This window comes from Phalacrocorax carbo, chromosome 1, assembly GCF_963921805.1.
Source record: "Phalacrocorax carbo chromosome 1, bPhaCar2.1, whole genome shotgun sequence".
NCBI lineage: Eukaryota > Metazoa > Chordata > Aves > Suliformes > Phalacrocoracidae > Phalacrocorax > Phalacrocorax carbo.
The window spans coordinates 123,665,794-123,806,795 of record NC_087513.1 but is presented as its reverse complement, the minus strand read 5'-3'; the positions used below and the strand labels follow the sequence as shown (position 1 = coordinate 123,806,795).

Below are 141,002 nucleotides of genomic sequence, written 5' to 3'. Positions count from 1 at the left end.
GATCGTAATGAGTTAATGTTCATCTAAAGGGGAAAAGTCAATAGAAAAAGACATAGCAATCAGGCAAAGTATCTTTCTACTGGCACCGGTTTCCCAGTGGAACCTCCCAATGAGCTTGTGGATGGTGAGGGACAGTCAGTGTGCAGGAATGGGGGATGTTCTTGTGCAGCAGATAAAGGGACTGTGTCTCTTTACAGAGAGTAAACTACCAGGGGGAGAAGGTGGGCTTATGGTGTACAACTGAACAGCAGCAACAGTAGGTTTTTCTTTAATCTCTGGCACAGATTTTCAGCATGACTTAAAATCATACTGGGCTTCTCTATGCCTTAGTTTACTCCTGGCAGAAAAGGGTCTAGCACCCAGAGCATTTATATGATGATTCCACTTCATGCTCCTGCAAACATATAGAGACTTGGAGACCCAAGTTACATTCTGTCCTTCCTCCACATCTTCCCCATTACTGATCACTCTAGAGGTCTAATGCAATACCCAGCAACATCTGTGCAACCTCGTAAAGAAATAATTTAAAAACAATGGATTGCACAAGCATACCGGGAAGGGATGGATTCCTTTCGTGGTTAAAGCACAGCAGGAGGCCCCGGAAGATTTAGGTTCCATGCCCAGCTCTGCCCAATAGTTTGAAAAAATCATTCAATCTTTCAAAGCTTCCAGTTCCTCTTTGTGAAAGGGGAACAGTACTTAATGGGGATGGCTATGAGGATTAATGTACATGATGTGAAGGAGATGAAGGTTGTATTCCTAGATGCATAACAGCGAGTACTCTCTTTGGCTTGCCAAGTCTCCTTTACTCCTGCCAGAGATGGGGCACAGCCTCCAGAGACGGCAATTAAAGCACTGCCAAGTATTGCAGCGATGCATGACACAGGACATGGCCACCCCTTCTTGGCAGGGTGCCTCTCTGAACAGGGCCAAGCTCCGTAACTGCTCCAGGTAGGGCAGTGCCCCTTCAGGCAGCCCAACCCTGCCCACAGAGCTCCGGGCGGCTGCAGAGCCAGGGCAGCCTGCAGGCTCGGTGCCCGCGGCCATGCTGCCACCTCTGCTGCTACAAGCACAGTGGTGGGCCACAGTGCAGCCTGAACCAGCCCGTGCCCTGCCTGCACCCTGCTTCTGCTGCCCACACCCTGCCTGGCCTGCCCGTGCCACACTGCTGCCCACATTGCCCTACTGCCTGCCCTGACCAGGCTGCCCACACCTTGCTCACACTGTCCTGCTCCCCATGCCCAGCCTGTGGCACTGCTTACCCTGGCAGTGCTGCCCACGCTGCCTCCCCAGAGGCTCCCAGAGAGCCCCCCACAGCCTTCTGTTTCCCCGCACTCCCTAGTCCTGCACAGCCCCTCTCCAGCCAGCACTCACCAAGTCCTCCAGAGTCAGCACTTCCCAAGTGTCTGCGCTTGCTGCTTATATCCACAAGCACATACACACACACAGAGTCAGGGTTATACACCTTTCCATGCACCCCATGACAACTCGCTCTTGTGGGCACACCCCACCTGGCCATATGGCCCAGCAGCCCCTACTTCTGCACACCTTTTCCCTCACCCACAGGCCCTCTGCAGCCTCCCGTATGCCCTCTCACCCTCACACACAGCCTCTCTCACACATGAGGCTCAGGCAATCCTCTACACAAGGGCAAGCCTCAACAGAATATAAATGAGACATACCCTTCAGCTACACACTACCAAGACAGCACCTCACACCATGCAAAGGTTTCCCTCTCTTTTGGCCTCCTTTTCATACCAGACTTACTCTACACCCCACATATAGCCCTTTGCTCCCAAATATAGCTACACACAGCTGAAGTGTGCACACCCCAGTAGATCCAGCAGCTCTAACAACAGAGGTACATATAATCCATCTCTTACAGACAGGAGAGTGAGTGGAGAGACAGCAAGGCAGTGCGATCGGACCGTTAGTGGAGGGAGGCCCAAAAACCCAGGGCTCTGTAGTCACAAGCCAGCGTGCTACCTTTTAGGAAATGTTGTTACCACTCTTGCAACTGCATTCACCTCAGTCACACTCCAGCTCCCTTATAAGCTGTGTCACAAGCTCTGTCATCTGTACTCACTACTTGCCCATACTCCACTGGTATTTACTATCCAGGCTGCTCTCAAACACTGCTATAATGGACAAACCCTATGGCAGAAGCAACTGCTCGGTATCAAACATATCTCTCAATCAGTCTTGCTCTGCACATGCAAACACATAAGTCCTGGCTCCAGGGCTGTGCTGCATATCTCCCAAGCACTTCCTACCTTGCTTTATACCCACATGCTTAACAGACAGTACATACTTCTATAAGTATCCCAAATGTAGCCCCTACACTTCCATAGGAGTGACTTCCCAAACCCTCTGTGTAGCTCAGGCACCATGAGTACATCCACACACCCCATATGGATTTTCACGCTATCCAAGTCAATAATGCTCTACTGGCAGGGCAAGTTACATTGTGGTTGCCAAATCAAGAAACAAATCCCTTAGATCTTCATTAGAGGTAGATGCAGTCTGCCCAGAATGGAGACTCAGACTGCTTAGGGCTTTTATTCAGCTTATTCATTTGTCCACTTGTATTTAATTAATTAGCAAAAAGCTATTGTAATATTTATCTCTATTTTTGCAGCAAAACATACATCAGGATCCCATTGTGTCTGGTGCTGTGTGAAAATAGATGAAAAGCTGGCCCTTGCACCAAACAGAGTATATCCCAAGTAAGGGAGAAGACACAAGAACCAGTAAGTACTAGAGATGATGGCATTATGCAGAGCTGTTCTCTCCTCCTGCCTTACATGAATTTACTTTCAAAATCTCTTATCATTCTTAACACTGCAGTGGGCTGCTTTACACTTCCCTGCACTTTGGACACTAGGAAAAAAAAAGAAAACAACAGGGTTTTTTTTCTTTCTGTCACTCTGGTGGTGAAATCAGCTCTGCCTTGGTTTTCCCTGGCTTCCATCTCCAGTTTCTGGCCATGGGTAGTGCCTTTGGTGAGACTTCACCCCACTTTATGCCCTTTTCATTGTCATAAGGTCAGGTCACTTCCTTACAAGTGACCTGCTGTGGTCAAGGTTGTTTTTCTTGACCTGCTTTATTGCCTTTTAAATGTTTTAGTGTTTTGACTGTTTCTCAGGTTGAGCACAGAATGTTTGTTGCACTGGTAAGAGGTTAGTACTGTGAAGCCTAGGGAGTGATATATGGATGGCTCACGCTTTCTTTTGGATTTAATTTTTCATCCTCTAGTGCTCTGTGGTGAAAGGAGTGTTTGCTGCTTGCCTAGGGAGACACCTGACATTTAGACTTTATCTTCCGTAAAGGCTTGGGCCAAAATTCTCTTCTCTGACTTTGGGAGTGGCAGCAAAGGACGCACAGCTGAAGTGAAGGAGGGGACAAAGAGGGGTTTGCTCTCTTCTGATCCCACACTACAATACCACCCTCTGATAAGAATCAATTGCTCCAATGTAAAGAGTGCTTTCATTCCCCAGGCACCTTGCAATTTGCCCTGGAGAAACTCCTCAGTCACATGGTACTCCAGGGCCTTGTGGTGGAGGAAAAGAGCAACTTGGGCCATAGTGTCCTGCTATAACATCCTAACCAAGGGAGTCTCTTTTTGAAGCTTTCACAGCCCTTGCATACCCAAATAGAATAGAAGGGCTGAAGAAAACGGAAAGAATCTTCCCCTTAAATACTTTATATTCAAAGCACTGAAACACAAAGGGTTTCCTTTCTTTCTCTCTCTGTCTTTTTTTGTTTGGCTGAGACCTAATTTTGCATTGTCCTAACCTGATTTGGCTGCCCCTGCCTCTGGCTGTAGCTCATGTCCTGCACCAGTAATGGTGATTTAACAGAGACAGATCTGACAGGAGCAGAGGGAGCAGAGAAAGGAGACCTTTCTGGAGATAACCCTCCAGTGTAAAATAGATATGTGTGTGAATCTTCCCATCTCCAGGGGCACTGGGGAGCAACGATCTCTCCCTCCGGAGCACTCACTTTCCAAGGACTAAGCACACTGGCTTTCAGAAACTCTCTCCTTAACTGCTTACAGCTGGTTTGCTTAGATGGGGCTAACACCAAGAGATGCTACGGGTATAGCTGGTCTTCCCATAGCTCTTCATTCCTGACTTTCTCTATCCTGATCAGCCACAGCAGCAGAGGAGAGTTCTGAAGGAGAAGGCAGCTATGTGGGATTGATCAAGGGTCAAAGATGCCAGGAGAGGTTTCTTCTGTGAATGAAAGGTTGAAAGTTTGTGTTCCCCACTCCTAAGACACAACCATCATGGGAGACTAGTTTGTACTGCCTGTCCCTACATCTGCACCTTCCCAGTCATCCAGATATCTGAGTTGTAATGTCTGATGGTCCATTACTAGCTAAAAAGTCCCCTTGGCACAGTTGCTAAAAGAGTTATGAACTTTCTGTAAATGGCACTGTTTTACATTTGTTGGAATAAATGCTACTTAGATGGGCTCCCAATTTTGGGTAAGGATTTTGTGCCTTCCTTCCAGTGTGAGAAAGGATCTGTATGGTTGTGTTTTGTGGTTGCCATTGCTGGTGTTGCTGTGGGTAAGTAGTAACTACTTGCAGAACTGTAGGGGAAGATCTTCTGTATAAATCTTTTATTTCATCAAGTACTGTAAAAGTTAGACCTGCAGCTTTTACTTCTATACAAGAAGGACAGAGTTATGCGCCGTCCAATTCTTTTTTATCAGAAATTTCACTGGCAGGTTGTGTCTGTCAGGTGGATTCTTCATAGCACAGAAAGGCTGGCCAGCTTTCCTTGTCGTACTTTGAAAGGAGGCCTGAATGTCCTTGGTCTGATAGAATTTAGAGTGTGTTTAATTTCTATGTCACCAAAATAAAACGGTATTTGTTTTAGAGATTTTGTGAAATACTGTTGTTTTCTAGGCTGACCTTTAGAGGCTCTGTATTGCCGTGGCAGTATGTTGCTATGGGGATCACCTCACATGGGTGACAGCATGAACCAGTACATAAAGATATACTGGGTGCTTTATGCTATGCCTATTTAATCGTGCTGTACAATTGGAAATTGCTCCCAGAAATCTGGTAGGCTGACTCATAAACACGTAGGGAGAGGTTGCTTCAACTTACATCCCTTCTTGTCTATATTTCCCTGTATTGTTTGGTGAAGGTAACTTTTTCAGAAGTTAGTTGCTTATTTTCAGTGGTGCCATACATTTTGTTTTCTTCTAGCAAATACAACTTGCAGCAAACTGAGGATCAGTCTTGGACGAGTCAGTTTAGGTCATGGGTTTAAGCTATATATATCTATGATGTAATTAAGTACTTTCTTCTTTTTTTCTTGGTTTTGTTTGTTTTTTTTTTAACATCGCCTGTAAGAAAAAGTATTTCAGTGGTCAATTCTTCCTGGAGAAATCCAATACAAATTCAGAAATACTTTGCTGTCAGACAGATGGCTGAAAGGAAATTATTAATCTACTAACATTGGATTTAGGAGATATGGATTCGAGTCCCTGCTTGCTGCAGATTTTCCATGTGACACTGATGCGTAAATATCCTAGAATATGGCCACTAGCCTCTGTGCTTGAGATTGCAGACTGTAAAGTAACATCACACTGCCTCTTGGGCAAGGTGAGAACAATGAAGGCACATGCCCTCAGGAGGGTAATCCTGACTCCTTTACAAGGAAGGCTGCAGGCCCATGGCATCAGGGTGAGCAGAAAATGACTGGGACAGTATCTGACACTTGTGTGGGAGAGCAGGTGATAGCAAAGCGCTTTGTTACAGTTCTGGAGTGGTGTAGACATATATTACAAACCGGGGCTGTTGGATGCGGTGGGGATGGGTACCATACAAGCACCTGGTAAAAGCAAGGCTATCTTCAGGAAGCTAGAACATAATTTGCAGCTGCTCACGCTGACACCAATTTTTCTATAGTTTCATGTCTTGAGGACACGCCTGTTCTGTATGGGCAAAATTAGTGCCAGTGACCGTCTGCCAAGGGAGTGTTTGAACTGGAATGCACAATATCATGAGGAGGTTATCTGAAGAAAACAGGCACGTCCTCCTAATCCCTCTACCTGTTCTCTGTCTCCATCCCCATATCCCATATGGAACCTCTTTTATAAAGACCCAAGTACTTATTAGTTCCTCAACTATTCTGAAGGACAGACCTGATATTTGCTAAAAAGCTCTCTCCTTCTTTGGGGCCCTACATGCGGCATGAGACACACCATAGGCTGCCTGTAGGCACCACATCCACTCTTCCAACACCACCATATAACTCAAATGCACAGATCCCAGAAAAGGAATCTTTGCATGCAGGGCATACTTGTTAAACATGTGTGATGACCCCCTTAGTGACTGTTCTACAGGGGAGAACAGTCCATGGTTGTTGCTACACATACTATCTTCAGACCACCCCAAAAAGCAGAGACGAAGGCACTCAAACCCAGTGTTTCACATAGTCCCTTGCACATCTTCCACAAAAGCCCTCTCCCCCCCTGAAACAAGGCTTCTCTCTGTGTTTTTGATGAAAAATCCATCATCAAAAGTATTTATTTGTTTTAAGCGAATCCAGAAACCGAGTCTCCAAGCTGCTGTCTTTTGCAATTTCCTGAGCCAACCCCACTTCTCTACAGAATTCATCATTGCTTTCTTTGTCCTCTGCCTGCTCTGCCCCCAAGAAACATTCAAAGACATTGAGTACAGGCCTTAAAAGTACACATGCCTACACATGGCTGTCTCTACACATCCTGAGGCTGTATAGGCTGAATTCTCTAGGATTTGGAGCTTGGGGAAGGAATGCATCCAGCAGACACGTCACAGGCAGGGGCTGGGAGTGGTATTGCCAGGGTTGTGTGTAAAGGTTGATAAGTTGGAGAGAAAAATCACAAACATTCCCCAGCAACTGGGAGCATGGTCCACCTCCAAGAAGGGCTTCACATCTGGGCAGAAACTGCCTGCGGGTAATTGGGTTTGCTAGAGTTGACTCTTTAATTAATAAGTGATTTGACTTGGAGATTGGAAATAATAGTTGAAATGATGGCATAAGCACAGGGGCATTGGGGCTGCTGCTGCTGTACTATTAAGAAAGGACTTTCCTGCACAGTCTAATGACACTATATGGCAGTTTGAGGAATGTGAAGTTGTTTGCCCAGGAGACCAACAATGTGATAATATTGGCATATAACCTTCTAGTATTTGAGTAATTAGTTGCTTAGCTACTTTGGATAGGTCATTATTTTGCAAACTGGAAACATTTGCAAGTGGTGATATTTTCCTCGGTATGGTGAAAGAGCTAAACCTATTCTGGCAGTGTTCAACTCCTAGAAATATATATGCATAAATTGTTTCTAATGAGACCATCTGCCTTTTATGGCCCCTTTGGAACTAAATAGTACCCAAAGACCACTCTGTCTTTTAGATATCTGTGGTCAGAAAGGCTGCTTCTGGCAATAAAAGTATATGGGTTTTTTTTTCAGATAGGGAAGCTTTTTGATTCCTGCATTTCAAGACGTGTGTTTGTGGGTGTACGTGTGTGCGCGCGCCCATGATACTGCTTGTATTTGTTAAAATTATTAGAAATCGCTGGCCCAAATCTCTTAAGAGATAGCATCTGGTAACTCATCTGCTAAATTAGTATTTTCAAAGATAACAAAAAGTCCTATCTTTCACCTACAGGGCTGGGGGGATCTTTGCAAAGCTTCTTCACCCATGTCAGTATCTTCCTGTATTTGCAAATGAGCAACATTATTTTAAAGGAATACCCTCAATTTAAAATCACAGCTGAGTTGCTCAGACTCAGCATCTCCCACTGAAGCGCTCACATTTTGACTCTGGTATAAGAATTGTGCGACATGCAGTGCACTGTGTACTCACAGCTCCCGCTGAGCCCGGCCTGTTGGCCTGCAGGTGGGGGACACAGGGAGGCTCAGCACCATTCAGTCTCCACGCAGCTGTCGTCCTGGTGCCCGCATCAGGCCTAGGGAACAAGTTTCTTCTTTTACTTGTGTTTATAACCATGCACCAATTACTACAAAAATAATACGGTAGCCTGTAATTCAGTGCTTGCTTCCTCCTTGCCTTCTCTTGGCTGGAGCCGACCAAGTGAGAATAGAGGAGTCAGGTGTTTCTCTTCATGGCTAGTTTTCAGTCAAATCCCCTTTCAAGTCCTTCTGTGGCAACACGGACCTTTAAAAAGCCTCCACTGAACATTTGTTTGTTTGTTTGTTGTTTTGCTCTGCGACCACATGCACGTATTGGCATTAGTCTGAGGCTTCGTAAAGTCATACTCCATGTGGTTTCTGTTTAAATACTCCCTGCAGTTTCTACCTGAGGAGATGGCCATAGGTATGCGCTGCTCTGTCTGCGCAGGGGAGAGCAAACCGGTCCCACAGTGTTGCAGGCAGTGCCGAGGGGCACTGATGTCAGTGAGACATGGCTGTACACAGCACCGTCACCTGGGCACGTAAAAAATACACATTTTTGTCCTGTTGACTTCAATGCCTTTGGCTCTGTTTGCCCCGGCGGAGGCATCTCCATCCTGCCGCAATGCCCCTTGCCCACAGCACTGCCACCTATGCTGCTGTCCCTCGCCGAGGCGCCTGGCTGCTGAAGGGGGACATCACCTGGGGACTGAATATCTTGAGGCAGCTCCGCAAACCTCCCCTCCCTAAGGAAGCCATTCCCCTCAGCCTGCGGCTCCAGCCCTTGCCACAGCCCACAGCCAGGCCCGCCTGGCTTGGAGGGGCCAGGGAGCAGCACAGGCGAAGCTGGGCAGCTAACCTGCACCCCGCTCTGGGGAGAGCAGCAGCAAGGGCAAAAAGAGGCAGAAAACCTATTGTAGGCACAGTCTTGAGCCTGTTTCTGGATTAGCTCGATTAAAAGACATTGGCGCTCTTAGGACAGCGCACAGGGACGGTTTTTCAGGGCGTACCTGGTAGGTGACCAGCCCTGAGGCAGTCAGATGTTTCTGTGATACTCTGTCTGGAATTAAATATTATCTGCCAGGTCATGTTAATTAACATTCCATCTGTCATAACACAGGAGGGTAGTGGGCTGGGGGGGGAGGATAAACACTTTCCTATTCGCTACCTGCTGTTAATTAGTGGAGGAATTAAATAATAAAAAATTTTTAAAAGGTTGCACTCTTTTTAAGGGTTCGTAAATCAGTGCTTTGTGGTAACTCAGCTGCTTTGGGTGAATCTAGGGTCTCAACCGCATCCAAGATTAATCCAGAACTTTTTTCGGTTAACCTAGTGCATATTCTCATCTTAATTACAGCCTGACAGTAGCCGTGCTGCGTACAGCTCAGGACAAATGCACTCAGGAGGCTTAGGGTTGGAATTTTTCAGTCATCATCTCTGCACCCCAGGAAAAAAAATTTCTCCCTTTGAAATCTCACTTGCCCTATTTCCTCTCAGAGGAAAGTTTTTCTGGGAAGTTTGATAAAACTCCTTTGGTGTTTTTAGAGCTGTAGTGCTTTGAAATGCATCTGAACTTTCCTTTAGAGAACTTTTCTGGTTTTTTTTTTTCCCTTTCTTCCTTTTGCAGCTCAAACATACTCCACAATTGCTTGGCCTTGTTGTGTACCTGTCTGAAGTAGGCTAGCTAGCGTAATAAGAATATTGACAAGTTAGTGACTTGTCCTAGCTTTTCTAAATGTGGTGAAATCTCATTTTCTCTTCTCACATCAAGTGTCCAGTAGTCACCACAGAATTTGTTATTTTAACTTACTTTACAGATCAGCATTTGTAGACACCATTGCAAGAAATAATATAACACGTGGGAGTTCTTAGAAGGTAGATAGCTCTGCACCCAGTGCGTCCACCACCACAGCTGTGCCAGTTGTGAGGGTTGGTTAGAGTGATCCTGCCTCACGCAGGCCTGTGCGCATCAAACTGACCAGTCACGGTTAGCTTGATGGTTGCTAAACCTACTTGTTTTGCTCTTTGGCAGGCCTGTGTTTGTAGTTTTAACTAGCCAGCTTTGCTGCTACATCTGCATTCAGAGTAGAAGTGCTTTGCCAGTACAGAACAGCAGCATTCCCCTGCCTACAAAGCACCCTAATGCAGATACCGTGTGACTTAGCTCTAAGAGGACAGCTCTGACAAAGAGCTTGGTCCCTGTTAGTCTTTGTTCCGGAGATAATGGGATTTTCAAGATATGGAGAGTGGGGAGAGAGTTTACTTGTTTTTTGAATATAATGGCTGGACTTGGTTTTGGAAGTGTTTGCAGTGAAACACACTTCAAAATGGAACTAAGTTTTTTCTTGCCGAGCTTGTTTGTTTGCAAATACGGAGTCTCTATCAGCAGGCCAGGTCTTCTGCAAATATGTGTCTTAGTGTGGTTAAAGGCCATCCGTACACAAAAGTTACCGTCTGGGTTGCAAACCACAGCCCCGGGGATCAGAGGGGGACTTCCCTTGCAGCTTTTGCCAGAGCTCCAAGGCACCTTCCTCCAGACTGGGTCACAGCAATGAGCTGTAGCAATGTCATCACACTTCTTTGTGCGTTGCAGTAAAAATGAGCAAAGGTTTACGTCTTGGTCGAGAAAAGATAGCAGCCGTTACAGTAAATCAACATGAGCAAACTGCTTCTGTTGCGTTGAGAACGGTGCAGCCAGCGTCACTGTTACGCACACGAATGAAATGTTACGTGCATGCAAGGACATTCAACCACAGGCAGGAAAAATAAAAGTTCAAAAGAAAATGCAAGACGTAGGCAGAGTGAGCAGGGTCCTCTCTCTCCCTTCCTGTACAGAAGTGGATGATCAGAGATAGACGGCAGGTGAGGAGCAGGGATGAATCTGTGGGAAGTCTAAGGGCACCCAGGTTTAGTCGCTTTCATTGTAATTGTAATTTGCTCCTGTGACAGATCCCCTGTAGAAGGAGGGGAAGTGGCAAGACAAATGGCCTCATTCATTTTCATAGGTTTGGGCACCGAAGGGCGGAATCCAAATTTGCAGTGTCTTGTGGTATTTTGCAGGGTAGGGGCGCCAGTAAGAATTTTTACTCCTTACTATCTCCAAGATGAGGTGAACTCCCCAGAGAATACTTACTGGGTATGACTAATATGAGAGGTGAACAAAGCGGTTGCATTTTAGGAAATAGGTCTTCCTTGTGCTGCCATGTCCCTTGTCTGTAATCAGTCTGAGAGTTTGAGACAGAGAGACGTACGCAAATGCCCTTGACTAGCGGGTTGGTTCTGGACATACACTTCTGGCCATGGCTGCGACACCACTCCACCCGCGAGCAAGCGCTGTGTGCATCCTCACCTGGTCTGTCTCACGTTGAGCAACTGGACACTGACAGGTGAATTTTGGTCATCAGACAGAGCAAGGTCCTAAACCACTGGGCTGACTTCAACGCCTCTCTTACCAAAACCCACATTTCAGGCAGCGAGCAAAGCAAAATATTTTACACAGAGTGCACGTACAGTTCAGCTTTGCTTGTCGGCCGATTGCGGCTATCTTAAACAATGCAATCACAGTCCCACTAGCAGCATTAATGGGAAAACATTCCTGCAATCAGCTTTCTGAAGGTTACACTGGTAATTTTCCATCTTCTAGCCAGCCGTAGGTAAGCTGTGGGAGGGTGGGGGTCTATGTGTGCTATGTCTATCTGCACACGGGGACCAGGCTTTTCTTTAGCTTTTCTTCCTCAGTTATCCCCATTCGGACTTGAAGAACGTAATCGGCAGCTTTTCCAGAGAAAAATTGTATTTATTTCTGGCATCATAATACAGTCAGGAGGGAAAGTGTCTCCACCCCCACCTGCCAGTGCAGACAACACTCACAGATTACTAGAAATAGCAATCCCTCCAATAAGCCCTGGTGTTAAAATGTTACATAAAGCCGCGTGATTGGCAGGATCCTCTCTTTGTGTTCCCCTTCTGCCTTTTCTTCCTGGTCTTCTGTTTCAGCTCTATCTCCACAGTGCTGCTCCAGCCCTTTCTGATTTTATTTTATCCTCTTTGCACAAAGACACTTTTCTTTTAGGACTCGTCCCTGTTCCCTGAAGTATTTTTACCAGTTCCACCTCAGTCTCTTCCCCCTCTGACTCACTGCTGGGAATCCTCTCTTGGATCATTCCTCTTTCCCTCATCCCTACAACGTCACTCCCCTGCTAGAGGTCAGAGCACGCTTCTCAAGTCCTGACTATAAAAAAAGGGTCATTTTGGAAACCCAATGCCTGGGGGTGGATCGGCGTTGCTCCTTCCAAAAGCAGAGCAAGCAGGCTTCCCTGGCTTCCACGGGCCCTAGCCAAAGTTCCCATCACTCGTGAGGCTTCTACCCTGAAAGGGGAAGTGGCCTTAGCATTTCCACTTGGTCCGACTAAATTGTCCTTTGGATGCTAGTCATGTGCCAAAAAGGACCGGGCACTGAGTGGGAGTTGGCGTGCTACTGACCCCCTGCACGGTCAGAGACAGCTTCTCCCTGGAGCCAACTGCCTACAGAAGCAAAACTCCATTTCTTGTCCCTGCCTCCTGATATCGCTCACGCAGAAAGTTGTTCTCCTTGTCCTGTTAACAAATTTTTTAAAAAGCAATGAATCTCCACTTCTTTTAATAATTTGTTTTCATCTGACCAGATCCAGGTGGGTGTTTAGGCTCTCACTTTCTCCTGGGACTTGGGGGATTACGAGGAGCCTGTAAACCGACCGCACCATTTTAAAAACACCCGTGCTCACACAGCTGCCCTCAGGCTCCCTCGCTGCCGGGGAATTGCTCCTTTGGCTGGCTGGCTCCGGCTGCCTGTCAGGAGAGGCGCTCGGTGAAGCTGTGTCTTTAAGAGCTGCATCCTTTCCCAATGCCATGCCTTTGGGGTTGTGCTCTCCCTCCCCCAGACCTTAGATTCCCTCTCTGCAGGATGTCAGCTGTCCTCCTTGTCTCCTCCCTTCAGTGGGATGGCTTCCTCTGCTCTCACTGTGATAAGAGTTTGTTTTCTTCTCCAACACACCCTGGGCTACTACTGCTCTCTGCATTTTTCTGCTTTGATACCTGCATTTATGTTCTGATTTCTCTCTCTCTCCTGGGGCCATACTGCTTTTCTTTTCTCACCCAAAGCAGCTCTGCCGTAAAGACAGATATAACTAATAGCACTGGGCTCCGTCAGTGAAGCAGAGTTCAATTTACCCTTTGCAAAGATCATAGAGAATCGGGCACAGGCAGAAACGGCAGGCTAAGATTTATGTGGGGCTGTTGGTCTAAATGGGTTCCCTACTTCCTTATTTCCATGGAGCAAGGAAGCTGCCGACATCTGCTCTGTGCCTGATACCGCCTCCGATTCCACTGGCAGAAACTTTTCCCAAGAGACAGGAGCAGGTAATTTCCCAGGCTGGTGGGGTTTTTTTGTATCAGGGGCTCCATTCCCACCAGGGAGATAGGTAGGTGCAGGGCGTGAGTTTGCTCTGCAGCTCCTGGCCACTTGCAGCCTACGTGAGCATTGGAAATCATTTGCTCCAGGGAGCCTGCACACCACTTGCTCTCCGAAGGGAAGGGGAGACACGCAGCTTGAGGTCATCTCTCTCAGGGGCTGCCTGTGGGCATGAGGGCAGAGGAGCTCTTGATTTGCTCAGGCACCATGCATTTCAGCATCCCCCCGTCCTCTCCAGAGAGAAACCCCACTCTTGTGTCCATTGCTACTGTTGTGCAGGTCTGATGTGAGATCCAATGCTTCTCTTGCCTGAGCTACATCAGCCCTGTCTCCTGCGTGCAGCTAGTGGAGAACAAGCAGCAGGGCCAGGGAAGGCTGCTGGGCGCTCCCTGGGTTTGGGGCTGAAGCTACAGACCCACAGAGACTCTTCTACACCCAGGCTTCAACTAGAGAGAAGGTCGGGTTTATGCCTAAAAGTCATGTGTTTTATGGCTTTTGAAACGTGTACTGAAGCTCTTATGTGTCACATGTGGCCCCCTGCATGGCTGTGCAAGCGTCCCGGGAGTTCACTGTGCAGATACTCGCTCCTGCCTTCAGACGGAAGGGGACATTGGAACTAATGAAAAATAGGCTGAATTTATACTAGCCCTGTAACAAAATAAATTGAGGGGAATGTGTTAACTTTTGTTTTATTTAACCTTGCCAACTTTCAAGTCAGCTCTCAAGCACCCCCAAGGTTTTAGAAGATGTTTAATCTAGCTCAGACAATTTCCTGAACTGCCTAACTGGACCACCCCATTTTCTGAAACACTGCCAAAAGGCCTTAGCTACTCGCGGGCTCCGGCGTGCTGCTCTTTCACAACTTCTTGCTGTCCTCTCACCCCCACCCTCAAGCCGTTGAGCATGCCTTAATATAGTCCAGAAAGAGGAACCTCCTAGACCTCGCTGTCAGTGTCTGATGAAGCAAGCCCTGCCGATAGCCACCGGCGTGCCTGGCAAACCACTGCCCCAGCACAGTTTGAGGCTGCGCATGGCGTGAGCATGAGCACGCAGCTTGCCTGCACTAGCCTGCCTGCTCCAGGTGTGCCTTGCCCACCCTCCCGGCTCCCCCTGCCCATGGATGGACCTCTGAGCTCGACTCCTGTCCCCAGAGAGCCTGGGGACACTCCCTGTCATGGGCGTACAGGGTGGTGGTGTAGTCTTTCTTCACCCTGGCTGATAATGCCAGGTTTGCTGTCCTGATGACCCATCCAGCAGCCACTGCCTGTTTGGCAAAAAGCAACAGGGGCTGTATCTCAGGGTCACAGGACAGATATGATGGTGAGCATCATCTCTCTCCTCTCACGTCCCTCACCACTGCATGCTGTCTATGCAGCTGTCCCAGGGCAGGGAGCAAGGAAGGACACGCACGGCACACAAGGATGTTGTGCTGATGCCAGAGCCCTCAAAGCTGCAGCTTTCAGACCTTAAAAATTATTTGTTTTTCCAGCAGAGCCGGAGCATAGCCCAGTTTTAACAGGGCTACAGCTCACTGAGGTTTTAGTCACTCTCCCACTGAATGATGCTTGCTGTTTGGGGACTTATCACCATGTGATAAAAGTTTTTTCCTGTAACTTAGTTTCCTGCCCTTCCCCTGTGCTTCCCTCTGTTGTCCACCCACGCCATGGGCTCCAAATAAGAGCAACAAGCTCCTTAGAGCTCCCCATCACCTACTCATCACTCCTCTGTCCTTCCTCCCCTGCAGGCTTGCCCCGTCCCCTCTCAGTCACAGAGGAGGTGGGAGGACAAGAAAAACTGGCAGGGCTTTTCCAGGGATTTCAGGATTTCTTTCTCTCCCCAGACCTCACTGGCCCATCTTTAGGATTTTTACTGGAAAAAATCTCATTCATCCACAGACCCAAATGAAATGAGAAGTTGGAGGGAAGAGGATAAAGACAGCAATAAGAAAAGTGATGAATTGAACTGCTAGGGTCACACATCTGTCTGCAGCTTCTTGCTGGCTAAAACTGGCAAAGCTCATCAGAAGCCATCCAAAGCCCTTGGGGTCAGAGCTAGCCCTGCAGCACAGCCCTGCCGCAGGATGCTCAGTCCTAGCATGTGCAGGAAGTGGGGGTGGCATTCCTGGATCCCCAGGCAGAGCCGGGGCAGCAACAAAACCTCCAGGGTGCAGGGCTTTCCTCCCCTCTCCCCTGGAGAGTAGCTTTGCTGCAAGGAAGACATTGCCATTGGGGAAGAGCAGCATTGTCAGGTTTTTAGAGGCAAACTTTTGCCAGGAGCAAAGGGGTTCCTGGGGGCAAAGGCAGGCAGGGCTGGGTTTCACGTACTCAAGATGGCTGGATTTCCTTGGGTCTTGTAGATGTTGTGCAGCTCTTAGGAGGTTAAACTCCTGCTTCCACTTGCTGGATGTCGCTTCTCTGAGCATGACAGCACACAGGGTCTTCCACAGCTTCAGAGCCAAGGAGTTACTGCTCAGATATAATTTCCCTATCCTTCACAGAATTCTTGCAGGAAGGAGAGGATTAACAGGTATGCAAATCACAGTGTGTAGGGGAGAGAAGGAGAGCTATGCTAAAAAATTAATAAATGCTACAGTGGTATTGGTATTGAAGCTCTGCGGTGCCTTTTTAGGAAAACTAACGTGTTTGCAGGGTGACTGCAGGCCTGATGGGAAGAGGGAGCCAACCTTCCCCCTCCCGGCTCCTGCCCTGGGTCAGGTAACAGGATCTCCCGCACAGCTGGGGCTAGGGACAAGCAGCCAGCATCCCCCTGCACACGCACACACATGTGCGCACACACGCACACACTCGGCAGAACTGCAGTGTCTCCCCGCATCAGATGCTCAGGGCTGCTGCGTGCTGAGGAGGGGAGACGGCAGACGACGGCAGGAGCACAGCAAAGGCTCCCTGTTAAGCCAGCGTCTGAGTGAACAAGGAGACTCCCCAAGAGTCCATCGCTGCTGGGACTGATTGTGGTTCCTGACACGCTGGGCTGCTCTGAGACCTCATGCAGCCATGCCACACGCCTGCTTCTCGTGTCTGGCTGTCATTTCTTGGTGGCCAGCGCCAGGCAGCAACCCAGGGTGAGCAGGCAGCTCAGTCCCTCCCTCACCCTGGTTACGTCCCCAGTCACCCTGTCCCAGCCCCAGTCACCCTGTCCCAGCTCCCAGCCCCCTGCCCAGGTCTGATTTAAACAGGAGGCAGCACATCTGCACTCCCACGTCACCTAACCCGAGAGAGTATGCGCTGTTGGGGGGGGTGGGTGGCTAATGGTAAGCTAGAGTGATCTGAATAAGCCCCTTAGTGCCCGATCTCAATTTCAAAATAAATCTGCTTTAAATTACATTGATTTATGATTCACGTATTTTTATTTGATCAGTCAGCCGTGCTGCAAAACCTTCAGGCACTTAAGGTGTTTCTAATCTCCCTATCCTGTCGAATGGAGGCACCACTTGCAAAAGGCTTGGTTTTAACCCCTGAATCCACCAGCTGCTCAGCCAGGACTGGCCAGAAGCCTGTCTTCTGTCCTTTGACTGGGCCTGTCCCTTTTCCTGGCTTTTGTACATCATGGTGGCCCTGTGTGATCACTGTGTAGATTACCCAGCATCTCTGGGGTCCCCTGCTGCCACTCCAGGACACTTAGGTGAAACTTGCATGAGGATATTTTGGACACTGGCTGTGACAGTACACATATCTGGGAGTTTACATTTTAACATTTGTACCAGGAAATCAGCTCTCTCAGTGTCACAGGGTTAGACAAATACCTGATAAAGAAATAAACCTGTCAAATAAATTTACTTTACAAAAAGACCAAGCCCTGCAGAAGTCTCCGTTGTGTATTTAAAAAAATGCCTTGCGCCTTCACAAACAGACTGCCTGGGATACCGCATTCCTCTGCGCTCGCAGGCAGCAAGAAGAGGGGTGCGTGTACAGGAACGTCCTTGGGGGTGTTTTGCTGCAATTTGGCACCAGCTGCCAAGCAGACCCGCTCTCCTCCCTCTCCTCCACCAGAACCGGCTGGGTGAGGGACCAGGCTAGCTCACCTTGCTCTGCCTCCAAAGCAACGCCAAGGGCCCTGCCAAGCACCAAGAGTTACCACAGGTGAAGTTAAGGCAAACACTGAGGGGGAAAGACTATAACGTTGTTAGAAACTTAGCCCTGGCAAGTCAAACAGGGGCTGAGCAGAAGGCTACGTTTCCAAGATGATATGTAGCTGTAGAACTAAGCCTGGGAAGGGGCTTTCTGGATTTGTCCGGCCTGCGCTGCCCCTGCTGTGGCTCCTGCTGTGCTCACAAAGTAGCCCAAGCCCAAGCGCTTGGGCAGCAGTGGGTTGCTTTCCTCCTGACGGCACTTGTTTACTATAAAATAACCTTGAAGACAGAGATGCTGCTTTGTGTCCACAGAGCCATGAGCTAGTCTGAGCCACTGGTTTCTCCAGAATAACACACCCTCCCTTCCTTAATGTAGAGCCGTTGCTAGCTGCTACCCAGGGCTTCGACTTCCAAACTAACAAGGCACCTTTTCGCTGCGGTGTATTTGCATCTCTTTGTTGACTTTGCTAATCAAGCTCACTCCTGAGCCTTTGAAAACAGTCGTAATCAAAGGCAGGCTGGCTCTTTGGGTACGGCAGCCATTTCAGGCGAGGTAACCCCTTGGAGACGAGGCACTTTTGGTCATTAGACTGTTAACTGCTGCGTGGGGAGCTGGTGGGTGGGCTGAGCATCCAGGCTCCGGAGGCACATGCTCAACCATCTTTCTGAGCCAAGGTAATGCCACACTGCCACCAAAAGGGCAATGCTTCGTTGCCCGTCCCTGACCCCTCACCCTGCTCCCACAGCCAGGCAGCACTGCCTCCTCCCCTTGCAGGGGGCTGGAGTGCTCTCCCACCCTGTATCCCCCCACCCCAAAGGTCTCCTGGGTCTGGCTTCTGATAGGTTAGTGAGTGCAACCAGCTCATGGGGGTCCCAGCTGAGGCCACCCCATCTAGCAGCACTGATCCCTGAGATGGTCCCCGTTCTATCACGTAGCTGTCGCAATTGCTGCCCTGATGAGCTGGCCCTGCAACGAGGCAGCCCAAATTTTAAGATGCTTGCAGCAATCAGCAGATAGCACAGGTAGGGTCCTTGGGCTGGGGAAGCCGTGTCGGGCTGGGGAAGCCGTGTCAGGCTGGGCAGTCGGCCAGGTACAAATCCACCCTCATGACATGTTGTTAGGGGCAAAAGAATGAACTCCTCGCGCTGCATCTGCTCCCATCCCATGCATTTCCCCTGCATGGAAACCCAGAGCACAGCCCAGCTTAACTCTGCCCATGGGCCAGCACAATTCAGAAAGGGGATTTTTTTTTTTTTGTATAGACTGATGTATCACAAAGATACTCAAAACTGATATTTCCCCTAAGATGTCACAGGGGGGTGGGGGGGGAGGTAAAATATCCAGCTTCAAACTAGTTGTTTCGGTTCCCTCGGTGTTTTATGCCACCAGTTTCAGCATCTCAGCAAGGGAGCCTGGGCCTGGCCCCACTGAGCGGTCAGACACCAAATGCCCATTAGACTCCTGTGGTGGTGGAGGAACTTCTAAACAAGCACCTGCAGACCACTGACCTAACATGTGGCAGTCGCAGCCCAGGTCTCCCCACTCCCAGCGCTGGGCTCTGTGACTAACAGCAGCGGTTTGAGAGCAGTCAGGCCAGGCTGTTAGAGAAGAGTCCCTTTGGCGCATGTTGGCTCCAGCACTAAATTTGCATACTGTATTTGCCAAGGGTTATTAGTGTTGATCAGCTGTTAAATAATCTGCCCTTTTCATTTCAGGAGGCCTGTCAGGACTTGCCTTCGCATAGGCTTTACTTAAACAGGAGTTTTATGGCCTATTGGAAAAGGGTTTTCATTAGGGAGACTTTTCCTTGAAATTTTGACAGCTACAAATACTAAACACTGTCTCTGACATCATGAGCATCTGCCACGTGTTGCCTAACCCTCTACGTCCTCAGCACGTGGAAATGGCTGCAGCCATGTAGCAGTGGAAATCAGGCTGCCGCCCCGCTGACACCCCTCATTGTGCCACACAAGGACCGGAGAGAGGACATGAAGATAAGGACAGATCCCACGTCAGAAAATGAAATTATCCCCTGTTGGAGAAGGGCACTGGGAGGTTGATGTATACAGGTTTTAAAAAACAGCCTCACCCTGCTCTGTATCTGCAGGGATATAGTCTTTGGGGTGACTTACAGCTGTGTTTCACCATCCTTAGTTTTAGCTGTGTCTCTTAAGCACCATAAGCCCTTTGCAATTAGGCAGCAACAGGAGCTCCTGAGCCTGGGGAGGCTGGGAGCATGGGCCAGCAGTTCAAAAAGGCTGGCTTGTGACTCAATAGGAAACAGCAGGATGGGGTAAGAACCGCATTTGGCCTCATGGTTAGGCAATGCTGTCAAAGGTCTCTGGAAAGTCAAGCCAGGAAAAAAAATAACTTGAGGACTGAAGGGAACTTTGCAATAACCCACTGGTTCCTTCACGTGTAATTATGCCCAGTACCCTACAAATCGTTAAAAGAGCCAGAAAGGAATGAAAAATATGGATGCAGCAGGGAGCTGAAGAGGGTTTCGGTATGCATACCTGCTGCATACCAGTCTTGAATAGCTTGATAGAAAAAAATCATGCTACTTTGTGGGGAAAAGACCTTCACCATTACCAGCAAGCAAACCAAAATACCCACCTGCAGGACGGCCCCACACCCTGCATCTCCTGTTCCTCCTGCCTGCAGATTTTGAGTGGCTGTTGAACTCCAGAGCTTCTTCCCCCATTTCTTCAGCACAGGGATGCACCTTCCCACCATGCCGGAGGGAGTGTACTGCCCACTCCCCATGCCCCTCCACCAGCCCCAGCATCCCCACCACGGGGCCATGGTGACACTGCTGGGCACCAGAGCACTGGCCTCCTCCTCCCCGGGGCTGAGCCGTAGCTAGTGTCAAGGCGGTACCCACAGAGAGCACCCGCTGGCAGGAATAAGGGGGAGCAGGGGGACCCTGCCAAGCCGCCATGGCCACGTTTCCCAAGCCGTGCCGGAGCAGTGCTCATAGATGAGAGGGCAGCAGCAAGTACCATGCCAGGCAGTCTTCACTTTGTCTCTCCACACTCCTGTGGCAGGGAGAGAAACACAAGCAACTATGAAAACCAAACAATTTGACTCTAACAAACCATAAATCACGGGATCAGCTGTCTGCCCCGCGCTCACCTTGCTGGTACAGCGACTCAGTTGTGCCTTGCTGGTACTGCCTGCTTTACGGTCATCAAGAAACAAAGCAAGGAGTTAAAATTGATTAATTGATTTGTACATTAAATAGGTATTCCTGCTCAATTATTGGCAGGTTTGTTAATGGATTACTATTTAAATGATTCTGATATTTTAAATTACATGTTATTTTATAGGTGCACATTTACTTAAAAAAGAGCACCCTTGCATCTATTAACATATTAAAGAGAAAATAAAACATCCAGGCTGATATAATGCACAATGTGGCATTACTCTGGGTGCTTCCTAAGCTAGGGAACTCTTATTTGTTTAATAATAAGCTGGTCATGAATATGCAAATCTGCATCAGTGCAGTACCTCACTGCTGTCACTATTAATGAGTTGCAAATTAATGTGACAACAAAAGGAAAATCTATTTAGTGGAAGAATTGCGGTTCATACCTGGCTCAAGAGAGCAACTGTCTACAGTCAGGTCAGTCTGCTGAAGCAAAATGTGCACATGGTGTGGACAAGGTTTGCTTCGGACCTGGCAAACCAGAAACGAGTAACACATTGCCTTCCCCCCAAAGCTCAAGGGTAGAAGGCAGCGCTGCTGCTAATGATTCATCACACTTAACTTGCAGGAAAATACAATCTTTCACTCTGCAATCACGGGGAACCCATGCAAAGCACACTAACGGGTGAAACGCAGAACTAGCAAGACTGAAGTAGGCGGGAAGAGCATGTGGCCATCTAGACGCGGCATTTAAAGAGAACCTTGTCTTCAGATCTGTTTGGGGATTTTTTTCCCCTGACAACACTACAAGCTCACAAAGTGAAACTTGTTGGATTCCAGTCACTTTCTTCTCCTGCCCCTCCTCCTAGCAGAAATGCAATACTGAATAAGCACAATGAGAAATGACTTAATAGGTATCTTCATGACTGTGGCATTCAACTTTTCCGTCTTGTGCAGCGGCGCCAAGCCCTCTCCTACCACCACTGGACCCATACTGAAATGAAAATACAACATTCTGCAAACAATTTGAAACAGATATGATAGTATTTTTTCAGTTAGCTTGCATCTGTACAAGTTTAAGTAGCAATGTGTGCCTTTTTCCTGTACGAACTGAAGAAATGATGCTGAATGTTTACCAGCAGTCCCACAGAGCCTGGGAATGGCAGCTGCCTGCATTTACCACTCCCTGACACCTTGTTCATATTAATGCACAAACGATGGGTCTCGTCTATAGTTTCGTTATTTAGCACAGAAATGAAGGGAGGAGTCAGCTTCAAACTCTCTGATCCATGGCGTGATCTTGGCCCCTGGGAGCAGTTTTAAAGACAATTTCCATTCTGCTCCTGTGATCCTACACACTAGAAGCTGGGTTGAGCTTCCAGCGGGTATCTGGGCTCTCCCTTTAGCAGACTGCTCCCCAAAAGGACCAAATGCCTCTGGCCCTTGCTTGCCAGTCACCGTATCAGTGTCTTTGGCGCAAGTCTCCAGCTAGGCCAGCAGAGCAAAAGCTGGCGACAGCAGCAAAGCAGAAGAACCAGCCGTGCCTAGAGGGAGAAATAACCCAAATGGGAAACTCCCAGGGCTGACCCCATTGCGCAGCACCCAGCCCTCTTGGGTAAGGCAAGAAAGCAACAGAGCAGTTCAATATTTTGCGGTCCTCAGCAGCATTATCTCGTGCTGTGTCTTCCCCCTGCCCTGCCAGGCAGCCAGCCTGCAGCTGGGTATTTCCTGGGATTTCCCAGCCAGCACCAAGTAAAAGTTTGACAAAGGAAATCCCCTTCAGTGAGGCTCACCTGCCTGCTCTAGCTAGAGATGGGTTTTTTTCTTATTGCACCAGTGGTTCTCCAACACCTCCACAGGGCAGCACAACCCCCCAGCCAGGCAAATCCAAGTGATAAGCAGGGGAAACTCAAGGAAACACCTTGGCTTGGGCCCCAACAGCATCAACACTGCATTTTCACCTTGCAGAAGGCAGGACACAGGATTGGCAGGGTTTTACCATCCCCAAAGGCTGCGTTTCTGTTTCCTTACTTTTATTAACCTGGAGCGATGCCAGCAGCGTGAAGCAAGTCTCTTTAACCCACAGAGGATGCACAGGAAAGTACTTTAAAGGAGTGCAGCATGAGTCCAGAAGCTGAAACACTGGTTACCAGCCCCAGCCCTGCCCTGCCGTGCTGGTTTGGTCTAGCTTAGTCCCCAGCTCTGAGCCATGCAGCATCCAGCCAGTCCTGATGCTGGCAGGGCTGACAGCGTTCTGACTCCACTGCCTACACTCGCTGCCACTGAGTTTGCTCTTTGCCGGGATGCTGCCATCTCTCCCTTCCCCAAGGTAACTATCCCCTGGGCTTGCCTATTGCAAAACTATGCTTGCAGCCAGCCTCTCCCGTGACAGTCTCTCCCAAACCACCCAGAATAGGGTCGGGCAAGCCAGCCTCGTGTGCCCAGCAGCACGGGACACTGCCCTGCTCCTTAGCTCAACCCTCCATGCACTCTCAAGCACCCTTGCACAGCAAATTCTCTTTAAAAAAAGGACATCCTAGAGCAGATAAAATGGTTGTGTTATGTTAAGGGACAGCACTGCGATCAGGTGTTCCCCGCCACGGCCCTATTTTTAGAGTACAGATGAGCCCCAGGGCAGGCACACGCTTGCATTACAACAGCATGAGGCTGTGCCTGCATTTGAGCATAGATGCAAGCACCAGCATGGAGAAGGCCCAACTGTACTCGATGGAGATAGTGGAAAGCTGACTAAGCGAAGACATTTGGGGAGCACGTGCTCAAGATCCATTTGAGGAGGAGCTGGCCAAAAGAGGAAGCCACGTTAATCTTCTGTTTGCCTGTGGGGCACAGCAAGAAGCGAGGTGCCTGCCACCTACCCCTGGAAGTGGTACTAAGCTGATTTATGCTCAGCTCAAACCATCCAAGCATTACACAGCTGATCAGATAAACGTTGTCTGTAACAAGTGCTTTTAATGTTCTCCCTTGCCTTAGTTTTTCTGGCCCACCTCTGCTTTCTGGGAAAATCAGGGTAAAAGCAGCTGGCACTGGAAGGTAGGAGTGTCTGTGTTTCAGTTCCTTGCAAAGCTGGAGGCTGGCTTAAAAGGAAACCCAGGGTGTGTGTGTAAGCCATACAGGAGAGACCATCACCATCTTTATCCAAAGACCGGAAAAGGATATCGGTGGTTGTATTAGGACTAAAAATTCACTGTCCTGTGTAGAAATGGGACTTCAGCTGCCAACAGCAGACAGCTATCAGTCCCCTCTCGCCCCTTGACTCAGATACAAAACCACCATACCCCCAGAAAGCAGTCCCACTCTAAGCCACACAGTACAAATGTTTGACAAAAAACCCACAGAAGATGAAAAATAAAGGCAACACACCACAAAAGGCATCAGCTCAGAAGGTCCTTCTGAGGCACCTTCAGAAATGAGGCGTCATTCCCCCTTACCTTCAGGACAGGGTAATTCACACCCTTTCTTAAGCTCCCCCAAGAGCGTGAGATTTAAGCTGCAGAACACTGTTCATTAATCAAAAGCTCTGAGCCTCCCTGCTCCAGATGGAGAAACTCTTTCACAGATGCTTTTCTCTGACGGACGAGGTGCTCTGCTCGAAACCCTTTTGGTGGGTGTCCTGGCCCTCATCAGAAGAGCAGCACCATTTAAATGTCTCAGCTGAAGCATTTGGCCATCACAGGACATACTGGTATTAAAAACAGCCCCAAAGCAAAACTCAAACTTTGGGTTCACAGCATGAACTTCTTTCTGCAGGGGAAAGGCAGACCCAGACCCTTAGGAGTGGGCCTGCCCAAGCCGTGGCAGCCCAGCCTCTTAAGATGCAAGTTCCCAATCTGTGTGGAAGAGACATTCTGTTCACCATCCCTTCAGATCGCCCCAAAGGATACTCATAGCCTTTATGCTCCGCATTAAAACTGAAGCATTTACCCTGGTACTATTTCCCTCCCCTCTGCAGACATCACTGAAAAGAGAATTCAGTCAATTCAACTTAAAATGATGACAAAGGAGGAAAAATAATAGAACCTATTCACAATTTTAACTAAAAGGCAATGCAGAAAGTATTGTGAGTACCGCTTTTAAACCTCTGTCCCACAAAAGGCTCCCGCCCAATGTTTTCTTGTAACCTTGAATGTAGAAAGGCGATGCAGACTCTACCTCAGATTTCATCAGCTGCTCGCCGGCACCTAGGCCAGCTCTGCTCCGCTTCAGGAACTGCTCGTGGAGCCTCCTTTCATAAACATTAATGAGTCGGAGCTCATTTCACAACCAGGCATGGAAATAATGGGAGTCATTTTAGCCTCTTCATTTCTCAACAGTTTTATTGCCTTTAAGAAAATTTTTGTAAAATATAAATACAAAGGCAGGAGATTTACTTACAAAGTTAAAACACAGATCTCAAACATAAACACACAATTCAGAAAATTTAGTTTATGTACAGTTTCAAGCAACTTCAACATATGTTAGTTTTTCAATATTTTACAAGGTACAGAAAAAATAGTTCAAAGTCTTCTTTAAATAAAGAGCATAAAATGTTTAAACATATATAAACAATCCGGTTTGATGTGTGAAAACTAAATTTCACAGCTTTTAAATTAGGATATAAAAGTTCTTACAATTAGTTGATGCGTATGGATATGGTTTAATTTATATTACAAACTATTGAATTATATTCAATAGTGCTTACCTGGCCAAAGCAGGTAATTCTGTAAACAAAAAACCAAAAATAATATCACCAAGTGCCTTACTGAATTCTATCTCCCAAACAAGCCACACGACTTTGATCACATCACCTAGAAAAAGTACGTCCTGTGTAATCAGTGCTTTGTATGAAACAAAGTCAATGTGTGGGTGTGTTCTTCTTTTTTTAAAAAAAAATGTATTCCGGGTAATAACAAACTTATCCCAAAGCCTGTGTGCATTTAAAGAAACATTATATAAGAATTTTGTAAAAACCGATTGAAGTTAAAAAAAAATTCTTCCAAAATCCATCCAACTGGAATTCAGATCTCTTATATAAAGGAAAGATATTTTCATATTTAATAGTGTCCTTTCTTTACAGAAACAATTGCATTTGAACACATATACATAAAGAAGTAACTGTATAGAGCACTGTACATTAAATGGCCTGATGGTTCACCAGAGGATGTCGAAGGGAGGGTCCTCGTGCGGATGCAACCAGTGAAGCGAGGAGCCGAGCAAAGTCTTGAGTTCGCTTGTAAACTCTACCAAGTCCAACAGCTCTTTGCTCTCTGGGTTAAAAGCTTCAAGGTCCGTAGCACAAGAGAACAACTGGCTGAGGGAAGTCTGTTTGTAAAACTCTGCCTCCGTGATGGTGACAACTTCCAGATTGGGGAAGTTGCAGCGGAAGATGCGAGATGACATTTTTAGCCTCTTCACCACGTCCGAGAGCAAAAGCCAGTTTCGTGGTCTGTGGAAGCGAAGGAGAAACAGGCTCCAATAACTGACATTAAGTCACGGGCTTCTTGACTCTTCACCACATCGCTGTGTGAGAAACCCTCCCACACAAACAACCCCCCTGAAATCAAGGCCATTGCCCAGGGGGACAAATATGACAGATGTGCAGGCGCGTACATGTTTACTCATACTACTGCTGCTCACAGCTTTGGGGAAGGAGGGGGATCAGGCATGCAGGGGTGCTGGAGCCCACAGAGCTCACCAGCGTCCGCGCAGGTCAGCAGCCATCCCGACGGCTGCTCACACGGTCAAAGGTTCGCCTGGCTGAGCCCGACTCTCACTGAGCAAGTCAGGAGACGGCTTACAGTTACAACCAGAAATTTCAGCACCTCTGACTTCCAGAGATGCCAATAATAAATACAAGTCAACAGAGGGTTGTTTCTCTCAGATTAAGAATACAGTTTTTTAGTTCAATCTTTGTACTTGTCCACTTCAGAGAACTTAAGTTATATCCATTACCCAAATAATAAAAACACACTAACACCCGCACTCCTGCATGATTAATATTTAAAACTATTTTTCCCACAGCTGTCATCCAAACTGGTGCAAATGACAAACAGTAGCTGTTTACGAAGGTACTTTATATCTTGAATATAATAGATAATAAAACTTTCCGGGTCTTTGCTTATTATTAAGTACCATAAGTTCCGTAAGATCCTTATTTGTTTAATCCAGTTCAGAGCTTTGAACCAGTCCTGCTGCAAAGTCTAGAACAGCAGTAACGGTGTCATTTCGTCATCCACAAAAGCACGTCCACTCAGCAAAACAGAAAAGCCCATTAAATAAAATTGAGAACGCCTTACAAACATGATATCCAAATTTAAGTGCTAGAAGCACTTTGATTTTTGGACGTTATACCAAGGTGCCTGCCTGGGATGAAGGAAGGAATTTGTGTTCAACCGTCACTCGTCCCCACTTGGGAGTATGGCCCTCGAAACACAGCGCTGACAAGTCAGCCTCCCCCCCTCCCCTCCCCTCCTATTAGCTTATTTCTAAAGAGCCCAGCAATTACAGTATTGCTCTCTCATTTACATTAGATAAATGCAAACACTTTTCCCCACGGACACAAACTGCCGTCATCCCAAGCAGATCGTCTCAGCTATTTTTACCCCAAAACCTGTGTTTGTTCTTACCCCTGAGAGAGACACACTTGAATGTTGTAACATGGCAAGGGAGGTTCATCCGAAAATTCAAATTCAAACACATCGCTAAAGCCATCTTCATCTTCATCACCTGGGCTGGGCGGATTTGCCAAGATGTCAAATCCAGATTCATCTTTTGGATCTAAATAAAATTGAATAAAGGTGCCAAGTCAGCATTGAAGAGACTGTTGCAGGTCTTGCTTTTTCTTCCAATAATGTGAACTATAAATAAATCCAGTTTGCTTCCTTCCTAGCTTCCTCCACCATAAAAACAAAACGGCCCCCACCCCCACGTGCCGCATGTTTTGAAAAGTCTCCGCATACAGAGAAATAAAGGGTAACATTTGCTCACCGCACACAGAGCTGCCATAGAAATCCCAGTACAAACCAGGGTCATCAACACTGCGACCTTGCAGGTCAGTTAAATACTCTGGAGAGGAAAAAACAACAACAAAAACATACTGATGAGAACAAAAAGCTGGCAAGTTTAGCAGACTGTGTGTCATACAGTCTCACTATGCATCCTCCATACCTTCCATCAAATAAAACCCACGCCATATTCCTGATGCACATGCTACAAAAACAGCATATACATACATCATTCTCACAAATATTCCTGGAATTTGCTATTCTCCTGCATCCCTTCTCCCATTGCATCAAATAATGACCCACCACATCAAATGATCACCCACAGTTTAAGAGGGACAGATCCAACCTTAAGCTTCAATAACTGAGTGTGGCGTTTTGTTCTCGTGAAAGGTAGGATGTAGCACACTTTTTAGCCTGCACAATTATTCTGGACACCAACTTGGGGGTGAAACAGTCGACCCAGAGAAACTGATGGAAAAGGTTTTTCCATACAGATATGTTCAGAAGATGCAATTCTTTCCTACAGACATGATTTGGGAGACTGGCTAGTTCAGTTGATGAAACGATACTGGGATTCAAGATGCTAAGAAGTCCAAGACACTGGACTTTACTGGAGTCCTGACACACCTATGCACTTTCTACACTGCACCATTTAAACAGGTAAGCGGCTGAGTACTTAAACGCATTGACTGTGAACACTGCAAACATTTTCAGAGGTAAAGCTATTAGGGAATGCAAGTGTCTTTATCCAAAACTAACAAGAAAAAAAAACCTGAAACCATGTTAGAACATGAACATGTTTAAAGACAAGAGCATTTAACACAGTTTTACAGCATTTCAGATATAAAATGAGGCAGAACTTGCAAAAAGACAAGTACTAGGAGGATAAAAAGCAAGACCATGGGAAAACGTGATTACATTTAACGAACAGCTATTCAATTTGGCAAGTTCCTTATTTTCATTTCAAGCAGAAAAATGAAGGCACCAAAGCAGCCCGCTGACCTCCTACCTATCAAATCCGATAGTGGCATAATCCTTATGACTTATTAAAAGTGTCAATTAGAAGGAGCCCCCACGCACGGCCACGCTTCTCACCTGCAGCGGCTGGGTTTTTACAGGCAGAGGAGGAGCTACTGCAGCCTACCCTAATGCTCCTCAGCATGGAGCCAGCCTCACTGGGCAGCAGGGACTTTGGGGGGCCAGAGACCGTCCCCCCATCTGCCACGACCAGCAGAGCCCCAAGCAATGTGGCCACGCACCTGTGAGGAAGGTCTCCATGAGCTCACTGTGGGTCATTTTCACGATGGTCCTCCCAGAGTAGGTTGCAAGCGTTGGATCAGCACCGTAAGACAGTAAGAGGCGGACAATTTCCAAGTGATCATTTTCGACCGCATCATGGATTGGTCTGGGGAAATAGAAAAGGTCACGGCATTACCTTTTGACTCAATAGTATTATGCGAATGTGTTTGACAAAAAACTTCTGACTTTAGATCAAAGTTATTTATAGAAGGTAACACTATTAATACAGCTGCCAATCATCTCATTGTCGATTTTACTTGCACAGCATCCCCTCCCCTCTTGTTTTTTCACAGTCAGACTGCTTGGGGCAGATATTTCTATTATGTCTATTCATTGCTGTACATATTTCAAGGGCCAGGAAAATAAACACACCCCTGTAACAGAAAGCAGGAGTTTGCAGGAAGCCTCACAAACGTAATTTTGCAGCAAGTCACTCCACCGTTCCAAATCTCTGCCAGTTTAGCAGCGTGTTGTGGAGTAAGGCCTCATTCAGCCTGCCCCTGGGCAAGCACAGAAATCAGGTACCCAAAGCTCCTAAATTATGTACACAGAAATAAGTTATGAAAATTTGCTGGGAATTAAACTTCCACGCTATATCCTCTTTAAATAGTACTTGCAAATATATTTGCAGCATAATTCAACCCTTCTACTTGGAGAATAGAAAAACACGTTATTCTAAGTTTAGTCTGCCCAGAAGTTAACGCATTTTACGCGGCACGAGCAATCTATACAAGCTCAGACATAGATTTTTGTGAGCCTACAGAAGGATTATTCATTAATAGACGTGCCTGCAATTCCAGGTTTAGAATTCCTTATTGCTAATTATAAATCGCATTAACTTTTGCCTTTAAATTTGATCGTACGTAAAGGCGAGGTGTCTGGAAGTAGAACATATTACCCTTCAGACTAATGAAGATGTGTTAAAATCCCATCTTTTCCTGAGACGGTGATGAGCAGGGAACTGAAAGGGGAGCCAAATGCAATGGCCACCAACCATGGCAGTTCAGCTGAACTCCACACTCCTCCTCCTTTAGGCTGTCAACACTGCTGCCCACCAACGAGGCTTTCAAGTTCTCAAACAGATGTATTAAAAGACAAGAGCACTAAGGAAGGACTTTAACTAGGATCACATACTGCCTTCCTGGAAAGCTTTCAGAACGATGTTACAAGGAGAAGTCATCCAGAAGCACAGGCAAGCAAACCCCTCAACTCCGTCCACCAATTGTGCCAAGCAACTCTCAGCTAACAAACTAGGGCTGAAACTCCCCCCGGTGAAGAGGCCACGTCCCACCACGCCTTCTGCCACACGCCACAACGTCCCCTCTGTGTTGCCACCGCTTTGGTATGGGCTGGCATCCGCGTGAGCTCAAGGCACCAGAGAGGGAGCTCAAACCAGTCAGAAGAGGAACGCACACCACCGTTTTCCTACCCATTACGCAGTGCTGCTGGTGGGAGGGCGACTCTGATCCACCTCAAAAAGAACTATGTTCCAGGTGTGTTTAATCCTTTCCAGCACTTTCCAGCAGCCTGTGACTTAGGGTGATTAACATCTGTCACACGTGAAGTGCTCTCGCTTGCCCCCATCTAGCTGGAAAGCTGTATGCGATTTTGATACATGCATGCTATAATTACATGACGAGGTGCACTTGAAGAGTCTGAGGCTCATTCCCTATGGAGAGAGGGCTCATCCTGCACCGCCTGCCCCCTGCACACCCCACGCCACTAACACTGTGAACAAGCAGGTGATCCTTGAGCTTCTGAATGCAGTTCAGCTCACGACACCCCTCAGAACCCTAGCACCAGACAGCACGACAGCTGTGTGCCTTCAAAGCCTGACACGCCACTCTTTGGAAAGCCAGTTTCAAATTTGAAGACCAGAGAGGTCCGTGAGGATCACCTGCAAAAGGCCAGATATCCTTTTCTCAATTTCTCAGGGAAGTCTCTAACATAACATTGAAACTACCTGATGCCCCTGAGACAGACGGCACTGGAGAAGCCAGCATTCCCAGGGTCCTCCGCAAGCCTCACCCTCCCACCTCCACCTACCGACTTTAGTGCTTCCGCACAGGGACGGCCGCAGCATCGCGCCCCTACGCAGCACCCAGCGCATCCAGGACCTGGCCGGCGCTAAACATCCCAGGCGATACAACACAAGAGGTAACAAATAATAGGGGTGCTGACACGGAGGCTAAACAAGTATCGGGTGTTTCTGGCTGTCAGCAAGCATCTGAGGCCTAAGCTGTTGGGTCGTGACACCCCGAGCATCTATAGCGCGAAAGGTCAGCCTTGCTGCAAACCCTCCTGTCGCCCGCTGGGCATGAAGCATCCCTGGCTGAAAGTCTGGCAATGAGCACCAGGAACAGATGAGAGTTATGGCGGCTGCCAAATGCCAGGGACGCTTTTTCTCCCCCACTCCCTCACTTTATTGGAGTCTTTAATTTTGAACTGGTTTCCATTTTATTTTAAAATTAGGATTTTCTGGTTTGGGGGGAGGGGGGCGGGGTGGTGGTTTGGGGGTTTATTGGTTTGTGGGTTTTCCTGTTTGTTTTTTTTTTTTTTTTTTCAAACTGACTTACCTAAGTGGCTTTTGAATCAGTAATGAATTCAAGGTGATCCCTTAACTTATTAAAAACAGCATCTAAATCATTGCCCAATGTTTCAATCAATTTAATAACACACGGACGAGTTTATTAAAGGGCACCTGGGCATTCCCCAGGAAGGAAAAATTGCAGTGCATGGGCTGTAACGCCAGGATGGGACCCCCTCTCCCTTTCCACAGGTCACTCAGCCCAGCACAGCAGTGCAGACAGGGCAGAGGCAGCAGGAGGAGGCAGCAGGGCAGGCAGCAGGATAGACAGATTCATCTTTGTCGCCTGCTGGAGTACAGGGAGGCCACCCCGGGCATGAGAGTGGACTTTATAGAGGCAAGGGGAAGGAAAGGCGCAGGAAAGCCACACAGAGGAGGAAGAACAATAAATAGAAGGAAGTGAAGGGAGGAAAGAGAACACTGGCGGGGAGGGCAGGAAAAAAAAAAAGGAGATGCACCACAGATAAGGCGGGGGGGAAAGGCAATAACAGAGCACTGACAGACTCTTTTACTGGCTAGCACAGCTTCTTGGCAAGCTCACGAGTGGGACCATGCAAAGACACAGCTACTCATGTTTGCTTCTCCCACCAGGACTGGCAGAGGAGGGAGTATTTTCCAGTCTTGGCAGAGTTTAACCATCCTCTTTGTAGAACACAAAAGTGACTGCCGGAGTCGGCAACTTTTTCAGATGTGAAAAAATGATCCCTGGGAGTCCTCTCCTGGGCTGCTTTGCCCATATAATCTTTTCCGCCCTGAGCATTGTGGAAATAAACACTCTCTACCCCTAATGGGTAGTACAGCTTATTTCTAAAACAAACCCTTAGAAAGGCCCCAGAAGGATCTGGGGACATTTGAGAGCTGCAATATCCTACAGGAGACACACATCTCAACCCTCTCTTGTGTACTGTCGAATTCTTCCTACTATTTTTACCACTACTAGAGATAGGAAAACATTTCACTGGGGGTTTATCATTCCACCACCAAAATTATAAACTATTTAGCCCAGTCAGGGTTTGCTTTCAGCCTTTCAGGCACCATCAGAATTTTCCTTGCTGCAATAAGAGGTCTTGTAACTTGCCGAGCAATACCGTATCTTGGCATTTTATTTTTATGTCCATCTACTCTATTACGCAATGCTGCCCCACAGAAGAGGCAAGGCACAAGTTGCAGGAGGGCAGCTCCGCCGGCAGCCTCTTCTTTAACGCAATTAGCTGCTGGAGGGTATCGCTCTGCCAAGACCAGCTGAAAGGATGCAGGAAGAGAGCCATCTTGGCATGGGCCTCCCAGGGAAAAAATAAAAAATGCTGAGCTCATCAGCTGCCAGCAAGAAGGTTGCAAAACTGGCTGCGAAGAGTGAATCTAGCAAGCAGACTCCGAAGCAACGGAGAGGACTCGCTAATAGGCAGGAGATGCCTGTATTTTTGGCATGTGCCTTTGTTTATAGAGCGGGTGCCCGTTCAGCTAGGGCATGCTGTGGAGGTAAGAGGAGAGGAACAAGGAGATATGGCCAAATACACCTGCAACCATCCTTGCTAATGCCAGGAAGTGGTTGTCACACGCCCCTTGTTGAGCTGCTGCACTTACTGGGGTCCTGTCAGGGAAGGAAAGCGCTCACCTCTTAAGCACGGTCTATTATTATTTATAGGTAAGACGATTAAGAGCCCTTAGTGACTGTGACACCTCTGAGACAGGTCTTAAAAGATCTCGCCTCCTTCTACAATAATCTTTGATTAGCTACTAATTCAGCCACAGAGTGCTTGTGTACTCAGGGTCTGCAGGCGCTGCATTTGGAGAGCCATCACCAGCATGGAATTTAAGGGAAAAAACAGAAGTATTTAGCCCAGCCAGATGCCCTGTGAACAGGGCAGACAGAGGGACACCGTGGGCTGCAGGCAGCAGTAGGTGCACAGGCAGAGCCCCAGTGCTGAGCTGAGGGGGAAGGGAAGGACCGCACCATACCTGCCCCCACCCCAAAACGTACCCACACCCCCCCAAACGCTACCACCTCATTGCCCTGCCTACAGTCTGGCACTTGTTTGGTTTTGGCTTCACCAAGATTTCTCTGATAGTATCAGAAACCAGAGCCTGAAAGCCAACCTTATCTACTGAACTCACGACAGACTGGCTGCGTGTACGTAAAAGGCAACACCAAAGCAAGAGGCTCAGGTCTTTGCTTCGCTTTCAAAACTTAAACACACACATGCAAAACCACCACATTGATCGGAGCACCTGCAGCACTTCAGACAGGGCCGAAAGGAGAGATGCCCAGACTTTGCAGAACTCTCCTACATCCATCACGTTCATGGGGACATTTTGTTCAGAGCGAAGCCATATCGTCACTTGTAACAACTCTTCAGAGGGTGTCCTCCAAAAAGTTGGCTACAGAGGCATCAGGCAGCAAGTAACGCAGACCGAAGCTTCAGGCAGCTGGGATCCAAGTGACACCCCAGGCTGCCACGCTAACAAATACAGCGTAGGCAGTTACATCACAGCTCGTGCAGCTGCATCACTCCTCTGTGTGGATTTAACGTTAACTGGCTGAACAGAACTAAACACATCCACCGCTACTGTCTGGAGACTTGACAACTTCCAGCACGATCTGAAAATATCTTTGGCTAGTGGGCTTGTGAGGTGGCAGAGGGGGCAACAAGGCATTTTCAGTGCAGTTAAAAAAGCAGGGGAGAGGGAGAGGTCTTTGGTGGTGTGTTTGTCTGGGGTTTTTTGGTTTTAAGATTTTAATATCTCTCCAAGGGTGAACGTGTTCAGGATTTTGAATTTAAAAAGCCACACAGCTGGGGAAGACTGACACTTCTTTCCTCCTCAAAGTGTAAAGGAGAAAGACTTATTGAGGCTTCAAGAGAGAAATGGGATTTGTCTTATGAATGTCTCATGATTTACTCTACAGAGACACAGGAGTCTGGCCCTACCAAAAGGCAGGGGATAACACCGATCAGAAGTTGTTCCTTACAGAAGCTTCTGTTCTCTGTCCTATCCAACTCGGGGCAGCGAGACCATCTTTCATCTGTATATTAGATGTGTTTTGGATTCACACTGTCTGTTGGGCAGCTTTTCAAACAAAAAATAAGTCTGCCATCAGAAAAGAAAGGGGATCGCAAGCTGAGTTCTGACATTACCATCTATGATCAGATCATTATGATGTTCATTTCAAAAATGCGTTTTCCCAAAAACAACTCTTCAGGGTACACAAGCCAAGTTTCTTTCCTGAAAATCAGCTCCATCTGTGAATCAAAATCCAAGGTGGACTCTGAACTGGCTGGTGATTAAGGCTGGTCAGAAACTTCCTGGGGTTAATCTTCTATATAGGTTATTCCAGCAAGTGAGACAAAAATAATTTAGGATTCTTTCTACGGCAACTCCCGCTGTTGCACAGGTCAGGTATTAAAGCTGCCCGAGACAGTGAAGATGTGGGGCTGTTTGTTGGCCTGGAGAGCTGAGACTTCTTACAAAGAAGTGGGAGAGGGAGAAGGAATCTGACAATCCAGCCAGAGTTTCAACGTTTCTTCAGAAATGTTTCCTTTCAGCCATGATGGGCCGGTAACGACTGACCATCATGAACTTCCAATGGACCATCCTAACCAGTCCTCCTGGGACTTTTGTTTTCCTGACTCCTCCCTTCCCAAGTTAATAAATAAAGAGCTTAAAAACAAAAGAGGCAGACTCTTAGTTATGCTAATTTTACCTCCTTGGCTATTTGGATGGTGATAGTGAATGCGATAAACCATTTAAAGATAACAAGCTGCAGGAGCTTCGCGGAATACAAAGCGACCTGTCCCCAAAATGCACAGACTGGATAATGTTCTGCATATGCTGATGAAAGTTACCCCGAGGTCAGCCCCGCAGAGGTGGTCAAAGGGGTGCTTTAGGAGATACACAACAAGATTAAAAAAGATGGTGAGCAGCATTTCTATAACCACAGGGAAAAAAAAAAAAAAAAGAGAAAAAAAGAGCTCACTATCTATCCTGCGAGCACAGGAACTGCACCCCTACTATTCAGTGAAGGAAACTAAAAAAGCCTAATTCGGGATTAAAAAAAAATAAAAATCCCAAAGTATCAAATGAGCAGTTTAACAGTTTAGCAAAACAACATTTTTATGTAGCATGCATAGGACTCGCACACCCAACGGCCGCAAAAGCCTGAAGTGCTCTTACAAGTAACCCTGCTAACAAGGCAAAGCCCGCTCTTTTGGCACAGCTCAAAGGACCTGGAGCGCGCACACACGAGCAGGGCCGCAGCTCAAGTATCACTCCTTCCTGCCCGGCAGCTGGGAATTTCACAAACTCTTTAAAAAAACAAAACCACCATATTAAAATTCCCGGAGAAGAAGAAGAAGAAAGAAGAATCACGCCAAACTCGAGTCACCACAGAAGTGTGCCCCCACCACGTTGTTCACGGGAGAGCAGCGGGGGTCACCCAGTCCCCCACGCTCCTGCCCAAGCACCGGCAATAAGGAGGCCACCGCGCGTCACCCACCTGGGGGGTTTCCTGCAGGATGGGGAGGGGGACATGGGGAGGATAAAGAAGTAGAGAGGGAAGGGGTGCTATTTCCCACCATCGCGACTGAGGAAACCGCTGCCCGGCGGTGGTGCCCACCCCACGACGGTGGGCTGGGGGTGCTGCTAACCTGGTTCCATCCTGAGCGCTGCAGTTCACGTCAGCCCCGTACTCGAGGAGATGCCGCACGATGCTCAGCCAGCCTCTGGCACAGGCCTCGTGCAGGGCACAGTAACCCGCGTTGTCACGATGATTCACATCACACACCTTGTTTTCCAAACAATACAGAACCACTTCCTGGAAATGGGAGGAAAAAAAGATGCATCGAGTTATTTCTTGCTGTGGAGATGCAGAGATTTCTCTTCTTGAAGGAAAAGGGGGTTGGGAGAAAAGGGCAAAACACAAAACCCCTACAATATGCCCAAGTTACCCTCTTTGAGACAGCTCAGTCAAAAGAAAAAGAAAAAGGGAAACTGTTCAAAGTCCTGCTTCTTCAGGAGACAAAGCGGAGACCACGACTTCCCATGAGCAGACCTGCTTGTGCGAAGCAGCACCATGAGCTCCAAGAGAGAGCTCACAAGAGAGCCCCATGCCCCGCAGGGACCTTCCCGCAGCTCCCAACGTCAGGAATCATCGCAGAGGGGGAACGTGCAAATTTTGCAGACAAAACTCACAGCTTTCCACTTCTCAAAACTTCCACGCGTAAAGCTGGCAGGAAGGTTTTTACTCTTACAACTGCATTTTTGAGCAGAAAATTCTGCAAGCACGACAACAGCACAGCCCACGTCAGTTTGATTTTAAAAAGAAAAAGCGCATGACCCGAAACAAAACACATTTAAGACACACAAAGGACGGTTTGCTACCGGCAAACAAACAACAACAACAAAAAAGCCCGACTCTATCAAGATCAGGGAAATCCCATTTTCACCCACCCTGTTTTTCTGCATGCACAACTAAAGCCAGGCGCCAGGTTCCAATAACGAGCCCAGCACCATGGGAAGCCATGTGAATTTAACACAATTCATCTTGCAGTCAAATATACCACGGTCGAGAGCCTAGGCCAGACTCAGCTCTATGCTGTTGTGTGGCCTTGAAACAATGACTGCTCCATCACTCAACCAAAAATTTAGGATGGTGCAAGCCTTCCTCAATTTCTCTCAGATGCAAAAGAAACAATAAAACCAACATATTTCTAAGCGATGCTGCACGTATAAAATAGCCCCCGCATTCCCAGATTAGTGGCAAGCCATTAATTTTACATTTGCTTCTCTTGAAGGCTGAATGACATCCTCCCAAAGCAGGATATGGCATAGAGGGGGCGAGTGTTTGCTTTGCCAAAGCAAGAGAATAAACAACTGCTGGGTACGATGCATTTATTTTTCCTGTTTCAAAATCTACCAGAAAGCCCACAATAATCTGTGCTCTGGGTATACCTGACCCGAGAGCTGGTATCCAGGATACAGCATGAAGCTGCTCTTTTAGCAGGCCCTCACTAACCAGGCTAAAGCGGGGAGCTAATGAACTGTCTGTCCCAGGGGCCGGAGCATCCCCCTCACCTGCCGCCGGGACGGAGCAGTCCACCACCTACACCTGATGCACCCACTGGTTTAACCTGGTACCCCCACAGTCCTGCCTCTCACCCAACAGGGGCTCTTAATGTTCCTGCTAATCAGCCCGAAGGCCAAAAATCAGTCCGTAACGGATGCTCTTTACCCTGCACTCGCTCAAGCCTGTAAGAAAGGGCTGTGGAAAATTATACCCCAGAGGTATGAATTTTCCCTCAAAACCAGACCACCCTGCTAGGCAAATTAGCAGATGGATATAGGTAGCAGAAGCAGCCGCCGTGTTCGGCTCCACTTTTAGCATGCAGTCACCATTTAAAATAGATTCTGCAACTCAAAATAAAAGAACACCTTTCATCTATTTTTGTAAGAAGGAAAGGCTCGTCCTAGGGTGGAATACCTACTACTGGACGAAAAGGCTAATTTTGTCAGGCAATTCTGTGTTAAGAGGCTATGAGAAGAATGTCATTAACCACAAAATGTAACCATAAAGACCATAAAACTCTACATTGTTAATTAATTAAATGCCTCATTAACTTTTTTTAACATGATTTATTCAATTCGCAAAAAAATTAGCCATCACTGCCGAATACAGGAACATGTGGTGCCACAAACACACTTTTGGTTTCATAAGCATTTCTCGCTAACGTTACAGGAAGGCTGAGAAAGTGCCACGGGGCAATTAAATGTCTGTTCAGGTCCTCTGTTTAAACCAGCAATCTGAAAATCACTCGCAGTTAATCCGAAGAGTCAAGCTAGCACGTCACCAGCCAAGATATGTGCCACTGCCGCTTCTGCTGCCTGCAGTTTGTTAGCCAAATTGCAAACAGCAACGTTAAAAGGTGCATGCAAATATGCACGCTCCAGCCTCATCTACAAAGAGGTGCCCTTCACTTTAGTCTCTCCCACCCATGTTCTGCAGCAGCTCCTACCCCTTTTACAAGGGAAGGGGTCAGCATCCCACCGTTCATCCCCCATGCCCTGGGCAAGCATGCTGCCACCAAGAAGCACTGCTCCTTTCCAGCCAGCCTCAAAAGGTGGCCCTTGGGCCACGCATTATAACCTGAGCCGTAACACTTCCCTGCAGCACCGTTCCGAGCCCCAGAGGTGATGCTGTCCTTGTCCCCTGGCAGGGTGCGGAGCCCCAGGGGAGCTGTTCAAGGGCAGGACAATGCTCAGGAGCTCCTGTTCCTGCAGCGGTGCCACTGGGGACCCAGGGCCAGACCCTCATGTGAGGCAACCCCAGGGCAAACCCCCTCCCCCTGGCCTGGATAAACCCTGTCTTCACGAGTGTCTAAACCCCCTGGAAACACACACCATCTTTCCCTCATCCCTATCACACGCCACACATTCCTCCAATTGCACTGCCTTCCCAGGCACAATTTAATCCCAAATTCACCAGAGAACTTTCCAAGTCCAGACACACACCAAAAAGCAAAAAGCTGCACAAAGACAGCCAGTGTTTCCTCGCCCATCAAATTCATTACGCAAGCCTTTTGTAATTTTTCTCCCAAAAAGACTTCACGCTCCCTATAATTCCCCCTTCACAAAAAGTAAATTACAGTTTTAAGACTACTATTATCTCAAGTCATTTGTTTCAAATGGGGAAAACAGAATGGCTTCGAGAGCGCCCATACCCTGGGATGGGTTGCAAACATCCTGATGAAGCAAGGTCTGGTGCAGAAGCCTAGCGAAGAAAAGGCAAAGCTTCCCACCAGCTTCAGCAGGGTTTTGCTCAGACCATATGGATTTCCAGAGCCAAAGACCATTTGCTGCACTGTCTTTAAGTAGCCTTGTTGGCTGTGGCCCTGCAATTTATCTGACCAGACACAAGCCGCATTTGTCCTTCGACATTCCATGCTTTTACACACAAAACCATAACCACTTGTGTCCTCCTTCCTGCAACTATCTGGGGCACATCCATACTGTGCAATTGAGTGTGGGGCAGAGGCACCCGAGCTAGCAGCATTTGGGCTCCCCATAGGTCCAGCAGTGACATATACAGCTTGCCAGCACCTTTGCATGCCAAACATGCCAGCGCTGCCTCTAGATTTGGGGTGGGATCTCTACACAGCCACCGGGCATTCCTGCTGCAACAGCAGGCACGCAGGCTGCCAAGGGCAGGCATGAGCCCACCCCACCTCAGGACAGAGCTGTTGGTGCTGCTCTGCCCCAGTGCAACATCCCTGCCGCCATCAGGGCTCAGCAGTGCCCTGTGGAGCCAGCTACTTCCAGCTCCGAGTCCTGCACCGGCACTTGGCGTCCCTTCGCAAACCACAGCCCCAGTGGCGCATACTCATTGGCCACCTCTGCCATCAGGCTGGCGAGGAGTCAGAGGGCTGCCTGCTGCCACCGCAGCAGCCATGTGAAGCCCCATGTGCCTGTGAGCTTCCAGCACTTCCACTTCAGCATCAGCCCCCAGCCATCACACTGCAGCCACCGAAGGTTGCTGCCCCGCTAACAGGGATGGCAGAAAACAGACTTGCTCAGCTGCCACAGGTCACAGACCAGCAAATTACCTTGATCCACTGAGATTTATTTTTTTTTTAATAGAGCAATTTGTAACTTCTCGACCATTCTAATTTTTCTGGAGTCAGAGGAAATTCAGCTTTCTACTAACTGCAGTAGTCTGGTCGCTAGCAAGAAAAACACCACAGCTACAGAGCTTCCACAGCTGACCGAACTATCATAGCTCACCACAGGACAAATGAAGCCCAGACAGCCTGGACACCACTGAGACCCTTGAAAGACACAGATGATGCCGGATCCTGGCGGCACCGTAAGTGCATGGACAGGGCCCTCCCTCCTGCCCTGCTCAGCTCTCCTTCCCCACGCTCCGCCAACACAGGACCCATTGCTGCACCGCCAATGTCAGCCAAACGATCAAGTCAAAGGATGAGAATATTTAAGATGTGGTGTACACTCCAACTTTTGGGTGAATTCAAGTCAGAAAATCAAAATCCCCTATCAGCTGACGATGGGAAGGCTTGGCGAGCACGCAAGGTTACCCCAGGGCCCTAGGACCCCCACCTTGGCGAGCCCAGGCATCCCCAGCCTTCTGCAACCAGCCCGTTAACGCCCAATGCTGCAGAGAGCTCCTGCTATCAGCAAAGCAAACAGAGAGCCCTCGGCTCCTGCTTGAGCAAGACCTCAGCCGATCGCTAGGTTTTGGAGCTGCTCCCATTGAGCTGTGCTGGGCACAGAACGCAAAGTGTGCAAGCATCCCACAGCAACCTGCTACATGCAAGCGGTACTCGCCCCGACAGACACAGTGAAGGAAGAAAATATACTCCGATAGCTTGGAGCACACACTACAACACATTTTGATTTTGGATCCATCGGAAATTTTAGGTCCGTAGGAAATTAAAACATTTAAATTGTGGAGATTACCATAGCAACGTTATAACAACCACTTCTCCTCCTCCTAGCTAGAGCTGAAATGCCCTGGGTGTGTCTAGGGTAAACAAAACCTTTTCAACAAACCCTGCCTACCAGAGCTGGAGAAGGCCTCTCTCCAGCCATACAACAGGCATTCAGAGGTTTCTACAAACCCCTGAGGCTGGGCAGGCCCCACCTAGGCCCGGGCTGATGCCCCCTTCCAACGCAGGGCGGAAGCCTAGCTCTGAGGCGCAAGTGGTCCTCTCACCACCAAGGCAAACCTGCAGCTACGCCGCAGGCAGCCATCGCTCTCTGCAGTGAAACACCTCTTCGTGAGATCTGCAGTTGAGCAACAATGATGCCCATACCTATATGCCCGTATTTGCCCAATAAAAGCATGCCTCAAAACAGCGGAGCTAGGGGATTCATGGTTTCTGATTTTTGTAGCAACAGAGGGGCCCTTTCATTACACAACATTGTTCCAGCTACGCCGAGCAGCTCCAGACTCTGAGCATAAAGCATGCACAGTGCTCCTACGATGCACCTGATCACGCAAGAGGACACTCCAAGCGCTACATCCTGTGTCACATACCAGATACTCCTCGGAGAAAAGAACAACAACAACAAAAAAAACCCTTCTCCTAAACTACACACTCTTCACAAATAACAAAAGCAAAAATTCTACACCTCATTAAAGAGCACCATAAAGACTACCAAAAATAAAATAATAAAGAAAAGGACACTCATTCTCTTCGCAGATGGCTTATATTTCAACAGACACAAGGGTTGCCGTCGAACTTTACCCATCGCTCGTTCACGCAGGATGCTGCTTACCCTGCGTCCCCGCCAGCTGACCCAGCGCAGTGGGGATGCATTCCCACAGCAACCTGCCCCCAGACCCGGAGCGCCGGGGAAGGGAAAGCAGCAGGAATGCAAATTTCAACCACCAAACTCAAAAGCTGCTGCTTTTCAACGTTTCCATCTATAAAACCGGAAAGAGGGTTTTAACTTTTGAAATAAAAAAGCCATCGTCCCGCAGGGCGGTGAGGGACCCTTACCTCGTACCCCAGGCGTGCCGCCCGCTGCAGCAGCGTTTCCCCCGCGTTCTTATTGACAATAAGCCTCCGTGCTTCGGGAGGCATGGGCCGGCTCGGGGTGGTCTCCTGAGGGGGGCTTGCGATCGGAGGCTGCGAGGGCTGTGAGGTGGGTAACAATGAGGGAGTCTGCTGCAGGCGATCGTACAGCTTCTGCTCGTATGACTTGGCTGGCGAGGAGTCGCAGTCTGAAGTAGGCTCTGGTCGCTTCCTGACTTTCCTCATTATCGTGACCTGTCAAAACCATTTTTGTGGTGTTTTTTTATCCTCGTTTTTACAACACAGCGATGGGATTATATTTTGCCTGCAAAGAATTACACTTTTCTACTCCTGTTTAATATTTTCAGAAAGACCTGCTACAGCTTTTAAATGCAAAATTCCTCACCCCCTGCAATAGTGCCTTTAACTCGGGTTGAGAAAAGCGAATACAAAATGTGCAAAGCATCCACAGATGAATTTGAATGCAATCCCCGCTACCCTGCATGCATGACAGCGCATTAGTTTTAAGCAGGCTGGCTCTGCCTTCTGAGAAGCTGGTGGACAATTAAGTCTAAATAAAGATACCTTATCTTCAGCATTTTCGATATCTGTGGTGTCATCCCCTGTCAGAGATGACCTCCTTCTCCTCTCCTGCAGTGCCAAGTGTTTTGTTTTACACTGACGTTTCCCTGATGGCTTCTCACACTCGCTGTATTTCTGCAGCAGAGATGCATGTTGGAAATCCTCCTCTTCGTCTGTGTACAGCCCATCTGTCTTCCGGCTTTCTTTAATTTTCTGCTGTTTGGCAGCCAACCTCGAGGCTGGAGTACAGCTTGGCTGAGCCTGCCTTTTGCTGTTTGCATTGGTGGATGAAAGGCTCTTCATGTGCGGAGACACTGGGAATACGGGCAAGCCTAAATGGGAAGGAAAGGCATTACACGTTGCATGGTGTGTTAAAAGGAAAAACACATTGCTAGCACTTAACACAAGCTCCTCGACTGCTTAAGAGATCTACCAATTACGTTTTCAAATCATTAATATTTTAAGCGTTCCACATTCAAATTGTAAATAGCATCTCGCTAGTTAACGTTACGCTAACGGTTATAACGCTCTGATAAAAACGGCTAAATGAAACGCCCCGTGCCGGGTGCCGGAGCACCGCGAAGGCCGTACGGTGCCACACTATGCCGTGCCAGCTCGGTGCTGCCGCAGCCCAGCCACCGCAGGCAGAGTGGAAAGCCACCACTGTGCTGCCTTGCTGGGGGAAAAAATCTCGCCTCCTTACCTGGAACTGCTTTATCTGAAGGGGAACCAACTCCTCCAGCAGCCTGGGCCCAGCCAGGCTTGTCCGCCTTCGGCTAGGTGTGGTGGCAGGGCAGATACATGGACGGCCCAAGATGGGGGAGGAGGGGAAAGCAAGAGAGGCAGGAGCATGGATGAGGTCTTAACGGGACAGCACAGGGGGCATGTTGAGCTTAGCCCTAAGACAGCAATAAGATGGCGAACATCTCCTTGGCAGCATTTTTACTTGAAGAACAAACCAAGAGAAGAAAGGCTGCTCACGGAGCCGTCCCTACAGAAGTCCGGTGCAAACCCTCCATCAAAAAGCGCACGGATTTTGCAGGAAAAGCAATTGGCTGTGTTTTCTCAAGGACTCCATCCAGAAGTGAGTCTTTGTGAGACCAGAAAGCCCTGGGACACTGGGGAACTAAGGCCAGTGCTCCTCCGCCCATGGCAGGATACTGGCAGGGCCGGGTTTTCTCTGGGGGTTAGCTCTAACAAGATGGATCCCACAATCTGGGCCACATGCAAAAAGCATGGTTACTTTCTTTTTTCAGAGCACAAGCAGGTTTACAACAAAACAAGGACAGGAAAGTTGACTTTTTATAGTCTGAACTTCCCTTGGGAAGAGAATTGAGGTGACCTCAGAACCAACTCCTCTGCAGAAAAATTAAAGGTTGCTGGAAAGGAAGGGACACTTCAGCCAAACAATACCACACCACCGAGGGAAGGTGCGGAAAAAACCCTGAGCACTTGAAAGAGGCTCCTTTGCTCCAAGAAGTCTCTGAAGTGACGTTACTTTCAGAACAGAAGAGATGGCAGGAGCAAATAAGGGAGCTGCTCAGAGAAGAGACCTTTACTTAGAGACGGTCGATCCAGAGCCAGTTGGTGAAAAAGAAAATAAAATCTAGAATGCTCTTGGTGGGCAGCTTCACACTTTTGTCTTCCTTTAAATAGACCTGTGAAAGCAACTGGCAGAAGGCTTTCTAGATTAAGGATGAAAACAGAAATCCCTCAGTTCTTTCAAGCCACTTTCTAGAAAAAGATGCATACCATGGCTTGCCAAGCAGATGTCAGGGAATTTACGGGACACACGACGTGCAGATTGTTCAGCAAAAATCCAGTAAGCTTTTTAGGCTTTGCAGTCCTGAAGGAAGGCGCCTAGTCGTAGGCTGAGCCTACAGATCCAAGGCTGTCTTTCCAACTCTGCAGACAGCACGAAGTAAAGAGTCTTTAATTCTCCTGTTCCCAACTAACCTAATTGGAGTAGCACGTGAAAAGCCCAATTCCAATACAGAAGTATCATCATTATCTACTTAATCACTAACTAAAAAAATTGTGAAGATGGAAAGCAGCAGCGATGAGATCTGGTGAGTGCAAAGGGAAGTAAGAAACTGCTGCATGTAGACAAACTAGAATAGAATGGAAAAAACCTCAGAGGTCTGGAGGACAGAAATACCAAAAGGATGGAGAAAAAAACACAGGAAGGGAAGCCTATCTCAAAGAACTGCAGGCTTTCCCATGCAGGGATGCTGAGGTGTTAAAAGCAGAAGTTATTATCACAAAAAACACATACTCCAGCCTGCAACCTCCACATCAACTCTGTGCTCCACTTTGACCCTCCACAGCGGTGACAGCAGGCACCAAGCTAAGCGTGCACCGCAGCTAAGAGATGGGGAGCAGCAACGCTATGCCCAGGAGCTTCAGGATCAGTAGCTTTGCAAGAGGCCAGTGCTATCCAGGAAAAGCCAAGTGTCAGCCTGGGAAATGCAAGACACACGGGCAGAAAAAAGGCAACCGATTAATCCTGGAATCCCACCCTGTCTTTCTGACCACTACATACATGAAGGGAGAAGAAAACCAAGAGTGAGCAGGAATATCCCCAAATATCCATGGGAAAAAAAAAAACAAAACCCAAAACCCCAAAAAAACCCAGGCCTCCAACTGATGTGGGTTGTGGCGAGTCTGACTCAGAGCCGGACCTGCCTCTCTTCCCGCAGGAGCGGGCTGCAGAGAGGTCCATGCGGAAAAGCAGCTGCTGCCGCGTCACCTGAATGCTCGCTTGTTCAGCTCCCACCCCGGCAGCTGCCTCCTCCTGCCTGCCAAGCCAGCAGCCGCCGCACTGCCTGCAACCCAAGGCGGCTCCGAGGGACAAGCAGCAGCTTTCCTGGTGGGCAAGATCCTCCCGGCTTCTCTCCTTGGGGCTTTTGTTTCCACACCGCTCAGGTTTTCTCTTCGTGCCGGGTGAGCGGCTGGCTGCGGCTCCCTGGGGGACTGTTGGAAGAGCTGGCGACCGCGCCACTGGCAGCGCCGAGACATTATTGCTTAGCTGGGACCCCAGGTGGTTCCCACCTCGGCCACAGGACCACGTGAGTGGCATGATGCCCTGAGGTTGCAGGCATCCCCACGCTCATGGATCTGCTGCACGCTGGAGAGCCAGCATGGGCAACGTCACCTCGTGAGCGGGATAAGGCAGGGCCCTGGAATTATTTCAGGCGAGCCATATCCCGGCTTTCGTGGTTCTGACCTAAAAGTGAGGCTGCAAGGAGGTGACAGCCGGAAGAGCCACCGGGGGAACACTTCCAGCAGCCACCACTTAGTCACGCAGCCAGCAGGCACTGACCGGGGGACAGAGGGGCAACAGCCCAGTGGCAGCTTGCAATGCAACGCATGACTCCTCCCACGCTAAAACCCCGGGTTGAACACGACTGGAGCAACAAGCCCAGAAGTCAGCACCCTCTCGTCTTCCCGGAGATCTGCAGGCACAGGCGACAACAAATCATCCTGCTGTTAGACTAAAGCTTCACGGGCGCAGGGGCAGACCTCGATGCCCTGTTACACCCCGCTTCTTGGGATACAACCAGCTTCCCAGCAGCAGACTGCCCCGTTCACAAGCAGTGCTTGCGCACCAGGAACAGCTGTTCCCAGCCCCAGAGTGAAAAAAAAGCTGCAAGCAACAGGGTATATTCTCGTATTCACAATATCTACTTGTTTAAGAAAAGTTTGAGGACTAGTTCCGGACAAGAAAGACAAGCTGGAGTCTCTGTTCCCACACGACTGTCACGCAGAGGATGCTCTGTCACACAACGGGGGAAAATGTCCTCATGCTAGTGAACTAAGAAAAAGGAGATTCAAAGGTTTCCACTTCAACGGGGCTGGAGGAGTGTCAGCAAAGTGATCTGAACAATCTCCAGTGCCTCTGCACAGTGAATGACGAGGCGTAATTTAGTCAGGTTTATGGTTTTATACTGCCTTGCAAAACCACAAGGTTTTTCATAGCCATGAGGTGACTGAATCTGAACGCCTTTGGGAACGGTGCATAAATCGGAAGCCACCTCTTTTTCTCTCCTGAGGTCATGTGTTAGAGAAGCCTGTCACTTCCGCGGGAGGCATTGCAGGGGAAAGCTAGAGCATCCTTACACAATGCGTCTTCTTGTTGCGACCCTCGTTTAACCTCTACAAGGTATCTCCTTCTGAAAGTACAAAGGGGAGCAGGTGATGGGCAGGGATGTTTGAGCTGATACCATGCTCGCCAAGGCAGCACATGAAGCAAGGGACTGAGAGTGAAAGTTCCTTTTAAACTAAGTTTTGATCTCCTGCTCCATGAATCCTTTTGGAGAACCTTCCCCATCAATAAGCACCAAAGTTTGGAGTTCTCTGCCCTCAGATAAACCTACCAAGGGGAAAGACGGGTGAGGAACTTTAGGGCAGAAGGGAAGCCAATGCTTTTGCCTGTTTTGGAGATGCTGCCCAGGAAAACTCTCACTGCTGCAGGATGACCTGGACTCGGTCCTTTCCATGGCATGGAACAAGAGGATCCACTCTTCTCGTGCTTCTCTCTTTTGAGGGAATCTCAGCTAGACTACAGGTTAGGCCAGCTGAAGGCTGAATATCTACCAGTTTGATGAAGCTCCCAGGTCTGTGAAGGAGGAAGGAGCCCAGATGTCCAACCTGGAGCTCCCCCTCCCAGAAACAGCCTTTCCTCAAAAGCAGGCAGACGACTTGAAGGGGTAAGAGGAGAAGAGGAAGGAAGAAAAGTCTTTGCAACCTTTTACCTGAAAAGCCAAAAGAGGAGACAACGGCTCTCCACTGTGCCCAGAGGAGATGGGGATTCACGATGAGGTGAGGGAGATCAGCCACGTGAGCTGCATGCTGCTGTTCCCCACCAGTCCTCGACCAAGCTACAGCAGCAAACATTGCAGGGAAGGGGAAAAGCAGCAGAGCAGACAATGTACCCGGGGTCTCAGGACAGCGGAGACAGGAGAGTGGCCTGTCTGTCCAAAGGAAAATTCGGCAGACTGCCTCCACAGGCTGTCCCCCAGGATAGGGAATGGGCAGAAAATGGGGAGAGGATGAGGAAAAGTAGGAAGCAGAGTGAGAGGGAAAAAAGTGACGAGAAACAAATCAGGGAAAGCTTATGTGCTTTGAAGAAGCTACCCCTTAGGAGAGAACCTCTGGGAAGATCTCTGCTGAGGGGCCAGGGAGTGGGGCCACAGGGATTTACAGGACATATACCTGGGATGAACCAGCAAGGCACCCTCTTTGGGAGGAAGATGAGCTTTGCTTTTGGGCATATGCCCTGGGAAAGGCAGGGAAACCAAGCAGTGCTGAGGGTGCTGGAGGCGTTGGGTTCCCGAGATCAAGAACTGCTAGCTGTGCTGATGGTGCTTCAGAGGGTCACACCCCCTCAAAACCTATGTGTGGTTAAACGCTCTTACACCAACTAGCAGCCTGTTTGCTCCCTCCCTCACCCAGAAGCATGCCCCCATCGTATGCCCCCCCAGCTCTCCTCTAGAGACATAAACTCCATTTTCACGTTATCTATGAAAGAGTATTTAAAGCCAAAACACACACACACACACGCACGCACAAACACATAGTTACACACACACACACACAGAAACACATTTTCTTGTCTGCCAAATATCAGCTACAGTGCAATTCTTAAAGAGGAGGTGTCAGTCCTTATACAAATGGACATCTACAGAAATATATATAACTTTTTAAAAAAAACCAAAAAAGCTCTTGACAACTCCTTAACATCGGTGGCAGCATGCGTCACTGTAAATGCTAAAGCCGTCTGGTTTCCCTAGTAGTCTCTGCATACCTTGTTCATTGTCACTTGTTTTGAGGGACTCTTCAGACCAACTTCTATTGCTTTTGGCCTCTGACCTTTTCTTGGTGTGCCTTTCTTCTGTGAAGTCTTTGACCTTTGCAGTGGCCTCTGGCTGAACAGCCTCAGCTAAATCTTTCCTGCTTTGCCGGCCCAACTTGCCGGACGGGGATCTCTCTGGTGACACCTGCTGCTCCCATAGTTCCCTAAGATGCTGCAGGTGACGCTGCTTTTTGGGATGGAGCCCTGTTAATTCAATGCACACCTTCAGGTTGGTCACCTCATTACAATTGGGCTCTTCTAAGTGGTTAGAGGAATTGTTTGTCATTTCCCTCTCAGGCCAGTCATCTAATGGAAAAATAACTAAAAATTAATCAAAAAGCCCCCTCAACTTAAAACAAAAGCTACATTTCACTTTCGGGGCATATAGTCTCAGCTTTACCACCACACTATGCATTTTAAAGGTTTGCTCATTAAGGGTTACATGCACTACAGTAACTTGCACTGCTGTGGCTACAGTGTCCAACGACTAGTGCTTTACCCTTATATACCAAGTTTTTTATATATACATATATATATATACACACACATATATATACATACATATATATACATATATATAATTTTAAGTGAAATGACAGTGCTCACATTAGTAACTATCAAGTTCAAAAATGGAAACACATTAAGCCAAAGGGACGTTCCTTTCACAAGACATTCCTTGAGAGAGACCAAAGCAAAATGCTGTCTTACCTTTGGAGTTCTTCTTCTTTTTTGCTTTTGATATAAGTTCATCCTGCAGTTCATCCACAAAGTTTTCATTTTGGCTGCCATCATTTTGCACTCTCTCACCAGAGTGTTTACGCTTCCTGTCCAGACGTGGACATGGATGTTGGCCAATATCTTCTGGTGGCTGGTCTTCCGCTTTTTCATATATAGAATGTCTCTCTAAATAACATTTCTCATTTGAGAGATCTTTTTCGTCTGAAGTTTCGAGAAAGTGACCTTGGTTGTTTTCTGTACTAGTAAAGTTACCTAAAAATAAAACAAAACAGACACCACAAGACCTAATAAATACAAAACAATTCACTGTGAGAAGGCTATGCTCTCTGATCTCTTAAGTGTCACCTCCATCATGAGTTATGGCTCATGTGGCATGCAAATACAAAATTGTACTTTGGAACAAGTCTCCTCTGGTCAGCCTAAGGCAGCAGTTTTCTCAACAGTTAAGTACAAAACCCCCAAAGCACGATACTTTGTGTTGTTTTTACATTCATTTAAGAAATACAATATTCACAATACTTGTATCCATAGAAACATCACAATACGCTTATTTAAATACAGAAGCATCTTGAGATATCGAAAGCACAGACCCTTTTCAGAAAGCAACCTCGCCCCTCAAAACCGTGGTAAGTAGTAATCCAAGCTCCACTTTGCAATCACTTTGTTTTCAAAAAAAAACCATCTGATGATAATAAAGTATTAGTCTTTTGCTAATTCCTAATCCTTTCCTAACTTCTCGCACCGAATTGCAGAGTCTGACTTCAAAGCGTTCGTCCCTTCTTCTGGAGATACAAACGGGATATGGAGCACGCACGCACGTACACGGGAATGCCGCTAAGAATAGCTGTGATATTTTGCAAAAAGCACTACTTGAATCCAAGGTTATAAAAAGGCTTCCTCACTTCAAGTAACCAGCCAGTCACTGTGCATCATGTGATCTTTGTCACCTCCTTTTAAAAAAGACCTCACTTTTTTCAGGCAGTATTTCCAGCAGCAGCAAGCGGGTGAGCTTTGAAAAGCTTACTAGAAACTAGTCTGACAAATTATCCACATTGTCATGCTTGCCCTAACTTCAGCTTCCACCCTCCAATACTCTTCCCCCAAATTTGGCGACAACTTAAGCAAGTTTAAATGGACACTTGACTTAAAATGACACCTAATCATCATCTTGAACAGGTATTTTTTGTTGGATTTAACCAAACTAGCCGAGGCACGGGTAGGCAGACATGTGGTACAGGCTGCAACACGGTTAATCAGCTTCCTATTTACAATTCTCACAAACAAGTCAGGTTTCCCACACTTTTTAGCCCTCCTGGCTACCCAATACTCTTTCTGCACGTCTGCCGCTGCCTGACAAACTGTCTGCATGCTCTGTCCTACTTCCCCACGGCTCACTCTCCTTTTTCCTCCTCCTCCTCCTCCCTGCCCTTCCTCCTCCTCCCACTTCCATTCCTGCAAACACATCTGCTGGTTTCCTGCCTGGACTCCTGACAGCTCCTTTTCCCTTCCCTCCTCCTGTTCCTCTCCATCCTTACTCAGACTCCTCCCCCATACAGCCTGGCCTTCAACTTCTGCTGTTCCCCCTCACCGGGGCACTCATTGCTCCCCTGCAGCCCCCTCTCCCCTCCTGTCCCCTCCGACACCCACCACACCAGCATCCAGGCACCGACAGCCCCCGGATGCAGCCCAACTTTATCCCAACCTTATATTGAGAGCACCTTCCTACAGCTCTGCCAACACCTCCTGATTTCACGACGGTCCTTGAAATACCTGTTGTCAGCAATGGAAGGCTGCGGGCAAGGGAGGAACTTTTCTGATGAGATTTTTCTTCACCACAACTTGGAAACGGCTGCAAGTAGCACCTAGGGTTCTGGAGATCTTTGCAGGCATCAGAAGACACCCCAGCATAATTTTTATGGTGCTTGGGAAGCTGCCTGCAGGGCTGCTTTATAAAACAGCAGAAGATATTTGGCCAAGAAAAATCAAAACAAAAGTTGACTTTTTCCAGGCAAGCGGGACGCTCAGGCCATTCTGCTATTTGGCGGTGCTCCTCTCCGCAAAGCCGTCTGGCTGACACCTGCTCCCTTCAAGACTTTAAAATGCAGTTTGTCACACTTCTTCCAGCTAGCAACGCTGACATGTTCCAGAGAGCAGGTATCTCAGCTTACTATGACTGTGCCTCTAAACCGCCATTGTCCCCCAAACCAGAATGAATCTGGCAACACCCCATGCCTGCACATCTGGCATGAAGATGTTGCCGAACAGCTGTAGCCTATAACCACACCAACAGCATCAGCAGTCCTGTTTCACACAGCATAAAAGAAGCTGGACCAGCCACGTTTTAACTATCACTTCTGAACTGTTTCTATCAGATTTAATTTCACATTTTTAATGCAATTTGCTATTTTCCCCCCTTTCATAAGGAAGCATTATACTTATACGCTCAGTTTCCCCACCTGAACGGATCAGGTAAGGGCGCTCTCCGCCACAATCCCGCTGTTTATAGCCTTCATGTCTCCAGCAGCTACACACCACGGTTCACGCCAAGAGTTGCTAGAGCGGGACAGCTTTCCTGCTCCTAACACCGTCTGGCCTGAGAAAAGGCAGGCACATCCTCACCAATTCCCAGAGAAGCTTTCGCAGGGTCAGAGGAAGTAGCAGGCTGTAGCGGGGGGAGCCGATGGTCTTAATCTTTGTGGCTTGCAGGAAACAGCGAGCTAATTCCAGCCTGCCACCACTGAAAGCAACCCGCTGCAGATTAATTCCTTCTCTATCTGCAAGAGGACTCGGCACAGGGACGCCGAGCACTGCTCGCTCGCTCAGACCGTCTGTGCTAAAAAATAAAAAGGAGGGGAGAGACATTTGCTGTAACCTCGCTAACAGCTTGTCACCGTTGGCCTTTCTCCGGGGCTCCACATGCCGCGGAGAGCAGCACACGCCTACTGAAGTTCATCCAAAAAGCTCTCACTGCCAGCGGCTCTGTGGCACCTCTGCCTCCGCTCTCTGGTCACATCCGAGGGGGACCCCTCAGGCGGCCAGAGCTTCGTCTTCTCGGCTGCTGAGCCAGAAATCCCTCTCGAGGACTGCCCGCTGCACACACGTCTCTGAAATCCGTCCCGCTAGATGCGGTTAAGACCATTAGAGGAGCGACATCTCTGCGCATTAATCTGGGTTGTGTAATCATCCTGCATCGACACGGGAGGACAGCGACGGCGAAGCCGGGGAGCTGTGTGGGACGCGTCCTTGCCCATCTGCTCCGCCGCTGATGCTCCCCGCCTCTTCTACAGCTGGATTTTCACCGCGAAAGAACAAAGGTCAGTCGCTGTTCGGGACGCAGCATAACCCACAGACTGTCAGGCTCTCTACACGGCTTGCACGGACACGTCGCACGCCCAGAGGTTTTTCCCCTTGGGACAGCGGCAATCGCTTCATGGAGCGCAGGCTCTATTAATATTTTACCACCGGATTCCACTCTGTCCTCAAACTGTTTTGCAAGCAACCCAGATCAGACACGACGTCTCCCCAAATTAAAATATAAACGTCAACACGAGGCACAACAACATAAGCATATCGTGTATGCCCAACAAGGACAAGGAGAATTTATTTGCCTTTGTTCTCCCCCCTCCCTGCTCATGTATCTACAACATCCTTTTCTCTGCCTGAGGAAGAAAACAACAACAAAATACTTGGGAGTTTTCATATCATCATTATTCAAACAGTGACGAGGTAGCCAGAAACACAGGATAAATAGCAACACACCTCTATGAGTAAGGAGATTAAACTCTTAAATGTGTTCCTTCCTCAAGCCTCCAGCATTTGCTAGCCTCACACCAGCTGTGAGAACCAGCACCAACAACTCAAACCATTTCTCACTGTCCTAGCAAACTAGAAACAATGAAGAAATAAGAATATGCTTCTTCGCACACGGTTTCTGCCTGAAGCAGTATCTCCTTAGTGCACGGGTTACAATCTCACGAGAAACAGTTACACGCACGCACGCACGAACACGCTATCCAAAGCAAAAAAACTTTCCTTCGTTTTTCCATCTTCCTGTTGCTGTCAGCTGCTTGAGACCAGGCCCTCCCATGCAACGCAAACAAGGAAACACATCTTAGCGTTTAAGCTGCAGATTCTTTTGTTCAAATAACATGGCAGCTAAAAACAGCCTTTCCTCTTCCCTGGAGCAACCTCTCATTGCACTCGCTTATGCAAGGCACCCTTTATTCATCCGAGGATGGTAATGACTATCCAAATGCTAAAACCCAGTATTCAGCATGGAGATCACAACAACAGTAAGAAATTCCGTAAGTCACCTCCAGCGTCCAATTCTGAGTATCCCATGGGGCAGAGGGAACCCAGCTGATTTCATTTTTCCCTCCAAGTACGCCTGCTTGGGAGCTTTCACATTTGTTTCCTCCTGCTCAAGCCTACGACACTGCACCACCACCACCACTGCAAGCAACCACCGTTCTCCCTGCACAGACTTTTGATTTTTCCCTGGGTTTTTTTGTTTTGGTTTTTTTTGTTTTGTTTTTGTTTTTTTTTTCACTATGTCCCATGGCAGGAAGGTAATAACTGACCAGGGCAAAGGACATGTTTACTGTCTCCATCTTCCATTTGTTCAGGTATACACAAAGCCCAGCGAGAAAAGCAAAGCAGGGGATTACCGTGCAAAGGGACACCGGCACCTCGCTCCGAGGCTGAAGATCAGCTCTAAAGGCTTTGGCATGTTACACGATTTACTTTCACACACAGAAACTGCTTTAACTTTTTCCCCATGACCTCATGCCTTATGACCAAGCTTTTAACATATCAGGTTTTATTCTTCCCAGCTAAGGCTTCAACAGGCAGCGTCTCCCTCCTAGGAAATTAGATGAACGGGTAAAATCACGCTCCCCTATCAAGAAATGCACAGCTTGTAGAATTTATTCAATCTTTCACACTCGGGTATGATTTTCAATACCGCTAGAAGAGCTTTGTTATGAAGCAACATGCGATCATCACACGCCCGTACTGATGCGCGTGTCCATGCCAATAGCTTAAATCACTTGATCTCTGAACAATCCTATGACTCATGACATATGCATCCCATAATTTATCATGTTTGTGCTATGGAAATGCACCGGAGCAGCATCGCCTCAGCAACATTTACAAGTCACCTTGGCAACAAAGCAGCTTCGCCGCTGCTCTCAGAATGCCCGGCAAAACCTAAATGAGATGGGAGAGAATTAAAGCTCTTCTACTTTACTCCTTGGCTTTAATTGCTCATTAATTAGCTAACCCGGCTACCTCCCTTAAATCGGGCCTTTAAAAACAAACAAACAAACAAACACCACCCACCTTTTTTACCCTCCTCCAGAAGGCACGATGAAGCTTAAGAAGACTTTCGGTACGGCAAAGCCATGCACCACCAAGTCAGAGGAAAAGTTTAAGGCATTGGATATTGTGCCTTCGTTTGCTGCCAAAAAAGTCCACACATGTGCTATTCAGCTAGGAAAATGAGCAAGTCCCAGGGCAAGCTAAAAAAAGGAGTTTCCATGCCATCAGATGCCTCTGTAAGCATCACCTGCCTGTGTTATTTAGCCTTTTGTTGCTGTTGTTGTTGTCATCGTCACACTGGTAGATTTACAGGAGCCGAGGGGGCGAGCAGCTGCTAGGGCCCCGATGGGCTCCTGCGCTCCATGCCAGGCACGGCTGCAGCCGCGCCGAGGCGGCAGCGGAGGAGCCCTGTGAGCCGGCTCTGTGCCGCAGTCGCAGTTTCGGTTGCGGTTTTCCTCTTCCCCGCTGACACCGGGCAGGTGAAGTGCTCGCAGCGGGGGTCGCGCCTAACCACTCGCCAGTTTTGCTCCTGAGTTCCCTGCTCACACACGTGAAGGCACACCGCTTTGCTTTTAGCCAGCGCTGGACGAACGCTACGTAAAACGAAGTGAAACATCTTTTCAGCAGCAAGATCGCTTGCAGGAGGCAGAAATGAAAACGGAAGCAGTTGCAGACCATCAGCTAGCTCCCGTTCGAGAGCTTGAAAGCCAAACGCAGCGTGGTTAAAAATTGGAGGGAAAGGGAAGGCAAGAGGTAAGTAGCCCTGGCTCTCGCTGGTGATAAACGAAGGGGAAGAGCACGCAGAGCGCATCGCCCCTTTGCCAGTTGCTCGATGAGGGATGCATCAAGACCGCTGGTGGCTCAAGCCCCACCAGAGCCCAAGCCACTACACTAGAGACATTCAAGAAGTGTGAAACTCAGCTTTCTGATTTATCAGCTGCTATCCCAAGGGGCAGGAGGTGAACCACCACGATAAAAAACTTTTGCTGAGAACTGAATCTGTAGTGATAAGTACTCGTGGCTGTACAGCCCGGTGTAAGGAAGAGGAGCTCCCTCAGCAGAACAGACCTGCGCTTTCAGGAGTCCCGACATTTGGCCAAACTCTGAAATAGCTTGTTAAGTCAGAGCTAATTAGAAGAGGAGAGGAACTAACTAACGTAAGACTGAACATACTTTTCCTGCCTCCTAACAGTCTCAAACACATTTTAGCCAGCAGATTCAAGTGCTGGAGCCCTCACTGAATAATGAATTTAAGGACGCACCATGCCATCAGCCTTTTTCAAGGATGGGAGGTGGGGTGTTTCAGCAAACAACACTGCTCTAATGCTCTTCCTCCCCTCAGCCCCGCCAGCAGCATGCCCCACGCCCCCGCGAGCAGGCTCTCCCTCCATACCCTGCACCCGTCCCTCACCCTGCAGACCACCGCCCCCCTCTCCCCACCTCGGACCCATCTCACCCTGCTGCTCACCCTCTCTACCAGAGTAAGCTGGTAGGACGCCACTGCTGCTGCTCCTCTTTATGCTTTTCAGCACAAGCAGGATGGGATTCAACAGAGGATGCCCAGAGCCCTCAGAGGAGCAAGGGGGGCTGCAAGGGGGAGATCGGGGCAGCAGCCTGCTGAGCTCTCAGCTTTAGCACAGGGATTGCGACCGCAGAGGAGCCTTCCTCCCCAAAGCCGCCTTCTTCCCTTGGAGAAGGGTAATCCCACTTGCCTTCCAGGGGCTCAGCCTCTCCCCATCCTGATACCTCCTCCACTTCCACAATTAAAACTTGCCCTTGCTATTTTGCCAGGCTGATTTTTTTTTTTTTTTGAGGCTGTTATTTCAGTGACAGCAATATCACAGTAACTTGATTTAGGTGAGTAACCGACCAAGTACGATTGACCAGCATGCTCTCTGCCAAAAGCATTAAACAAAGACCAGAACGATAATTCAAAGTTATTAAATTGCCTGAATGAAATTTTCTACTAGCCCTACTCATGAATCTCCACCTACAGAAGAGCACATTTAACCACCGAATTACACAGTGCACGCGCGCACACACACATACGCGCGTGACGCAGTCTGCCATGTGTTTCCTCTTGTTTTGCAATACTTTCAGCATAGATTTATTTTTTCTGAGTTGTTAAAAACCAAGTAGCAGCAGGAGGAACTGATCCATTCCTTAATTATATAGGTAAGAGAAAAAGAATTGGGAAACTGATGGAAGCCAGATGCTTACCAAGAGTTCCACAAAAAAAAGAAGAAAAAAAAAAAAGTGTTTTTTCTTGCATACCATTAAAAAACTTAACAACATTTATTTATTTAAGTTTGTCTTGCTTTTAGGGCAAGGTTGCTAGCGCATGTTTTCCATAGTCCTCTGATACCTTGCCACAGCCTAGAGGGAGCAGTCAGCCCCGTGGGGAACTCTGCAGCCCCCCACCTGCCCTTGAGGTCCTGTGTCCGCCAGGCACACGTACCCCCCAGCTACTGCAGCAAGAAGTCCCCCCGGCAAACCAGCTTCTCGTAGTTTTGAGTTTTACAGCCAAGCCCTTATGGATAAACCAGCCTGGCAGATCACGTCCTTTCCCGCTCCCCACCACCCTTCTGTCCTCCATCCTTGCTTTGCCTGGAAGCGGCAATATTGGCATCTCCCAGAGCTGCAGCACCTTCAGGAAGCCCAGCTCCCAGCTGCCTCTCACTCTTCCCCCACCTCCGTTCTGCGTTTAGAACACAGCCTTAGACCTTTGCTTTCACTGGTTGATGTGGTACCCCACCAATTAAAAGGACGATCTCTTTAAGACAGCAACTTCCGTGACAGTTAACTATCTCCTGAAAAGCAAGTACAACCATAACCAGTAGCTTGCAGACCACAAAACGAGCACGGAGAGCACCAGCCATGGCAGCTCCGTGCCTGCAGAGCCTGAGATCAGTGACTTTAACCAGCAACACCGCGAGCACACACAGATTACGCTGCCCGCACAGCTTGGCTGCAAGCTGCCGTGGCACAGACACACGTACGCGCTTCAGAAAGCCATCTAAATTCGCTTACATCTGTCATTGTCATTTTGGTCAGCAATGGCATCTTCCAGAGCGACAGACTTTGGCTTCTTTTCACTGTTTCCTTTCAAGTTTTCCCAGTCTGCCTGGCTGAATCTGCAGACCTCTGAGTCTTTGGTAGCTGTTTGGCCTTCTCTCTCTTTCATCTCCAACTCTGAGAAGCGCATCATTGCACGCTAGAAAGAGAATTGATATGAAAAAAAAAAAGTCTTGCGATAAAAGCTACTTCATTTACCTTACCTTATATGAGAAAGTATTTCCAAAGAAAAACTGGCTCAAAACCAAGGTTTGAGACAGATAGCTAGGTTACACACCTGACTTGTAAAACAGCGTTCTAGCATCTATATGCAAATAACCACACAATTCTTTCATAGATAAGTGTGTGTGTGTGTATATATATATAAAAGATATATATAAACGTATACTGTATATAAAACATAAACATTCTGTTTTGGAGGTAAAAAGAGACAAAAACAAAAAGAAAAAAAAAAACAACAACACAAAACCATACAATGAATAAAGACGACCATGGCCCACAAACTTCCCTTTGTGTATTTGGAAATGAAATTTAACTCAAAGGTTTATGTAAGAGTCTAGTAATAAAAATTTGAAGAACTGACCTCACAGTAAGCAGCAGGTAGACATAAAATACTGTCCTCTTGTAATCCTTCCATCTATGTAATTAAAATGGGCACTCAATGGATCATTTAGATAATTTCATCCATTTTTATAAGCATAAACCAATTCTTTTCTTAACAATGCAAAACAATTTGGCTTAACTCATCCCTTCATTAAAAGTAAAATACCTTAAGGATATTCCTACACAGTATCTGTCTGTCATCCCTCAGCATCAACCTCGATACCGCTCCTACTCTTTCCTACGCGTTCGCTTGGCGCAAACGTTGCCTGAGACCCGCTAATATATGGCTGCGACTCCTCTCCATTAAACGGCACGTTTGGCATACTAATCACAACTTCTGGGTACGCTTTGCTAGCTGGCACTACAGGCCAGCTAAGAAATTACAGCCATCGCTAGTGCCACGGTAACATGCATGTCTGTCCGACTCCCCTCCGTAACTGCACATACATTTCATACGTACGTTAACATTTTTAGCAGATCTTAGTAAAAGCCCTTTAAAGCTTACTAGCGCATACATACGTAAATCCATACATACTATTCTTTACATTGCCTCGCTCTCATTAACAAACTTACTTTGCTATTTAAAACCGTTCCTGGCGTGTATGCTCTAACGAAAAAGATTCTGATTTCCCCACCTGCGTTGCTTCTCTCAACTTTAATACTTGACTGCAACTTGCAACAGAGAAATAACGACAAAAAGCGCGGCGGTCGTTGGACCGCGCGGACTCACCTGCAAGGCCCGTTGCTCCCGGCTGAGCTGGCTGGAGTCTGCATACAGTTCGGTCGTCACACACTTGAATCGATCACCTACGTAACCGGCAGAGTTTGCAATCCTCTTGGCCAACTTAGATGGCTTGGGTTTCAGTATTTTGCCATCGGCAGATTCTGCGTCGTCAGCTCCATCTTTGGTATAGGTCTGGTTGGCGTCGATGCTCGGTGGTGCGGTCCCCATGCAGAATGGCTTCGCGTCCTCCTGCACCTTGCCAAAAGCCAGAGCCGGAGCATCGCTCTCGTGAGCGCTTTCCAAGAAAGCGGGTGAAGGCTGGACCGTCACTCTCTCTTTAGGCTGGCTCACAGACAAATCTTCTTTCCTTAAGCTGAACACCGATGAACTCTGGGCTTGCTTGAAATTATAGGTTTCATGAAGATCATTATTTCTTCCAAACTCCTCTCTCATTACAATAAAATCTCTGTGCTGCGACGTCTGCTCTACCTTGTGCTTTGTAGGGTCATTAGCCTGATTACTGTTTTCCGTAGCAAAGCCAGCTTTCGTTACGTTTGCTTCGGTTTTAGCCTCTTGCTCGTCTCGCAGAAGATCTGGGAAGAGGTGTTTGTCACTTTTGGCCGAGTTTTTACTGTGGCTGGAGCTCTGGTGCAATTTCACGCTCTTGTCGCCAGGTACTTCGAAATGCATCTTCCCGCTGCTCTCCAGGAGCTCCGGCAACCGGCCCCGCAGAGCTGGGTCCTCATAGCGGACCCTCTCATGAGACCGCGACCTCCTTTCCACCTTCTCCTCCTTACTGATCTCCAAAGCCGAATGCTGCAGCAGCATGGGGTGCACCATCCCCATCCCCAGAGCGTCCTGGTAGGTCATGAACTCTCCCCGCCCCGCCGGCAGGCTGTAGGGGAGGCCGGGTTTGGGAGCCAGGTGGCCGGGGTAGAGGCTGCCGTTGGGAAGCAAGACGGGGTGCGGATACACGTGTCCTTTCCCGTGGAGGGAGAGAGGGCTGATGGCTAACCCCTCTGGCACCGGGTACGGGAGGTAACTCCTGGGATAGGGCAAAGGCGGGGAGCGAAACGCCTCGTTGGGCGGCAGGAAGATGGGGCTGGAGGCCAGGGCAGCCTCGCTCGCCTTGAAGTTGGCTTCCTGGCTGCAGGATTTGGCCACCTTATTGCTGTGTTTTGCGGGGGTGACGACAGGCTGCCCAACGTGTTGTATGACTGAGGCGGTGCTCTCCGTGGAGCTCCTGGCTGTCTTGGCGCAATCCACATTAGCATTGGGAGCCGGCGACGCCGACGCCGGCCGTCCCCCAGCTGACACCGTTCCCGAAACACTGCCGACGACCGCCTCCGTGCCACCCATCCTGGGGCAGGAGGAGCTCCGCTGCTGTGGGATCACCCAGTCCAGTGCCTTGTTTTTCAGCTGGATGCTCTTCCCGCTCTCCTCGCCAGGGCTGGGACCGGGCACGATCCAGGAGGAGGGCGCCGTGCTGATAATTTCAGGCCTGTAGATGGGGCAGCCGTTCCCAGGAGAAATGGTTTCTTTCTGAACGATGTCGCTGCTGGGCAAGTGCGTCCCCCCTCCCGCCCTGCCGTGCACCAGCACCGTCGGCGTCATTTTCTTACCGTGGTCTGACTTCCCGGTGTTTTCCGCGTCGACGACTTTTGCCGACAAGTCCAGTGGTTTGTCGGTGACGTCTTTGGTCGGGGTCTGCTTTTCCAGGAGCGGGGGCGACCGGCCGTCTTTCCGGTCATGGCCAGCTTTCCTCGCATGGGGGGCAGCCGGCGGGGGCGCCTCCCCGGCGTCGCTGCCTTTGGGGAGCTTCCCGTTGGAGAGGCGGGAGGGTGGAAATTCGCCACCAACATTCACGTAGGGCTTTGGGAGGGTAACAGCGGAGGAGGGAGAGGTGGTGATCCTGGGGAAGTGTTTGTGGAAATCGGCGTAGGCATCCCCGACCTGGGCGGGCAGGGGGAGGCGGGGGGACGGCCGGGGCGAGTGCGGCAGCAGGAGCGCAGGATCCGCCGGCATGTTGGCAGGGGCCGGCTTGGCAGCGGGGACCCGGGGCTGCTTGCTGCTCTGGATGTGGGGGTAGGCGTGCGCGTCAACAGGGGTGCCGGGGCTGACACCCATCTTCCACGACAAGCTCTTATCCGGACAGTGCACCAAAGGCGGGATTGCCGGTGAAGCCGAAGCAGTCGAGAGCCTCATGGGTGACGCCAGCGACGAAGGGATGTGGGGGGCAACGTAGTGGGAGGGAGGCAGGTATAAAAAACGTTCACCGTTCGTACATACAGGCGAGTAAGCCAGGTGCTGTGGTAAGCTGTAGGTGGACTGCTGAGGTAGCAATGCCTTGTACATGTTCAACGAATACTTATTTGGTGACTCAAGGAAAGGGTATATAGTGGGCGTCGCGCCCTCCATATAGGGGTTTACCCAGGGGAGCCTTAGGTAACTAGCACCATTGACACCGAGGGGACTCTGCTTGTCACCCGCAGCTCGGTCCAAACCCAGCGTTTCCCCCGTTGGGACAGAGTTTTTTTGTATTCCAGGTGGTGTTTTGTATATAGCGCTGAAGCCATTCGGGGCTTTTCCAGAGACAGCTGCGTTTTCTACTGCTTCAGGGGGATTAGATTTAAACTGTATCTCTGGATTTCTTTCAGGAGTAAATCCGAGCCCGGCTATTGAACTTGTAGCATCTCGTGATTTTTCCGAGCCGAGTCCACACAAGCTGGAATAGACTATACTGCTGGGGACTCTGAGTCCTTCTCGCATGAGTCCAGACCTGTCCATACTCAGAGCTGCGAGACTGTCAATGCGATGTGCTGTAGTTGCATCCACCTTCACAGAACAAGAAGTATGTTACTTTCACATTTCAGTACAACTACCGCTCAAGCTACAGATACGTCAGCATTTGGAAGAGAAACAATACCAATGCAAACACTCTGTTAGTCATGAAAACATACAGAGGCTCGTCAGGCTGGAGAATGGGAGAGCAGGAACCTACGGAGCAATATATATCACCACAAACGTCAATACAAATCTCTGCATCCAAAGCTCATCAGCTAGAAACAAAGGCATGAGGACCCACAGCCCAAGCAGCCAGAAGTGGCCCAGAGACGATGCCTGGTGGCACCTCTCCCATGTGGCAACTGGCTCCTCAGCCCCAGCCCCGTCAAAGCAAAAGGATGTGGGCTAGGGCATGGAAAGCGGGAAAGGAAGGATGGAAAGCCTCTCCTCCTCCTCCTCCTCCGGGACCTCTCCCTCCGCCGCAGCTCTGCTCCCGGGCTTGCCACCGCCACATGATTCACAGGGCGAGGCTTCTGAGGACGCGGCATGAAGAAAGGCCCGCCGTCGAATTTCTTCCCCGCTCACCGCTCCCCATATATGCTCACAGGAGAAAACCATCAACTTTGCTGAAACGTTGATGTACTTAACGCTTACATGAACTGTTCTTGTCACACATGCCAGTATGCTGCATGACATTATTCATAATGGAGGGAGCAAAAGTAAGCGTATGATGCCATACAACAACACACACCACAAAGTCAGCGTCAAGAGATTAACGAGATAAATAAAGTCCTATTTCACTGTTTCACAGAAGCAACTCATACATGCCCAAGCCCGACTAGAGCTGCAACAGAAAGGTATTTTAATAATTTCTCCAAACGGATCGTGTAGTAACACCCGGAGGTGGGAGATGGGGTGGGGAGGACAGGCACGGATTCAGCTGCAGCATGAAGTTATTAACTTCTTACCACACTGTGATTCAGGTGATTTTCTTCCCTCAACTCCAGTCTGCTTTTAGGTGCATCGCCATCATTAACGGGAATTTTCCTATTAAGAAACAGAAGCTTACTATTTGAAAACATCCTGCACATCTCGGATCAGTACGAGATTATATCACCTACGTATTTTGATTCCCCTAGAGAAGTCCCACATGATACCGTATTTATCGTCCTCCGTACCCATGCACAACGACTACTTTAGGAAGCAATGACCGTTTGAAAACAAGCATAAAGGGTTTTGACAGCAAGAACACACCGAGCGCATTTCAGAGCAGCTTCCTCCAATGCAAGTGATCGTTGTCAAGGTTCTCTATTCTGCCCCTTGCCCTTTTTTTTTTTCCCCAATGAGAGAATATGCTATTTTAAACATAGTCTGTTCATGTACCATCCATAAACACTGCCAAGGAGAAAATTAAAATACACACGCTAATATCATACGAACGTCAGCTGTTCCATGCTAAAGCTGCACATCTGTGCCATACCAGTGTTACAGCACTGGGACTTGTTATCACAGAAAGCACCAATAAAGAATATACCTTAGTGCCAAATTTCAAATCCCAGGGATAAAAATCGCTGACATGCAGCAGAAGGAAAGTTTCAGCATTACCCAATAGAACTCCTTTCAATCAAAGTGCTTAAAGGCACATCATCACCTTAAAGCAGAAATGTGATTTTAATATATTTGTTTATTCATTTTTAAAAGATTACTTTCCCGCAAGTAACACATAAAAACATTATGCCTAAATAACCGTGAGGAAAGCGGGGAGAGAGGGTGCAAAGGCAGAGTGAGAGGCTTGGCCGTTTTCCTCCAGTTTATGTTTGCAAATAGTTTTTCCCTGCAAAGACCGAAAACTTTCCCCGGCTTCTGGGAGGCTCCTCACAGAACAGTGAGAACACGGGCTCAAAGAAAAGACAGAAAGACACCAAAACCACACAGTGTTGGCACAGAGAACCGCAGGTGTACCTGCAGCTTGTTCAGTGTCGTTCTGCTTTTTAAAAAGCTGGGGTTTAAGGGAAGAGGGCAGCAGCCAGCACTTGCGTCACCCCACTGCAAACCATTAGAGACTGTAATTTTAATCACTGATATTCACTCTGAATATGATATTCAGCAGGAAAAAAGGTGGTGAGGATGAGAAATTCACTTGCGGGAGACAGAAAAGCCGCTGTTCCTATTTCACAGGACAAGCTGTTGGTCCGGAGGCGGGGAACGCCACGTTGCAGGCAGGAGCCCCTCTGCCGTACAGAGTCACCGTAAGAACACGTGCACTATTTGGTTTAATTCCCCTTCACAAATACGAAATAATAAATTAATTGTAAAAGCGCGTTTAAAGGCTGCTTTGGGGAGTAATCTCTTTAAAGGGCGTCCCCGCTTCACTGACCCAGGTTGCCTGTTAAATAGTAAATCAGCTGCTGCTCTACCGCTCTCAGGCACGTCTTGTTTCTGCCCCCCTCCACTTCCCCTCCAAGCTGGGCTGATCTCGATGCAAGGCAGCAGCTATCTACTCCGGCATTAGGGAAGAGAGCGAACTCCGAGACCTCATGCTGCAGAATTACAGCGTGGCTTAACTTGCCAGAAGCTTAAATATTTACCTGTCTTCATTAATTCCACACATGCGGACCCTTTCATTGCTCATCCAGCTATGAACGTTGCCATACAGGGGAGTTGCAGAAAGCATGACGTCTTCTTAAAAATCGCCGCTTTTCTTCACGGTTTTATATTCTATTAAAAAAAAAAAAAAAAGAAAAAAGAAGGAAAGACAAGAAAAAAAAAGTTGAGCAGATTTGTCTAGGAGGAAGTGCAAACAACACGACGGAGCAGCCAGCCTCCCTCTGGGTAATTAATAATGAATGCAGGATTGGTGCGGGGAGTGAGCTGCCTACGTTAACCGCTAAGGGAGATACCCTGCAATAAAGGAGCAAATTGAGGGCATTTATAGGTCAGAGGAGATGGATCTTTTCCCCAGCGCACATCCAGAAAATTAAGAATCATTCCAGGCTATCGACAAATAAAAGTTTCTCCACCGCATTTCATTTGAACAAGAAATGACTCAGCCGGCCAAGTACACACCAGTCCCCAAACCTTCATCTCACGTAGGCTGAACCGTGGAGGGAGACCCAGCGGGCTGGGGGAACATGTGAAACTACCCACAGGCGCTCGCAAAAGCCCTGCATTAGGAACACACAGGAGCAGGAGTGCATCGCATGAACAGCCACACACCGTGTCTATTAGCTACACGGATTGCTGATAAAGCTTTCACTCAAGGACTTAAAACTGAAGAGACGCTCCTACAGAAGGGATCTAAATAAAAACCTCCCCTTTAGCGTCTGCACATGACTAACTTGGAGAAAGGGGTTAAAAATAGTAAGTGGGTTGGCGAGCTCCCCACCCCTTGATTTGATTAAGCACCGAACCCTGGTGGCTTCTGAACCCTGGTGGCTTCTGCATCGGAGGTGCTGCTAGCGCTGCTGCTGCTGCTGCTGCTGCTGCTGCTGCTGCTGCTGCGAGTGCTTTCAGTAATTCAATGACGCCTGCTCACTCCAGGGAAATAAATCATTAGCGGGCTCGCTGGAGAAGTATTAGCAGTCCAAGAGGATCGGCGCCGTGTGCAGCCGGAGAGGCAGGTGAAAGGTAACTGCATTTTCGCGTCCAGCAGCAGTAAGGGAAAGGCTTTTCCTTCCCTCTACCTTGGCTAACGCCACCTCCACTCGCATTAAATTCTGGTTTGCTGCATGAGCAAAGTGTCAGGACAAGCTGCGTTTTATTAACAGGATTATCGCGGCGCATGATTTATTCCAGTGCAAGATTTTAATTGCTCTTTGGAGGTTGAGTCGTTTCTTTTGACTGAGCCTCAGCCTGCATCCTGCCGCTAAATGCTGGGTTAATAAGTAGGGGGAGCCTCTAATGCACAGGATATCCCTCAGCTCTTCCTCTCTCGCAAAAATAGAAGCCTTTAAGCGGGAGGCATGATATTCCTTTTACGCACAGACACACGCAAGCCAGTAACGGGCGACTGACCACTGGGAGTTTAATGCCTAACGTCTCCCAAAGCATCCATGCTTCCCCAGCAAACTCATTTCCTTTGTCAGGCTACAAAATATGCAAATGATCGCTGTGGCATTTAATGGGGAAGAAGCCCAGATTGGGCCTTTAACACAATACTTCACACACGTTCACAGAGGTTTAAGAACTGAAACGGCAGGAAAGCCTTGTTCCCCAACACTTTTTTCTCCCCTCGGAGAGGCCTTTTGTGCAAAACTCCACGTCTGGAACAAATGTATATTAATGAAACGGCGTGTTGACCCTCCTCTCTCCAGAACGGTTACCTTTCCCTAATGAAGTCCGCAAAAAACGCTGCGACGAAACAAAAATCCACGGAGATTAGATAACGCACTATCATTCAGAAGGAGTTATTTCACTGGAAAGACGGTTTCTGGACAGATTTACTGGTTTCCAGATGCGCCGCTCGTAATGTTTTCAATAGAGGCAGCAGCAGCATGGAGAGAGTGATTTAGGGTTTCACATAGGGGCAGTAGCCGCCCTGTGCGCTGGCTCGCCCGTGAGGGACGGACGCCGTCTCGGAGGAGACAGGCCTCAGCGGCACACGGCCCTGTGCCCCGCTTTCTTTCAGGGGCGCGCGAGGCCAACCCATGCCGCTCCTCGGAGGGGCCGCCTGCGTCCGCCTGGTTTCCTCGGTGGAAGTGTATCATTAAGATAAGGCGCGGTGCCTGAATTAAGAGCCCGTCAATCCCCTGACATGTGCAGATAGTGAAACGCTGTAGTTGCACGGGGGGCCGAGAGCTTCCCCAGCCACAGCGGGTAATCTGGAGGCCCCACGTCCCACGGCCGCTGGAGCAGGGCAAAGTCCGCCAGGGCGCAGGACACGGGGAAGCAGTGGGATGTCCCAGGGCCCACCCGGGCAGGTCAGAGCCCACACCCCGACGGCTGCCAGCTGCCAGCCCAGCCCATCTTCCCCCCCCACCCCCCAAAAGCCGCCCCTTGGCGCTCGCCGCCCCGGGTGCACGCGTGTGTGCAGTTATAATCGCCGCCCTGATGAACTTCTTGTGAACTGTTTAAAAGTGGAGGTCTGCTGAACGAGCAGCGGCGCCACTGCCAGCCATAATTTCATTGCAAGGAGCAGCAGACTTTTAACTCTTCGCACGACCCTTCCCTCCCCCTCCTCCTCTCTCTCCCAGCCAGCGGTTGCCCGTCGGGGCCGGCCGGCTCACAGGGGACTCCCGCGGTTCGGCCAAACGCCGGCAGCCCCGCAAGCCCTCAGCGCTGGGGGGACGAAGAGGGGGGCCGGGAGTGTGTGTGCGTGTGTGCGTGTGTGCGTGTGTGTATGCGTGAGGGGGGGCACCGCTCCTATTTATACCCAGCTTCCGCGGGGGCGGCCGCGGACGGCCGCGTTATGCAACCCCGACGGCGGGCTGAGCGCCCCAGCGCACGGAGGAAACCGAGGACACGTCTGTCTGTCCCTCCCTCCCTCCCTCCCTCCCTCCCCCTACCCCCCCGCCGGGCCGTTGTCAGCGCTCCCCGGGGCGCCGCAGCCCCCTCCGGCCGCCCCCGCTGCGCGGTGCGGCGGGGCGCGGAGCGGGGCTCGGCCGCCGGAGAGCGCACGGCATTTCCTCCGGGAGGTGTCTGGCCGATAAAGCCATTTGCGGCTAAATATAGACGGTGATGCACGGAGGAGGGAGGGAGGAAGGGAGGGAGGGAAGCGGGGGGGGGGAAGCAAGACGCGCAACGCACACGCGGTTCCGCAGCGATGCCGCCGTGTGAAACCAGTTGTGAAAAGCGCCTGCAAGCACAAACCTGCCTCCCGGCGTGCTGCCGAGCGGGGCCCCGCCGTGCCGTGCCGTGCCGTGGCGGGAACACCCACGGCCCCGCGCGTCCCGCGTCCCGCGCCGCAGAGGGAGGGAAGGAGGCAGGCAGAGACACACACCGCGCTGTTTGGGCAGCTGATGAAAAAGGGAAACGTTTGGGTCTCCCTCGCAACGTCAACAGACTTTTGGCAGCCATTGACGCCAGAAGCAGCAAAGTTTTGTTAACGCGCTCCTGGCGTGGAAACGAGAAAAACCCGATGCCCGCGGGGAAAGCGGCGGGGGGGGGGGGGGGAGGAAGAGGAGGAGGAAGAAGACGCCGTTTCTCCGTGCCTCCGGGGGAAAGAGATGGGGAGGGCAGCACCGCCAGGCCGGGGCAGCCTCCTCTCGCCCCCCGGCCCCCCCCTTCCCGTCCCGGGGGTGCCCTGCGGCGAGTGTGCGAGGTGAAAGTCTCGGGGGGGGGGGGGAGTGTGGGGTGTGGGCTGGAGGAAGCCCGGCGGGGCCGGCGGCTGCAGCGAGCCAGGAAGCGGGGCGGGAGGAGAATTGCAGCGGCGCACGAGTTCCCTTTTGGCGCCTTTACTCTTTTCCACCTCCGAGCTCCGCCTGGCAGCCCGCCAGTTTCCACTGCACAAGCCACAGAGCCAGCAGAAGAAGCAGCAGCGCAAGGGTAGCCGGCGGGGAGGGCTGCGCGGGGTTAAAAAAAAAAAAAAAAAAAGGGAAAAAAAGAAAAAAAAAAAAGAAAAAAACGTCTCTGAGCACCGGTAGCACCGACGGAGCGACAGGCGGTTCGGCAAACAACACGGCCTTTCGGAAATTAAAAACGATGCAATAAATTACCCGGCTCTGATATTCACACACACCCCCCCACCATCATATCCCACCACCCCCGCCGCCGCCGCCCGGTTCCAGGCCACTGGAAGGATCATTTCTAGATTTGTGAAAATCCCTCCGAGAAGAGTGAAAAGCAATCGGGGACTCGTAGCGATCCACTTCGATTAGCCCTCAACCCGTTCATCTGGAGTTTGATTTAAAGGGCAGCACTCGTACGGTATTTATAAGCTTAAATACGGGCAGCTGCTTATGAATGTGTGTAGGTACGTCGTTTATCTTGTACCTCTGACTTACATATTTACGAGTTACAAAAACAGCGACCTGTGCCACGGCTGGAAAGGAGGCTTTAAAGACACTGTATCGCTGCACCGTTTACAACGTGCCGTATAAAGCTCTGGCAGCAGCCACCGATCTAATATTAGACAAGTGTTTAAAGAACAGGGGTGGCTGCGCTTTTTTAAAAAAAAGAAAGACAGAGAAGAAAGAAAAAGAAATACCGTCGTTATTTTTTGCAATCTCCATACGGCATCACCGCTGGTGACACGTTTTGTAAACCAGAGGAGGAAGCTGCAGCCTAAGTAGCCGCCGCACGGATCCGCGGATTAGAGAAGAAGTTTGACCTTTACCCGGGACGTGTGGCATTTCATTTAACCATAAAGCTAAGCACAATGCGCCAGCGAGATCGCTAAACCGATTTAAAATACATATTGAGTCATGCACGACAGTAGTGCGTTTCGGTTTAGGCAGCGTGCGGGCAGCGCGAGGGGGTCGGCGTCTATTTTAAGGCTCCTGCCGCAGCCCCCCGTCCCCCCCATCCCCCCGCGGCTCCCGCACCGTCACGCGTCGGACGGCGACCGGGGACCTTCTGCCGTGTAAACGCGGCGCGGCGGAGCCGTCCGAGGGCAACCGGGGCCGCCGGGGCATCCTCCCCGCCGCCGGGCACCGCCGCGCTGCGACAGGCTCCCGCCCTGCGGAGACACCCCACACGCACACACACCCCCGCCCGCAGCGGGGCTCCGCGGGGGCGGCTCCCCCCGGCACCGGCGGCCCCCACGGCCCCCCCCCCCCGCGCCGTCTGTCACGCCTTGGACCCTGCACAGACAGTCGCTGCGCCGCAGCGGCAGCGGCGCTTTCCCCCCTTTCCCATATGCTGCGAGGCGAATCATTGCATCGCTCTCAGCGCCGGCGGCAGCCAAAAAGGGAAGGCAAAAAAAAAAGTTTTCAATTAATGATAAGCCTAGGAACTGGGGAAGGGGGCGGGGGAGGAGGCCAATAAGGGAAAGTTAAAATGGCTGGCGATCCTTCAAATAACCCTGGCCGCTTTCCCCCGGAGCCTACACGGCACAGCCTGCCGCGGAGCCCCGGGGGAAACCCCGGACCCCCAGGCACACGCCTCCGGAGGCCTTGGGAGGCCAAGGTTGCCCACGGCACGCGGCGGTGCCCACGCCTGAAGGTCACGGGACATCTGCGGGGCAGGGCCCGTTCCCCACCCCGGTTAAAACGCATCGAGGCGGTGCGATAAAGGGGCTGCAAAGGCTCCCCCACGCACACACCGCGGGGCGGGGGGGGAGCGAGGGGGAGGCGAGGCGCTTGGTACCCAACTTTGAGGCATCGCTGCATGAAGGATTTCCCGGGGATTCGCGGGAAACACCGACCCTGTCCGCCGCACCGGCAGCCCCGCACCGCCGCTACGGCGTCCGCCCGCCCCCCGGGCCCCCCGGGCCCCCCGGGCGATGCCTCTGTCCCCCAGGGCCGGCGGGGGTGGTGGGCTGCTTTCCCCGGGAGGGACCGGGGCTTTCCTCCCCGGCACGCCGCACCGGGCAGCCCGGCGGTTCAGCCTGCCGCCGCTCCGGCCGCGCCGTGAACAAGGCTGCGGAGGAGGAGGAAGAGGAGGAGGGAGCCGCAAACCGGCCCTGCCGCAGAAAGCCCCGGGCCCCCGCGCAGCCGGGGCCCCCCGGCGGGAGCCCGGCCTCCCCCCCTCGCCCACCCGCCGCGGCATCTCCCTACCCAGGCCGTCCGCGCCATTTTAGACACACACACACACGCTCACCCCCCCCCCCCCCCCCACACAGCCACTCGCGCGCGCACACACACACGCACACGCACACGCACGGGAGCGAGGTTTCCGCTGCTGCTGCCAGAGACAACAGGCAGCAGCCGAGCCCGGGCTGCGAAGGAGGAGCAGCAGGAGAGGGACACACAGACACACACACACACACCACAGACACACAGACAGACGCAGGCACGCACACCCACGCACCGCGGGCCAGGCAGAAATGTGCATTTCAGGTAATTTAAGGCCGCATTCCCGGCGCGGGGAAGGGAGAGCGCAGGCCTGCGCGCCCCCACCCCATTAACCCGCCGCGCAGTCGACATCCCGGGAGCCCTTCATTGTTGCCTTTATTCCGTACGGCTTTTGCTTTTCAGGAGGGGGATAGAAAGAAAAGAGAGGGGGAGGAAAAAAAAAAAAGAAGAAAAAAAAAAAAGAAAAATACCACGAAGCCAGCCCCTTCCCCCCGCCCGTCCCCCATTGTTCGGCCGCGGGAGGCTGGGCGAGCGCAGCGCCACGGGCTCGCCATTCACCGGGCTCCGCCGAGCCCCCCCCCCCCCCGATAGCTCGGAAAACCGGGGCACGGGGGGACAGGGACACCCCCACCCCCAAATGAACACAAAAGTCCCGGCGCTCCTGCGAGATAGACTTGGGCGAAAGCCTGCTCTCACTTCCGCAGCGTTATCCTTGCAGAAATACCGGAGCACGGCCCCCGTTTCCTTCCCCCAGCCCCCGCCGCACCCCCGGGGGGGTGGAGTGATTAATGGGACGTACGCCCTTGGTTTCCCTCCGGCCACCCCGGCGCACCGCTCCCCGGCGCGGAGCCGCCGCGGCATGCCGGGCGGGGGCGCCCCCCCCCCCCCGCATCCGTCGGGGACGTTGGGAGATATTGATCACGGACGACTTCATTTTGCATAATTGCGGCTGACAGGGCCTGTGGTTCCCTCATTTACGGAGCAACAGCTTCGAGGGGCTGATGGATGGGGAGCGGCTCCCTCCGCTTCTTTCCGCCCCCCCGCCAGCGGCAGCCCCGCCGGGGAACGGCGGCTCCGCGCCTCATGCAGCAAATGGCCGGCGCACAACAGCGAAATCTTAAACTTGGGTGCCTCCGTCTCTCGTTTTCCCCAGGGCGGGCGGCCTGAAAGGCTCCCGCTCCCCGCAGGGCTTTGTCTGTACGGCCCAGGGCACGGGGGGGGGGACCCTCGGCGGCTCCATGTAAGAAAAAGTGCTTGGGAAGTTGGGGCTTTTTACGTCCTCCCACCCCGCTTTTTTTTTTTTTTTCCCTCCTCCCCCTCCCAACAACAAACAAACAGCTCGGTTTCTGCTAAACAATGCATAAAAATTAGCCTCGCCCCAAAGTTTATGTCGGGTTTAGGGCGCTAATGTTTCTCCTTGATGGGAAACGCGCTCCCGAGCACTTCTGGAAAGCGCCGGCGAGCCCTGGGTTACGAAAGCAGCATTACAAGCACCTCGGCAAACGTCTCCGCAACTCTTGCGTCCCGGCCTCACGTCACCTTCTCCAGACCTTTAGAAGAAACGCCACGTCCCGGGTGGGCACGGCCAGCGCCACGCACCGCCCGTCTCGGCGGGGGGGAAAACATTGGGCAGGCGGGGGGGAAGGAAACCCAGCAACAACGCTCGGCTTTTCCGTGAAAAATTAAAGAGGGGAAAGGAAAAAAAAAAAAAAAAAAAAAAAAAAGAAAATCAAGTTGCCGGTGGCGGCGATGCCCCGGCGGCGCGGAGGGCATCGCGGGGGCCGCCGTCGGCCCTGCCTTCCCGTCCCGGCGCTCCGCACCGAAACAAAGCAGCGGATCAACCGCGATGCAGATGGGCGGCCAGGAATTTTTTTTTTTGCTGCTGCTGCCGCTGCTGCTGCTGCTGCTTAGAGCTTTAATTACTCGTTCTTGATCCGTGGGACTACGACACGACACCGCCAAGGTTAAAATGCCCTGAACAGCTCTGAGCAGATGTGAACGAGTTGGCAGACGCGCAAATGAGGTCTGCCTCTAAGCATGATAACAAGTGACTAATACATTGCATATCGCTGAAAGAAAATTATTTTTCTCTAATTTGCATTAGCTTTTTTCTTTTTTTTTTTTTTTTTTTAACACCAGCGACATTCCCTCCTCAGAGGCGGCAGCATAATCCTGAAAATATTACTCCGTGACTTTAAAAGATTTGGAAGGAGGCAGAGATTGCCAGTGTTTTGGCTATGCAGGCTTGTTTATCTTTCCGCCTTTGCTCCAAGGCGAAACTAGTTTCGCAAGCAGTATTCTTGCAGAAAAACGGCACATGTCATATTAAACACCAGTTTATAGGAATTGATGCTAAAATTGTTGAATGACTACTGGCGCACTTTCGACACTAATAGCACAGCGTAATCCATAAAGGACCAAAGGGACAGTCAAGGCCAAAAGAGGAAAAAAATTAATAGATGACTGGAGAAATAGGTAAAGGAGGCAACCCATCGACCAAAATTACAAAAGGCCGGGGGGGGGGGGGGGGAATAAGCATGTCCCCTTCCTACCTGCTTTCAACCCCAGAGCTACTTCGTCAAAAAGACAATAGTACATGGAGGTCACTGACTATACAGCAATTCTCACAGGGAGCAAAATTGTGTCAGGTACAAATATAGGCCGGAACCCAGTTCTCCAAGTTTCCTCGACTTTCCAGAGGCTCTTTGGAAAGGGCCGGGAGATCACTTCGGGTACCGGCGCAAACTTCAAGAACGGGCAGCAATTTACATCCTATGCTCAAAAGGCGAACCCAGGGGCTGAGATGCAGAGGCTTTGATGAGAAAAAGAGCCGCTTGGGCTATTTACACGAGAGGCGTTTTTCACCGAGGACCTACTCCGGGGGTGCCCGCACGTCCACGTTATCAGGGGTCGTGTGCTGCCACCTCACGAGATAACAACTCCTCCGCCGAGGCACGCTCGGGAAGCAAACACCGCGCCCTGCCCTGCCCGAGGCCAGCGGCCGCTCTGAGCGCCGAGGCGCTGCCCTCTCCTCCCTCTTCGGGGCTCCCGGGACGCCCGGCCCGCCGCTCCCGCAAAGTCACCGGGGGCCGGGCCGGTGCAGACCCGCCTCTGCTTCCACCGGCGGGAGGGATCTTCCCCAGAGCCCAAGCCGGCCGGGGTCGGGCATCAAGCGGAGAAGGACAGAAACCGGGGGGGGGGGGGGGGGGGGGGGGGGGAAGAAAGGGGGGACGCTCCCCGCCCAGCGGCGGGTGCTTAAACCACGCCACCGGCAAGGGGGGGGGGGGGGGGGGGAGGGGCAAGGCTCGGCGCTCCGCCGCCGCCCGGGATGCCCGCCGAGCCGAGCCCCGGGGCGCAGCGGCGGGCGGTGCCTCCGGGAGCGGCGGGGCGGCCCCGGAGCTGCTCCGGCCGCAGCGAGAGCTTTTGTGTGCGAGTGCCGGCGAGGCGCGGGCTCTTCGCGCTCCAACAGCTGTCACATTATTTGCACTGGCTGTAAACAGCCTTCGCCTTCCCACCCTCTACCGCCCCCCCCCCCCCCCCGGCCACACAGTTAAATCCAGACTAACAATCCCCAGTTAGAGATCAAACCAACAACAGCAGCATTGTGTCCGCCTTCATTGCTTTACCATCAACTACTGCAGCTGGTTTACTCGAAACAAGGAACACCCTCTACCCACCTCCCCCGCCCCGGGGGGCCAGAAACGTGCTTGTTCCCGGCGGTTCGTCAGGCGGAGCCTCGCTGCTCCGGGGGGCTTCGGCGGGGCCGGGAGGGGGAGTTGGGGGGGGGCGGAGGAGTTGCTCGGCGAGGTCCCGAGCGCTACGGATCTCTCCCCCGCACCAAGGTGGGGTTTCCAGCCCGCAAGCCGGCCCGACGAAAAGCCTTATCAGAAGTTGAGCTCCGCTCTCGGTTTGGCTTTTGGGAAGGGCGAGGGGGAGTCCCGCAGCAGCGGGGAAAGCCGGGCCGGCAGCTGCGCAAGCTCCCCCGCGGCACCCGGCGAGCTCGCCCCCGCGGGTCGGCGCGGCGCGCCCCCGAGCAGCCCTGCCCCGCCACGGCCGGGCTCCCCACCACCCTCTGCCCCGCCGCCCCGCACCGGGACGGCAGCGGCTGCAGTTTCCCCCCGACCCGTTACCGCAGCGAACCTCCCGCCGAGGGGCCCCTCCGCCCCCGCCGGCCTTGCCCCGGGCGATGAACCCGCCGCGCCCCGCTCGAGGCGCGTCTCCACCTCCAGCCCTTTCCCTCGTAAGGGAAAAAAATTAGAAAAACCCCGAGAACCTACAACACGAGTCCAACTTCGCTCGCGATACAACCACCTGGCAGCAAAGGAGTGTGCTGCAGGCTCTCAGCGGGCCTTTTGTTGGGCACAGCTGGAATTTGAGTGTAAATCCCTCTACCTCCTTCCCTGCCCTTACTTATTTTTGTATCCGCGGCAAAGTTAGAGGTGGAATTTACTGAACAGAAGCAAGGTGAAAATAAATCAACCTGAGGAAACCTTTCTTTGCCCTGTTTGACCCTTAGCCTTACCCAAATCACGTATCTCTAAGGGAAAACCACGACACGGCAACTTTCTCTGAAATTTTGTGTGCCGCACGAACTCTTGAAGAGGCCATGGGAGCTGGAAGCGCACTTCCTAGGTGCTTATATGTACTTTGGTAGCCGGCACCCACAAGGGGAGATAGCTGCTTTTATTGGAAGCGCACCTCCATCTTGGCCTGACTCCTGCCAACAGGCAGCGCTCCCCAGGCAGGTAAGGTGCTTCGCACCAATGTGATACATCTCCAATCGACTTCTGAATCAGATTCACCGACAAATGATGCCGCTACGTACTCGCAGGTCAGGATCGTCGCCTATTCATTGCCTATACGTAGCTAGAGATCTGCTGGCCTGGTAAAAACCACTGCTAACAAAACAATGTCAGCAAAGGCTGCAACACACTCTTGTGAGAGACTGGCGATTCGTGCCTATTGAGGCTCTTTCAGCACAAAGGCTTTTAGAGGAAGAAGAGAGAGAAGGGGGAAAAAAAGGAGGGAGGGCTCTCGTGTTTCAGGGCTGCTGTCCCCTGGGAACCAAGAACCAAGTGTAGCTTCAATCAAATGCTGACTTCTCCTCCGGGAGCTCAGTAGGAAACCTGATCTCACTAGCTCATGCCTGCCTCCATGCATATAGGCTGGGTTTTCTTTCATACCAGCAATTTGTATAAAGAGGAGAGCCAATACAGTTTATTGCAAACGAGATCTCGCAGTAACGGATCTAGAGAGATATTTCTGTAGCTAAAATAAGACAACCTTCAGCCGCCTGCTCAGGGCAGGCCGCGCCGCAGCCGCCCCCGCCTCCGCGCACACGCGGCTCCGCCGTGGGCGCCCCTGGCGCGGCACGGCACGGGCCTCCCACGCATCAACCCGAGCCCTGCATCCTCCCCAGCTGGCAGCAGCCGCCCTGGGTTGGGTTTTTGTGCAATGCCAGGTTACATCCATTAAAACGTTTACCCCGGGAGATCACTTCCTGCTCGCAAGTATTGTTCCGGCTTCCCCTGCTGCTCGCAACTTTAGCCGGAGCTGTTTCTCTCCTTGCCCACCACTGCGTGGAGACCCCAGGAAGCATCCACCCTTGCCTGCTGGCCCTGGCCCGCCGTGGCCCGGCAAAGCACGGCACGGCAGTATGGGAGGTCTGCTAGGAGATGGCAGGCAAGCCCTCCAGGCGGAACTCGGCATAACTTCGCACCGGGCTGCTTAATTCTGCACGGGGCTTTGCTAATCCACTTTGTGCTCGACGACTGAAACAGGAGGAAAGGAAAACACCGCTCGGGGAGCAGGACCAGGCCAGAGCAAGGTGAGCCAGGGGGACCGCAACCTGCGGGAAGGGCTTCCTCCAATGCCCAGCTCAGCGTCCTACTGCTGTGGGCAAGCCGGAGAGGCTTAGCGCACAGCCCAGCACACCAGGGCGTGGGAGGAAAGGGGATTTTCCCTGTGGATCAGGGACCCCTGTAGGATCTCTCCATGGCCAGGAGCTTTCTCACATGGAGAAAGTTTGGCTCAAGGAGAGAATTTACACTTAGAAAGAAAGGGAGCTCAGCCCACCCCTTCTCGTGCCATTAGAGGGTTCTCTGTGAATTTCACGGAGAGCTGAGATTACGCCCCTTCAAGCTTTGATTTCACCTCTCTGCCCCTACGTGCCACCATGCGCAAATGCCATACTCAAGCAGCAGCTTAAATGAGCTCCACAAAGCTCTCCCAGCCCCTCCAGGAGACCCTCAGCTGCAATGTCCCCCCACACTCCTGGGGAGCGTGGGGGAAACTCAACAGCGGGTGACGGATGAACAGCCCCATGGGCACCTGGTCCACGCAACCACAGGCGTGGGGTCCACTGCCTGTGCAAGTAGGGGCATATTCCTCTCTGCTATCAACTGTGCCAGGCACCAGCTACTCCGATACTCCCGTGGAGAAGGAGATCTGACTTTATAACCAAGGACACAGGCCCAAATGTTTTGTAATATGCAAATATTGAGGCCTCTAGGTGAGGTTCTCCCGAGCATTAAATGAACACCTGGGGTAACAGCGAGAGCTACTCCAGCTGAGAATTAAAAGCAAAACACGCTCTGAGAAAGGACGGGCAGTCTGGCAGCACTGGTGCACTGCAACCCACCGCAGGCCATCCAGAGGTGCACAGGGAACGACCCCGGCACAGAGCTGTGCTGGTGCCACTCCTGGCCCTGGGAGATTGCTTCAAGAGTGGCGGGAGCTGCGGAAAGGAGAGCGCATTTGGCTGGGACCACTCTCTCCCCTCCTGGCCGAGGAGCAGGCAGAGGAAGCACAATGCCAGGCTTTCCCGGTGCAGGCTCGGCTGCGGAGCGCAGCCCCGAGCCTCCCCCTTTCCCCAGCGCTCTATTGAACACACTCAGCTCTTTATACGAGCCATTCCCAGTGTGGCTGGCGGATTCTGCGCTTTCCACTTTAATTGTCTTATCCAAATAAAGCTTTGTTTTCCTTAGCACGACAATCCCAACATTCAGGTCGAGATTTTCATTGGACAGAGGAGATATTTTATTCTCCGATTGTTTAGAGAGTCGGGGCTTACACGGAACAGCCCCGGCTTGTGTGCCTCCGCTCACAATGGGGTCTTTGCAAGCCCTACTCTCCGTCATGTAGACTCATTTTCCGGAGCGATCGGGATGAGAATCATTTCTCTCTGAATTTCATAGCTTTCCAAGTCTACCCTAGACTTTAACAAGTCTTTTAGTTTGTACCTAGACAATAAATTTAGTTTAATTTAGCTTCCGGTCTTTAATTTTAGCAGGTCTTCTTTTTGCATGCAAATCAATATGGCAATTACCATCTAAAAGCTCGCCCAGCCCCAGGTCAATGTAAATTGATCATTGTCCGCCTTCTACAAAATAACACCGGGAGTCTGTGGTGCATAATGAGATTATACTGGAAACTGTCTTTCAGATCACAAATTATATTTCATGCTGTCAGGATCTTCTCCAAGCGGACTTCCTTGCATGTCTAATCACACGGCACCGAATCTATTAGCTCACGAGGCAGGTTTGGGGTACGAGGAGAGCTTGCGGAGAGCTTGCATGCAGAGGAGAGTCCCAGATAATTCAGACCACAGTTAAGGAAAGCAGGCGGGCAGGTACTGAAGCGTGCTCTCACTCGCTAACTTTTCCAGCGGTGGAAGAGAGCAGGGGAAAAAAAAATTGCCGCTCAGCCAAGAACTGCTGTCCAGCAAACAAGGAAAAATGAATTCCCCGCTGGAAAGCAGCAGAACTTTCCTAAATCCACATTTGTGACGAGTTCTTGGCCTCCTCCTTTCCGTCCCCACCTCATCTGCTCAGCCGTTCTAAGGAGCGCTGGCTGTCTGCTCCGGAGGTCACCCCCCGCCCCAAAGGATGCACTCCCTGGGGAGAGACGCCCCTGCCCACCACAGCCCTGGGACCTGAGCGGGTCGGGTCAGAGGGAAAGGTCGCTCCGGAGCAGCCACCGCCGTAAGCTGGTTCCCCGAAAGGACACGAGGATTAACGGGAGCTGCTCACGGCCAGGGGAACTCCCCCTGCCTGCAGCCCAGGCCTCCGCGCTGCCTCCTGCACGCACGCACACAGCCAGCGAGAGCTGCTCGGCGCAGCTAAAAGGGGTGAGCCCGGCTCTCCCCAGCCAGCCCGCCTGACTCCGCCACTCAGGTTATGGCAAAACCAAGAAAGGGGGGAGCAGACCCGCTCCAGCCATCAGTTATTTCTACAGCGACACAAGCCTAAGGAGCAAGTATTAAACCCGTCCACGCTGTTCTTTCTAAGGCCGCACTAAAGCGTGATCTACTGCGGTGTTTGGGGGATAAGATAGCGTATTGCGTATCTCCTGTGTAACCCAACTACGCTGCAGAGTCCCAGCAAGAGCCTTCACCTTTGTCGAGACGCACAGAAATCAAAGCCCGCTTCTGCTCCATGCTGAGCATGAATTTACGCCGAGCCACATCTACTCCCAGGGCAACGTGACTGCAAGAGCTACAACTTGAGCTGGAGTGGGCCTTCTGCCTGTCTTTGCAGGGGCCACTCGCCAGTCAAAGTTGAGAGACCTTTTAAACGACAGCCGCAGATTGCTAAGACTACTCTGGTATGCGCAGCACTCATTATTTTGGGCTGTGGTGGCCTGGGTCCATTTTCTCCGCAAACGGAGACCCGAAAGCATGTCAACAACTTTTGTGTGGTCTCGCAGCTGCACAGATCCACAAAGTTTGCTTGCATGGACTGTAGAGGAGCCCCTGGAGCTCAGTTGCCTTGCCTCTGGCATCCCTGTAAGGGGACCACGGGTTCTTTAGCGGCCTTAAAAAAAGTGAATTATCACAGGGTGAGGGAAGAGGAGGGAAAAGGGATGACAATTTCAAACTGCCTGAGAAGCTGCAGCTCTCAGCACATCCTGGCAAAGGCAGATGCAGTGCATGACACGGAGCCTGGATTGTCCACCAGCACAGGAATAAAGCCAAGGCACCAGTATTGTTTCAAGACCCAGTCCATATTTGGGCATTCAGTTCACACATCCTAAGTATTGCTTTAAATATTAGAATAGAGACATTCGCCAGTGTGGCTCATAATGCACTCAAATAGGAGAAGTCATTGCTGTTCAGTCTTGGATTACTAGCTTGGTCTTGCTGGTCTTTTTTTTTTGGGGGGGGGGGGAGAGGGAAACCCTGCTGAGTCTGTTTGCACTGGTCTCTATTAGATATGCAACAAATCTGCCATTTCCGGCATTGCTTCTATCTAATTAGAGATGTATTTCGATGTGACGTGTAAATAAGCGCTGAGCTGCCTGCTGCCCTGGCTGCGCGGACTGCTCGGGAGCATTTCCAATAAGGCTGTAGCGCCCGGAACCAGGGCTCAGACAAAGAGGAATGGGAATGGTCTGCGCTGCAGGCGAATCCAACAAAACCAGCTTTTATCTATCGCTCTAAAGCCTTAACTGCTTTTAATCTGTACCGCCCAGACTTGCACGCCACGATCGCATCTCATCCACCGAGGACATCTCAGTACAAAAGGAAGCACACACGCACGCCTGAGCTGCAAATAACTCCCGACCCACCCGAGCCCCAACGCAGACCTTGCTCTCCGCCTGCCCCTGCCCTCCACGAGGCATGCATGCCCCCGCGAGCTTCCAAACACCACGAGGCAGGTACAGCCAGCTTCTGCGTGCATAGACACAAGCCAAGTGCTGCCCTGTGCTGTGACCACACGTGTGGCCCCGTGGGGCCAAGGGGGCTGAGCTGCTGTCGGAGAAGTTGACGGGACCTGAAGGTGGCCACAGAAACTCGCTCTCTGCGGGGAAACGGGAACCTCGGCCGCCAGGTTTCCACTGCAATCTATGGGAAGGGGGGGCATGGTGGGCTGGGGGAGGCCGAGAGCCAGCGGGGACCCCCCAGGAGGACTGCAGCGGCTCCCCCAGCCCAGTGGCCGCACGATCTAAGCGCTCTAAGCGCTCCTCGGAGTTTCCAGAGAGAGGAAACTCCTGGGAACGAAATAATCTGGCGCTCGCCTCATGAACTCTTTTCCTGTTGTGGGAAACAGCTCTTATAAAGCCATTAGATGGACGGGGCAGCACTGGGGCCTGACGCATGCTGCCCTGTGTCCCCCCACCCCACTGCAGCAGCATCCCTGCAGCCGCTGCTGCTCCTGCATCCTTCCAGGCCGGAGCAGCTGGGTGCGATCCCCTCTCAGATTTAAGGGTTAACAACCAACATCTCAAAAAAAAAAAAAAAAAAAAAAAAAAAGAAAAAAAGAAAGAAAGAAAGAAAAAGGAAAAAAAAAAAGAAAAAAATATCGCAGTGACCTTTTCCTCTCCGACTCCCCCACTCTCCCTTTCAGGCTCCGGTTCCTGAGCTCGCAGGGAGCCTGAGCGGCTGTCTAGACCGATCTATCACAGACGGACAAACAATACCAGGAGAAGCCCCTGCCTGGTCCCTCAGCCTCCGCCACTCACCTTAGAAATGGCGAAGAACAGAAAAGTGACCGCGATACAATCCTCCCCGGTGTATTTATAGCCTTCCACACAGCCCACCTTCATGCCTGACAAATGAGATTTTGTCTGCTCTCTCAGCGTACGCTCCAATAAACACACACACACACTTTTTTTTTTTTTTTGGTGCCTGTTTGTTTTTGGTAACATTCCGGGCTCGTCCCTCCGACCTCGGGCCGGGCGAGGGCCCTCCACGCCCGTGGGGGGAGGCAGGTTTGATAGCCGAGGCGGGAGGGGCTTCGGGGGGGGGGGGAGGGAAGAGCAAGAGGGGACCCGAGCGCTCGTCCACAGGCAACCTCCCAACCTGGGAACTTCAACGTCCGCATTCATCACGCCCCTTCGCACCCGGCCCCCCTCACCCCAAGTGCTCCGTGGTCCCTGCCAGCCCTCGGCGTTGCGCGTTAAAGCGGTATATACGGGGCGAGGAGCCGGAGGTCCAACGCTGCAAAAGGCTGGGGAATAACTAATGAGCTGTGCAGCCCATTGATCCGGTGCATACTTCCTAATTAACTCTGAGTCACCTATTTGTGACAGCAATTCAAAGAACTGCACCGGGGATAAACTGCAACCCCGGCGCGCGAAGGCAACCCGGGGGAGGGCGGGGGGGGGGGGGGGGGGGGAGGAATTTGCTCCTAATCCTCCTAAAAGCAATTAGGGTGAGCGCTGCGCTGGCTACCTCTCGGGAAGAAAAAAAGAAGGGGGGGGGGAACCCACGGAGCGGCACCGACAGCAGAACCGAAAGGAAACAAATCGGTGTGTCGCAAGCGCGACGGCACCGGGCTCCAGACGGACAGGGAAGCACCAGCGTCTGGGGGACGAAAGTAGGCGAGAGCGGCGGCCCCGGGGGCAGCGGTGCGGCGGGCACCGGGCTGCGGGGGAAGGGAGGGCGCGGGCGGCGGCGACCCGGGGGCGGCGGAGCCACCGGCACGGGGTGCCGGCGCTGCCCCGGGGGCCGAGACCCCGCCGCCGCCCCCAGCTTTGTTCCCAAGCGGCCCTGGCGGGGCACGGCCGCCCCCCGCGGTAGGGCCACGGGGAGGGGGCGGCGGGAGTTAATAGAAACCTTTGGAAAATCCAGGCTTTGCTACGGGGCTACGTGGTGCGGGCTGGGCTCCCCCCCGTCCGTGTCCCGTCCCCCCCGTCCCCCCCCCCACTTTAATACAAACACGAATACAAAAGCTGCAGGCTCCAAAGAGCAGATGAAAGCAATGAACGGAGTTTCTGGAAAAGATTCATTAGTGGGAATGAATGCTGCGAGGAGCTCCGAGGCGATACCATTAAAGCCAGTCCCCACACTTTGTCAGTTTTACACTGCTGACTACGGTCGGGGCTCTTTTTTTTTTTTTTTTTTTCTTTTTTCCTGTCGGAGGGGGGGGTGCTCTTCGCCTCCCCCTCGCCCCCTCCGCGATCACCAAACCCGGGATCCAACAGACATCGCGGAAACGACGCGGGGGGGGGGGGGGGGGGGCGTGGAACCGCACAACACACATCGAGAAAGAGGAACGTGAACGCTCCGCAGCCCTCGCCCCCGGACTCGCTCCGCGAACATCAAATGCATGCCTCATATGCTGCGCAGAGCCGCCCCACTTGGCCCCGGCTTCACAAAGCAGCCTCCGCTGCCTCCCCTCGCCCGGCCGGCCCCCTCCGGCCGGCCCTTTGATGGCAAGCCCCGAGCCTCCCTCCGGCTCCCTCCCCAAACTACATTTTAGGGCTGACTAAACTTCCGTGTCACGCCGGACCTCACGCCAGCACAGCTCCACGCACGGGAAAGCCCCGGGCCGCCCTGCCCCACGTGCGCGGCGGCGCACGCCCCACCGGGGCGGAGGGAACGGGGCGGGGGGTGGGGGGGGGAGCGGCGCCCCGGGCTCTCCCGGCGAAGGGAAGGCAGCCCGCAGCGGGCTCTCCCCGCCGCTCACCTGCCCGCCGCCCCCGGACCGCCCGCTGCTCTCGGCGGGGAGCGGGGAGCCCGGCCCGCCCGGCGTGGGAGCCGTCTTCCCGCTCCGTGGGTCGGCAGCGCCGCTCCTCACTCGCCCCGTCCCCCGGGAACCCCACACCGCCGCTGCCCCGCCGCCTTCCCGATCGCGAAGTGCGAGACGGCGGGAACACCACCAGCACCACCACACGCAAACAGGCGCACCGGAGCCGACAGCGCGACCGGCAGCTCCCCACCACCACACACAGTCCCCGCCGCCCCGAACAGGCATCTTTACAACCAACTGCCTCCAAACTTCCCCTCCGCCACCGCAGCCCCGGAGGCGCACCGGGAGACCCCTCTTGCCCCCCTCCCCCCGCCGCCGCCGCCGCTTCCCCGCCACCCCCTCTCGCCGTAACTTTCGTCCGCCGTCCCCGCGGCGGGGCGAGGGGAGGCCCACGGCCGCGCCGTCCCCGCGGGACCCGGCGGCGGCGGCGTTTCCGCACGGGAGCTGTTCGCGGAGCGGAGCACTGACCTTCCTGCCGCGCCGCGGGGCTGCGGCGTGCGCGGTCCGCGCCGCGGGTCCCCGCACCGCGGGTCCCCGCACCGTCGCCTCGCTCTGCTGCTCTGCCGGGAAGGGCAGCCCCGTCGGGAGTGGAGTGGAGGGGGGGGGGGGGAGGCGAGAAAAGTTTCCCGATCCCCCTCCCCCTCTCCGTGGGTGCGTGTGCCGCGGCTTGCCCTGGCGCGGGCGGGCCGGGGAAGGGGTGCGGGAAGGCAGGGAGCTGCGGGGCGCGGGTTTGGGGGCGGGGGGTTGGCAGAAGCGTGGCCGCCGCCTGCGCCGACGGGGCAGGTGCCCGCGGGAAGGGCTTTGCTTCTCGGCTCGGCTGGGCTCAGCGGCGGGAGCGGCAGCCCGCGATGCTCATTCCGGCTGCCGGCTCTGGTTTGGCAGCGCCATGTTGCTGGCTTGCTCCGGGCGAAGTTCCTGCGCTGGCGAGCGCGGCGCTCCCCACATCTCGCCCGCGCCGCCGTCTCCCGTGCCCTGGCCGCCGCGGCTTTGTGTGTGTGTGGCTGGGGATTTAATTCTCCTCCTCCTCTTCTCCTCCTCTCTCTCTTTTTTTCTTCCTCCCCCCCCCCCCCCCCTTTAGTCCGCCGGGAAAGCCGCTCTTCCTCACCTTGCCGCTGGGAGACCGGGCTCCGTCTGCTGCACGCTGCGCTCCCCTCGCATCCCCCCTCCCTCTCTCCCTCCTCCTCCTCCTCCTCCTCCTCCTCCTCCTCCAGCCGCCGCCTCCCCTCCCTTCCCCTCCCCCCGGGCAGGCGCTGCACCGAGGGAGCCGCCGCCAGCAGCGGCGGCAGCAGCAGCAGCAGCGCCGCCACCGCTTTTTCCCTCTGCAAGTTTCCCCCTCCCCTGGCTGCGTTTCTCTGCCCAGGCAAGGTTCGCCCGGCCGCTCGCCCGCTTCCCCCCCCTTGCCCTGACTAATTGATTTGCCCCCCCCGCCGCGCCGCCGGCCCCTCGCCTCGCCTCGCCCGCTCCCCGCGGCTGGCACAGCTCGCTGCCAAGCTGCGGCGCCCCGGGGGGGACTCCGCGCTACCCGGGCCGGCAGGGAGAGGAAAGCCGCCCCCCCCCCCCCCGCCTCCCCACACACACACCCCCCCGCCCCGCCGATACTCCCCTCGCTCGCTACCCAGAAGGCCAGTGGAGAACCGCAATTACCATAAAGCTCCGCTCACTCCGCTCCGCCAAGCTGTCAAAACCCCGGCGGCGGCGCTGGCAGACATCGCTGCGAGGCTCCGCGGCGGGTCGCGCCGCGCTGCCGCCCCCCGCCGCCCCGCTCGACCCTCCGCCGTACGCCCCCCGGCCATCCCGACCCGCTCCCCGCCGCCCGGGATCCCCACACACACCCCCCCGGAGGCTGCAGCCCGCGCTCCCTCTCGGGCCCGCCGACTGCGGGTTCCCCCCGTCGCGGAAGGGCATTCCCGCCGCCCCGGGACCCGCCGTGGGCTCGCAGCCTTCGTGACCCCCCCCGCACGCGTCACGGACCCTCTGCTCGCACCCTTCCACCCCTGGAACGGGTGTCGCGCGTGTGTGTGTGGCCCCGGGGAGACCCCTCTGGTCACACCCGCCGCCCCCAACTTCGCGTGGTCCGCGGCGCGGCCGCGCTGATTTGCGCTTTCCCCCCGGTCCCTTCCTCCGAGCTCTGAATCGGGATGGAGAAAAAAAACAAAAAAAAAAGCCACTCGTGTGTCAACGTCTGCATTGCGCGGGGCGGGGGGCGGGGGCGAGGGGGGGGGACACGGACACACGACACGGGACCTTATTAAAGCGCGTTTTCGCTCGATCCGGCTTTGGCAGCCCTTAACGCGGTTTGTACCGCGTGTGAGCGGTGTGGCAACACCGGGTGGGGTGGCGACTGAAGCGCTGTTTCCCTCGCTGTGGCATTTCTACGTCTGCTTTAAGATTTCTGCCCGGGCTCAGGAGCCCTTTAATCTCCGGGTTGGTAGTTATCGGCTGCATCTATTTACTTTGGCAAAGCAACTTTTGGCTCGGCGAGCTCGGCTCGTAAATTTTCACGTTCATAACGCCCATCCCCGCCGATACCGCTCAGGTTTGGTCCCGCGGAGCCCGCGGCGCGGAGGTTCCCGGGGCGGCCCCGGGGCGGTCCCGGCCGCAAGGCCAGGCGGGCCGGCGGCCCCGCAGCTCCCCCGCACCTTCCCAGGGAAGCGGGAGTTTTGCCACCTCAGCGCAGTCGGCGCCGCATCGAGCCCTTCTCGCCGCCGCTCGGTGTGGGAGGGACCGACTGCCAGCCCGACGCCGGGCGATTAACGCGGGCAGTTCGCCCCGGGGCGGGCAGGCGGGAGGGGGAGGGGGAGTGGATTTTTAATCGCCACGTCCAAGACCCTGCGCGAAAAGGCTGCGGAGACGCTGCGAGCTGCAAAAGCTTTCCTCGCCGAGAGCGCATAAACAGCAAGCAGGGCGGTGAGTATTCAGCGCCAGAGCAGGACTGCCGGGGCTGCCTGCCTGCCCTCCGCCGCCGCTGCTTATCTCTGAAGGTGGAAAAGCACGAGTTCCCGAAAGTTGTCCCCACCAACGCCACACACACACATACACACAAAAAAATCTACAAGTATTTACTCGAGAATCTCAGCCACGTCTGGGAAAAAACGCGGGGGTCGCCAGATGTTAGGGGAGGGGGACGCGGAGTTCGCGTACACACACACACACCCGCCGTCGGGTCACGGCCAGAGGGTTGGCATTTCATGAAACTGCCATCACGGGGCTTTGGGTTTTCGCTACGTCTCTCTCACAGAGGAAAAAAAAAAAAAAAAAAACACGCTCGCCTCAAAGCAGAAGTGAAATATCCACCGTCTGAAACCCGAAACTCCAGCCGCACGGCTCGGTTGCCTCGCAGGGGAGCTCGGGGAGCCGCCGAGCAGCGGCTGCGGTCCCGGGGTGCTGGCCGGCGGGGCGCACGGCCCCAGGCGGCTTGCTTCCCGGGGCGGCAGGCCACGCATCTGAAAAGGCTCCCCACACGTTTTTTTAATCTCCGATAACAAGCAGAAGTACACCTGGCCTATTACGCTGTAAAGCTATTTTTTTATAAAGATGTTTTAGAGCTAGACATTAAAAGTTATTAGACTGAACACACGTGAGTTACAGGCACGCAGCTGGAGGAAAGGCCTCTGTCGGGTTCGGCCGCCCCCCCCCCCCCCCTTTCCTAGGGAAAACCTCATTAAAGTTGCTTCTTTCGGTAGGAAAGCAGAACTAGCGCGTCTCCCGGCGAGGCGGCTGCAGCCGCGGCTTCACGGCCGCATTGATCTGGGCTTTGTCCCTCCCCGCAGGTCCGGATCCCCGGTGCCATCGGCCCGCACTTGCATTACAAAAGTCGCCCGCTTCCCTTCCCCCGGGCTGCAAACTCCGCATCACATGTGTGCGCCTACGGCGTGGGGCTGGGTTTGGTTTTTTTTCCCCTTTAACTAATGACTTCAAGTTATCTCGGGGTAAACTCGCTCCACTTTTATTTTTAACCGTAGTTACACTTTCTTTCTTTGTGAACGCAGTTTCCTCCGTGGCGGGGAGGAACAGACCCGCGCTTGTTCGCCTCTGTGCCTTTTTTGTTCCCCGGGTCCCCGAGCTTTGCAGCGGGAGGCCGGCGGCTCCCGGAGAAGACATTGGGGCTTCAGTTCGCTCCTCCCGCGGCCTGGCTCGGCCCGGCTGCGCGCCGCGCCGCCTTCCCCTGCCGCGGGTGCGGGCGGGCACCGCCGAGCTAACCCCGGAGGGAAACTCAGAGCCACGCTCTCGCCTTGTGGATTACCGGGCCGCCTCCTCCCCCGTCCTCCCCCCCCTTTCCCCACGCCCCGGAGGGAGCTGACCCCCGGGTCATGCCGCTGCACACTGCTCTCTCCCCGGGAACGGGGGGGGGGGGGGGGCATGGGCACAGATGCTCGGAGCTCCGCGCTGCTGCTGCTGCTGCCGCCGCTGTGGAGCCGGGCGAGGATGCGCTCGCAAAAACGGCTGCTCTGATAATGCTAAGTACTTAACCTCCTCGTAAAGACAAATCCATTGTTAATGGCAGAATGGGCTTCTCGCAGGAGGCTTCCAAGTGGGACGGCTTTACGCCGGCTCTCATTTACCTCCAGTGCCGCCTCTAATTGGAAACCTACCCCCCCAGCACCACCACCCTCCACTCCCGGTCCCCGCACCGTAGAAAGTTGGGGGTTAAACGTTAGGAGCGGCGAGGCCGGGCCCCCGGCCCCCCTCCACGCCCTGCTCCCCTGCCCGCCGAACGGCAACCCAAAGACGCGGGTCTCCTGGGCAGGGGACGTGGGAGAGAGGGGAGCTGGGCGCTGCGAAGGTAAAATGAATTAATGCGAGCGAGGTGCTCAGCCAGCCTGGTGATGAGTGCTAGGAAAAACCTATAAATAACAGATCACTGTCCTAAGCTCTGAATTGCCCTGCTTGAGTGTGTCTTAAATCAGACCTTTATCATTGCTTATTGTAAGGCTGTTTTTAATGGAAGTGTAGAAATCTGAATAACAAAACAAGACAAGCCTCAATTGGCGTTATACGGGGTCTGCAGCGCCTTCAGACCTGACACGGTGCCAGCATATTGTTACACCGCCATGCAAACTCCCCGTGCAATCAAGGGGGTTTTGCATAGCAGAAGTACTATAATTTTACTTCGTAGTTCAGGGCTACCCTGTTGACAGGAGATCCATTATTTTCTCTCCCTCTCCCCAGCAGAGCCTGAGACGCGCTCGGTTCACGGACTAAGCGCTGCTATCTTTCTTACAAAGGCGAAATGACAAATCTCTCTGGTTGCGTTTGCTTTTGCTCCGCACCCTTTCCCCGCTCCACAACATTTTGAGCGGAGATGCCCGCGGTCCTGCGGGCCCCCGTTGGCCGCTCGGAGGGAATAGCCCGGGAGGGACAGGCAGACAGACGCACGCCTCGGCCAACCTCCAGCCGGGAAGCCCGGCCTGCCGACGGCCGCGGCCGGGGAAAGCGCTCGGCGGGCCCGGGCAGAGCGGGGCTGGGGAGGGGGGCAGCCCCGAGCCCAGCGGGGCGGCCGCGGGGAGGGAGGCCGGAGGGGGACACAAACGGGCTGGATGCACGGCCCCTGCCCCGGGCTGGGCAAGGGGGGGGCGGCAGCCCCGCTGCAAGGAGGGGGGCAGGCTGGCTGCGAGCTGCCCCCTCCACCTCTCCCACTTGCATACCTCGGCCATTTTGTCTGCTTGCGGCGCGCCTGTGCGCCCCCCCGCCGCCCCCTCGGGCAGAGGGGCAGCAGCGGGGCGCTGCCCCGGGCGCAGGGGCCGGGCCCCGCCGGCGGCGAGACGGCCGGTCGGTCCGTCCGCGCAGGAGGAGGCGAAGGGAGGGCCGCCGGGAGCCCCGGCCGCTCCTGCCAGCGGGGAGATGCAGCCGCTAGGCAAGGCCCTGCAGGGGAGGGGGCGTGCGCCGCACAAGTCTGGAGGAGAGGAGTAAAAATAGCGCCGGCGAGGTTGTCGCTCTCCTCGCCTCCCCCCAGCCCGGCGGGGGGCAGCGGGCGGCGGGGCGGGGAGGGCGGGCGGGCGCCGGGGGAGGGCAGGAGGCGATGCCAGACAAAACCCCGGCCCCGGCCGGAGAGCGGTGCGGAGAGCCTTTGCCTTTTGAGGGCGATGAGCGGGAGCCGAGGGGGGGGGGGGGGGGGCAGCTGAACCTTCTCTTCCCGGTGGGTTCCCCCCAGCCCTGGGGGTTCTGCCCCCCGTCCCCGTCCCTCGGCGACCCGGGAGAGCGGCGGCTCGGCGGAGGCACGGCCGCTGCCACCCTCCCGAGTTTAAATAGAATACGGCGGCCGGGAGAACCGCCATGGTTTGAAGGTGTGTTTGTGCAGACTCCAGCCTGTATGTTAATAATTGGATACAGTCGATGAATCACCTCCGTCCTCCTTCTGGTTTTGTTTTTGTGTTGTGTTTTGTTTCGGGGGGGGGGTGTGGTGGGGAGAGAAAGCGAGGAGACGATGCCGTGACTCGGTGCTTGAATACCAATTCCGCGCCGGGGTTCACGAACACTGGGGTTATTCACTCTGCCCCAGAGGTGACAGCGGAGGCCCCCGCCGCCCTCCGCGCCCCGCGGCGCGGCCCCTGGGCTCGCCGCCGCGCCGAGCGGGATTCGCGCTCCGGCTGGAAGCCCGGCAGCGGCGGGTGGCTCGCCGGGGTGCATCCATATGAAATGAGAGCCTGGAACATCAAAGCGGCAGCGGAGCGGGGGCAGGGAGGGGCTCTCGGTGTGTACACGTGTGTACTCCTCCAGAGAAAAGCCCCTAATTTTTCAAATCGGATCTTTTTTTTTTCCCCTCCCCCCCCCCTTCACTCGCATGGCAGACACGCGGAGAGATTCTTTAGTCCTGTACTTAACACTTCACAGTGTTTTTAGCAATTAAGGCGAGAGGGGGGTGGGTATAAAGATAAGCCACTTTTTCGCCCTGCAAGTGTGAAAGATAAGATAACAGTAAGCTGGGGCAAAACGTCTGCTTACAACCTCCCCCCAGCGATTCTGATCGGTCACCTCTTATCGCAGAAAGTGTTCATTTCGAAAGCAGCTTCAAAAAAAAAAAAGGGAAAATAAAAGTATTTTCCGTTCAGAAATGCCATTTAAAACCCCGTCCTCACTGCACCCGTCTCCCTACGTCCCCGTCTGCCGTCCCCGTCCCTCCCCCCCGCGGTACCCAAACCAGGGAGGGCAGCAGCCGCTTCCTAGCGTGCCTCTCGGAAGCCAAATCACGCAGGTAATCAAGGGACCGAAACCTGCCAGGCGCCGAGATTAGCAGCGCGCCCCGTTCGGCGGCGTTCCCCGGCCGTGCCCGCCCTGCCGCCCCCGTCGCGGGTGGAGGCCGCGGCCCGCCTTACCAGCCCCTCGCTGCCCGTAAAGCGGCCAGGGGGAGCCGCGCTGGGGAGAGCCCCACGGCGGCACCGCGCGCGGCAGTGGGTGGGCAGAGCGACAGCCGGGCTGCTTTTTTCCAGGTCGTTTCTCTGCAGCACCCCCGACGGCATCGGGGCGGCGGCGGCGATGCTTCCTCCCCCTCCTCGGAGCCCTCCCCCCCGGCAGGCACAGGCGGAGGCCGCGGGTGGGCACGGCGCCCGGCGCCCACGGGGGTGGCCCTGCCCTGCCCTCCGAGGCACCGGGCACGGCCCCGCCGCGCCCGCCCCGGGGCCCGCGGGCAGGATGCGGACGCCGCTCCTCCCCGGCCGCCGGGCACCGGGGCTCCGGCGCGCCCACGCCCGCCACGGCCGCGGGGCTAGGCGCTGCTTCCCAGGCCCGGGGGCCTCCCCCCAGGCCCGGAGTTTCCCCCTCCCGTCCTTGAGCCGTCGCCACCTGCGATAAGCCGAGATGCCGAGTAGAAAAGGTTTCCCGACACCTCCCCGAGGGCAAGGCGCGGCCGCGCCGTGCCCTCGCTGCCCTGGGAAACCTCCGCACGGGCCTCCACGCGAGGCAGCGGAGCGTGTGCGGCGTGGGCGTGCGTGCGTGCGTCCCTTCGTCCCCCGGCAAAGCCACATCCAGGGCCCCGCGCGGGAGCCGGGATAGCGGGGACCCCGCGCAGCCCCGGCGTGCTCAGGGCCGGAGCGGAGCCCGTGGCGGGGGGCTTCCCCGGGCTCGCCGCATCCCCCGTCTCCTCCCGCCACCCTTCTCAGAAACCCGTCGGTGCCGTGCTCTCGAAGTGAGTGGGTCAGCAGCTGATGACAAGGGGAAAAAAAGAAGAGAGCGAGTGAGCGAAGAAAAAAAAAAACCACCACCCTCCCAAACCCTAGCCTGGCTCGATTACTCATCCCCAGAGTTCCCCTAAGTCAGAGAAACTTGGCGAAGTCCCAAGGCCGAGCCGTTAGCACGGTCTCAGGCTCCCCAGGCACCTTCCGCCGCGGGGCCGGGGCCGAGGGCGCGGGGCACGGCGGGGGCGGCGGGCCGGGGCTGGGGCCGGGGCCGGCGGGGAGGTCGCGTCCCCATCCTCGGCGCTCTTCGCTCTCGAGTTATTGTGGAGCGTTTTATCTTCACAGTCACATCGGCAGCTAACGAAGCTCGGCGGCTGCAGCCCACACGACTTTGGTTCTCTGCATTTATCCTTCAATAAAAGCCGATTCCTTTATTAGAAACAGGAGACGTGTCTCCTACCGCCCCTATCAAATCCCAACCGGCAAGGCGCCGCCGACACCTCCCCCTCAGCCCCCCCCCCCGCCCGAGAGGGACAGGCTGCACCACCCCACGGCCTACGCCCCCCCCCCCCCCGGACCCCCCACCGCGAGTATCACGCTCTCCCCTTCTCCAGCCCCACCACGAACAGGGGCAGCCCTCGCTCCCTTCCACCGGGGCGGCCAACGCCCCCTCCCCGAGATTTCACCCCCCCCGCCCGGGCAGGAGCAGCCCCTCGCTGCCCCAAACACCCCGCGCCGGCACAGGCAGCCGCCTTTCCCCCCCCCCCGCCCCGCCAAATCAATCGCCCCCACCAGGCGCACCCACACGACTTTCGTTCCCCTGCATTTATCGTTCAATAAAAGTCGTTTCCTTTATTAGAAACAGAGGAGACGCTTCTCCCACCGCCCTCACCTCATGCCCCCTCCGCGGGCGCAGCCGGCGGCCCCCCCCCCCCCCACATCGCCACCCGCCGAGCGCCGCCAGCCCCACACCCCCCCTGCTCCCACCACCGCCGCCCCCTAAAAATAACAATAACAGTAATAACAATAATAACAGCCGCCGTCCCCAGCAGTCACGGCAGCCAGTCCCCGTCCCCCCCCCCTCCACCGAGCCAAGCCACCCCCTCCCCTTCCCTCTCAAATCCCCCATCGCCAGGCGCAGCCAACCCCCCCCACCCCCGCCCGCCTTTCCCCAGGCGCAGCCAACGACCCAGCAAATCCCCTCGCCAGGCACGGCTCGGCCCCCGCCCGCCTCGCAGCCCCCTCCCGCCCCCCCGCCCCCATTCCCCGGGCACCGAGCAGGTCTGCGCGGCGGCGGCTGCTTGTGCGACTCCGATCGGAGCTGCCGCCGCTGCTGCTACCGGGCGGAGAAGGCTTCCCCGGGTGCCGCCGGGAGAGCCGGTGCTCGGAGGATGCCAGCCCGCCGTGCCGTGCCGTGCCGTGCCCCGCCGTGCCCCGCCGTGCCCCTCCTCCGCGCCGCGGCTGCGGGGAGAGCGCCCGGCGGAGATCTCCCCGCCGAGGAGGGGGGGCCGGGACGGAGCGCGTTCTGTATCGCATTAAATTAATCGCCCGGCTCCGGAGGAGGCAGGTGATTCTGCCAAACACAATGAGGGGTTTTGAGCGCTGCGGAATAAAGCGCCGTTTCATGGGGCCGTGGGCGGCTGTGCCCGGCTCTCCCGCGGGATCGACGGGGTCCCGGGGGACGGCGGGGGAGTCCCGGCCGCTGGTCCTCACCGCCGGCCCCAGGGCAGGGACCTCCGGCTCGGCGCACCCCACCCTCGAGATGGATACACGGAGGTCGCGGGGGCCCGGGGAGAGGGAGGCAAGCAGCCGCCCGGCAGCGGGGGAGCAGCAGCCCCCCGGGACGGGAAACCGGGGGGGGGGGGAGGGGGGGGAAGGGCAGCCTGGCCCCCCGCCGTGCGCCCCTGCGGCGGCGGCCCGATGGGATGGGGGGTGAGCATCAGCCTCCCGCGGGGAGGCAGGGGCCGAGCGGCGGGGACCGCGCAGCCCCGGCGGGCCGGGCAGGGCGGCGGGGCCCCTGGGGCGAGCGGTGCGGCCCGGCCCGGCTCGGGTTCAGGCGGTGGCAAGGCGTTGTTTTCCTTGGAGAGCGGAGGAGGAGGAGGAAATCTCCGGGTTTTTAATGAGGGGGTGCAGCAGGGCTGAGCGCTGGGATTACACGGCGCGGAGACAGAGCTGCGGGCTGTGTGTGCGCGCAGGGCTGGTAGTCTCCGCCCGTCTGCCTGCTAATCGCACGTTTTCCGCCGTTAAAAAGAAACCGAGACGCTGTGGCCAAGCCCAGCGCTGTCTCTGTGACTGTGACATGAAAAGATGGCGCTCTCTCCCCTCCCCCAGCCTCCCTCTCGGCTTACACTTCCTCCCCAACAGCTTTTGCCTTCCAGTTTTTTAAAGCCCTCTTTTCTGCCTTCCTTCCCCCCCCCTCCCCCGGCCGGACACCACCAGCTTCCGAGCCGATCGGTGGGTCCCGCGGTTGCGACGATTTTTTGTTGGTTGTTGTTGTTATCGCGACCTCGCTATTTTTGCCTCTCCCTTTTCTCGGAAACCTCGATCTCCCTCTCTTTATGCCTCCCTCTTTTGTGAACTTCTGCGGCTAATGGGAGGCGGTGTGCACGAGCCATGGGGAGGGGGCGAGGAAAAGCGGGTAGGGGGTTCCCCAGCCGCTTCTCTTCTCCCCCCCCCCCATTTCCTCCCTCTCCCCCGAGGCAGCGGGGACAGGAAAGCCAGCCGGATCGAAGTGTGTGTGTCTGTCGGGGGGGGGGGGGGGCAGGAAGGGGACATCGGGAGGTGCCTGCCCGCACCGGCGACCGGGTCGCGCTGCGGCTGTCCCCGCCGCCGCGGGAGCGCTCGCCGGGGGTGGCGGGGGCAGCCGCTCTGGGGCGGCGCGGCGCGGCGGGAGGCATCCCCCTCGGAGCAGTTTACCTGTCTAGAAATGTTTTACGGTGCTGCGGCGCACTGAGATGGTCCCGGCTCCCAGAGCAGGTCCGGGGGCCCAGCCGCGGCCCCCTTCCGAGGCAAGAGGGCTGCTCAGCCGCCTTCCCCCTCGGTTTCCGTGTTCATCGCCAGACCGCTCCGAGTGCTAAGTTGTTTTTTTTTTTTTTTTTTTTTAAGCCTGCAAATTAAATTCAGCGCTGCTCTCTCCTATTTTAGTGTCTGTTATGTTAATTGCACTTAGCGCTGGGGCGCTGCTCGCCAGGGATGCATGAAGGCCTCGGAGATTAACCGCAGGCTCCTGCTCGGACTTTTCGCAGCCAGCAGCGAGTTGCGAGGGGCTGCCGAGGAGTTTGCACGATCGCGCGTGCTTTCGGAGATTGCTGCTCTGAAGCCGGGACCAGCGATTGACTCTTGGCCGGGAGGTCAGGGTGGCAGCGGTTCCCTGCGCTCCCGCAGATCTATTTGCGTAAGGATTTGCATTGCGGGAGGACAGGTATTTTTCCTCCCCGCGGATGGTAAAAATGTAAAATTAGCGCGACTGTTTCTAGGCAGAGACGCCACGATTACGTGAGCTCGCCGAACCTGTCGGTTGCGCTTTCTGGAGGAGCAGCGGGGAAACCGGACACCTTTATCAATGACTCCCAGAGTCGTTCGTCCCCGGCCCTCGCGGTGTTTGTCGCCATCTAACCCCAGCTGGCCCCAGAGTGCCCGGTGGCGGCCCCTGCCCTGCCCGGGGCTGTCCGTGTGGCCGGCTGCGCCCCGTGGAATTACCCGGCCTCCTCGCCGCGACGGAGCGGGCATGTGTGGCCTCCTCCGTCGCGTCCTCTCGCCAGCGCCTACTTCATCTATTCGTTATCAGGGGACGGCATGTGGAGTGACTGAGCCTAATAAGTTGTCCACTTCTTCATTTCAGGAACATCGATTTCTGATTCCAAGGCACTCTGTTTTAGCACTGGCTACAGCTGCGGGGCATTTCGCAGCTGGTCTTTCGCCTAGACAAATATCAGCGAGAATGTGAGCGTTATTAGCCACATAAATAAATCATTAACGTGCACACAAATGTTATTTTAGCATAACTTCCAAGGAGAAAATATCCCGGCAGGGCAGGACAGAAAGGCACGTTGCCTTGGACCGGCCTCGGCGCAGCCCGGCCGGCAGCGGCGGGCGGGGGTCGGCGCCCCCCCGGCGCGGAGCCCGGGGGTGTGGGGGTTGTGTGCGGGGAGGCACGGCTGCCCCGCTCCCGATTGAACATTAACAGGGCCGGCCCGCCGTGGCACGGCCGCGGGGCCTTGCCTCGGAGACCTTTGTCTGTTCTCCCGAGGCCGGGCGGGGACGGCGGGCGCTTCTCTCCCCGAACGCGACGGCACTAATGAGATTACCGGCCGGCTGGCCCCAGCTGATGCTGCCAAGCCCCGAGCCCGGGGGGGGGGGCAAGGGGCGGGGGGGCAGAGCCCGGCCCAGCCCCTCCAGCCGTCGGGGGCGAGCGGAGGCCCCCCGCCTCCTTAACGCGGAGCCCCGAGGCTGAAACGACGTTTGCTTTCGGCCTCCCGCGAAGAAGGGGGAGGGGGCTGAGGGCTCCCCCCGTGGCCCGGCGGCGGGGAGCGGGGAGCGGCAGCCGCCGCCGCCGCCCGGGCCGCGCTCGCCCTGCCCCGCGGAATCCCGCGGGTGCCAGTAAAGCCCTGCCTGGGAGCCCTGCCAAGGCGGTCTCGCTTTGATATTCCGCACCACCGCCGCTCCTCCGCTTGCTCCTCATCACGCAAACGCGAGCTCGCTCCGGCACTCTCCGTAATAAACACCGAGCGCGTTTCGCCGGGCTCCAAAAGTAAATATTGTATCGGAGAAGCGGGGCTTGCGCTGGAAAGCTGAAATCTTCCACTTTCTCGCACTTAGCAACCGACTGAAGCGTTGTGCGCTCCCTCCCCGAGCCAGGCTCGGTGTGATTTACTTTCTGGTTGCGATGCAGATATTCACTTGTCAGTTCAAGGGCAGGACAGAAACTGTGCAAGCGGAGTCTTGTGAACGGAAATCTCCCATTTACGAGGTTCTGCTCCACCACCAAAAGCCACCCTCCAGCACCTTTGTTCTGCATGCAGCTGCTTTTATTCCGCCCCCCCCCCCCCCCCCGCCACATCTCATCCTTCTTCCCACGTCTCCCTTCTCAGATAGATTCCCAGTCTTTTCCCGACTGACCCTGGGGGAGGCGGCGGGGGGGGGGTTGGTGTAAGGGGGAGGGGGAGCGGGAGAGGTTGATGATGAATGACAAGGCAAATGATAAGAGCCGAAGCGACAGCAAAAGCAAACAGAAGTGGTCTCTGCTCTCTGGCAGGGCCCAGCCCCGTCCGCAGCCAGGGGAGTTGTGCCTGTGCCATGAAAGCAGGGTTGGCCTCCGCAGGCAGCCCGGCTTCTCCGGGGCCAGATAAACACATTTCGGTCACGTGGCGAGCCTATACGGTGCCATGCTCCCATTTGCCTTCCCCGCTCGCTTTTCACAATAACATGCCATCCGCCAGCCAGCTCCGAGGCTAACCTCACCTCCCTGGCGCCCGGCCAGCCCGCCTGGGCCCGGCCATGCGGGGAGAAGCCGCGGCTCCGCCCGCCGGGGAGGCTGCACCCCGGCTTGGGGCTGGCTGTACCCCGAGCCGGCGATGGGGCGCAGGCTCCGGCTGCATCCCAGCTTGCGGCTTGGTCGGGGACGGGTTGGAGCGAAACTCGGGGCTGGGGCTGCTGCACCCCACTTGGGGCTGGGGCAGGAGTTGCCGCACCCCAGCGAGAGCAGGGGCCGGAGCTGGCCGCGTCCCCGGGACGGGGCGCGGGGGAGAGCGCGGTGTCCTCGCTGTGAGCGGCGGGGTGGGGTTTTCGCCCGGGGACCGCAGGTGCGGGGCGTGTGTGGGTGGTGTCGGCTTCGGGGCGGCGGGGGGGTTGGCGGGGGAGCCCCGCGTCTCCGGGAGCGACGTCCGGGCGCGGAGAGGGAAGGGAGGGGGGCACGGACACAGCCGCTTTAAAATGGCTGAAAAGGGTGTCCCCGGGCATCCCTTCCCCGATAGCAGCAGCGGCGAACCCCGCCGCCCCGAGCACCGCGGCCGCCTGCGGCAGCCCCGGCTGGTTACGGGGAACAATGAGCTACCGCCGGCGCTCCCCGTGCTTCCCGGTTACCGGGGCCGGCCGGGGGCAGCGCCGCGGGAGGCGGGCGGGGGAGAGGGAGGCTGGAGCCGGCCAAGTGGCCCCCGCCCCCGTCCCGTCCCCCCGCAGCCCGGCGGAGCGAACGTGCCGTTTAATCCCTTTATCCCCGCTCGCTGGTGGCGGTGGGAGCCGCCGGGCCGGGAGCCACCCGCCAGCCGCCCGGGGAGGCGACGTGCTGGCTCCGTGGCGCAGATGTCGCCGGGTGGGAGCAGAGAGCTGATCCCCACTGGCACCACCTTCACGACGGTAGCAGCCGGGGGGGCACGGCGCGGCCCCCGGGGACCCGGGCACGGCTTGGTCGCGCATCGCAAGTGGTGGTGGGGGATCCTCGCCCTCGGGACCCCCCCGAGAGTTCCCTGCCGTCGGGTACCGGAGCCGTGCCCCAGCACCCCGCCCGGGGCGCCGCGGCCCCCGTATCCCCGCTGCCGGAGCAGGCCTCGCTGCCTTCCCGCGGGGGCACGGACTGCGGCCTCCGCTTTCCCCGGGCCTCCCCGGGAGAGGCGAGGAGCAGCCCCCGGTGCGGTGCCCAGGTTGGCCGGCCGCCGCTCGGCTGCCCGTGCTCCCAAATCCGGCAATTATGCAAATGGCCGGGATGTTCTCCCCTTTGATCTGAACTTCCTCGGAATGATCCTTTCTCATTACGGAGCATGAAAATGCCTCTCGGATGTGTAAAGTGAAGTACAGAGCTCCTTTCATCCCCTTTTGTTACCCGCACCGGGCTCGCCTCTCCAGCCCCGCATTCCCCAAACGCCGGGAACGGGGGAAGGAAAGGAGCTCCCGGGGGGAGGCGGCGGGACGTGGGAGCAGCCCGGGCTGCCGGTTGTCATGGCGAGGCCAAGCGTCTTCCCAAGTTATGTGCGACTAATGGGTTTGTGCCCGGCTCGGCTCCGGGTTCACCTTCCCCCCCATCATCCCCCCACTGCTCGGCTCCCCGCCCGCTCTCCGGGAGACAGCGGCGCCCCGGTCCCCCCGGCCGGTGGCCCCGCCGAGCTGCTCGCCCAGCCCCGGTGCCCCGTCTCCCCGGGTTCGGTGCCTGCACATCAAACGCTGCGGGCCTTAGAAGAGGCGGAGGGAGGGAGGGAGGGGGTGAGGAATCCCACCGACGGGAGCGCAGTCCCCGAGCGACTTTAAACTCCATCTTTTGTTGCGCTCCTCGCCACCTCTTGTTTCAGTTTTGATAACCGAGACTAACGAGGCACTGAATGTATCATAGGTTTGTAATGCCCACGCAACCGTGGATACGATTTTCAAGACTCCCGAGAGCCATGGCTGGGATTTTTTATCTTCTTCCCCTCCGCCACACACCACCACCACCACCGCCCCTCCCCCCCCTCAAAAGAGATATTAAGAAAGTTTGTGGTGTCTTGAAAACTACTGCTCCTGTGTAAGAAAAGCGTTCTGGCCGTTTGCTGGAGGCCATTTTATGCAACCTCGAGGAGGTTAATCGCTTGCATAATTTCAGGAATTCCAGGTGTCTGCTTAATACCTCGTTCCCTTTCCCTGTGATTCATTCAGACCAGCCAGGAGCTCCGCAGGCCAAGCACTCCTGTGACAATGGATTCCCACCTATCCCAGGGGCCTGCACTAGAAAACGGATGGACTTCTTCCCTGCTCCGCTCATGCATGGTGAGGAGAGAAACCCTGCAATGTGTCTATGAGACGCAAAGGGATGCACGTGAAGGAGCGCACAGGGTAAGGGGGCTACCCAAAGTACGTACGTTATTTTATTTTGCTGGGATTTAAGATTGCGTCGAGAGAAGCATCAGTAGATGTGGCCTTAATGAAATTGTGCCGCTGCAAAACAAAGCTGAGCAAATGGGAGAAGGAGAATTAGTTGAACTGTTCAAAATATGTTGTCATGTTTGTTAACAGATGCTTAACTCTGGTGCCTAACAAGCTCTTGGAAAAGAAGTTTTATTAATGAAGAAAAAAAAAAGGCAATCCCCCTGCTTGCTTACAATTAAATGATGACAGCTTATAATGCATTCCTTCAAGACCTCCAGTAATTTCGGGGCTCAGGGGACTTGAAATACCTAATTCATAGATTTTTTTAAAGCAAGAACGGACCGTTGCGATCAGCTGGTCTGACCTGCTACATATCATGGGCCAGTGAATTTCAGCCAGACGTTCTTGTATCAGACTCATAAATTCTGGCTGAGCTTTTAGCCTGGCATCCAATCTTGCTCTGAGGACTTTTAAGTAACAGAAAACCCACTGCTTGCCTCAGTTGTTCCAGTCGTTATGTCCCCTCACTGGTTTAAAAAAAAACAACACAAAACAGCGCACCTATTTCTGCTCAGAATTCATAGAGCTTCATTTTCCAACATAGGATCTCATTATGCCTTTGTCTGCCACATTAAAGAGATCTCTACTATCAGAAATCTCCCCATAGAGACACTTAGGGCACTTAAAGACTATGATCAAACCAAGTCATAGCCTCCTCTTGGATAAATTAATAGATGGGATTTCTTTAGTCTTTTGCAGTGAGATGCGATTCCCAGACCTTGAATCACTCTTGTAGCTCTTTTCTGATCCCATATTAATTTGCCAATGCACTTTTAACATGCGAACACCACAACAGAGCCGGACACAGTATTCCAGCAACGGTCTTGTTCATGTTGGAAGCATTAATGGCATCATTAAGTTGTTTAAAACCCTATGCAGATTACCTTTATAGATAGCCTTAGCAATACTGACTTTATTAAAACCCCATTTAAAAAGTCACCTGTCTTCATGCAAACTAGTGTTGTTCATCAAATTCACAGCACTGAGCACTGCTTGACCAAACCACAGAGCCAGCTTAGTTTTTGCAGCTGGGGCTTTTTCAGTGCTCTGTCAGCCCTAGCTTTCAGTAGGGCTTCATATGTTTTTTTCTTTTACCTGTAAGAACAACTGCCGCATGTTCTCACAATGGCACTAGTCCTGGCTGTGCACTAACAGAGAAACGCATACACAGAGCTCCACTACACCGTTCCTTCCCCCTCTCCTCCGGTGCCAAAGCCCCCAGTTAAGTTCCAGCGTGACTCGGAGTAGTTCAGTCAGCGGCCATGGTGGGGCTCAGTTTTGAGACACTCCTCCCCAGATAGTTCACAGGCAGTTTCCATTACGGCTTCTTCAACCACGGCAAACAGTCTGCTGTCACACCCGTGCCCATTCCCCATCCACCTTCACATGAACCTCTGGTCCAATAGATGGACAGTAAGCAGGGTAGAGCTGTCCCACTAGATACCAGATGAAACCTGCCCTCTGATAAAGAAACAGGAGCTGTCCTGCCTCGGCCCATCCATTTTTCAGCCTGTCTCAGCTTCTGGGATAGCCTTGCTATGCAACAGCATTGTGGAACTGCAGGGTCTCAGAGGACCAAGGTCTGTGCATTGCAGAAGCATTAACCACCCTGCTCCAGTACCTTCCCAGCCTCTGGTCTTCTTGAGCTACACCAGGAAACATTGCATGCAGTGAGTGCCATCTCACTGGATACTGCAAGCCTGGACTCTGCTCTGTGTGAGAGGTGGCCTGAGTTGTAGCCGAGATGCCCTGGATTATTTGGGTGAGAGAGGCTCCCAAAAGCCTCAGCTGTAGCTAGGGCTGTGTGTGCTGGGCCTCATATAATGAGGGTGCAACAGTCTGGGCCCCAAAGGTCTCTTTCCATATAATTTATCCTCAAAAGCAGAAAATCGCACAGGACAGACATGGTCTTGGAAATGGCTGGGCCTGAGCTTCGTACGTGGTCCCTGTGCTTCCTAGAAGGGCTCACACCTGAGCGACACTCCTTTATTTATTTTCTCCCAAATGGTAGGTCTTTTTCCATAGTCCCAGCTGGAGACTGACATTAACCATGATGTCATGGTCATGCATCAGACCAAAGGTGCTATTCCTGCCAGTGGCATTCAGACTGGCCCACAGTGTCTTCTGGCTCGCTCAGTTCCCCAGGCTGTTCCCACTGACATCTCTGCCCTAACAGAGGTTGTGGCACATGCTGGAGACTGGGTGACCATAGTGGGCCTGCACTGTGGGCACCTTGTAATGGGAAAGCAGCTACGACCTGCCCGGGAAAGCTGTTCCCCATACAGGAGTGATTCTCAATCCGCACAGAGCTGATTAAGGGACTCGTACACCACTTTTTCTGCTACTGCCTCCAGGGACATGGTGCCAATACAGCGTAAAGCCTGTGCAGCATTTTTGCCCTGGGGTGAACTATGATGAAGTTCATGTCATTTTAGAGGCTCCGGAAGCTGCTACTGCAACACCTGGAGAGGCCCAGCCTGCATGAACCAACACCAAGAGGAGGGCAGCACAGCATTAATGGTTAAGTTGCTTTTGGGCATATGCCCCACCTCACGTTCTGTGCCAGGCAGTCACACCACAACTGCCCCTTTAAGTTTAAATTATCCACAAAAAAATTATTTTTCCCATGACACATGGCACAGCCTTCCTGTCCTACTAGTAGCAGCCCTCCCTTTGTTTATACTTTCCACGTGCCCTCATTTTACCGAGGCACGTAGGCTTGCCCTCTCTCTTCCTATGACTTATACTTTCCTACCTCAGAGAGCAGATATATCAGAAGATATATCTGATGGCCTGGTTTATGGATATCTTCTCATACAATTGGCATCACTCCTTCCCAAAACCACTGCTTGATAGCCATAGGGTTAAAATCAAATCCTCCGTTAGCCCCAACCATGAAAAAGCAAGTGCAGAGAAGTCACCTTTGTTATAACAAAACACCCTTGAGTTGTATTTAATTCAGCGCATTATCCTCACTCGCTGTACCAAAATGCAATTTATAATTTTAAAAAGCAATAATCATTCAAACCATCAGACCTGCAGCTTTGAGGCACTGCGTACTGCAGGATGGGATTGCTTCTTTTCTTTCTAATTTACCTGCAAGCGCACATTGCCCAGCCGCTCGTGACCACCTGCTCTTTCTTCCTTCCAGGCTGCTACAGCCAACTGTATTTGGGTCTGAGCAACTGTTTTGGGGTCTGCTCTCCTCTAACTCCCCGAGGGGTTTGTCATTAGTTTTCACGGAGAGCAGAACGAGGCTGTATGTGGAAAACCAATATTGACTTTTCCTTGTTTAAATATCATACATCAGAGGGGGGTCACGGGAGCCAAGGCCACCAGAAAGGGTTCCCCCACAAGCTATTATTTCCTTTTAAAAAGCACCAGGGACCCAGCAGTCTCCACTGGGCCTCACACCCGCATGTCTGCTCTTCTCTGAGAGCTGGCTGACTGCTGCCGGTGCCACTTAGCAAATACAGATGTTCAGGTCTTTTTCTTTCACCGCGGGTCTCACTCATCACTGTGCGGAGGCCTGGTACTAAATGAATGCCTCGTTTAAGCCCTCTTTTCAAGGCTATGCAAAATACACAGCCCGTTCACACTCACCTCAGCCTTTGCTTGCAAAAATCTACAGCACTTTCCTATCAAATTTGAAATAAATGGCATTCAAACTTATTTTAAAAATTAATTGAACCAATACATCAACAACTTGCATGTTTTCACAGCCTGCACGGCCCTCGCCTGGGAAATTAGAACTGCGGGAGGGTAATTCTGCATTTAAACCAATGGAGCTCTCTTTCCTGACAAGGTCGCCTTCACACTTTGTAAAGCCAAGCAGTCCTACCGGGCTTCAGAACAAGAGTGCTTGTTAGGTGTCCTGCACCTATGGCACGCCCAATCTCCCTGCCGGGAGGGCTTCCCTGGGGGGCTGTGAGGTTGTAATCCCTACATTGCACCAGCCAGTGCAATGCCGTTGGGGGGTACTTCTACACCCTACGCCCCGGATCCCTTCTCCTCCCAGTCATCCGAGTGGCACCGTGCCTGCTGTGCCTTACTCCTTGGGTTTTCCCTCTGTCCCCCACGTGAGAGCGCTTCACCCTGGGAGTGGGCAGGCTCTCAAGGTGAGATCGGACGCTGAGCTATGAAAAAGGGTGTTTGGGGACCGCTCGGAAAAAGGACCAGAGAAAGTGACAGAAGACATGCCCTTTCCCAGGGAGGGAACGGCTGCAGGATTTCTCTCTTTATCTAAACCCCTGAACGGATTTGCCGCTAAAAGAAAGATAATCCACATTATGTAGAAACAAAATTACATTCACATGAACACACGCATACAAACGCACACTGTTCTCTTCTAACTGCAGGACACGGGCTTTGGGAGCAGTGGCCTCAGAGTGCTGTGGCAAAGGAGCCCGTGACTGAAGCCGGGAGCTCGCCCGCCTCCTTGTACCACCGGCATCGCTCTGCTGGTCATCTGCCGTTGTAGTTTTTACAGTTTTGCTTCTCTTTTTTGGGCAGGCAGGAACAATCTCCTTCTGTGCATACAGAGCGCCCAGCACACTAAAGCGACTGCCAGGTAACGCAATACTCGCGAAGCCGGAAAGGTAAAATACCACTGAAATTTAGCGCGCGTCGATCCCCGCATTTATCTCTGCATAACCTGCGCCTTACGCTAGTCCAAAACTTTGCCCTGCGTTTTTTTTGTGTTTAGATGATAGCCACAGTACGTTAGACAATGCAAGGCAGAGTCATACCCCGAAGAGCCTACAAATCTAAACAGTGCCCAGACAGGCTGCATAAGCAGAGGTTACAAGAATACGAAGACATCATTTCAGTGGTCATGTAGAGGCCTTTAATAGTTTTTGCTGACAGGACTTTTGAAAGCATTTTTCCCCTTCTTGGGAGCGTTCTGGATGCGGTGAGGTGTTGGGAAGCGGTGAAAAAGAGAGACATATGACTTGACAAACTGTTACTGGGCGAAAGTCAAAGGTATAAGCCTGGCTGCAAGAAGGCCTGCAGGCTGGTGGGTATGGGGTGCCTGCAGCCTGCTACTACTGGCCAGAAGGGGCAGGGGCTACACACAGAGCCTGGGTGCGCCTGTGCTCCAAACTGAAGCAGCATTCATACCTGTCGGTGCCCCTGCCGATTTCTCCAAGCCATCAGGGTTTGCCCCTTCTGCTTTAGTAGTTTTCTCCATTGCTTTGTTTCTGAGGCTTAGCCATCCACCGCCACACAACAGCACTTCCAAGGAGATTTTAAAATGCCTTTGGGGCAGTGAGGGACAGCAGCAGGAGGACTATCTGAACCACTTTGGTCTGAGACATTTGGACTTAGATCCATCCAGGCGTTAATTCTGTGAAAGCCAGACAGGATCAGGCTGAAACTGGCATTACGCGCTGTTGGAAGCAAATCCAATTCACATAGTTTTAAGCACACGCAAACCATTTTCTGTGGGGACCTGGAGTGCTTTACAAGAGCACTCGAGGGACCAGGTGACTTTTAGCATGGTGAATTTCAGTAGTGTAACTAAGGCTTAGCGTTGTGGCCGTAGCCCTCCCTGAGGTAGGGATGACTGCAAAGGCCAAGCCAACAAGTTGGAATGGGTTTTTTTCCTTTTCCATTGCCACTGTATTTTCTTCCAGCTTCATGTTATGTATACTGCTTGAAGAGAAAAGCACTGTATCTTATCATCATGACACAAGCCTGTGTTTTTCTCCCCCTGCTAAAATGCTGGAGGTACCTAGTGAGAAAACAGCTCTGTGCAGAACCGACAGGGAGGTGCAGAGACCCTGGGGCCATTTTTGCCTACTGCTCTTCAGGTTGCTCAAAAGTTTCGATCTTGCCTTCAGTCAGTGAATAACAAGGCCCAGGGCTAGAAACAGTGGTGCCGTATAATACCTATGCAATATCTCCCCTGTCACAAGGCACAGACCCATCAACTACACCCAAACCCCATCATGCCCCTGGGAAATGGTTTCCAGCGTTGGTTTGCCACAAACCTTGCCCCAAATGCGGAAGAAGGACCTTGTCTCAAGCCAACCTGAAACAGTTGCATAGACAGACACATATCTGCTGTTGTCTCGTTCTTGCACTCTTCCTTCAGGTGCTTCCTTACCGTGGGAGGGGGTGTCCCCAAGCCCTCACTTACATGTACCTACAGGACGGCTTCCCAGACACAGCTTATATTCAGCTTTCCGCAGACAAGAGTTACTCTGACATCTTCACACACACACAGAGGGAACTTTCTGAATGCCGTGTACGTGGTCTCTTGCTCTCCCGCTCCCTGGCTGACCAGGGCTGAGCCTGCCCACACATGTGCCACCATGCTCTGCCCAGGGTCTGTCCCCATCTCCCGCTCCTTCCACAGCTCCGACACCAGCCACATCTGCAGCACAGAGCAACCACTTGAGGTGCAACAAGGGCACATGAGTCATTTTTCTCCTAGCCAGCCCTGTCTGCTGTGCTCCAGCAGGAGTGACACGGTGCTCTTGCTCCTGGTTCTTAAGCAGTGCTCAGAGGGCAGGTTATAGATTTTTGTCTCTCTGGCTTTTGGGCTTAGGAGTGGTGCTTTGTACTCGGCAGGCCTTGCTGCCTGCTTGGCTGTGCAGGCTGCTGGCTTGCTGCTTTCCCCCTTCTCTTCCCCTGCTGTCCCCAATGCATTAAAATCTCCTCCGGGCCAAGGAGCTGGTAGGGAGGGGTGAAGCAGGCAGGCTAGGTGAGACACTGGGGCTGGGAATTCCCCCAGGGTGCTGGCGACAAGCAGAAAAGTAGCTGGCCTGCTCTGCAAACCCAGGGCAGTCGGGAGCAGGGGGTCTCGAGCAGGGAGGTGTCACTTACATGACCCGGGGCTACCATCGGGTCGGGGTGGGGTGGGGGGACCAACCACCACGGCTGGCGCCTGTGGGGCACCCGCGGGGCCGGGGCATGGCTCGCTGCAGGGCGAGCCATCACTCCCTGCCCCACGCCGTACTTCACGGCCTCCGCCGGGACACGGGCACGTCGCACTGGGACGTCGTCCGGCGCCGCGGTCCTCCAGGCGACCCGACCCCGTTGGAGGCCCGGGGCTGCCCTGCCCCACTGCTGCCCGCACCAGCCCCGGCCCCGACGCTGCGGCCCGGCCCGGCCCGGCCCCCCTCCCCCGGGCCTGCGAGGTGGCGCTGGCTCGGGGCAGCGGGTGTTCCCCGGGCTGCGGGATATGGCCTAAATCGGCCCGACTCACAGCCCCGGCGGTGCACGTCAACCCTGTCGTGGGGGGAACCCGCGACGTCCCGCTTGGCTGAGGGGGTGGGGGCCTGCAGAAAATACCGAGCGCGTGCTTGGACTGCATCAATGGTATTTATTTTGATTGTCCCTTGGCTATAAGTTCTATCGTTCCCCTTTGTTTTATAGCTGCTCAAGTTTACTTGCAGAATTAAGACAGATTTTGGGGGGAGGGAGAGGAAGGGGGTAGGAAGCCTTTGTTCTCCGGAGTGTGCTTGTCTTACTTTTGCATCATGTGGCCTGAGCGCCCCCCCCCCCCCCCCCGCCCCGACCGTATTTACTCTATCTCGAGTGAGCCCTTTGAAGGAGAGGGCAGAGTCGTCGTCGTTAACCCTCTGCGCGCCTGCTCGGCCCTCCGCCGGCAGAGCCCGCCTTCGGCGGAGACGCAGCGGGTCCCGAATCCCACGGCCGCGGGTGTCGCCTTGACGGAGGACATCGGTGTCCCTTCCCCCCTCAAAACAAACGCCACGGCGCCCGTCCCGCGGCCGGTCTCCGCGCCAGCCGTGCGCACCAGGAGCCGGCGGCGGTGGGCCTCTCGGAGAGAGCCCGGGGATACCCCCTTGATCACTAGCAGGCTAGCCTGCTTAACATGAGGTTGGAGATGCCTACAAACTCGAAACAGCTGCCGGGCTTTGCTCCGGCCTGCCTGCTAAAATACGCCGATCTCCTTTTAATCTGTTTCATATTCACAAATTAAGCACTTAGCCTAGGTAATAAATCATGAGGCAGTTTACGAGGCTAGCAGGAGACAAACAAGTGGAAAGGGAAAACAATCGCCTAAAAGTGCATTCAATGGAACTGGAAAGACGCGCTCGGATAAACCCAGCCCGCGCTCCCCCGGGGCGGCGGCAGCAGCACCCCGCGGCCCCGGCCCAGCGCGGGGGAGGGTCCCGGGGCGGGGCGGGGGGTCCCGGTCAGGCCGGCAGCGCCCGCACTTTTCCGTACCGCGGGGCTCCGGACCTGCCTTTGTCTCCCCGGGTACCGGCCGCCCGTATCGGCTCCACCTGGGAGAGACTCTCCCGGCAGCCGGCCTGGAAATAATTCGGGCTGGCGATAACGTCGTCTCGCACGCACACACACCGGCTCGGCCTCGGTGGGGCCGGGGGGGAGGGCGGGGACGCTGGAAAAAAATAAAGCGCGGGCTCGCCTCACAGCGGAGCCGCTCGCCAGCGTCCGTGGGGGACGTGGCGCTACCCGGTGTCCCAGGGGAAGGCGGCCCGGAGAGCTGCCAGGGGCTCCGGAGCGCACATGCCTGGCCGCTTTCCCCCGGTGCTGCCGGGCAGCTGGAAAGTAGGGCTTTGGCTGCCGGCGGTGTCCTCCTTTCCGGGATGGCGGGTGGAGGGGAGCACCCCGGTTGGCGAGGGACAACCCTCCCAACCCCCCCGCCCCGGTTGCGCCACTGTCACGCTCACGGCGGGAAGGGGCGGCGCGGGCGGAACGGGGCTCCGGAGGGCAGGGCTCACCTCGAGCCCCTCGGCTCCTGCGGCGAAAGAGGGGAACCGGGAGGCGGGCGATCCCACAGGAGTGCCGGCCGGGCGCTGCCGGGGGGGGCCGGGGCGCTGCTGCCCGCGGCGGCAGCCCGGGACGCGCCGGCGTTTTCCCCGGAGGTTCTTCCCGGGAGATTCGCCCGCCACCCCGGGGGACGCAGGCGAAGACCCCAAGACAAAAGACCCGGCGCTAAGACCCCTCCTGGCAAAGGCGCAGCCAGCCGAAAGTATTTCAGCAGAGACTTTTCTCTCCCCCCCGCCCCTCCGCGGGGCTCCGCGCCGAACCCAGTCGTGGCAGCGGGGCCGCGGCCGGCTGCGGGAGGGGGGAGCGGGCAGGGGAGGGCGTGCGGGGCTGGCGGCGGCGGGAGGGGGGGGCGGAGGGGATAGATCGGAGTATCCCCCGGGAGAGGTGAGGCGGGGAGCGGTGATTTAAAGGGACTCCCGCGAAACGGAGCGACACAGACCTGCGGCCGTCCGCCGAGTGCAGTCTGCCGAGCTGCGGGTGCGAAGAGGCGCTGTCAGGGGTTATTTATCTCTCGCCGGAGCGGCGGCTCCGGTCCCCGCATCGCCCGCCCGCCGGTAACAATGGCAGCGGCCGGCGGCTCTCCACGCGCCTGGGCGGCGGAACGGATGGCGGAAGATGCCGCCGCGCTCCGCTCAGACGGGCTGGCTCATGCATCCCTCTTGGCCACAGCCTCTCGCTACTGCCGCTCCGCCGAGAGAGCTCTGGCCCGCTTTCCCCCCCCCTTCCCCGCTCTCCACCTCCCCCCCGCCCGCCCTTCCCCAATTTTCCATTTTCAGGACTTTGGCGCAGAGCCAGAAATGTCAGGAGGGGATGAAACTTGACACAGAGATCTCAACCCGGAGCGATTTCCTCCCGCCCCCCCCCCCCCAACCTCCCCCGCCTCCGTCCCCAGCCCCTGAGTTAACTTGAAGATAGTTTGGCCATATTTCAGTTTGAAAAGAAGGGGAAATTGCAGGTCACTGGTGCGTGGTCGGGCCGGGTGCATTTTTTTAATTTAAAACGGTAGACACCGAGGCCTGAAAAGCATCTGCAGCCCGTGCACTTTAACTGCTCCTCCCGGCCGCGGCGCGGTTAACCCCTGTGTGCCCCGGCCGCCAGCCCAGCGCTGGCGGCATCTCTCGCCCGGGGGGGTGGGGGGACTTCGGTCCCGCCCGGGCAGCGAGCCCGTTTTGGGCGGCCGGGGCGACGGGGCCTTGCGCTGCACTAGCCCGGCTCCCCCTCCTCGCTTCGCCACCAAACGTCGGGGCCGGGTGGTACCCGTCGGCAGGGTGAGGCCCCCCCCCGGCGCGGAAGAGTGGCCAAGCGACAAGCAGGTCGTTGGGGGGAGTGTCACTCCCTCCCCCGCCCCCCCGGCGGTCCCCGCGGAGCCGGGCACCGGGAGGGATGCTCGGCTGCTCCCTCCGCCCCCGCTCTCCCCCTCCCCGCGAGGGCTCCCCTCGCCCCTGGCCAGCTGGGCGTGCTGATAAGGGCAAGCAATGGGCGGGGGGGGGAAGGAACGCAAGCAGGGAGTTGGGGTGCGGGAGGGAAAGCTCCCGAAACGAGGAGCGCAGGGAGCGGAGCCCGAGCTAACTCCGGGGAGGATGCCTCAGCACTTTCTCTATTATGCATTTCCAGCACAAGGAAAGCTAATTCCTCCGCTGAGGGCCTCAATCAGGCATTTATTTGACACTCATGATGCATGAACGGCTAAACACTAGTCTAAGCGGAGGATCAGCCGCTAGTTTATAGCTCGCGAGGTTTTTTTTGATGCAGGTGAATTATGTTGATCTCTGAATGCTTCGTATTCCTGGGGGGGGCGAGGGGGGGAAGAAAAGAAGGGGGGGAGCGCGGGCGAGAGTAACTTCTTCAAGATCTTCTCACAGACACACGGCAAATTCTCTGGCCGGGAGGTTCGGCTGGCACCCCTCCCCACGGCCCTCTCCTGACCCCCGGTCTTCCCCTGCTGTCCCCCCGTCGCCCCTCCGCCCTGAGTGCGGGCCCCGCTGAGCCCGGCACCCATCCCATCCCGGCCGGGCCGCGGGGCCGGGCCTCTCCACGCCGCAGCGGGGAAACGCTCCCCCGGGGGCCGAAGGCGTAACATGGAGCGGGGAGAGTCACGGAGACAACATGGAGGGGGGAAGAAGAGGAAGAGGAGGAGGAGGGGAGAAACCATATGGAGCAGGAGGGAGGGACGCGACGCGGAGCGAGGGAGCCGGGGGAGCACGGGAAGGAGCGGGGAGCCGGGCGGTCTCCGGGGCGCTGGCCCCGGCGGGGGCTGGGGGCACGGGGGGGTGGGGCGGCCTGGCCCTGCTGCCCCCGCTCCCGGGGCCCTGTCCTTCCTCCCCATCTCCCCCACGCTTATCCCAGGCACTGCCTTTTATCCCCCCCCACCCCACCCCCCGTGGAGAATGTATTTTTAATTCCCCCCCCTCCTGCTGGCCTCTTTCCAACTGTTGTTCCAGGACCGAAAAAAATAACAATTAAGTAGGAGTCATGTCTTGTGACTTGCACAATCTCTTCTAACGCCTGAGTTCAATTTTACACAACATTTAATACAAATATTAAAAATCAATATATCAAGGGGGTTGTTAATGAAATGTTACAGTGAGTGTGTGTCACCAGATACAATTTCGGTGGGAAACGTGTCTGATTTAGCAAAAGCTGAATGCGGTTATATTCTTTATCCTCCTGCTAAAAACAAAAGATAAAGGTGTTCATTAAATCATATCAAATCGAATTAAACTCTATTGGCGGGTCCCTCCAGCAGAACAGAAGTCTGAAAAGCAGGGGATGGAAAATGAATCTCAATGCATCTCTTGACAACGGAACAGGAATCGGAACGCATTAAAAATAAATCAGAGCGCTGCTGTAGGTCACAACACAAGGATTAGACTGTACTGGAATAGTGGGACGGGAGACAGAAAGGCTGAGACTACCCTGCAGGTACACCCCGGCACTAGAAGAGGAAGCCAGGTTTTTTAAGGGATAGGTGACGCCAGGTCTGCAAGAGGCAGTCTTTGTCCCAGTCGGGCTGCTTCTCCATCGCCCCTTCCCTGGCTCTCGGGACTGCAGTGCGCCCCAGCTCCTCGGCGTGCTGCAAACTCGGCATTGTGCAGGCTGGTGGCTTTAACTGCCCCCCCCTTCCCCCACCCACCCACCCCCACCACCGTCCCCTGCTTTTTGCACCGTTCCCTTTCCTCCACCCTGGCTCCGCCGAGCTGCCCTCCGTTAGCTCGGCCTCTCGCCCTATTCAGCTCTTCCCCGTGACCCCTCTCAGCCCTTGCAGGAGTCCTTGGGAGACGTCTGCGGAGCGATCTGCCAAAAAGCTGGCAGCTGCCGGGTGGCGAGGCGCGGGAGCGCCGCTAACAGCCGCCGCCGCCCTGCCCGGCGCCCGTCCCGGTCGCAGCCCCCGTTGTCTGCGCGTCCAGCTGCGAGCCCTGCGCTGGCGGGGGGGGGGCTCTGCTCTCCACCCCGCTCTGGGCCTGGAGATGATGGTGACGATGGAGCAGCAATGGGAGCCCAGGCCGCGGGCCCGTGGGAACTTGGGGTGCGCGGCTCTTACCCCGTACCCCCTTCCGGCGTACCGGGGCCCCAGCCTGGGCCGTGCTCGGGTGGGAGCCGAGGGCCGCGGCGAAGGGTGCTCCCCTGCCCCCCGCCGTGCTGGCAAAGGGCTGTGACCGCCGGGGCGGGGATTGCCGTCCTCTCCCCGCGCCCTCGTCCAGCTTCCCCGGGCTTGGACTTCGCTCTCGGCTACCCTGCCCCGGCTCCCTTCTCCCTCCTCTCCTGAGGGCACGCCGACCAGCCCCTTCCCCCTCCCGGGGGCGGCGGGACTTTTCCGGCCCGGTTTGGCGGGGGGTGCTAAAGAGAGGGCTGCGCCCGCCGAGCCCTCCTCGGGCAGAGGGGCTGCACGGCTCCTGCTCAGGTGGGGGCCACCTCTCGCCCCGCGTGGGCCTACAAAGAGGTTTGGGGAAGGGACCTGTGGGGATGGCCAGCTGAGGAACGGACACACACGCACACCCCCGCCCTCCCCAGCAAGACGCAAGGCTTCAGTCCCGCCTGCGGAGCCGGGAGGGAGGCGGCGGCGGCAGGAGGCAGCGGGGAGGCTGAGGCGCGGCAGCCGGGAGTGCTCGGCACCGAGCCCGGAACGCGCGGCGAGAGCGGGAGCGCGACGCCCCCGCGGTGCGGAGAGCGGGGCCGGCACCGCCGGGCCCTGCCGACCCGGCGGCGGGGCGGGAGTCCCGGCGGGCACCGCTGGAAACCCCTCCGGCAGGCGCCGATCCGCCGCTTCGCGATCCCTCTCGGGGCCGGCCGTGCCGAACGGCAGCGGTTAGGCGTGCAGCAGCGACGGAGCGCGATAACCGCGGGGGCCAGCCACCCTTTGCCCGCTGCCAGCCGGGCGGCAGCCTCCCCCCGGCCCCGCCGCCCGGCCCGCTCCTCTCCCGCGGCGCGGGAAGCCGGCGCGCCGCCCCCGGGGTCGCGGAGCGGAGCGAGGTGGGGGGCCCGGGTGGGGAGGGTGTGGGATGTGGGGGGGTGGGAGGGAGGAGATGCTCGCCGCGGCGGCTCCGTGCGCGGCTGCATGCTGGTTCCAGGGACCGTGCCGCGGGCTCCTCTAGCCGGGAGCGCAACTTCTGCTCCGACCTGAAGTCGCAGCTCCTCTGTTTGTTTATTTCCCCGGCCGCGGTGGCCGGCTGCCAAGCACGCCGACCTTGCCTATTAAAAACCCATTTTTCTTGCCCTGCGCGGAGCAGCAGTTTGCTCGCCGCGCTCCGCTGTTCCGTTAAAATCAAGCGCTGCAAAGTCTGCCCGGGGGTGCCCGGGGGAGGGGGTGATGGGGGTGGAGCGCTGCCCGCCTCACGCGTCCCGCCCGGGGCCGGCGCGGTGTCGCGGGGCGCCCCCCGGCACAGCCCGCTCCCGCGGCGACCGCCGCCCGCCGTGCCCCGGGACGGCAGCGGGGCGGGGTGACCGCCCTGGCTCCCCGGCCAAGCCATTTCCTGCCCTCCGGAGCCGCGGCCCCTCGCCGGCGGCCAAGCGGTAGCTGGGTCTGGCTGGGGGACGGCGGGCAGCGGGGCCGGCCGAAGAGGAGGCGGCGGCGGCGGCGGGCTGGAAAAATCCACACGCGGCGGCGGTGGCGGAGGGCAGCGGCTGATCCCACTAGCCGCGCCGAGCCGGAGCCGGGCTGAGCCGGCACAGCGGGGTCACCGCTGCCCGGGGCGCCCCCGGAGCGGTGGGAGGGCGATGCGATACGATGCTCCCCCCCCGCCCCCCGGGGCCCCTCGCCCTCATCGGCCCCGTCAGGCGAAGAGGGCGGCGGGGGCCACGTCGCTGCCCACCCCCAGCGGGGCGGGAGCCCGGGGGCTTTGTGCCGCTGGGCGCCCGGGGCCGTTTCGCCTCGCCGCTTTGTTCGGCGGCGGCACTGGCCGCCGGGACACGCTCCGGTCACGCCGCCCTGGCCGGACCCGGCTCGCAGCTCCCTCGGTCTGGGCACTGCCCCGCCGCTCCGAGCCTCCTCCCCGAGACACCCGAGGGCGGCCTCTCTCCCTTCTCCTCTAGGACGATCTAAAAGTCGTCCGAAGCAAGCTGCTTTTAGAGCAGATACAACAATAAAGTATATTGAAATAAGTCTGCGGTTGGTGAGTTTCCAGCGATACTTAATGGCACTCGCGGTAAACAGTCCCTCTCTGTGCTAGCGGGGAAAATCATCCAGACACAAGCACATTCCACCCTCTTTAGGGCTCCCTGGCTGTTATTATAGTTATTGCATTACTCTGGTGTAAGCCTTTTGTAACTAAGCTTCTATAAAGCCCCGCTTACAAGCACCCTGATTAGAATTTTCCTTGCCAGTAACCAAAGGCCACCCGCTTTCCAGTGCTATACAGAGGGAGCCGTCAACAGCCACCCCTCTGAATGTACGCTTTGTTCCTGGCAACAAGGAAACGAGTGGGCTTCTATTGGGGAGAATGCAACCCTTCTTTTAAATATCACTCAGCGAGAGCTGATGGGGCACCGGGCTCCGGAGGGGCCGCGATGGAGGGAGAGAGACGGAGTGGGGTCAGGGGAGCGCGGAGTGGCCGAGCCCTAAAGCTACCCACGACGCAGCTGCCACTCAGCCGACGGCCGGAGGATCATCTGGCTGATCCCGGCTCACGGGCGGGTGGGGACGGAGCCGGGGCCTGGATGGAGAAGAAAACGAGGACGCCAGATCATGGTTTCCCAGCGGCGTACGCCGCCCCGGCTTCCAGCTCCCCAGGCACGGGGCGGGCAGTGGGGCCGGGGTGGGGGACACGGGACACCCGGGAGCAGGGGACGGACACCACCCTCCGAGGGGCCCACCCGGCACACCAGCATCACCTGTCCCCTCGTCCTGCCGCAGCCCCTCCGGGGACGCTCGGTGCCCTGGGAAAGCAAACGCCAGGCGGGTTAGGACATCCCCCCATTACTGCACGCACGGCTTGGCTGCCAGGGACCCATCTCCAGGGGCGAGGAATCCCACGGGCGGTGGGGAAGGAGCCCGGCTCCCCTGGGGCGCTGCGGCCCATCCCGGCCCATCGCCCCCTCTGGCCCGCCGTGCCGGCAGGGAGCGGGCAGCCGGCCGTCCTCCCCCCCAGCGGGCTCCGCGGCCGTCCTGGCTATCGTGAGCGCCTGAGAGCCCATCTCGCCGGGTGTAAGTAATTACTGTGATATGTCCAACATGTAGGTTAGTGACATTACTAAGGAGGTGAGAGCTTGGCGCTCAGAGGGCCAAAATGCCGGGCTTTCGCTTTCATTCAGGATGTGTATAACACTGAGTCTTTTTCTCAGCTCGCCTGATTTTTAACTTCCTCTAAACCTCTTTTTTTTTTTCTTCTTTGCTCAGAGAGCAGCAACGAGAGACCGAGAGGAAACACGCTGCTGCTGTGCAAAATGTGGACCATGTGTGGGAACTATTTACTCAGAGTGCAACTGCAGGCACCAGGCGAGGGGCTGGCAGAGCTGGGGGGCGGTGGAGAGAGGCTACGTCTCTCTCGCACTTCCACCCCCCCCCCCCGTCTTCCCTAAAGCCAAACCACATCGCTGTGTGTGTAACGGTGCGTTTTACTGACTCCTCGCTGGGCGCGTGTGGGTTGGGGTTGGTTTTTTTTTTTCCCTCAGTCCAAGGCTTTCGCGATCTGCTTTTGTGCTCACCCACCTCAAGCCTCCGTGGGCAAAGGGTTAAATCTTCGGAGCCCTGCAAGGAAGCAGCTGAGTTTCAACAAAACAAAACAAAAAAAAGGGGTGAGAAGAAAGGAGTGGGAGCGTGAAGAAGCGGGCAGAGAGGGCTGCACTGTCCCCTGATCGTCCCTTTGGCTGCTGTAGAATAATAAAAATAATAACAATAATCCCCAGCCTTTCTTTTCTATTTGGATGTATCGGGAAGTGCCTCTGGCCTTGAAGCTCCCTATTACCTCTCTTCTTTCCCCCCCCGTCCTTTCCCTGGGAAGTGAGAAGAAAAAGGTCTGCAGCTGACAAATATTATCCATCCTTTTCATCGATCGGAGCATATACAGATGTGATAGCTTGATGTACACTGCAAACCGGCTGATCCATCGCTTTCTCCCTCTCTCGCTGGCTCTGGTTCGGCCCCCTCCTCCTCCTCCCCCTTTGTTCTCCCCCCCCCCCCGCCTTTCCCTCTCTTTAAATAGATTTCAAGGCGCTGCCTGTTGGAGAGCAGCTCTCCAGAGAGAGCGAGCTATTGCTTCGCTGCCGATAGCCTCCCCCCCTTCTCCGGTTTCCAAACAGAAAACAATCCCCGGCCCGAGGAACCTGTGCTGGGGCTGCAGGAAGGAGTTAAACCGGCCGCGGAGACCGAGATAAGGAGGCAGCTGCCTGCACGATCTCGTTCGAGCCTTGTGTAAAAAAAAAAAAGAACAACAAAAAGAAAAATAAAGAAAAATGCCACTCGGGGCTCCCCGTCGTGCAGAGTCACGTGGGGAAGGGGCAGTTTGCCCCGGGCCAGCGGCCGACCTGGCTCCTGGCTCCGACAGGAGCTTGCCCGGAGCCCCGGGCCGGCCGGCGGTGCTCGGAGCGGGCGGGCGGGCGGCTGGGAGGCGGCTGGCGGCGCGGAGCGAAAGGGTTAAGCCTCCCCTTCCACCGCCCTCCTCTCTCGCCAGAGAATAAGCGCTCGCACGAAGCGTTTCTGGGGAGGCAGGCTGCGAGCAGGCCTTTCGCCGGGGATCCATGGCTACCTCGCTGCCTGTCACCGAAACGACGGCCCTCCCCTGGTGCCCCGTGCGGTCAGTGCGGGCTGTTAGCAGGCACTTGCAATCAGTTTTTCGAAAGGTTAGCCAAGGTCCCCCGCTCTTGCAGACGGGAGGCATTACGAAACCGCCTTTGTATCTGCATGCACTTACATATAAAAAAAAGACAAAAAAAAAAAGGGAGGAGGAGGCGAGGTGGGGAGAGGAGAGCAGCCTTCCCCGGGTGGGGAGCGAGCCGGGGGCGGCGGGCTGGGGGCTCTCCCCCGGGCGGGCACGGAGACCCCCACGGGCATCGCCTTCCGCGGAGACACCGGCAGGCAGCCGGCCCGCCGAAAAGCTGGGGTGGCCCTCGCCGGCAGTCCCCCTAGCCCTGCCCCGGTGTCCGCCCGATGTTGGAGAGAGGCAGCCGGCGGCGGGGCTGCCGAGGCGAGAATGGAGCGGGAGGAGGGAAAAGTGCTACCCGGAGAGCTGTTGTGACAGATGTTAAGCTTTGCCCTACGCGTGCTGGTAAGAGAAGGAGTTAAAAGCAAGCTGCTTTTTCGATCGAGCTGCTTCCCCGAGCCTCGGAAGGAGCGCCTTGCTAGAAAGCCGTCCATCAGCAACCAGTCCAACCTGCCCGTGATAATATGCGATCAACACCAAATCACCCCCGCTAGGCACGATCCATCATCGCTACGATGCAATGGGCCCTTGTATGGATGTGTCTACACGGGGGGCGGGCGGGGAGAGAAGGGGAGGGGAGCGGAAAAGAGAAAGGGAGAGCGTGTGTGGATGTGTGTGCGGGGGGGGGGGAAGGCTCATCATCCACCGGAATGGGAATCGCCGCCTCCCCCGGCTCTCGGCGAGCGGAGCTGCCCGAGCCAGCGGAGCCGAAAGTTGCTGGGCCGGGGCTGAGCGGGGAGCCTGGCACACGGCCCCACCGCCGCCTCCGACTGACATCAGCCTCCCCTCCCCCCCTCCTGGGCAAGCTTGACTGGCGTAAAATTAATAATTAATAGGGTGAAATTGATTAAAGGGCTGGGCGCGCGGTGGGGGCGCTCGGAAAGCCCTTCTTCACCCTTCCCGACCGCTCCGCATCCGCCTCCCCGCCGGCGACGGCCCCGGAGCGGGAACTGGCCGCCGCCGCCGCCGAGCCGGGGAAGCTCCGGGGCAGCCCAGCCCGTAGCAGGAAGGAAAAGGGCGGCGGGGACCGGGGAGGGGGAAAGGAAGGCGGCGGCGGCTGCAGCAGCAAACCCCGCTGGGTGGCTGGCTGTAACCGAGATCGGCTGCGCTAGCGGCGGCGGCAGGCGGGGGCTGGCCCCGGGGCCGCCTCGGCTCGGCTCGGCGCAGCTGGGTGTGTGTGCGAGTCTGTGTGCAAAGCCGGGTCCCGGGAGCTGCCCGAGGGCGGTGCTCAGCACCACAAGGCCGGCCTATCTCCCCCCCCCCCCCCCCCCTTTTCCCCTACCGCGATCAGTCTCTGCCACGGAGGGCGTGGGGAACCGCAGGGGACGCGGCCGGGCCAGCGCACGCCTCAGCCTCCAGCCCCGCGGAGGTGGGAAAGGGTTAAACGTTGCAGGGGGAGGGGGGAGGGGGGATGGGGAGCGAGGGGAGGGGGGCTGCCGAGCACAGCGCTGACGGCAGGGAAACCACAGCGCACCTGGGCTCGGCTCGGGAGCCGGAACGAGCCGCCGCCTCCTCCTCCCTCTTTCCCTCCCTCCCTCCCGCCCTTCCTCCAGCTCGGTGCCTGCCTGGCCCGTATCGCGGCTCTATCTCTGCAGCAGCGGGAGCTCAGCTCCTCTGTTCCTATCAGCTGCTCCCTCTAACCCCAGTGACCCAGATAAGCGCGGTGGCCCCCGCCCGCCAACACGCCGGGGGCCCCAGCCCAGCTTCCTACCAGCCCTCCCTGCCCGCCGCGCCGCCTCCCCGCGGGGGCTGCTGGGCCGCCCCCGGCCCGGTCCGCCGCCTGCCGCCTGCCCCCCCGGCGGGCTGCTCCCGGCCCCGCGGCCCCGACCCCCGGCGGGGCGGCAAACCCGGCCCCGAGCTCGCCCAGTCGCCGGGCTCTCCCCCTGCCCACACCCGTCCGCCTCCCCTCCCCCCCCGTGCCCCTCTCGGACGGCTTGGGGTCATTGTTTGCCTGCGCTGCGCCAGCCCGCCGTCAAAATAATAATTAAAAGCAAAACAAACACCCCGATCCGGTCTTTCCTGGACACGCGGGTCGGAGCCACCGCAGCCCAAGCGTTGTTATTCCCGGGCTGGAAATAGCCCTGCTGGCTCCGCCCTGGACAATCGCCTGTCAGAGGCCTCTTCTCTCCCCTCCCCGGAGGCCCTGCCCTGCCCTGCTCTATTTACTTTTGAAGTGTCTGGATTGATGGAGAACTGCGGACGGCACTTTCTTCCCCTGGCTCCCTCCTGCACCAGGGCTCCGCCGGAGCCTCTTACCGCACCCGGCGCTCCGCGCCAGCTCCGCATGACCCAAGATAACCTGGCCCCGGGGGGACCGGGGCGGGCGGGGGAGGGCCCTTAACCAAACAAAACAGATCGATCCGTCCCCCGGCCGGAGGGGGGGGGGACGACGTGGGGGGGGAAGACGGGGGCGCCCCTCGCAGCGGCGGGCGGGGGCGGTGGGATGGGGGAACGGGGAGCCGCAATCCCCGCCGCCCCGGAGCGGCCTGTCCCCCCGCTCGCCCGCCGGGTAGGGGGGGTGGGGCGGAAGGGAGACCGCGGCCAGGCCCGTAACGACACAAGGGATAAACACCAAAGTTATCACCAGCCGTGACCAAAATAAATGCGTGTGATAAAAAAGCACTGACAGGATGATCCATTACGCGGGTGTCACTGCCTACAACGAGGTTCAATCAGATACGCCGGTTGCCGTGGACAACGGGGGAAGCGGCGGTACCGGGCTGACGACTTTTCTGGAGAGGCGGGTGGTGGTTGCCGTCAGGGAGGTGACACGGCGCGATCTGCGCGAGGGTGGCCTGGCGTCGCGGGAAGGGACGGACAGACCGCGGGCCTCCCCCGGCCGCCGCTCGCCCCCCGGGAGGGGGGAGGGCGACCCCGAGTCACCGGCACGTCTTCGGGGAGAGAGGCGTCCTGCCCACGGGCGGCCGCGGGGGGTTCGCTGTGCGCCCAGGGGAGTACACCCTCCCGCCCGGGATGCCGTCGGGTACCTCCTCGGGTCATGCCCCCCGCCCCCCCTCCGCCCCCCCCAGTGCGGGGCCAGGAGCGCGACTCGGCACGGCACGGCTCGGCTCCCCCAGGGCGCCCCGCGTCTCTCCGCAGCCCAGCGGTGGAAATCAATAAGCGTTTGTTCCGTGCAGCAGCGCGACCGTCTTCTGAGCGATGCCCTGTTATTAGCGGGGACAGGGGAAGGGGGAGGGAAGCAAGGCGCTCTGCGGGCTCGGGGCTGCACGTTCTCGCCTCCGGCGGAGCCGCCTGCAGGTGCCGGAGCGGGGGCAGCGGGGGCCGGGCTGGCTGGCAGCGCCGCCGGGGAGAGCCGTACCCCGGGGGCGTCGGGCTAATCGCATGGCAGGTCAGCTCGGCGGGACGCCCGGGCCCCGGGCTGTGCCATTAACGAAGGCTCAGCAGCAGCCGGGACGGGCGGCGGGCCGGTCCCCTTCGTGCCACATTCCTCCGGATCGGGCTGGGCCAGGAGTCGCCCCTCCCCGGGGACGGCGGGGACAATGTCCCCGAGTCAGGCGAGGGACAGCCGGTCCCCCCCGCCCCTCCCCCCGGGAGCAAGCAGTCTTTGAGAACGGCCGTGCTCTAGGTGGGGGGGGGGGGCGGGACACAAGGGACGTTGCCCGCCACCCCCCCTCCCCGCCATCGTGAGGAGCGATGCCGGGGCTGTCCCCACCGGTGCCCCGGTGCGTGACACGCCAGCCCCGTGCCTTTTTCGGTGTGAGAAACTTCCCCGGCTGCTAGTGACGGGTGGCTGCGCCGCCGCAACCCATCCTCCGGTCCCGAGCTTTCCCCCCCGAGCGTAAACACATCCCCCCCAGCCCCCCCCCACCCGCTGCCGCCCCCTTCCCGTCACGATTTAATGCTTTTCATGTTCTTCGGCAACTGCGTTTCCGCAGAGAAACCCCGGCGCGCTCCCAGCTCGGCGGCTCAGCTGTATTGTGGCGAGCTCAGGCGCAGCCGGAGTGAATCCATTACGCCTCGATCCTACAATACAGGTTTATGCGGATACCCTCTGATTTACATTTAAAACAGCGCACGGGCATTGTCTGCTAGGCTGAAAAGAAAACACAGCCCCGTAACTTCAAATGACCTTCAAAGCAATGCAATTAACTCTCGTAATTATCAGTACACGCCTTTTAGAAAAAGACACAGGTGCTCGCCTGGGTGCTGTTCCACCTGGTTAAGCAGTCTCGTCCTACCGGGGAATGACACCCCCCCCACACACACACACACCCCCACACCCCCTTTTGCCCTCCCCAAATCTGGGACTCGCTCCGCCGTTCCTACGTTTCGAAATCTCCCCTCACCCTCCCCTTCCCCCGCCGGGGCTGAGGGACAGCTTGCTCAGCGCGGCGAGGCTTTGTCACACCGACACACACACCACGGCGGCGCTGGCTGGTGCCGGCGGCGGGCGGCGTGTTTGCTTTCGCGGCTCCCACAAAGCGCTCCCCTCCCGCAGGCCCCCCCCCGCCCCCCCGCCCCGGACCGCAGGCCACGCAGAGCCGAAATTTAGGTTAATAGGATGGGCTTTGATCCGTGGTCCCCTTCGCCCTCCCCTCACCCCGAACGACATCGATCCGCCGCATTTACTCCCGCGCCGATCGGCCCCCGGCACGGTCACGCTCTGCGCGACCGGAGAGAATAAATAAATATCCCCGAAATACCCGGCCGGTGGCGGTCCCTGGCCCCGCAGCCCGCGGCCCCACGGCCCGCGGAGGTGTGCACGAGTGGCCGGTCCCCGGCGGCTCAATGTGCAGTGTCATGATGGCTCCCACGGCCCGCGAGCAGCACCGGGGGCGGCAGCGGGGGCGGCGGGGACCGGGGCAGCTCGGGGCGGGGGACACGGGGACGCCTGCCGGCCCCGCAGGAACCGCTGCCCTCCCTTCCCTTCTCCCATCTTTTCCACACACGCACACACACACGCACACGCACAAAATAAATAAATAACGAGGCGGCTGGAGCCATCTGGGGTTGGATGGCTTCTCATCTCATTACAGAGCATTAGGAGAAACAGGCAAATATACAGCTATTAAAATTAATCGCCTCGCGCTGTCAGCTGAACATAATGGAAATTATTTATAGGCTGCCTACGATGCCTTTCTCGTCACGGAGGCTTGGTGCGCAGAGGCGCACTCGCGGCTCCCAGCACGGAGGGGCGTGCGGGGCCGTGCGGGGGGTGCCGGGCTGGGCTGGGCTCAGCTCGGCTGGGCACCGCCCTGACCCGACCCCGGCCGGCGAAGTTTGGGAGCGCGGCGCGGCGAGGGAGGGGGAACGCGAGGGGAAAAGCAAGGGGGCAGAGGCGCGGCGTTTAGCGAGTTAGGGTGGCTGATTTTCGGGTGACTGGAGGGGAAGCGGCGGAAGCGCAAATAGGGCAACGGGCGGTACCGGGGGCCTCCCCGGGCTGCTCTGGCGGAGCGTCCCCGGAGCGGTGCGAGGCAGGGTCGGGCTCCCCCAGAAAAGAAGCCCCCTCGGCTAAATGGCGCTGAGCGCTTAGCAGGCAAGGGCACGCCGCGGGAGGGGGGCGATGCGCTTCCTGAGCGATCTGCCTGCAGATCTCCGCTACCAGATGAAATGGTAATTGTCAGCCCTTCCGCTCCTACCTCTGGAGCGGGCTTTCGGAGCTGTCTGCTTCTGCTCCGGGGGAGACGGGGGTCTCTTCCGCTTGGGGGAGGAAAAAAAACCAAACAAACTCAACCCAAACGGCTACGCCAAGCAGAGCTGGCCTGGTTTTTTTCCGTCCGAGAAAGCGCGTTTGGGAAGCGGGGAAACGCTGCCCGTGCCCTGCTCTGTCCGGGGGCTGTTTTAGCCAAGAGAGCCGACTCCCCCCCCCCCCCCCCAACCTCGCAGCCTTGGGGCTCACCGCGGTGCTCTGCTGGCGTGGGGAGTAGAAGCCTCCCTGCGGAGGCAGGGGCCGGAGGAGGCACAGCACGGCAGCCCCAGGCAGCGGCCCGGGTGGCACCGGCGGGGATGGCGGGGGGGGGGAAGGTGCGAGAAAACCGGAGCGAGAGAGGCTGGAAGCGCTGCTCCGCCAGGCTTGAGAGGTTAATAAATACACCCGTCCCCTCTCCCAAGCCCGCCTGAGGCTACGACTCGCAGCTCAGCGGGTAATTGACAGTCTCAATCCAAAATTGAAACATGTGTTAACAACAACGCCACGCATCCTAGGAGCTACCCGGGAGATCGCCACCTCACGGTCTTTATATATTATTTGAATCCACCGGAGGAAAGTGTCACGAGGTTTTCAGAGCACGTTTCACCCCTACCTGTAAATCAGCTCTTATCACTGCTGGCTGCTCAGACGGAGCTTTATAGCTTATAGCGCAGGAGGAGGAGAGCCATTGCTCCCTCGTAGCGCTGTTTCCGCGCCGCCTCCAGGCGAAGCTCGCCAGCACCCCCCCCGCCCGACCCGGCCGCTTCCCCTGGGACCCCCCGCACCCTCCAGGGGGGAGCCTAGCGGCGGGACAGCGCCGGAGAGCCCGTCTCCGGGAACGGGCGAGGACGGGCGGATCCGAGACCCGGACGCCGCCGGGGCTGCGGGGCAACCCGGTGCTCCCGCACGGCGCGGCGGGGGGGACGTGGCTCCCGGGGAGCGCGGCCCCACCACGCCCTGGCCCGCATCCTCCCATCCCAGGCAGCTCCTCTCCGTGCCAGGGCAAGCAGGGCCCGTGTCCGAGTTCCGCCCTCCGCCACCCAACTCGGGCGAGGGGCACAGAGCCGCGAGCGGGAACCGGAGCCCACATCTTTCCCATAGAGGAGCCCACGTTTCTGGGATCCAGCGGAGCAGGAACAGCCTCCCGCGCCGAGCAGAGGGCCTTTCTCCCCGCAGCCCTCCAACAGCCGCAGCGGGGTCGCCTACTCCCTCCGGAGCAGGGAAGCTGGGGATCCCCCACCTCGAAACCCCTTTAAGGGCCTATGCTGTCCCCGGCGGGAGGGATCGGGCCGGGGCAGGGGAAGAGCAAACTCGTGCCGAAGTAGTTGGACGTGCAGAGGCAGGACAACGCTGGCAGGCTTCCCCGGGAAGGGCAGGTCTCCAGGGCCTCCCACCGCCAGCTCCATCCCTTCCCCCCCCGCCGTTGCCACCATCCCCTTTTCACACACCGGCAGCACGTGCGAGGAGCGGCCCCCTCCGCCGGGGAGGCGGCGGCAGCTCCCACCGCCCCTGCAGCCCGACCCCGCTCAGGAGGGGCCGCTGCCTGCGAGCCCTGCGCGGAGGTCACGACCAGCGGAGCAGGCAGATGGAAAATCCCAGTTCCTGCCGCACATAAACAAGGTGGGGACGGGCAGACAGGCTCTCAGCGCTGCGCGGGAGGGGAAGGGCGTGGGGTCCCTCCTCCATGGCCCGCTGCCCGCCCAGCCACGACTCTCGCCCCGGCAGCTCCCTCCCCCGGCGGGCGCCGGCCGCGCTGTAGTGCGCGGAGGCGGAGGGGCCCGGGGGCTCCGGCCGGCGAGGGGAGGGGGCCGCAGCCGGGAAGGGGTCTCCGCCGGCTGTCCCAGGAGCGGGAGCCGCCCGGGCGGGGCGCCGGCACGGCAAGCTGGGCGGCTTTTCTGCCCGGCGTCCTGCGCCCCGCGGGGCGCCCGCCTCCCGCGCCACTCGGCAGCTCTCGCCCACGCGTGCACTCGCACGCACGCTGAGTCACACGGGCACGCCGCCTCTAGCGCCCCGTGCCACGCACACGCTCCGTGTGGCACACGTTCTGCCTCTTCTGGCGCACCCCGTGTCACACGCACGTTGATTCCCACGCACGCTCGCTGTCTCTCTCGCAGGGGCAATGCCTCCCCCGAGGAAGCACGCCAGCTCTCACACGTTCGCCTCCTCTCTCACCCGGGACACACGCCGAGGCGCTCGCACACAGCCACACACGTTCCCTCTTCTCACAGCGGGGCTCTGTCACACAGCCCCGCACACTCCCCCTGACCCGCACACTCCATCGCACACGGTCAGGATTTCCCACGCAGGCACACGGGCGCCGCCGCCCACACAGCACGCTCCCGATCCCCCCACGCGCATTGTCTCGCAGGAGCTCGTCGCCGCAGACTTCCACGCACGGAGCCGCACGCCGTCCCCGGCTGCTCTGTGGGCACGTCGCCACCCGCACAACCCCCCCACCCCGCACATACCCACCCCCACCCCGAGCCTCCCTCCGCTCACGGCCGGGGCGGCGGGCGGCCCCGCGGGGGCGGCCCCAGCGCAGTGCCCGGGCGGCCGCGGGTGTGCGCTTGCGGGAAACCCGAGGACCTTCCCTGCGGCCCCTTTGGCAGCGCTCCGCCGCCACCGCCGGGCCAGCTGCCCGGCCCCGGGCCGGAACAGCTTGTGTTTGTTCCCACCAGGCGGCCGGGCGGGGGGAGGAAGGCTCAGCCGTCCACCCAGCCCGGGGCGGGGAGCACCGGGGGGCGCGGAGGCCGAGGGGCGCGGGGCAGCGGCAGGGCCTCCACCTGCCTCCGGGCATCCTCGCCCCGGGGTCACCCCCGCCCCGGGGACAGCCCCCCCGCCCCGGGAGGGTCACTCCCGCTCGGCTCCCCCCTCCTGCCCCACCAGCACTCCGTGCCCGGGTGGTGCAGCGGCTGCGCCCCGGAGCCGAGCGGGTGGCCTCGGCGCCCGCAGCGCCGTGCGCTCGGCGGCTGCGATGTGCGCGCTGCCAGAGCCAGCCGGGGAAGGGCCAAGAGCGCCCGAGGCGCGGGCAGAGGCAGCGGCTGAGCTCTTGGCAGATCTGAGAGCGATTTGGCCGCCGCAGCCGGGAGGCCGGCCCGGATTATTCATCACGGGCGGACGAACACAATCCCTCCCCCCCCCTCCCCCCGCCAGCCCTGGATATTTTGTCCCGGCCGTACAAACAATATTCAACTTGTATCCTCTTCCGTGAAGGCACCGGGAAGCCGGTGGCTGCCAGGAACAGGCTCCCGTGCAGCGCACGGCAGCGGGATCCTGTTTCCCCCGCAGCCGGCGGAGAGCGGCAGCCCCGCGGGGAGCGGCCGCTTCCCGCCTCCGCCCGGGGCACGGCGGCGGCCCCCGGGGCCCCGCCGGGCCCCGCCGGGGGCGGAGGGTAGTGGTGGTGGTGTTGGCCGCCTCCCGGCCCCCGCCCGCAGGCGAGGGCCCCCGGCGTGCCGCCGCTGCTTTGCAAACCGCAGGACGGCAGCTGTGGGAGGGCGGCGGGGCGCTGGCAGCCGGCGCTGCCCACCCGTGCCAAGCCGCGGGCTCAGCGGGGCTCGGCGGCTTCGGGCGCAGCGTTCCCCTCGCCAGCCAAAGCCGAAATAAAAGCCAGCTCCGCAAACGTCCCCGGGGTTTACCGGGGGCGGGGGGGGGGGGAGGCGCTTTCCCCTTTCCCTCCCCGCACCCGCCGGGGAAGGGCGAGCCTCCCCCCAGGGGGAGACGCCGGCGGCACGGCGGGGGGGCACCGAGTAGGGGGAGCTGCCCGCCGCGCCCCCTCGCCGACCCCGCTTCCGCGGGGGCTCCCAGCGCCGCCGCCGAGCCGGGCTTCCCTCGCCCCCTTTTGGAAACCGCCGAGCAGTGCGGGGCCGCGGCGGCGGAGGCTGACCTGCATCGGCCCCCCCCCGTCCCCCCCTCCCGTCCCGTCCCGTCCCGTCCCGTCCCGGGCCGCCGCCTCCGGGCGCAGGAAACGTCCCCGCCGCGCTCAGCGGCGAGCAGCGGGGCCCGAGCGGGGCCCGGGGGGCCGCGGGCGTCCTCCCCCCTCCCTTCCACTTCCTTCCCCCTTTCCATCCCTTCCCTTCACATTTCCCCTTCCCTCTCCCCCACGCCCCCCCCGGGGGCCACCCCGAGAGCGCACTCAGCCGAGTGCATCTTGCTCTTAAATCAAGCCTGGATATTTAAAGGTTAACTCCCAGTTTATTTTCGTCCTAGACCAAAGACGCTCACTTACTTATTCGGGAAGCTCTTTAAATACCTCCCCCGACCTCCCCTCGAGGTTACGAACGTTTGCTGCTGCTGAAGAATTTCACGAGGGTATTTGGTACCGTCGCCTCGGCTCGCCGGGACACGCCGCGGGAGCATCGTTAAGGGCGCGGGGGGGTGGGGGGTGGGGGAAGGATGGATGTGTTTTGGGGGCGCGGGAGGGAAAAGACCTATTTTCAGCCAGGGAATCGCGGTACTTCACACTCACTTCGCGTTTTATTACTACGGGAGGAATCTGTTTATAGTCAAACCGTATTACATTGGGCCGTATCGATTTTCCAGCAGTACTCCCCACCGATTTAATTGTTTTTAGGAATGTCAATTGCAGCTCTCATGTTCCCTGAATTCATCAGCGTTCAAATGATAAACCTCCTCAGCGCTCTAAATCATAGGGTTACTCGCTGCGTGTGTCGTGTCGTGTCGTGTCCCCCCCCCTCCCCCTCCCCCGCCCCACAGTCTGACCGGCCTTTACGTGTCTCAGGGTGTATTAAACTTCGTGCAGAGCCCCAGCAGTGTGCTCCCACCTCTCTCCGATTCACGGCCCCTCCACTCCAGCTTTTAAGTTTTACTGTCTTAAAATGAATGCACCGAAGAAATACACCCCTAAATTAGTCACGGTTCCTGGTTTCGGGTTCTACAGCTCAAAATCCCCATTGCAGCGCAGAGCAGACAAAAACAGAAAAAAAATCCCAACGAACAAAAAAAAAAAAGAAAAAGAAAAAAAAAACCACAAACCACCCCACACGAGAAGTCATCGAGTCTTTAAAAAAATAATTAGGAAGAAAAACAAGCTGAAACTGCGGACAAGGCGCTGGAAACTCCGCGCTGCTGCTGCTGATCGTAGCTGCGCGAATCCCTGCAGGCGAGAGCAAATAAATGCCTTGCCCGCCGCCCTGCCCTCCGACTCGGCGCCCGGCCGCCCCGCCTGACGGCGCGCACACGCGTGGGCAGCCGCGGGGGATCCCGCCAGCCCCCGGCCAAGGTCACCGGGCTTACAGCGGCACTGCGGTTGCCCGAGGGCCACCGGATGGAGAGGACACACACACACACACACACACACAAGACACACGCGGTGTGACCCTCCCGGGAGCGGCCCCACGCGGAGGTCGCCGCCAGTCCCCGCGGGAGGGGACGGCTGTCGCCGAGCGCCGCGTAGCGCAGTGATTTCGGCAGCTTTTCCTCCTGCAGCTGCTTCTGCTGCGGCTGCTCGGGAACCACTTTTTCCCCGTCACAACATGCCCCGCGGGCGAGCTCGGCTCCCACGGCGGTTTCCCTCCGTGGCAAGCGTTAAGCGCCTTCCCTCATGCACTCGGCGCGTTAGTTCCCAGAAACAGTGAAGCGCCTTAATGGCGAGCGGTTTAATTTGTGCTACGAAGTTAGCTGCTATGGCGTGGGGGAGGCTGCGGGGTGCGTGTGTGTGCGTGAGCGGTCGTTGCACGGGTCGGAAATTAAGTGGGAGACGTGACGCCGGCTGCGAGCCTCACCGCGCCCGTATTTAGGGGGGTCGGGGCTTAAGCGGGCGACCTGCGGGCAGCAGGCAGCTTCTCCCCGCGGTGAGTTTGGGATGCTTTAGGACATTTAAGGCGACGGCAGCGACGACCCTGAAGGCAAGAGTTCCCCTGCAAACTCAGACGTGCGGGCAGCGCTGCCCGTTATCACACGCCCCCCTCCTCACCCCCAAACTTGGCGCGCAGCGAGGGGACCCAAGCACCCTAAAACATCACCCGCACGTAGCTCCGGGGAAAGCCCGGTGTCTGACCCTTCGCTGCGTTCAGGAACCTCAGGGCTTGACCTGGTCCCGCTTTTGCGTTCTGCCATCCCCTCTGCACGGCATCCCCCCGCTCCTCCGCCGGGGGAAGGGCAGGGAAAACCTTGCTACAGGCTCCGCACGGCTTCGCAGCCCGCCGGGAGGGCTGAGAAACCGTACGGAGCCGGGAGCAACCTGCGCCCCCGCGGTGGTAGCGGGGTGGGGTACCGGGATGCACGGGGCCATGTCGCACCTCGGGGTCCCCCACCTCCGGCCCCCTCCCCGGGGCCGGAGGGTGAGGACCGGGGAAAGTCGCGATGGGCTGCGCGACGGGCATCCTCCACCTTCTTCTGCCGTCTCCCGCGGGGAGCCCTCGGCTGCTGTTTATTTTGTTATCAAATCAATTAAGCTGCCGCTCTCGTATAAAACGGGGGCGGGAGGAGAAGGAGAAGGAGGGGGTTCGGAGTAAAGCTGTGGCCACTCCTTTGCCATCGTCTCACCAAAGCAAAGAGCTCCTCCTGATGGAGAAACGTTTTCCTGCCGGATGGGAACCTCCCCCCCCCAGCGATTTCGTGTTGCTATTTTATTTTGTGTTACGTGGCTTTACGTTGTACTATGTTATTGCTTTATTTTACTTTATTTTATTTTACTTTATCCGTCGGTAGTCCCTGCACCAGCAACCATGCCAGGCACCTAGTTCTCGGGCAGTTGACTTACCTATCGCCATCATGTCTGGCCCCCTCAATGCAATTGGGAGGCCTGGTCGCACACTGACCCCAAAATGGTGGACCCTTCCCGTGCCATGCATAGGGGCCCAGCCCCAGTAACAGCAACGGTGCCCTGACAATACTTGGCACCTTGCAGCTAAGGTTGCACTAAGCAACACTTAGCAGATGCAGGATTTCTTGGTTTGATACAAAGTCTCTTGCAATCTGTGGAAATTGGTGTCCTGGTCACTGGAAAGATTCACCCTGGTTCTCAGAGGCTATCGAATCAGCTCTTACCCAGAGTAATTTCTAACCTCCGCACTAAGTTCATGTCCAGGATCACCTTCGAGTTTCTTTAAATGTAGAGTTTCTGTTAAATGAGCTAAACTGAACTGGGTGGCTGGTATGATCACAACGGCTATCTTTTGGGGAATCCTTGTCAGAAAGAGCCAAGTATTTGATGAGCAAAGAGATTCCCTCAGAGCCTTGTGATTTGCTGGGAAGCGCTCCTCTGAATGCGGTGTCTGGCTGGAAGCATTGATCTGGCTGCCAGAGGAGAGTGCCTGGCCAGCCTGCCCTGCAAGAGCAGGGCTGCCGGTTTTCGAGCAGGGGCTTTTGCTCCTTCTGTTTAAATGAGCTCTGCTCTTTACGTCTCTAGTTGCTGCCAATGATTTAAGTCTGTATCCTAGTAAATAGTGATATGTCCTATTTGATTATTTTATAGTAGTGCAAAGAGGATCATGATCTCCCTAGTCACAGGATGCTCAGGGAGAGGAGGTACTTACCTGTTTTGCTCCTGGCTGATGTGACCTTGCCAGGGGGACCAAGCCCTGTAACTGGGCTACTTTAATCCCAAGGTATTTTGCAAGATGGACCCTGGATTCTCTTCCTACCCTGCCTTTCCCCAAGGTATAGGACATGTTTACCCCAACAACCTCCCTCCCTTCTCTCCCTCATTCGCTTCCTTGGAACCACAGGCACCGAGTGTCTCGGGGATCCCTTCTGCTTTGACATGCCACTGGGGGAAGGAATAGTGCAGAGCCCCTGCAGCTCCCTGCTGCTCAGATGGGGAAGGTGCCCTGCAGCTCCAAGGAGAAGAGTGGGATTGCAGTGAGGGGAGTTTGGGGAAGGCTGAGGGAAGGTGAAGGTGCAGCGAGGCTGGGCATTGCAGAGCAAGGCGAGATGACAGGGCAGCTCCCAGCCAGCATAAGGCAGGTATCGCTCGTGCCTGTATTGCACCAGCTGGCGCCTAGTCAGCAGGGGTGTGCACATTTTGAACTGTGATACCGCTGGGATAGCAACGCCTGTTACAGACATGGACATCAGGAGAAAAGTGGTGCTCTTGCTCCCTCCTCACGTTGTAAGTACTCTGAAGACAGAACCCAGTGCACTGGGTAGGTATCTTACAGGAGACGCTTTCCGAAATAGCCACTGATTATGAAAGCTTTCATTTCTGGGCACTCAGCTACACCCCGTACGCAAAAGCGGGTGCACTTGCAATCAGCAGCTATTAAAAAAAAAAATCCTAACTTAATTCCAGTTGGCCAAAAATGAATAAAAATGCTAAGACATGCAGGCTGGGTGCAGTAGTGTTGGAGGATGGGAAGATGGTGAAAACTGTGAGCAGAGGGTGCACTTTATTTTCTACTGCTTCTGCACGATGAGCTACCCATTTCAGAATAATTTACTTGGCTACCTTTGCTAAGTACTGCTGATTTCTGCTGTTTAACAGCAACTGCACTCTCTCAGGCCATCTGCGCCTCCTACCCAATCCTGCAGCAGCTCGGAGCTTTGTGAGGTGCTAGGGCCATGTCCTAGCCAACGCATGGCGTAATGGCAAAAAAGCCCTCTTATGTATTCACACCAAGATGGGGAGAGAAGTGGGAGGGGGAAAAATGTAGTGAAGCCAATAGCTGTGACCTTAAGGTGTCAACAAAACAACAATTTGGAAAGAATGACAATAAAATCTGACTTTGTTACGTTTTCATGGTCACTCCTTACTGCCATTCTTGTCTTTTCTCAAGATTTACTGAAAAGAGAGAAAAAAAGTGTCTTAGTTATACCAGGCACTACCAGAGCCATATAAATAATCAGTGATGTTCCCAGTGCAGTCCTCAGCCAGCTCTCGCAATCTGTGAGCATGATTTCACCTTCTCCACATTACGTCAGCCACATCCACCACCCACAACCCACACTCCTCCTCCCTCTGACCCCACACAAGCTGCGTAACCGTAAGCTCAAACCTCGTGGCACGGTTTGCAAGAGGAGCAATTGGGTGGATTGGCGGTGTCCTGCGAAGCAGCTGGGGTTCAGCGTATACAGTCTAAGCAGCTGGTGGAAGAGCGTCGTGTAAGGGGATCGTGGATGATGCAAATCTTTTTTGTGCTTGTAAGCAGGAATCGACTGTAGGCGAGTTCATGGTTTTGAGAAGTTCTCACCTGCTCCCTGTGCTGGTGTGTGAGCTAGGTGGTGCGCTGAGGAAGTACAGCGTTGCATTTTTTTTTCTCGACAGAAGAGGTTTGCGTGTAGGGTTCGGGTTAAAAATTTTGAGTGGGAAGGGAGGGAGGAAGCCTGTGGGTTCTAGAAGCTGGTGGGGTGATGTGCCGAAGGTGAAACTGCGGTTAAGGGCTTCAAGACATGAGCGAAGGCTTGGCTAGGGGCTTCATGGCTTTCTAACGTTTTTTGTTGGTGGGATGTGCCATGAGCAACTTCAATGGATTTTTAACAATATTTTTGGTTTGGTGGGATTTCTGTGCAAACATTGACAGATGACATGGGTAGCTCATGTATTTTCATCTGTGTTCCTCCCATAGTGTCTTGCATAGCCCTAAATTTTCACGTATCACCTCACTTTCTGTGTGACCTCTTTACTTGACTCCCCTTCTCTGCCTCTTTTTCTAGACTATGTCCTAGATTAATTCTATATTCTGTTGCTCGTAGAGCCCAGACTAACCCTTCCCTTCTGTTTTCTAACTCTTTGGTCAGCTCTTTCACTGCTCATTTATACAGAGGTGCTGGAGATAGCCATATGAGTTGATCTGTATGTGCATTGTGAAAAAAATAGAGGTGGCAAGGGAGAAGGGAAGGAGAAAGGGGATACGTATGGGATGGTAAGGAGGGGCAGCATGAGGAAGGGTAGTAAAGGTATTGAAATGTAGGTGGGGGCTTGTCTGTAGTGTGCTCTGTGGGTCTGCAGGGCTGACAAGCTCCAAGGGGGAGGGAGATGTGAGAAATCTGTCTCCATAGCCAGTCTGGACCTATGCAGGGAGAAGCAGAGGAACTGTGTGCTGACAAAGCCTGGGCAGCCCCTCTCCCCTGAACATCTCTCATTTAAGCTCTCCCTTCTTTTCTGTGCTGCCCCACACAACCCCACAGCTGCAGCTGCGCTGCATCCCGTCTGCCCTTGCCAGCCAAGCTGACCATGGTGCAGCCCACCAATAAGCTGGGAGGGGAGATCGAGGGACCAGAAACAGGGCTGGGTTCCTAGGGAGGGGGTAAAAGCCCAGGAGCCTGTACTCCTGTGGGGACAGCCCTCAGACAGCCCCTCACTCTTGCCTCAGCTTTGTGGTGCAGTCAGGACTCGTGCGCACCGGCATAGAGGTGCCGCTCGCTTGGCACGAGCTGAGCGCAGAAGAGTGGAAGGTGACATGGGCGAGACATCCGCAAGCAGAACTGCTCAAGCGCTGCTGATCTGGTGCGGTACCTCAGGGCCCGGGGCCAGGCTTAGCCCTTTTCTTCTCTACTGCAGAGACGCTGGAGCACTTGGGGCTTAGCAGGGCTTAACCACTTAGACACATCCAGTGCTCAGCCACTTGCTCGTCACATCGTGTGCACACGCACGCACATCCTGCTCATCTCACTTCCCTGTTACCTTGAAAATCCACTTCCATAATTTCTATTATCAGGTGAGCAATGCAAGAGGTGGAAGGCTTTTAATCCCACGTTGCTGGCTAATCCAACCAGTCCCATTGGCTAAACCCAGCATAACTGGGATGTGCTGCCTGGAGCAGGAGGAATGATTTGCAGTGCCTAAGATTTCCAAGGGACAAAGCAACAGAAACCTTGAGGTGCCATCAGATCTTCCATCTGTGAAGTTTGGTATTTACAATTATTTGAAAATAAACATGAAAGAAAATAAGCAACATTCAGAAATTAGTAGATATGCCATAAAACAATGTGTTAACCCCCTCCCTGCCTTATGCAAGAGCTAGCCTCTAAAATCTGGAGATTAAATTATATAATGGAAGTCTGATACAGAGGGATTTGATTCCTCTTTTGGCTGCAAATTCCAAACCAGCTTTGACTGTGGCCTCAATACTGACATCCTCCCTTTTATTAGATTGAGCACAGTTTATTTTAGCTAGTATGCGCACCAGCTTCCCCTAATGCGAATCCCTGCCATAAGAAATCACTGACATCTCTCTGAAACACCATGGAAAGAGTTTGGTCACCGCTTGAGAGCAGAGAAGGTATTTCAAAGGGAGAATACGACTGAAAAGGGGACATGGAAAAGGAAGGATTTCATATGTAAACCAGGCTCTGAATCTCCCCGATTACAGAGGCACCAGGAGCAAGATTTGGCCTTTGCTTTGCACTGTCATACACAGCTCTGGAATTACTGTGTCTCTTCTGTGGTGCAAGCCAGAAGAGGAACTGATCCAAGCTTTCGAGCAACAGGCTGCACGCTATCATCATCACAGGGTGGCTGGTTTGTTTATACAGCTCCTAATGAAGGTGATGGATTAGCCACTCTTTTTGCACCCTACTGACGCTAAAAATATTTCTGGCCTCACCTTAAAGGAAGAAACAGTGCATTTGCCTTCATCTTCAGTGCTTTGAATCAAATGGCCAGAGCCAGACAAAACACAGGTGTAAGCCAAATTACAATAGTGTAAACATTTATGACAAATCATTGGGGTAACCTTTTTGCCTCTCTCTTGACAGCTTAATGTTGCTATAGATCTTAGCCCGTATGGGACAGGTAAGGAGGCTGGTAGGGCCTAGTTAAGCATTGTTTTAAATGCCAGATTCAAAAATACGTGAAATTTCACCAGGTTGCAGAAGGCTGGGCTCTCCTTTGTCAGCGATTCTTACCGGAGACAAATTTAAATGGTATTCATGTCTAAAAATACTTTAAAACCTGCTTCTTGGGGAATAATATAGACTCCAGACGCCTGACTGCAACAGTAAATTGCTGTCAGTGACACAGCCTATGCATATTTAGGGGACCCAGCTTTGCCCTCTCCTTGACAGGACAGTGGGTTGCCTTGGGGTTCATCTGCTCGTATCACTGTCATCTGTCATGACATATTCATATGGGACCCAGCTGCTGAAGCTTACACTAAGAAAGAAAAAAAGTAAAAATAATTGGTTGATATTTATGTAGTTCCTTAGGCTACACCTGCACAGTCCTTTTCAGGGGTCGGTATTTGAAGAATCATTAACCTTACATATATATGCTGTCCAATATCTTAAGTAATATGCCCTTCTACTGTTAACCTTTAAATAATGCAAGTGCAGAAAACCCCTCATCACTACTGATCACCTCCCAGTAAAATTTGGCTGCAGTTTAATGTCAATACTTAAAGCATCATAACATTTTAGTAAACTTGTTTCTGAGGTGAGATTGATTCTCTTAGATTTGCTGGGAGATTAGCAATCTTTTTAACTCGTGACTTTTAGAAAGGCTCATGGTTGGAGCCAGCAGCCTGAAGATGATGAAAGCTTTCGTACCGGGGCCAAGCTTGTTCTGGGCCTGCCACAAACTAGCCAAGACAAAAAAAGTCAAGTTGTGTCCCACCACAGGCATCTGCCTCAGCTTCGCTCCCTGCAACAGGGGCGTTTGTGATCTCCTGGCAATAAAGCCATTGTCGTGATGGGCCCTGCCTCCTCCAGTGCTGGGGGAGGAGATGATACCAAGTCCTGCCCTAGCCCCCCATGAAGGAGCAGTCTAAGGGCACAGACCTCAGCAAGGAGCAGTGAGGGTGGCGGTACTACACTGTGTATGGGAGTCATCCTGGAGAAGAGAGGGGAGCACAGACTCTGTAAAGCATATGGCAGTAGGTGCTTCCCTCTGACGCGGTCCACCAAAAAGATTTGGGGTGAATGATGCCGGATCATTGCGGTAACAGCAATAACAAAGTGATGATTGTTGATTTGAGTTTCCCCAACACAGTGCTGGGTCTTAAATATTATCGTTCACCTGGCTGATACAATTATAGGGAAAATGAAGTGTGTACCCACCGTCTTTCATTTAAGAGCTTGATTAAACTGAAATGGATAGCTATGGAAATAGGTAGAAGAGGATGCCTGTACGTATGATAGGTAAGAGAAACTACACGGACCGCCTCAGGGAAGTTGGCAAGCAAGCAGTAAGCATAGCACCACTCGTAGCAGGACTGAGAAAACACTCAGAGAAAGTGCTCTGGGGTTAAAGTGTTTCCAGAAAAAAGTCGAAGCTGTAGGCAAAGGAATTGTGTTCTCTTGCTTGATTCCTCCTGCGTTGTCTAGGAATCAAGTGTTTGCAAATAAACAGGGCTGCACCGAAGAAATAACTCGCTGTTTCCAATTTCTAATAGAAATGAATGCTACATTTTAACCGTGCTGCCCATCAAAAAAGGCAGCTATGCATTGAAAAAGGTGCAAAAATATAAATGCATTTTCACAGAATGAAAATTGTCCATGTTCCTTTTTGATAACTCCTGAGTGTGTTTTCTATGATACCTCGCCCCTGGTTCTGTGAGGAAAGAGCAGTAGAAAAATCTTGCAGGTTAGCGATATAGCAAAATGCCCCTTATTTATGGTCTTTGAGGGCCAGGCTTGCAAATGCTGAGCCCCTGTCTATTCTAGAGAAGCGGCCTCAGAGTACTGCTAATGCCGGCTCCCTCGGAGGCAGCGTAAGCTTACACGTACGCAGGGCTCTGGCTGCTGCTGGCTGTGCTCAGCACTGACTTGGCTCCCTTTGCTCCCAGTGGAGTTAGCACTGTCAGCAGCGTTGGCAGAGCCTCAACTTGGGTTATGTGCTTAGGCGATATGCTGTGTATATAGCGATATGCTATATGTGTATGGTATTTGCTTAGGCGGTACATTACCAGTAGTGGAAGAGGTTTAAGGAGGGGGAGGGAAAAAGCACAGTGCCTTAACATGGGGATTCACACACCAAAGGCTCTATAAAGGAAAGCCCCATATCCCCGAAACACAATTTCAGATCTATTGTTAGAGAGTAAAAAGGCAGTAATTATGATTGGAGACCAATTGCGCTCTATTGCCAGAGAAGATAATTCTCACCACGGATACGCAGCTAGCTCTATTTTTATTCTATCATTTCTTTTTTCAGCCTGCTGAAAAGTCAAAGAAGAACAAGTGACAAACAGAATTCAGAGGTGTCCAAGTAAACTTACTTCTGAGCAAAATGTGATCCTTCAGGATACCATTTACAATGTCTATTTTAGTAAAAGTCCCCAAACTACAGTTCTTTGGAATTAAAATAAATATTGATATACTGCATAATATAGGCAGCTGGTTTCTGGATTGTACTATGCTACCATCTATCACCATAAGCAGTTTTTAATGTAAAAATGAAATATATATTCTGCCGCAGCTACTTATGTTTTGTCCCAGGTTGTTTGTTTGTTTTTAACCATATTGTGTTAGATGGGGAACATGAATCGGCTGTCAAAGGGTGATGTCATATATACATCTTTTATAACCACTAGCCTGAGCGACTCCTTGTGTGAAATTGTATTAGATCAGACCGTATTGTGCTTGGTGCATGTCATCGGTGCCTACAAAACCAAGGCAGGCCATGGCCGGGCACCGGGACTTGCTGAAGTGTGGTGCCAGAGCCCGCAGGGGTGACACGGCCATTCGGGAGCCCTGACCCCTTCGTTGCTGCACATTGACCAGGCAGCCCCCCGCCAGCGCCTGCCTGACTGCCACGTGAGTTCAGTGAGTGACGCGCTCAAGTTCCGTTGCTCTTGTTACCACAGCTCATGCATTCGTAGCCTCTTGGATTTACCTCGGCATACCTAGGTTGAAACAAACTGCAGAATAGGGTCACCCTAAACACATCCAAACATTATTTTTGGCCCAAGTGAAAATGCTCAGTGTACAAAAAAGAAGCATCACAATGCGGGAAAGCTTAAGATGAACTAGAAATATACTTGTTGCGTGAGCTGAAGCTTGTGTTGGTGCCATCTGAGCTATCATTTGTTTTAGAATGTAATAACCCATGATCTCACCCCAGAAATAAAGAACATCAAAGTTTGTGCCCTCCACAAGTATGCATATTTCTGTATATCCTGGCTGCTACCTGTAGCTTCCTATGGTGGGGCAGAGAAGACAAAAGTCCTGTTCAGAGGAAGTCCTGGTTTCCTTCAGCGTCAGCATCTGGGGGGTACAGTGAAAGCAAGCCACGCCAGCACCAGCATTGGTGAGGCTCAGGTTTAGGTAGCTGGGGATACCCAGGAACTGACAAGCATCTTGAAGGAGTCATCTGTGCCACCCTGCACGTTTGGGAAACAAGCTTCCTTCAGTGTTTAGGACAATAACTGCAAGGGCACCTTCACAAATCTTCACAGACCCCTGAAGACTGCTTCACCTCTCTGGGTTAGAGAAATAACATCACTTTTATTTCACTGGATGTTTTTTTTTAAGAGAAGCAGAAGGTGTTTCTTCCTTTCCTGACTGGTACAGAAAGACCATTTTCTCTTCTAATCACCATTTGACATAAAAATGGAAGAGCAAACGACCTACGTTTTTCCACTGTGATGTTCTTTGCTTCCTTTTATATCTTTCTCTCTGAAAAGCATACATATTCCCCTGCCCCCTATTTCCCAAGGTTTTCCCGGTGATCGTGTGTTATTGCGGGGATTAATGCAGGGGAAACTTGAAAGCAGCAAGAGAAGCCTGCAGGCTCTGTCAGGTATGAGGGATGGGCTGTTATCCCTCACACCTCCTTGTTGCAAATCCCATTTGGTGGTGTGCTAGTGAAAAGAAAACCTGCCCTTTGCAAGTGTTTGGATCAGTCAGGGGAGAAAAGAGCCTGTGGCAGGGTTGTTTTTAGCAAAGGAAGGGAATGCCTTTGCTCCCACAGTGGGCAGCCCCCTTCTCTGGCTGGTGACAGCCTTCCTGAGAGCCCTCGCTGCTGCTTTGTCCCACTCTGGGCTTGGCTTTCCTATCCACAGCATCTTCTGTGCCAGCGCTGGGCACCCTGCCCCCACCCTCGGTCCTGCTGGATGGCGAGGTGAGAGCTGCAGGAGAGCAAGGTCTCAACAAAGGCAGCTGGACCTGGACTGAAAACCCAAATGCTGCAGAGAAGGAAGGAGGCATCTATCCTCTGCTATGAAAAATCTGCCCATTGGGTCCCATCCTGCCTCTGCCAGCACCAGTGGGAGCTTAGCCTTTGGTTTGGATGAGCCTACAATTTTCTCAACTCCTATTAAGTTCAGGCTAGTTAGGAATAGTCCAATCCATCGTTAATAGTCCGTCCCTGCTCACAAACTGTGCAGGAGCAGGTTTCCCTCTGTACAGGCTTGTGATTTACAACTCTTCAAGGCGACTTAGTACCAATGCTCTTTAGCAAATTAATTTTTTTCCACAAGCCAGTTGCTAAGGGCATTTACTACTTTCTATTCATGCCGTATGGTTGGTCACTGTATACCAAGGTATTGTCCCTGTTCCAGGACTGGCCCAACCTCAGCTTTGTAAACCAGAACTCGTCTCTGCTCGCAGATTGTCCACAAACATATTGAATTTTTCCTTGGGTCCATGGTGTTCACCAGGAAGAAAAAAAAAAACAGGGACATTTCCAAAACAGCTGCAGAGCTGCTTCTGGTACAAAGGCTCTCATGGGCACAGGGTCACGCTAGTGCATTTTATTTCCTACAAGCACTCTGGAGAATAAAAAACTGATGTACTGGGGCACTGGTGAATAATACATTAAAATTATTAATGAATATAATAATAGAAATAAACCCCAAATAAATATAAAATGAAAGAGATTGAAAATAGCAGCAAAACTAAAGAGGAGGCTGATTCCTGGGACTGAAGTGAAAGTTTTCTGTAGCATTCACCTTGTTGACACAGATAGGACTGGAGAGTAATGCTAGAAACTAAACCTCCTTCCCAGCCAGCGCAAACCATTTAATAGTACGTTATGTAGACTTCCTGAAATAGCTGCCCCTGATTCCTCGGCCACGCTGGGGAGGAGGTGGGAGGGAGTATATATGGGTGGTAAATGCCACCGCAGGCTCCCCTACGCAGGCACCCCCATTGATGCCAATTTTTGATCCAGCAGCACAGGGCTGATTAGCAGCGGAAGATTAATTCCTTCCTGTCATCTCCCCAGGGAGGTTAAATGATCTCAGGAGCAATTTCTCTTGCTAGGAACAGTGTAATCCTGAAGCAGACTGCTAACTGCTATAGTTTATGTGGGGCTGTAATGATGGCAAGGAGGTTCCAAGTTTGGAGAAGGGTCATCGGCCGAAGAGATGTTTATTGAGTTAAATTGTGATTTCTTGCAACCCTCCTCTTGTGTGAAACCTGCAGCTTGGAGGAACCGGCTGAGTAATTTTTAAAATATCTGAAGGAGAAAAACCTTAGTTAACTAAAAAGGGAGTCCTGCTGACTGTGAGCAGTTGAGCATGGGCCATGGACTTGCCCTTAGCCATGCAGGCTACCCATCTGTGTCCTTGCCCCATTTACCTGGTACAGCTACTTGAAAACGAAACTCTGGTGTAAACTTTTCGGCTGGGTTGTACAGTTTCTCTGCACCCACAGCTTCCCGTCAATAAGTTTCCCTGCAGCCTGCCGCACCAAAGCGCTCTGAGCCTCATCTCCAGCCCGCGCTAGAAGGTGGCCCAGAGGAGAGCAGGTCGGCTGAGACTTGCAGGCAGCTGTGTGGGACCTCTGCTCCTGTTCTCCTTTACTTCTGATGCAGGAGGCTGCCTCACTGGCAGGAAGAAAACATAGGAATATTCCTGACCGCAGAATCAGGGATAATGGTTAAAAATTCGTCACGGCGCTGTCCTGTCTGCCTTCAGATGATGAGGTGCTCTTTTCTCCAGGCCACTTCTGCACGGCAAGGAGCATGCTGTCACATCATTTCTGCCATGCAATGAGCACACGTGGGGCTTCCCTGCCCCAGAGCATGCACTCGCAGACAAAAATAAAACATGGAACAAGAAGCGAATAGTAAAGAAGAGCTGAAGAGAGACGAGATGAGAGGAAGGCTTCTGGTAATCATGGGTTTGAAAGGGAGTCTCAAATAGAGACAGTTCTTGGCAGCAGGAAACAGAAGACAGCTCTAAGTGGGGAGAGCTGCGTGAGTGACATACAAATGGGAGCGTGGGAGCAGCCAGCCCCTGCGGCTGGAGCAGCAGCGGGAAGGGGAGGGGGAGCCGCAGGAAGGGCGAGCGGAGCCGTGGGTGGACTTTGGATACGCCTAGCGCTGGAGGAAAGAAAGAAGAAGGTGAACTGGGGTCTGTGGGCACTTCTATTGCGAAATGTACCAGCGTGTGGCCTGCAGCACATCAGCCAGTCTCATACAATGCCTGTGTACCTGCTCTCACCCTGGAGATGTGCGAAGCAGGGCTGGCAGAGACATGGGGTGCATCGCGTTCACTGCAGGTACCACTGGCTAAGGGCATTTGCAACCAGCAAATTACCCCGGCGCAGATGACAGTCAGTAGCTCATTACCCCCCAGCAACCTGTTCCTCTGTCGGGGTTCTTATTTGAGGGCCCAGCTTCAATTTAAACATGGCTTGTAGGGGTTTAACGTGCACCTGCAAATAACTGGCTATTTAAGACTTGTCCCTGCACAGAATTTGTATCACTTTAATTTAAATCAGATGAAAAAAATAGCGGAGACCTCTCTGTAGGTACAGCATTCACGTAGATCCCAGGGGTCTATTTTGCCCTGTATGTTTTCAGGTGTAGCGTAAACTTGTATACATACTTCAACCTGTATGTGCCTACGTGTGGAAATGGACTGTTCTTACTGATTCGCCTCGCCATCCTGTGAAATCGTGGCAGGGAACATCAGAACAATAAGGATGGAGGAGGGGGAGGCAGGCAAGGATATTTTGAAGTGAAAAAGCAGAATGAAAGATGGGATGGGGATTACAGAGATGAAAAGCAGACCATTAAAACCAGGGGTCTGATCCTGTCCCCTGCTAAGAATTAATAGCAATAGTTATATGCGTCTTGTGTGCGGGCATGGAATTGAGTCTGCATTGCAAAGGATGAATTTGGGAAGATAACTAGCAGCAAAGACAATAGCTCAAAGAGCTTCTTTGCTGACCTCATCTTCAGTTCCAGTCACTTTATGCACTAATCCAGCAAAGCGGTCAAATATATGCTTAGTTGTAAGCACCTGAGTAGTTCCACTGACTGCAAATGCACTACTCAGTTGTTTTAAAGCTAAATGTAAGTGTGAGTGCTTTGCTTGCTTCATCAGGCTTTATAAGAGCTGGATACACAGCCTCTAAATCAGCACCTTAAATGATACCCTGACGCTGAAATATAGTCACTGAAAATTAGAACAGAGGGAAATTAGAGACATGTAGGATGGATGCTTTTTAAATAAATTGAATAGGCCGAAGGTGAACTCCCTATGTATTAACAGTTTATTGCAACTGTTTACGTGTGGATTGCTCTGGTAAAGTTGCAGGATTGCT

General features: G+C 54.6%; 2 protein-coding genes across 9 annotated transcripts; one reads left to right on the top strand and one right to left on the bottom strand.

Moving 5' to 3' along the window:
* Positions 1 to 24,908: 24,908 nt before the first annotated feature.
* BCOR (BCL6 corepressor) lies at positions 24,909 to 108,306 on the bottom strand. Of its 6 annotated transcripts, none has more exons than XM_064473232.1 (15): positions 108,049 to 108,306; positions 64,283 to 64,412; positions 62,663 to 62,741; positions 58,917 to 61,745; positions 58,167 to 58,220; positions 57,539 to 57,722; positions 49,160 to 49,441; positions 48,404 to 48,757; positions 42,601 to 42,929; positions 42,001 to 42,270; positions 36,133 to 36,299; positions 28,863 to 29,008; positions 27,587 to 27,664; positions 27,226 to 27,376; positions 24,909 to 26,045 (listed from the first exon to the last, which is right to left on the bottom strand). In XM_064473232.1, exons 2-15 carry the CDS (start codon positions 64,366 to 64,368, stop codon positions 25,751 to 25,753), a joined length of 5,304 nt encoding a protein of 1,767 aa, XP_064329302.1. In that variant the 5' UTR covers positions 64,369 to 64,412; positions 108,049 to 108,306; the 3' UTR covers positions 24,909 to 25,750. The 6 variants fall into 6 exon arrangements, with proteins under 6 accessions (XP_064329302.1, XP_064329336.1, XP_064329320.1 ...); XM_064473266.1 differs by having other exon boundaries at positions 48,404 to 48,655; XM_064473250.1 differs by lacking the exon at positions 108,049 to 108,306 and adding an exon at positions 83,945 to 84,005.
* LOC135317295 (uncharacterized) lies at positions 96,379 to 114,942 on the top strand. 3 transcript variants are annotated; one of them, XR_010376304.1, is made up of 4 exons: positions 96,379 to 96,751; positions 98,574 to 98,750; positions 103,356 to 103,413; positions 114,442 to 114,942. XR_010376304.1 is itself a non-coding variant. In XM_064473283.1 (4 exons), exons 1-4 carry the CDS (start codon positions 96,524 to 96,526, stop codon positions 114,863 to 114,865), a joined length of 915 nt encoding a protein of 304 aa, XP_064329353.1. In that variant the 5' UTR covers positions 96,379 to 96,523; the 3' UTR covers positions 114,866 to 114,942. The 3 variants fall into 3 exon arrangements, 1 of the variants encoding a protein (XP_064329353.1); XM_064473283.1 differs by having other exon boundaries at positions 103,356 to 103,441; XR_010376305.1 differs by lacking the exons at positions 103,356 to 103,413; positions 114,442 to 114,942 and adding an exon at positions 98,931 to 99,390.
* Positions 114,943 to 141,002: the final 26,060 nt, after the last annotated feature.

Excerpts from the sequence above, each read along its gene's own strand:
- LOC135317295 (XM_064473283.1), top strand. The coding sequence starts at position 96,524 with ATGGGGCGCAGGCTCCGGCTGCATCCCAGCTTGCGGCTTGGTCGGGGA. Across the intron at positions 96,752-98,573 it reads TTTTCGCCCGGGGACCGCAG|ACCAGCCAGGAGCTCCGCAG; the intron begins GTGCGGGGCGTG and ends TGATTCATTCAG. Across the intron at positions 103,442-114,441 it reads ATACTCGCGAAGCCGGAAAG|AGAGCAGCAACGAGAGACCG; the intron begins GTAAAATACCAC and ends TTCTTTGCTCAG.
- BCOR (XM_064473232.1), bottom strand. The coding sequence starts at position 64,368 with ATGCTTTCTGCAACTCCCCTGTATGGCAACGTTCATAGCTGGATGAGC. Across the intron at positions 58,221-58,916 it reads GGGAGCAACGGGCCTTGCAG|ATGGAAGGATTACAAGAGGA; the intron begins GTGAGTCCGCGC and ends TTAATTACATAG. Across the intron at positions 48,758-49,159 it reads AAAGAAGAAGAACTCCAAAG|ATGACTGGCCTGAGAGGGAA; the intron begins GTAAGACAGCAT and ends TTTTTCCATTAG.